Raw genomic sequence first — 141,028 nt, forward strand, 5'->3', positions numbered from 1 at the left:
GGAAGAGTCACAGCAATGGTGAGCAAAAATGATGTAAGAGGAGGATGGTGGTGGCACAGCAGTAGAGGTGGAACCTTCCCACCAATATTTGCTCTATCAAATAGTGTTTTTGTGCTCTTCGCATCAGTTTCAGCCAACAGCTCCTTCTTCCTCTATTGCTAGAAGAGTTCTTCTTTGCTTTTATCAACTAGAAAGCATCCAGAAGTGTTGTGTGAAGCCCTGTTACTCTGAATCACTTTGGTTTTATCTCTCATGTGATCTCTTCCTCATTAGTGTTGAAGTCTGTTAGCCACAAGTCAGACGCAGGCTCTCTAGGGTAACAGCATGCATAACAAGTTTCCCTACAGAAATAGATGGATTGAGCATTATTTCTCCTTTCAAAACCCAAACAAAATTGAGAAGTAAAAAGACACATGTTTTTTCCATGAACTCTAGTCTATGTAGTTCAGATACATGTGGCTGCCATGTATTCATGCTTCTTTGAAGACTCAATGAGCCATGGAACAAATCATGAGGGTTTATCGAGCTCGTTTGAAGCTGGGCTGTTGTTTTTTTTCTACGCTTAAGGCTCACTTTCTGTGTATGAACTACAATGCTTCACTCTGGCCAAAAATACCTTCGAATCTCCCTGCAGCAGCCCTCTAATTCAGCCCATTCTGCAGGCAGAATCTGTAAGTGGAGCATGTCTGGATCTCCAACAAGCTGGAACGCAATAAAGAATAGAAAGCAGACATTTACCAGCTCAGCTCATTCCCAATAAAGTATCCAGCCAAGTACAGCGTGTACCTCCCTCTGCACTGCAAGCTCGCTCCGTCCTTTCCCATGAAGGAAGCGCCCACCCACCAACGCAGAGCCGGTGCTGCTGTGTTGGGCACTGCGGTGGCAGAGGCTGCAGGAGCTGCGAGCAGGAGGTGGGCAGAGCTGTCCCCAAACACAGCCCTGTGCCCCCATCGCTCCCAGCAGTGCTGTGTGATGGGCACTGTGTGCACTGAGCCCAGGGCACGGGGCAGGGCTGAGCCCAGTGATGGCCAACGGCTCTGCGATGCATTGGCTGAACAGAGTGCTGTGAGCAGCAGAAAACACACAGCCATGATTTCTGTTCTGATAATGGAATCTGAGAACAGGTTGCACGATTTCTGAAAAAATGATCAATTTTTTGGTATATCTGCAGCTCCATTTTCTGTTGATATAAATACATCACCTGTGAATTTTCAAATGGAATGTGTAGAGTTGCAATCACATATTTAACTCAAAGAGCTTACGAGACTTCTATGAGCTCCCTCTTACCAGAGAGGCTTCTACAAAAGTAATGCCTCCTGTTTTATGATGTCAGCCCACCACATCAGAGCTGGATGCTGATGGTGCAGCAGTAGAGGTGGAACCTTCCCACCAAGATCCATTGCATGTTGTTGCCGTGTGACAGATGGCAGCAGAGGGGCAGTCTGACACAATGGTGTCTGACATGGAAGTGAGGATGAAGCAAAGGTGTGGAATTGAATTCCTCCATGCAGAAAAAATGGCACCCAGCGGCATCCACTGATGCTTGGTAAATGTTTCTGGAGACCAAAGAGTGGATGTGAGCACAGAGAGGGGCAGGTGGTGCATTTCAGCTGTGGTGACAGTGACAGTCGGTTACCTCCACTGGTGCCATTTATGACAATTGTGGCATGTACCTGTTGTGCATGGCTGTTGAAAATGCACAGCCAATGGCTGTAAAATAAAACTATGTTATAAATAATGTTTTGCCGCTGAAAATATTCACTATTCAATATACTGATACTGTGCTCTTTGCATCAGTTGTAGTTCCCATGGAAATAAAAAGGAGTCACTATTTTCAGTGCAACCTATATATGACCTGCCCAAGACAATTCCTATTCCAAGGGAAGATTTGGAGATCTGTGCTGTAATCCATCAGATGAGAAATGAGGAGACATGAAAGCAACGATCCCAAAGCTGCCCAGAACCAACCAGTGCCGGGTTCCTTTGCTCCATCAGCAGCGTCACGAGGCCACAAATGCTGAAAGAAGAGAGGAAGACTGAGACAAGAGCAGTGCCTGTGGGTTCAGCTGGGTGCTCATTCACAGCCGTCCCTGTAGTAACACAGCGAGGGAGCGGAACCAGCAGATGAGTCAGTGACAGGAAACCCAGCAGAGCCACGAGGCGTGGGAGAAGTTTGGCATGAGATGGGCTCTGCTGCACCCCGAGCAGCCACCCACTGCTCTGCCAGCGTGCTGCAGCTCGCTGCTCCTGGATGGGATGCACACAGATAGGGATCTGCTCCACTGTCTGTTCCTGTGACCATTGCAGCTCTCTGCCTGCACGCAGCTCAGTGAGACTCCAGCACGAGGGTTCCCTGCTTGCTGGCATGTTCCCTGTCCTGCTCATATCTGTGTGTCTGGCACTTTGTGCTGAGTGTGATTACCAGCTGGGGCTTTGATTAACACGTCTGCTGAAGTGAGGTGGGTGCTGGGAAGGCTGATGTCAGTGTCTCTGGGATAAAGACAGCACCAGGCAGAAACTCCTCTCTGCCCATGGCTTTTCCAGTGGGAATCACAGAAGGCTCAGGTTGGAGGGGAGCTCAAAGCCCACCCAGTGCCACCCCCGGCCGTGGGCAGGGCTGCCCCCCACCAGCTCAGGCTGCCCAGGGCCCCATTCCACCTGGCCTGGAGTGCCTGCAGGGATGGGGCACCCACAGCTCTCTGGGCAGCAGCGCCAGCGCCTCACCGCCCTGACCAAAGGATTGCTTCCTCACAGCTCACACACATCTCCTCTCTTTCACTTTAAAACCATTCCCCTTGTCCCCATCAGGCTCTGTACACAGTCACTCCCCTCCTGTTTGTAAGCTCCCTCCAAGTACTGGCAGGCTGCAATGAGGTCTCCCTGCAGCCTTCTCTTCTCCAAGCTGAACAAGCCCAGCTCCCTCAGCCTGCCTTCACAGCAGAGGTGCTCCAGCCCTCTGAGCATCCTCGTGCCCTCCTCTGGACCCGCTCCAGCAGCTCCGCATCCCTCCTGTCCTGGGGGCCCCAGGCCTGGGCACAGCACTGCAGGTGGGGCCTTGAAGGAGCAGAGCAGAAGGGCACAACCCTCTCCCTCTCCTCTCCTCTCTGCTGGTCTCCTGGTTCCCTCTTTCCTCATCCAGAGACTTGGATCTCATTCCTCCTTTCTCAGTTCCCAGTAGGTGGCATCTCCTGGTTACAGCCATCAGCCATTTCCCCTCCCCTGTCAGAATCCTCCTCGTGCCACCTCTTAAAGACCATTCAAACAGCCCGTAGACCTTTAGGCCAGATCAGTCTCGGAGGGTGAAGAGGCCACAAAAGCTCCTAATCCACTTAACTGCCAGTGGGAACCTCACCAATGAAAAGAGCAAGCCATTTCGGGCAGGACTTCCCTGCAGTTGGATATGGGGATTTCCAGCAGCTGCAGCATCCTCCCTGCCTGTGTTGTCTGGTAATGAATACTAACGATCCTTCACTTCTATTTTAATTGCCTGCCTATCAAGCTTTGTTAATCTTCCCCATTTTCCTTAATCTTTCATCAAGTGTCACTTTTTTCTGTGTTTCTCTGTGGTGACAAGACATTTAAACATTTCACTAAACAGGAAGAAAGAAAGTTAAAAAAGGAAGAAAGAAAACCTCCCCTTTGCATCTGGAACATTCATTTTCCAGATTACAAAACAAGTGGCTGTGGTATCTAATTAAAACTAATAGGTTAATTAAAGAATATTCAGTTTCCCATCCTTCCAAATGAGCTATTGCAGACTACTTTGAAGTCAGGCTGTGTTCGTAACCCAAACGAAGCTTGCAGGTCTATGGGGCACCATCACACATTTCATGTTTCTGGGGCGGAAATCATGGCTATGTGCTTACAGAGGTGATAAATACCATTTGTCTTCATGCTGGACTCTGGTTCTCAGCTGTTCTTCCTCTGCATCGTTAGGATCATGCCAGCTTCCTGCAGCTAAGAAATGGGATTCTTGTCTCCTACTGGGATCAGTCGGGCATGACTGCACTGAAAACGATGGGGCTTTGGGTGTGACAGGTTAATTGAGCCCTAAACATCAGCCTTCCACAGGGCCATGCAGGGTATTCGTGACTGATCTCGTGGGCCATGTCACCAGTGCGCTTTCTTTTTCCTACAAAAACATAACATTATTTGAGGAAATAGAAGATTTTTGTTTCTGGAGGGGGAATGTGGGGGAGTTTTAGACAAAAGAACCACTGAAGCAGTCCAGCTCACATCTTTTGCATGCTGCAGAGAAGTACAAGAATCCTAGTTTAGAAGGGTGTGAGATAGAGGATGCTGCACACCCAGTCTCTTCATAGCTGCTGGGTGAAGGCAGATGATGTTTTTAAATAGGACACTGAATGCCCCTCCTCAGATGTGGGGTTATTTCTGATAAGTGCATGCTCTGCTCCCTTGCCAAATATTGCCATGCACCGCTCCTACTGTGCGGAATTCCACAGTCTGGTGTGTTAAAACTTGCTTCTACACCTTAGTAGAAGGTACAACTTGTACCTTCATTGGCTGAGCTCTTCCGAAAAGAAAGAAACAGAGATTCAGGGGCTCTCGGGTCTGGTGTGTCACCGTCTGCCAAAACACCTTGATTCTGAGCCGCGATGAGGTTAAGTGTTACTTTGGAGAAATTCCACAGCAGTAACTGTGCAGATGCTGGCAGGAATGAGTTATGGCCACAGAAATGGTCCCAATGGAGAGGTTGGTGGCCCTGCCTGTGGCAGAGGGGGTGGAGATTCATGATCCTTGAGATCCCTTCCAACCTGGGCCATTCTGTGATTCTGTGATTTTGTAAATCCCTCCCTGCAAAGACAAGCTGAGAGTTGGGACTGTGCAGCATGGAGAAGAGAGGCGGTGGTGCCCTGTCCCTGCAGACAGCTAAGGTCAGGCTGGACGGGGCTGTGAGCACTGCTGAGCTGTGGGTGTCCCTGTGCGCTGCCCTTTGAGGTCCCATCCAACTCAAACTGTTCTGTCTCTATGATCCTGCCTGTGCTGCCCTCTCCTCAGTTTGGGAACATACAGAATGACCCTGCAGAGAAATGAGCATGCAAGGAGTATCAGAAGGATGGCCAGCACTACCCCCCAACAGGGAAAAAAAAAAAAAGGCTGCCCGTGCCTTCTCCCATCCCTTGTCTCTTACGAAGGAACCACTGCAGCTAATGAGTCGCGTTGGTTGGAGCAACAACCTGCCTCGCTGCGCGCCGAGCCGTCTGCTGCCTGGCTGTTTGCATTGCACATCGCTGTGTTGCACCAACAGCCAGCCCCAGCTCCTGCTGTGCTCGCACGGATGCGCTCCCTCCTATGCGCAAATGCTGCAGCTTGCTCGGTTTCCCAATTCTTGAGGCTTTGGGAACGTTTCCCTGTGAATTAACCCAAGCAGGGAGGAAGTGGGTCAGCAGCTCTGCGTTGGCAGCAGCCAAGAGAGGAGTGAACGAGCACAAAGAGGAGCTGTGGGCGACTGCTGTTAAGGGCTCTCCGTGGAGGAATGTGTTGAGGCTGCTGGGGAAGCTCATACAGTCTCTCCCAGGCTGGCAGCAGAGGCAGGGAAACAGCGTGAGAAGGAGGCACTTGGTGCACAAGTGAGAGGCTTGAAAACCCCTCAGCTGAATGTATAGGCTGCGATGTTTTCTTTTTTTCTTTTTTTCTCTTTTTTTCTTTTTTCTTTTTTTCCCTCCCCCAGAAAACTCTGAAGGAGTGTTTGTAGGCAAACCCTCAGCCCGTGGGAGCTGCGTGCAGCTGGGGCTGCTGTGCATCACTGCAGTCAAGGTTTGGTGTGTTGCTGCAGTGCTGTGCAGCTGATGGGATCTGGCTCCTGCTCCCAATGAGATCCAGGAGTTGAGAGCGAAGTGCACGGAAACAGCAGCCCTGTCTTGCTGCATGAAGGCAGCCTGCAGGGAGTGGAGTTTGTTTGTGTACACCCAGCTCGACCTGGAAGGCCCCAGGGCCCTGCAGGTACAAGGGATGCACTCCTACAAGCTCCCACTGCTTATTGCCAGTGCTGGGAGGGTTTCTGAAGACAGGCAGCTGCTGCTGTTTTAATTAAACCTGCTCTGACCAGCTCTGTAACGAGGAGTTTAAAGTAGCAGCAATTATAAGCCCTTAATCCATTGCGACGTGGGAGTGGAAGACAGTTTGCTAACAAAAATAGTCCTGCAAAGTGGGGCACAAAGCGGTAAAAGGAGAATGACAGGAAGACCAAAGAGGCAAACGGCTGAATATTGACGGTGCTGCTGTAGAATTCACTGTTCGTGCCTGTTTGCTCTCTGATTTTTCGTCAGCCCTGTTTGTCAGCTCTTCTCCCACCTTCCTCTGCTGTGAGCATCAATAGAAGAAGCAAACACTGAGTTCTTGCCTTGTGTGGACGATGATGTGTGGTGGTGACTGGGAGATTTCACGAATGTTAGAATCACAGAATCACCGAGCTTGGAAAAGACCTTTCAGACCATCCACTCCAACCATCCACCCACCACCAGTACTGCACACTGCCCATATCCCTCAGTGCCACATCTGCACAGCTCCCAAACACCCTCCACCCCAGGCAGCTGTGCCACGAGGTGCTGAAGGTGGAACTTTTTTGCTTTCCAGTTTGTACGACTTGTCCTTAGCACTGAGAAATGCACAGATGAGTTCATCCTTCAGGCGCTGAACACACAGCGCTCAGCAGGGACTGCCCTGCACTCCCTGGGAGCCGCACATCCCTGGGACTTGGGCCACTGAGCAGCGAGGCAACAAAGCACTTGTTTATTTGGAGGCGGAAGTTTTAAGTCCCATTGACTTTGCTGGAGTCTCACCGTCCCTCTGAGGATGGGATAAGGCATCTGACAGGTTCTCTGGTTTATTAAATCACTGCCTCTCTTCTATTCAGATTGCTTTACTCCAGCACGCACACCGTGGATTTCTCTGCTGCCTTGTCACCTGGCTGATAGCTCCGGCTCTATTTCTTTAAGATGGATATCACCTGCAGCAGCAAGAAGCATTTCCCTAACTGGAGCAGCTTGGTGACTATTAATCTATAGCTCAGCCTTCGTGTCAATTGTCTCCTTCACAAAACCGAGTCAATATGGCATTCACCAGGCAAAGTGTGCTGGTTCCTAGGGGAGGCGAGCGGTTCAGAGCAGTTCTGTTTGTGTTTCAGTTATCTGGAAGCCATCCAGAATGTGTTTGTACCAATATTTAAAGTTTGTACCCACCTCTCCAGAAAGGGAGGGGAGAGAAAAGAGGATTTGGCTCATGTTTACCTTATCTTGCTTTAAAACAGCAAACATTTGTAGAGCAGTAATTGGCGTTTCATTTTATCTCGTTGATACATTGCATTTTAATAGAGAAATGCACTCAAATAAAAAGAAGTCTGAAGCCAGTTCATATAAAAATGTAATGGATGGGTCTCTGTTGCACCCATGTCAAGAAATAAGATCAAGTCAATAGTCTTAAATCAGAGGGCCCTGCCAGATGCCTCCATCTAATCATCTAAAAGGAATGGCACATGATATACCGCCCATACATACTGCTTCCCTGCTCCTGCCTCAGCATATACACCAAAACCAAGCTTTATTCAAGGTGGGGATTGAGAAATGGCTACTAGCATAGTTTTAGCATTAGATACCATGTATCCTGGGCTTTGTTGCTTCCAAAGGCAATGCTGCTACTGTTGCTAAATAGGAAAACACGAAGCAGCTTATACAAACACACGATCATAGAATCATTCCGGTTGGAAAAGACCTCTAAGGTCATTTACTCCAACCACCCACCTACCACCAACACTGCCTGCTGTGCCCCTCAGTGCCACATCTCCACGTTTCCTGGACACCTCCTGAATGCCCCGCACCCCCTGGGCACTCTGTGCCACTGCCCAGCCACTCCTCTGGAGATGCTCACCCTCATATCCAACCTGAGCATCCCCTGGTGCAACGTGAGGCCGTTCCCTCTTGTCATAGGCATTTGCATTCTGCAAAGCTGAAACCAGAGACCAGAAACAATCCATCACAGGGGGATGGTATCAGGCATTTCTCTGCACCGGGCAGTGTTTTATAGGCTAGAGTTTATGGGAATTAGCATGACCATCATTCTAAATATTGCCGCCTGAGCGCTGCTGAAGGTGTCACATCCCCACAGCAAGGCTGCCAATGTTTGATCCCAGGGGATGGCGGAGGATACAGCAGTCTGGAGACCTTCTGAAGTGCTGCCATCATTTCTGAGGAGACATTCATTAACTCCCCGCAGATAAAGCTCAGCCCGTGTCACCAGTGCAATCCAAAAGCTTTGTGCTTTTAACGCCATGGGCCCACGAAGGTTGGAGCTCTCCCACAAAACGCAGAGCTCAGAACAGTGAAGGTTAGATCTGAAAGCCAAAAAGTCACCTTTGCATTTTACAGTTATTCCCCCAGCAGCTGAATGTCAGCAAAGGTCTTGTAGCAGTGTGATACTCCCACTGCTAACCTGCTCCACTTCAGCTCCTAACGTTCCACACCAGATAAATTACTTAGTGCCACAATTAAATCCTTACCAGCCCCTCTGGGGCTGTCACAGTCGCTTTAGGAAAAAGGAAGGTTACCTCGAGCTCTTCTTTAAAAACCAAATTATGCTGGGAAGTAATTGCAAAAGATTGTTGTTATTTATTACTTGTGTAACAACAGAGATGTGCAAGATCTGAATGCTTTCAGATCTCCCCTGCACTGACTGATGAGTGCACGGCATTGCGGCTCTGCAGAAGATGCAGCGTCCACCCTAAATTCGAAAAATATCAAAGAGCAAAACTGAGGGCTGGGAGCTGAGAAAAGGGCTGAGAAAGGGAAAAGGACTCCATGCTCACAGATGTCAGTGGGAAGGGCAGTGCTGGGTGGTTTCTACCTGGGAAGAACATGTGGAACAGCAGGAATGCAAGTGCAGAAGATGATATCAGAGCACGTGTTCCCCTACAGAGGGCGGATAGGAACGGCTCGTTCTCATATATCACAATATCACAATCCAAATATGAAATTAACATATGAAGATGAGGCTGTGGGTGCCCCCTCCCTGGAGGCACTCAAGGCCCTGTGGGATGGGGCCCTGGACAGACCTGGTGTGCGGCAGCCCTGCCCATGGCCGGGGGTGGGGACACGGTGGTCTTTGAGATCCCCTCCAACCTGAGCCATTCTGTTATGACGATGATCTGATGAAGAAAGCACATCCCTTCACAAATGGAAGAGATGCTCCACAAAGTGTATTTTTAACTTGGAATGAAAGCAACAGAAATAACTCTGACCCTCGTGTTTATTTCTGGGAAGAAATCTCCTACCCCCAGCCCCTTCTCAATGAAGTTTAAGCGGTTTCGATTACAAACATGTGCCAGGAGGAGCTTTCTGTAGCCGTGGAGTCTTACTGCACGGAACTGCGCCCTGTGATCCCCACCAGGAATTTATGAGCTCCTCAGCAAGGCACCACAGAACAGCCGAGGAAACAACACTAAACTATTGTTGCTGCGTCCCTTCTGACTCCACTTGCGTTATGGAGATAAATTAGAGCATGGTAAGGTACAGCGTTCTGCCTGCCTGATGGCATGCATGCAGCAAATATATTAAGAGAGATACAGGGCTTTGAATCACTTGTACAACCACATTCACTTCATAAATCCACGCCAGAGGATAGATTAAAGAGAATTTCTAATTGCAGAAGCCACCCGGAGGCACCGGCACTTCGCTCAGTAAGTGCCCCCTTCATTAATGCTGAAGTGCCATGTATTTATCATGATAGTGATTCCTGGATACAAACAGGGGAAGGATCTGCTGTGTTCATCAGGTCTTCTATCCACTCTATCACTTTTCTTGGCCAAAAGAGCTCTCACCTTTATTTCTAACTCGAAAGACACTTCCTGTTAATGACTGAAGCAAAGTAAGTTTAGTGACAGGATGACGTCCATGCAGGGTGACATGAGCCCTGCCCCGTCCTGTAAGGTGAAGATTGGACTTAGAGTCCTCCAGAGCTCTTATAACCACTACAAGAAGCTGTGGCTCCAGATTTGTTTTTTTGCTGAGGCAGAGAAGAAGCAGTAAGCCTCATAACATGGGCATTGCTGGTAGCTGGGTGTGCTGAGAACTGCCAAATGCTGCCCTGGGCTGGAAATGCTTGGAACCATCTCAACTTGCAAAAGGCAGCTGTACCATTTTCCCATGATAGCTGTTCTCCAGACAAAAGAAAACAAAGTGTTATCAAATCTCCATCTCTCTGAGCAGACATAAAAACCTCAAACCAAAAGGTGTGGGGAGTCACACATTCACACATCAACTGTTTGAAATGTTTGTGGTGTGGAGGGCCAACTGGGTCTCAGCTCAACGGCTGAGAGCTTCCAACCATTCTCTCCATGGATCTCTTCCTCCTTCCCACAGGTATTGCTTACAAGGCCTGGCATTGGTATGCATCTTCTAGGTCACTCATTTCCATTCCAGGGAATTTGTCCAATAAGTTTCTCTCTGGCAGGGCACAAATGGGATGCATATTCCTCTATGTCCTATATAACTCTGCCAGTTACTTCTGAGTTTATTTATTTCTAAACAGAGTTGCATTCCCTTAGAGCAGCAGTCATTTCTAACCTCCTAGCTTGCCAGCAGCATTGCTCTCACCACTATAAAGCTCCCAGAAACTTTTCTGTCTCCCCCATTGCTACTGCAGCTGTTGTAGATCTCGAAGCGGCATCTCAGCTCTGACTCAGGTTGGTTTCTGATGCGCCAGCAGATTTTGGCATGTGAGCTAATCCTTGCAGTCATCCACGCCTCATCGTCTGAGGCTGCAGCTGAACCCACAGCGACAGCAGTGCAGGGAGAGAACAGAGGGGGCTTCCCAGCACCCCCCATCCTGCTGTGCATGTGCCAACCAGTCTCCCCATTGGAGCCACATCTTTATGACAGTCAGCCTTCTACCTAAGCCCCAAGCCTACCCAAGCCCTGTCATTCTCCTTGATCCAAAGCAGCAAATACTTTCCATTTCCTCCACATCTTCTGTCACACCATAGAGCTAGAGAATGGCTCAGGTTAGAGGGGAGCTCAAAGCCCACCCAGTGCCACCCCTAGACATGGGCAGGGCTGCCCCCCACCAGCTCAGGCTGCCCAGGGCCCCATCCCACCTGGCCTGGAGTGCCTGCAGGGATGGGGCACCCACAGCAAGTGTTAAGACATGCTCAGCCCATTCTTGCTGTAGTAGATGCATCAATTCTTGCTGTCTCTGATCTCAGCAGAGGTGATGACCCTTTCCCAGTACAGGAACCTGCACCCAATGGCTGGTCAGAGCACTATTGATGCCTTTAAGCACTTTCTAAATTCCTCACGTAAGGACATCAGCATCCCTCACAGTCTGTGATGCTGCATTTCTGATCAGATTTATGGTAGAAAACAGGTTCCCCCAGCAGCATGGCAAAGTTCCTTGCCATGGGGATCCACTACGGCTCCAACAGGGGAAATAGCAGTGACTCTATGTGTCCTCTGGGAGCCAGGTGAGGGCCATCATCCCTCACACCGGATGGATGTACCAGAGACAGGCACAGGCACAGGAGGAGATGGGGTTTGATCCAGGTCATGCAGCGATCAGTGGCCAGGAACAGAGCCGGCTCCCACGGCCCTTCCCAGGCCCCTCTCCCCCCACACTGTGCTGATGCACACTTTCATCACCAGACCGTGTTTGTTTGCACAGTCCCATGATCCCCCCACAGTGCTCACCCCCATGATATCAGATGCCTGAGGCCATGCAGGTGGGTGCACAGTGAGGGCAGCACTCAGCTCCCACAGTCATTCCAAGCCAGAAGCATTCCCACTGCTTTTGCTGGGCTCCAAGCACGGCTTTCTGTGGGAAATAGAGCCTTGTGCAAACACATATCTTGTACCCCCTGCATGGCAGTGTGCTGCGTCCTGACACAGCAGCTTGCAGTGCCAGGAGATTCAGGGGAACAGCACCAGGAACAGCTGGCTTCAGCCCAAAGCAGGGAATTACATGGCAGGAGCAGGAGGCCTGAGAACAGCTGTGCTCTGCCACGGAAGAAATGGAGTAGGGCAGTAAACTCTGGGCAGTGACAGGCGCTCTGCTGCTGCCACTCAAAGGGATGATGCATGCAGAGCTGCCCAGCTGTGTGGCCAGCTGTGCCCTGCTGCAAGGAGCATCTGACCAACACCATTCCCTGAGGAGACAGACCTCAAGAAGAGGCAGGGAACGCCCGTGGTATCACTATCAGCAGCTTCCCACAGATGCTTGCAGGCTGCTCGCCCAAGCATTGCTAGCATTGCACACTTTGAAGCGACCACACAGCAGCAAAAGTATGACAGTGTTGTGGTGCAGCCAAATGGGACACTGCTGGGGTTTTCCTTGCAATGCTCAGCACCAGCCATGGAGTGTCCTTTGTCACCCAACGTTGGCACACGAGCTGTCTCTCCTGTGTGCAGTGCCAGGGGCTGAGCAGGAGCTGTTGTGGATCCTGGCTCCAGCTAGGCCCTTCAGGCTCCTTGTTTTCTTGAGATGCACCTTAAAAAAACCTCTAGTTACCATGACATCGAGCCCTGTGCATTTTGATCTGTCTCTGGGATGCTAATGCCAGCAACCCGTTGCTGCTAATTGCAAGTGTTACTTGTAAACTGTAAATGGTGAAATCTCTCTATTTTTAAAAGAGACTTCTGATGTCGGGTACCATGTAAATATTTATGTTACTCCTGTGAAGGAATGCCTTGCAATCAGACAACCCACACAAAGGCAAACGAACTCATCAAAAGAAACCACAGCTGAAATGCGAACAGCATTTAAAAAAAAAAAGATGTAAAAGAGCTCTGTGAGCACACCTCAGCCCAGGTGGCACAGGGTGCTTTCCCAGGAGCCACCATCTCAACTGCAGATGCCTCTGGATTACTGATGAGTCTTTATTTGGTCACAGCAGAGAGAAAAATCTGTGTTCTGTCCACGTGGGTTCCTTCTTTTGTTTTGTTTTATTTCGTGCGGATTTGTTTTTTATATCAACTATGCCCAGCACTGAGACAACATGAAAACTTTGTAGGAAGTGTGCTGCTAGCAAGAAATCCAGTTACATTTATGTATCCAGAGGGGAATGGAGACTTAACCAATGCTACAGGCCTGGGGTTGGCTTCTCACCAGCACAGAACAGCTCCGGTAGCTCAGCATAGGGTCCCTGAGCACCACCTCTTCCTCAAAACTGATCTGCTCTCATATGAACCACTCAGCAGCTTCCATCCAGATAGCTATTCCTAATTAAGTTACCCTTTAACGAGCCCTATTTCCATCTTTTTTTTCGAAGCCTTGTGAAGTCATTGATCCTTATTCCCATGCACCAGGATGCAGTCTGCTTGCAACAAACTCTGACCTTTTCCAGGCTGGCCTATGTCACTTTCCACAGAGGAAGACAGTGAAACCTTTCGATTTTAGCTCTGCTCCTCTTTACTTGTATTTTATTTCTTTCTCAGGAAGGTCAGATAACTTTGGGTTCATCCTAATGCGATTTGGAGCACTACAAGTACTGAAGCAAGTTTGCAAGAAGCTGAAGTAATGAAAATTGGAAGCCATTATCTGTATAAAACTTGAAAATATGTTGTCTGCATTAATGGTTGATTTCAGTGATATGTGCTTCCATGCAGTATGTCAGGAATTATATGCCAAATTGTCAGCCATATTCCTACTGAATAACTGGAATGGGAACATTTTCCAGGCAGGAGCACGATGCGGTCCTGCAAAGGATCACAGCAGCTGATAAGTGAGCACTGAGCTCAGCAGCATTGCCCTGCTTGGCCGCAGGATCACACTGCTTCCATACTCAGAAACTTGAGCTTCCCGAATGCCTTTTTTCAACCCATAACTATGTAAAATAAAAATGAAATCTCTCATATTATGTTGGTGATGAAGACCACGGCTTTTGCTACTGCTGCCAGTCATGCTGGCAACCAGTGGCATTTGATGCAGTGCAGTTGCACAGCAGAGTTGTGTTCCATGAGGACAACCAGCTGAGCAGGCAGTGGGAGCCACGTGCTGTGGGTTACAGATGCGCCGCCCTCAAGCAGGGCCACAGCGCACCAGGTTGTCCTTGTGGAATAATAGGATCATGAAGGTTGGAAAAGACCTCTAAGGACCCCCACGTCCGACCCAGACCCATCCCCATCATGCCCTCTGACCGTGTCCCCCAGTGCCACATCTCTACAATTCCTGAACACCTCCAGGCACAGTGATCCCATCCCATCCCTGGGCAGCTGTCCCAGTGCCCGACCACTCTTTCAGAGAACAAATTTTTCCTAGTGCCCGACCTGCTGCTGCTCCTCCTGGCAGGAGGCACAAGCCTCCAGACAAAGTGCAGACCCCACGCTCTTATCTTAATAACCAACTGAAATAAATTAATCCCATTAAAGATCCCATAATGTTGTACATGACAAGAGTAGCACTGCAACGGTTCTCCTGGCAGAGGTCCAAAGCAGGTAATTATCCTCTGCCTCCTTCGGTTCGCTCTGCATCACAGCGGTGTGAGCAGCACTGTGCGTGGTGCTTTTGGGAGCCGTAAGCTGTCGGCACCTCACGAGACACCCGGACCCCAAATGTGTTTGATTTCAAACGGCATCTTTGCCTAAACATCAGTATTCAAGGGAGAAGCGCGCTGAAGCGCTCATCTGTGATTGTTTACAGCCAGCACTGCCCACGTCTGACAAGTGCTCCTTGTTCTGCAGCTGCAGCACTGCACCGTTATGCCAAGCACTGCGCGAAGCCCCAACGCCACAGACAACCTACCATCAAGCGTGAGATGCTCTTCTCAGGCTGTCTAAAAAGATGAAACTCAGCCTGAGTGTACAAAGAATCATAAACTGTGCCAAAGAAAAAAAAAAGATGGCAAATCCTTGTGATGGCATTGCAGAAAGTTTTACTTTTAGTCATAGAATCACAGAACCATTTGAATTGGAAGGGACCCTTAAAGGTCACCTACTCCAAATCACCGGCTCTCTCGGCCTGTCCTCGCAGGGAGGGCTTCCATCCCTGCCGCCATTTCTGTGTCCCTCCTCTGGCCGCGCTCCAGCAGCTCCCCGTCTCTCCTGCCCTGAGGACTCCACCTGTGGACGCAGTGCTCCAGGTGAGCTGTCACAGCACAGCAGAGGGGCAGGAGCAGCTCCCTGCCCTGCTGCCCGCGCTGCTCTGCCTGCAGCCCAGGGTCCGCTGGGCTTTCTGTGCTGCCAGGGCACACTGCTGGCTCATGTCCAGCTGCCCCCCACCAGTACCCCCGGTCCTTTGTGGCAGGGCTGTGCTCTATCCTTACGTCCCCCAGTTGCACTGACAGTGGGTGCTGCCATGACCCAGGTGCAGACCTTGCACTTGGCTTTGCTGAACCTCCTGAGGTTCCCCTGGGCCCAGAGCTCAGCCTGTCTGGGTCTCCCTGGATGCCTTCCCATCTGTCAGGAGTGTCAACAGCAACACACAGCTTGGGGTTATCTGCAAACTGCAGAGGATGCGCCCAATCCCACTGTTGATGTCACTGATGAAGATGTTAATGAGCACCGGCCCCAGCACTGACCCTGAAGGACACCACTTGCCTCCCATCTCCATCCGGACGCTGAGCCATTCACCACCACTCCCTGGGTACGATCTCCCAACCAGTTCCTCCTCATCAAACAGCCCACCCGTCAAATTCATAGATTAACAATTTGGAGAGAAGGATGTTGTGGAGGAGCATGTTAAAGGCCTTACTGAGGTCCAGATAGGTGACATTGGTGGCTCCTCCCTTGATCACTGATGCAGTTACACCATCAAAGCCATGTGGTTGGTCAGGCAGGAGCTGCCCTTGGTGGAGCCATGCTGGTTGTCCCATATCACCTCCCTCTTCCACGTGCCTTAGCACAGCTTCCAGGAGGATCTGCTCTGTGATCTTCCCCCATGCAGTGGTGAGGCAGACAGGTCAGTACTTTCGAATGAAACTCATTTCAAACTCAAATTGCAAGAGGCACTCCAGAGACAAAGTGTTTTTTCCCATGAAGTCTGTAAAGAAAGAGAAGTCCATCACCGCTAATAATTTTGTCATCTGGCTAATCACAACAACAAACTTGGTTAGAGATACCATTATGGGAAGATATCCGAATGTCAGCTCACACACCTAACTGTGTGTATCACCCAAATATTTAATTACAAAATAATATGAAAATTCAAATCAACACAGTTGAAAGATATTCTAACCATCTTAGGTGACAGATGGGTGTTCTGTGCTAATTATTCAGTACTTGTGGTGATGTAGTGTCTGGAGGCTCCTATCAGTAAACCTCATTATTAAATGCTCCAAATGTTAGTCAAGATCTGGTTCCTGCCCCTAAGCTCAGTAATGTAAATGTTCTGTAAGACCAAATCGCATAAGAAGAGGAAGCACAAGATAATGGAGATAATCACATGTGGGGAAGAGTAACAGCCACTGAGTCCCAGAGGCTGACATCACCTCTGCATTGGCCACTGTATCACTCCATTAATTTTGTTTTACAGACTGTGCTGTAGTTTCATGCCCTGTCTGTAAGAGAGAGATCAGGGGACACAGCAGCACATCAATAACAGGGCTTAGCACTTGAGCAACATCCTTCCAAAAATAACTTTTGGGGGTGTGCCAGCTCAGAGGTACAAAATCCTTATCTTCCACGAATTACTATTTATTGAAATTTTAATAAATGTTCATCTCACTGGCTACAAGAGAATCTCACACAGCAAGAAAGTAAAGCTTATCTTGAAGGAAGAGTCTGCTTATCTTGTGCTGCTCATCCTCCGCAGATTTGTTGAAAACACAGGCTAAGAACTTCTGCACGATCAACTTTAATTTCATCTTGTGAGCTGAGTTTTTGAAGTTAATGTGAGGAGCGCTATGGCACACAAGGTCATCTCTGCATGCGACTCCAAATAACAGGAACACACAAACGGCAGGAGTGCGCCTGTGTGCAAGGGGACATTTTGTAGAAGCATTGGGTGGTTTGGGTGGAAGGGAGCTGAAGGCCGCCTGGTGCCGCTCCCTGCAGCGCACAGGGACACCCACAGCTCAGCAGTGCTCACAGCCCCGTCCAGCCTGACCTTGGCTGACTGCAGGGACGGGGCACCACCACCACACCTCTGTAGGCTCTAAGTGTGGCACTGGTCTCATTTTCAGACTGAAGAGCTCTGAACTGGAAACGGATCACTGAAATGCGAAAAAGAATCTTCTGCTATTGAATTTTTGTTTTATTTGCTCAATTTGTTCTGTGATTTATATGGAGAAGGCAATTTGGCAGATTGCATTGCTATATGAGCAATAGGACCACACGATGTTCTTTGACTCTCTTACACTGAGATGTATTACTTTGCAACGCTGACCATGCTGTTAAATCGTAAATGGGGGCAGTGGGTAGAAAATGGATCTGTGATGAAACCAGGTTTTCTGTTTTGTGTGGGTTTTCAGATTTTGGAATTTTTTTTATTACACACTAGAATGTACTGGGGGGGGGAAGCAGTAATTTACTACAACAACATAATTTCTGAAGAAAAATCTAGATTTTAGGAGGCACAAATTCTCATTTGAAGAACCTCTCTCTCCATTCAGAGAGACAGAGATAAGTGCTGGACTTCACTGCTTCAGTTAATTACTGAAACTTTGATGAGCTGAATCCAGGTTACAGACCATGAAAGATAGCATTCACCTTCTCCAAATGCCCCTTTCCTTGATAAAGAGCAGAAATTAATTGCACAAGAACGCTGAAAATATATTTCCACTGATGTGAATTCTCTGGACAATTTACTGGAGTAAAAAAAGAGCAAATTTTCCAAAATAACAGTTTCCAAAGCAGCAAACTTCTGGCAGCCACAAACCAATGCCCCCTGTGCCCCCATAAGGGATTTTCCTCCTCTGGGGAGCAGCTGCGAAGGGGAGGTAAGGGCCTTAGTCAGTCACGGAGATTTAAAATCCCTCCTGATTCCGAAGGCATCAGGATCACTGTCTGCAGCAAAGGCAAAAATGTGACACCCCTCATCCCAGCTGATGGGCTATTTCTTCTTAATGACACAACTCCAGGCAGATCAGTCCTTGCTCACTGTGACTCAGCCGTTCTCATGTAAGTTTCCTAAATAAACAGAAGACAGAAGTTTGCAGCTGGCACTGTGATTTCCCTGCCCAATGCAACGACTTCCAGAACTGTTTTACCATTTACAAAGCAAATGCTGACAATGAACGTAAGCCCATTACAGATGGTCATATTTAATGGCCTGATGATGTGGACGTATCTGACTCTTAGCAGTGTTGTGAAAGAAATGCATTGTGGATATTGATTGCTTGTGTAATTGAGTCATTTCCTCTGATATAGTGCGTGTGCCAATGGAGGTTAGGATGCCCAGGGGACTCTTCCAGGCTAAAAAATGGCAGTAGAAAGGGAGGGTGCCCTGTAGTGTGGCAATAGATTTCATTCAGAAAACATCCTAGGGGAGAGCTTGGCTGTGGGTAGGGAAAGGTTCACATCCCTTCTCCAGTAGAACAGAAAAAATGAGAAATCAAGAAAGGGATTTTCACACATAAATCACGGATGGCGTGGGCTCTGCTTGCTTGTGTGGGGTTCCCCATCCTGTCCCAGCTGCGGTGTCAGTGGGACAGGGTGCGTGCAGCGCTGCGGCAGCCACAGGAAAGTGACAGGCCTGCGCTCACTATGGGGACAGCAGAGCTGCACGAGTCTCCAATGTTCTGCTGTCAGCCTCTTAATTACCGACATTATTGCTACAGAGCCCTCTGCAAAGTGGGGGAGGGGAGGGAGGGATAATCTTTTGTTGTTCCTGAAAGCAGGAGGATGGAATTAAATGCAAGGCTGGCCTTTTGGTTAATGGTTTAAACTGAGGCCCAGGAGATCGCTTCTCAGTTTCCCATTGGCCACAGACCCACATGGGCACACAGGGCGCATCACTAAATCTAATTTCTCAATGTATTCAGCAAGTTGCTTTTCTTTGTCTCATCCGTCCAGGCCGTGTGCCGTCCTGAGCCAGGGACACCTTTTATTTTGCTTTTATACCTTACAGTTTTGTTCAGCTGATTGATGCCTTGAAACAAGAACTCTGGAAAACCCAGGTTTCATGTTGGCGTTGCTGAGTGAGAATAATAATAGACAGAAATACGAAGTAACAGAAGGGATCATGTTGAATCACAGTATTGTACCAATACAACTAGTGGCATGCAGTGTCACCCACCCCACATTAGCTGCGTTTAGGCACAACGAGATGCATTTCCTTTTCCTAAGACTTGAAAAACCACCTTATATCTGCCTCCCCTGGTAAGTGTGGCCCTTCTCCAAACAGATTCGGTGCTGCTGTGCAGATGGCAGACATCTGCAGAAGAAATGCCTCCTCTTACACGATCCGGTGTTGCTCACATCGCTGCTGTAGGCACAGAGCCACTTGTGTGTTACCTAACAACCACCTCATTAGAGATGAAGCTTCCTCCTGTGAAGGGAGCCAGTGCCACACGTCCGAGGAATTGCTGTAATCCTATTTTGAAGCCTTGATTAGCGTTTATGCTAGCCTAAGCCCTTTCACCTGTAGGTATAAAGACACCAACTGCCACAGCCACTAACGTGCAGTGCTTTATAAAACAGGCAGTGCCTGCAAAGGGAACAAAGTGCTTGTCTACATCCCACCGTTTGGGAGATTACTTAATATCATGTCAACTTGGGCTGCAAGTTTGTGTTATAAAAACAGCAAGGATGAAATCTGTCTTTCAAAATCAAGGAAAGATTCGTCAGACCTTTGAAAATCATCCTCTGGATCAAATGGCTCCAGGATGCCTTGATCCAGTCTTCATCAACAAAGTGAAGAACAAATTCAGTCCAAGAACTATGATTCTGCCTCAACAGCAAGAATTTTTTAGGGTATTTTCTTTCTCACTGCATTTCAGCACCATCTTAAGACCACTACGCAAAAACAGAAACATGACTTTCCCTCATTTTTATCTTCTCTAAAATATTTTTAGACAATGTAGGGCTAGGATAATGCAAAATAGGGACTGACATTCCATTACTAGCTTTGTTCTTCTGTGCCTTAAACTCCTTAACTAAAAGTGGTGAGGAAATGGAAGACATAACCCTGAAAGACTGAAGGAAAATGTGGCATGGTTTCAAGTTGCCTTAGACTATGCTCTGGCCTGATTTCTAGGTGGATTCTTCCTTCTTCTGTTTCAATAACTGTCTACCTGTGTGTTTTGACGCAGTCAGCACAACCCTACCCAGCTGGCTTGCAGCTAGAGGAGAATTGAAAGTATGGTGTTGCTCACATTGTGTCAGGTGTGGGTGCAACACTTTGCCTGGCGATGCAACGTGCACATTTTTTGTACAATGCAAATCCATTGTGTTATTCTCCCTCCTACTTTGTCACCTCCTGGCACAATTCATTCTGGAGAAGTAGGAAGACTTGTCTTGCACTGGAAAATGAAAGCATCTCTTCTCTTGCTGGGGTCTTACAGGAATTAGAGAGCGAACCTAATTGGTGGAAATCATGAAATGTGCTTGTCCAGCCCATAAATTCCAATGCTTTCTCCAAGGACTTTGTTTACTTATAAAACAGCTCAGTCTCCAGTCCTTTAACAGTAACTTGGGAAGCGTAATTTCTTTACCTTCTGTCAGCTCGTAGCTTTATTTGCTCTCCTAAAAGTCTGAGCCTTATGTTTGAGCAGTGCACGACCATTTAATGGCATCCTGACAGAAGGGTCCTAAAGCACACGGAAGCAAAACAGAAGCTCCTCCTGCATTTAGTATTTGCAATATATCGGTAACGTCGCCCAAGAACAAATAAATGGATTTCCTTTGCCACAGGGTCACTTGGAACCCTCTCCAAGCAACTCTAGCATTAGGAGGATTTAGAAAAGTCTTTTGATAATTATAAGCAGAGACTTCTTTGTATTTCTATTTGCATAAAAATGGCCAAAAGAAACAGCCAACTACTATGTCATTGCACAAAATTTGACCTTGTTTCATGTTGCTGCCACGGAGGAGAAAAATCCCTTTAATTTTCCCTATGTGACAAGAGAGCAGTTATATCAAGGGCCAAGCAACTGGTGCTGGTGCTACAGAAAGCAAAAGAAAAAAGCTCTTGAACAAATTCTTAGATTTCCTTCACATTGGAATTGTGGATAAGAGCAATGGGGTTTTTGTTTTCTTTTTTTTTTTTCCTCCTTTTTTTTCTTTTTTTTTCCTGCCTTGCAGATGTGTAATCTTTGACCCAAAAGATTTTTGGACTCCTGAGGCACTGCTAGGAGGTAACAGATGAGAGATTAGAGATGGTGAATGGGGTCTGGGACTCCTTGGGCTCTGGTTGTAGCTGAGAGTGGCATATATGAGAACACACAGCCATCTAAGTTAGCCAGCAAGAGAATCCTAAGGGTACAGATTTATCCAGAGGTGCCCCAAAGCTGCAATCTCTTCTAATTCTGTGTGCACTGGTTTTGCCCATACATTAGTCCATAAAATACAATAGTGAATCCTTCAATTAATGTCAGCAAGTAACGACTCAGCTAGGATGGCTGTTGTTCTCAAGCAGTTAGGTGATAGTGATGGCTGCACTGCCATTGAGAGGCACTGGGTGATGTCCTGGCTAATTAGAATGCTCCCAATTAAAGCAGCCAGTACTGATGGCATGGGAAGAGCGTGGAGGAACAGGCGATTCATCCTGATGAGGTCTTCACAGCCCAACTCCGACTGGGTTCTGAGCAGCAGCCTTTTCTCCTTTCCAAATTGAAACATCTGCACAGATTTTAAAAAATTAGGACTATTAAAATGAGACGTCCTGCACACGGTAAGTATGATGGTTTTCTATGCAGAAGCATGCACATTAAGTTTCAAATTTTAACTTCAGAGATGGAAGAGCTTTGAAAATTATTACAAAAAATAAAAGTGGAAAGTAACTGCCAGATAATTTCTAAGAACTGCACAGATGTGGCAAGCAAATCGCAGAGCAGGACAAACATGGAGATCAGTATTGGAGTATGTGGGCAAGACATGTATGCTTTTAATGCCAAGATTTAGAATTTCTGGACTGCCATTTTCTCTCTCAAGTTTAGATGACTTCATCTTCATTCTTGTGGTTGATGACATCACCAGAAGGGCCTTAACAGTTTTCTGTGTCGTATTGCTGAAAGGAACCAAAGCACACACTGATTTTACTCTTTGATAAGTCTTCTTACAACAAATTCAGCTACAAAAAGAAGCGACATCACTGCCTGCCCTGCCAACCTGAGAAGAGCAGCATAGACCTGAGGAGCATTTTGCACAGTGTTGTTAACACAGCACAAAGGCAGAGATGGAATAAGGCTGACCGGACAGACTATGATGGTGAGTTCTGTCAGCAGCCGCTGAGGTAGGCTAAAGAATGCAGTCAGTAAGTCCACTTTGTGGTTTATAACCCCGAGCTGAGGAGATCTCACAGGAACAATGGGATTTCAACAGTGCAATGGAGTGCAGCCTCAGCAGTTTGCTGATGGCACCGAGCTGAGTGGTGCAGCGGACACAACAGCAGGAAGGGACGCCATCCAGAGGGACCTGGACGGGCTCAGAAAGTGGGCACGAGAGAACATGATGAGGTTCAGCAAGGCCAGGTGCTGCTCCTGGGTTGGGGCAGCGCCAGACATGAGCCCAGAATGGAGAAGAACTCGTTGGGAGCAGCCCTGCAGAGAAGGACTTGGGGTCCTGATGGGCAGAAGCGGGACGTGAGGCAGCAGTGTGCGCCTGCAGCCTGGAAGGGCGACAGCCCCCTGGGCTGCAGCAACAGAGGGGGGGCAGCAGGGAGAGGAGCAGTGAGGAGAGGAGAGAGGGGGTTGTGCCCCTCTGCTCTGCCCCTGCAAGGCCCCACCTGCAGTGCTGTGCCCAGGCCTGGGGCCCCCAGGACAGGAGGGATGCGGAGCTGCTGGAGCGGGTCCAGAGGAGGGCACGAGGATGCTCAGAGGGCTGGAGCACCTCTGCTGTGAAGGCAGGCTGAGGGAGCTGGGCTTGTTCAGCTTGGAGAAGCTTGGGGACCAACTGTTTACATGGTCTGATAGTGACAGGAGAAGGAGGAATGGCTTTAAGCTAAAAGAGGGGAGATGTGGGTGAGCTGTGAGGAAGCAATCCTTTGGTCAGGGCGGTGAGGCGCTGGCGCTGCTGCCCAAAGAGCTGTGGGTGCCCCATCCCTGCAGGCACTCCAGGCAGGTGGGATGGGGCCCTGGGCAGCCTGAGCTGGTGGGTTGGCACCATGATGGTCTTTAAAGTCACCTCCAACCAAAGCCATTCTACGATTCTGTGATTATCGCTCTCTACAGTGCTCTGAAAGGAGGTTGTGGGGAGGTGGGGGTTTGGCTTCTTCTCCCAGGTTACAATGATAGGACAACAGAGAATAGCCTCAAGTTGCACCACGGGAGGTTCAGACTGAATATTAGGAAAAATTTCTTCTCCAGAAGAGTGGTCGGGCATTGGCACAGCTGCCTGGGGAAGCGGTGGGGTCAGCATCCCTGGAGGTGTTCAGGAAATGTGGAGATGTGGCTGTCTGCTCACACAGCATTAATGATGGAAACGGTCATTGAGCAACTGAACCGTGCTACTTTGCACTCTGTGACACGATCAGCTCCGCGCATTTCCCCCCCTACGAAGCACACCCCGCAGCCGCTCTGCTCCGTGCCGCGTTTTGCGGGCGGCCGCCAGCGCCCACCGGCGCGGTCTATTTGAGGCGGGCGCGGGCGGAAGGACACGGCGGTGCCCGCCCGCTCCAGAGAGCGGCGCGCAGGGATCCGCGCGGTGCTGCGGCGCTGTCAGTCACGGCGGCGGCGCCGGGAGGCGGCCGGGGCGCAGCGGGCGGAGCGGGGACACGCGCGGAGCGGAGCGGCGCGAAGGGGACGCGGGGCAAAAACGGGAAGATCCATCCGGAGGGCCGCGTGGTGCTCCGCCCGCACGGAACTGCTATTTCGGAGCGGCCCCTCTCCCCCCCCTCCGGCTGCGATGCTGCCCGCCGCCGCGCTGCCCTGGACGTTGTTTTTCCTCGGAGCCGCAGGTACCGGCGGGGCGATGCCGGCTGCGGGCGGGGGCTGCGGGGCGGGGGGAGACCCGGGCCGGGGGCTGCGGGAGCGCAGACAATGGGCGGCGGGGTGCGGCCGCGGCGGGCGCATTGTGAGCGGCGGGGGGAGCGGCTGCACGGGAATGGGTGCGACCGCACGGGAGGGGATGCGGTCGGAGGGGATGCGGTCGGAGGGGACGCATCGCGAGGGGATGCAGTGCGACCGCGAGGGAAGGGATGCGATTGTACGAGACGGGGTCGCAAGGCAAAGGATGCGATCGCGAGGGGTGTGATCGTAAGGGAAGGGATGCGATCTCGGGGAAGCGGGTGCAATTGCAGGAGATGCAGTTGCACGGGAAAGGATGCGACCGCAAGGGATGCGGTCGCAATTAAAGAGCGGCTACGGGGAACAAGAAGGAAAAAAGGCGAGCGGCGGAGCAGGGCGGCTGCGGCGGGGGAACGCAGCCGGGACGCGGCGGGGGGGCGCGGGGCGGCGGCGCGGGAGCGTGCGAGGGGCGCGCGCCGCGGCGGCGCGGGGAGCGGCGGCCGTGCACGAGCAGCGCTGCCCGCGCGGGAGGGGAGGGGTCGGCGGCGGCCAATCAGCGCCGGGCTGGAGCGGCCCCCGGGTCGCCGACGGCCCCCGCGACCCCCGGGGGGTGGGCGCGGCCCCGGAGCCGGGCAGGTGCAGCGGGAGGTGCTGCCGGAGCCCGCCCCGCGCGGCGCGCTTTCCGAGCACCTGAAGCCCCCCTTCTCCCCTCCCACCCCCGTCTTTAACGCCCAGCATCGTTTGCTGCCCCGCTCCTGCGCGTGTTTATCCAATAATAGTAATTATGAATGCAGAGAGAGCGCCTGGGGAGCTGCGCGGCTGGGACTGGGCTGCTAAAGCTGCATAAAATGATGAATCCCGAGCCCAAATAAAATATTTAAAAGCCAGAACAAAGCGGCAGTGCTGTTGCTGGTAAAGGCGGCCCCAGCCCGTCCGGCCGGCGCTGTGTTATGGGATGCTCCGGGCTGGCACCGACCTCCCCGTGGTGTGATGGGGGAACGCCGTGCTGTGTGTTCCCGTTGGCGCAGTGATGGTTTAATTTACTGCTAAATTAAAGCGATGTTCTCCCGTAACGTAGAACTTGATTTATGGGTCCAGCAGATGGCTCGTCTCCTTTCATTTACATCCCAAGGGCTACGGTTTCATAAATAATAGTCTTTTATGTGAACCTTATCCTCTTGACCTATGCAGAAGTCCTGGCTGGCGTGGTTTTGGGTTGTTGTTTCTTAAAAGACACTTAATATAGCAGTAACTGAATGAATACCCGGTGTTTTAGTCTTAGGGATTGTGGCTGCTCTCCAGGCTGGAAGTGCCTTCGCTCCTCGGCTCATCTCCAGGAGCACGTTTTACAGCCAGAGCTCCTTGCCGCTGGGAAGCAGCAATTCCTTCCTTGTCGTGGGATTTGGGGCTGGGTGTTGGCAGTGGCGGCGTTTCGTTGGGTCGGTCGGTGGTTTTTGTTTGGCATCGCCATGGGTTTGCCTCGACCGGCTGTCAGAAAGCAGAACCAATCGGTGGGGGAAGGAGGAAGGAGCGCCGCATCTGCTGCCATCAGTCTGCAAGGAGCAGAGAAAAGCGTCAGTAAGAGACAAAAGCACGCTTTATTTTCTCGTTTAAAAGGTCGTCCTGCGTTTTGCTCGTTATTTAACACATCTGCTGTGATCGTTTGTGGAGAGAATCTATGATTCTGTTGTTCCTCTAACCCGCAGCTTGCAAATAGCTGGAGATATTCTGGAGTTAATGAAAGTGCGTGCAGAACCAGATTGGGGAGAAGCTGTTCTTTGGTGGTTTGTCGTAGCTTTTATCCGGGGGACTGTTGGGAAAAGTAGGGCCATGTCAGCTTTTTCCAGGTGGAGTGAAGAGGTCGTGTCTTTGTTTTCCTGACTTTGTGCCCTCGCAGAGATATGGAAGGTGGGCAGAAATGGTGGAGCAGTTGTTGTCTGAGGGCTGGATTGGGATTTTGGAGTCGTTTTCAGTGTACAGTATGGGCACCTGAAAGGAGACATCTATTCCCAGATACAAAGAAAGGAAAAACTGTATGTTAAAATACTTCATTTCCCCACCTATGGTCCGAGTCTGATGGTTTCCACTGTATCTAAGAGCGCAGATAATGGCAGCAGTCAGACCTGCAGCACCCAAACCTTCCATGAGAGATGAGAGAAAAGCGTGTGCTGAGCTGTGCTGGGCTGTGAGCAGAGATGCTGATGTGTGTGAGAGCGATGGAAGCCAGCGGACAGCGTTGGTTGTGGCATTTTTGGGGAATGGGATATGAATGGGCTCGGGCGTCTGAGGTTGCTTTTGTTTTATCACTTGCAGTGTGTGCGTTGCAGATACTTTGGTGAAGCTGTTGTTTGGACAGATGCAGAACATCAATAATGGCCTTAATCCCGGTAACGTCAGATCTTTGGGCAGCTGCTGATGGAAAAGCTTCTTTTTGGGAACGGCTGGCAACTGAAGGTTCACACAGTTTAGCAAGTGCAAATTGCTTCAGAAAACCAGAGTTGTAATTTACTGAATTTGGACCAATGATGCTTCCAGCTACATCCAGTTGGACTCAGCGATCCTTATGTGTCCCTTCCCTTACGTGTTCCCTATCCTGTGATGCTTTGTCGGCACGGTGGGGACGGTTTGATTTGCCAGGTGGAGGTGATGACATGGGCGGAGATGGATGCAGCGATAGCTCTGCGTGGTGGCAGTTTGAGATTCGAGCTCAGTTGGTGATGTCCAACCCATGCCTTGAGGAGATGTCTTGGAAAGTGGAGAGAGCCAAAGTCTGGACTGTAGGAGTGCTTTTTGGAAGACGTTTTTTGGTTCCAAAGGGAATGGCAGCCTAAAGCTGTAGGAGGGGAGTGGATGGGTTGTGTGGAGGAGATGTTGGTTGGGTGGTGAGCAAGAACTGGTATCTCCATGGAAAGAATATTCTGAGTGGTGGTAATTGGAATTGTGTGATGTATCCATACAGATGTTAGTTAATTGTGGCTGTAATGAGTTTCTAATGAGGTAGTGAATATTATTTTAAATATTTCAAGTTTTGTAGAATTTGTTGCTGTATTTAAAAAAAAAACACCCTGCTAATTAAAAAAAAAAAAGCTATTATTTGCACTGTATTTTTAAAATGTAATCTTTTTAACAAGAAAACTGGGATTTATAAAACATTCAAATTTCAATTCTTTTTTTTTTTTTTCTTCCAACATCTTTGTAGCTGGGATGTCCAGGGCTGCATTTAAATATGACACAAAAGATGAACGGTCAATTTGGTGTTGTTTACATAATATTGGCAAATCGGTCTTAATGTGTGGTGTTACTGCGTAATCTGAACATAAACAGTGGAAATAATTGAAGGAACCTCAGAATTTGGAAATGCCCGTTGGTGGCTCTTCGCATCCCACAAAAAGCGGGCTGTCTTTGCATATTAATCACTCTTTCAAAGGAAGTTTGCCTTATTTGCATTGTGCATGCACTGAGGAGTCCCATAGTGTGCCTGAGAAAAAAAAAAGGGGGGGGAGAATCGGAATTGTTGTTCTGAAAAGGGTTTTTATTCCATTCAAGTGGAGGGACTGAATGCAGGAGAATTAGCGCAGTGTTGTGTAGAAGAACAGTCCCGTTTGGGCGCTGCGTCGCATGCGGAGCCGGCCTGGTTCTGAGTGCTGGGGGCAGGGTTGAGAGGGGAGCGACTGCTCTGCATGCGGTGTCATCTCTGCCGTGGGAGATGCCCTCAGCTCACCCTGTGTGCAGTCTGTGGTGCCTGCCTTCCGAATGCAGTGACCAAACCTCCAGGCCTTTGGAAGCCTTTGGAAGACGTAAAGGAGATGTAAAGGCTGGGAGCGTCTTCAGGTTGCCTAAATTCTGGAATAACAAGCTGTCTTAGGGGTGATCTGCTTCTTTGCTGCCGTGGTTTTAGGCTGCTGTGACTGGTGCTTTGGAGGAAAGTTGGGTCGAAGCATACGAATCTTGTTGTCTTTTCTCCTTTTGTCTTCTGTCAGCAAATTCAGCAAAGGTGAGCTTTTCTGTTACACTAGGCATCCTTGCACAAGGTAGGATCTAAAGCTCAAACTTTAGAAATTTCAATTTCAGGGAATGGTAGAATGGAAGAGTTGTAGAATATCCCAGGTTGGAAGGGGCTCCCAGGGGTCAAACATATAGAATGGCTCAGGTTGGAGGGCAGCTCAAAGCCCACCCAGTGCCACCCCCGGCCGTGGGCAGGGCTGCCCCCCACCAGCTCAGGCTGCCCAGGGCCCCATCCCACCTGGCCTGGAGTGCCTGCAGGGATGGGGCACCCACAGCTCTCTGGGCAGCAGTGCCAGCGCCTTTTGGCTTCTTCATCATCATCTGGCTCCACACAGCACCAGCTAAAAGTGAACCAGCATGTCTGAAGAGGTGTGCTGGAGAGGTTTCAGTGAGCGATGGCTCTCAAACTGTTTTGCTTGGTATCCTAAATGAGAAGATGTGCAGATAAAACGTGTGGCACGATGTGTGGGAGCACTGGCCTGCTGGTTGAGTCTGTAACTGTGGTTGTTAGGAGCAGTGTTGCCAACACCTTCTGCTTTCAGAACAGGTGAATCCAAATGTATTCCTTTGCTGATATTATTTCTATTGGTGGCAATGAGGAAATAAAGACATCTGTGGAAGGGAGAAAATGTAGCTGGGATAACTGACGTAATTGCTGTACTTTCCGAACCCAGAGACGTTACCATATGCTTGTGTTTAATCAATAATATTGAGCTCTGCTGTTTGCTAAAGACTCTGCTATCTCTTTTCCTTTGCTTATTCTTGAATTATCTACTAATTGGGCATATTTTTTTACATGGAAATAAGTTAATTTTGTGTAGCTAGGAAAACATGAGGTACTTTTCTACTAACATGGATTCCATAAGGTTCTAGCCCAAGTGTGAGCCAGTGGCAGTTTGGGATATTCAGGCTGGCGTGAATTTGCTGCGATTTATTTCTGGAAGGAGCTTTTCAGGGTACAAGAATGGAGCTGTTGCTGTTTTGCTTGTCTTCTGTAACAGCAAATAGCTTTTTTTGCTGTCTGGGCAGTAGATGGTTGGGGTTGGGGTTGGTTTTGTGACCGTGAGAAACGTAGGTGTGCACTGGTTAATGCTATTGCTCCGTTATGGTAAAACAATGCCCTCTGCACTTGGAAAGCCCTTTAATAAGCAGTTTAAAGTCGTCGTAGCTGAGAGTTTAAATAGCACTTATCAATGTGCTCACAGCATTCATTGGTGCAGTTTGCGATCTGGAATGCAAACTGTATGCTGACAGTATCGGCTAATTACAATTTTTCAAGAACTTGATTTTGTGTTTTTTTGAATGTGTTAATACTGAGAGAAACAGTCATCAGGCACTTGTGTACAGCACTGCAGAAAATATAATCAGCAGCTGCTTGTCCAAGTAACTTATTAAATTATTACAAGCCTGCGGAATTCAAAAGAACAGACAACTGTAAACATGCTTCAATTGTGGTGCTTTCAAGAGATAATCTCTTAGAAGTATAACATGCATCCAGGGCTGGGAGCAGGCGTGCAGTGCTGGTCTGGAGTCTCCCAGATGCTTTCGGAGTTCAGTCTGCTCGTGCTCTGTGGATGCAGCTTGAGGTGGGCAGTGCACGCAGGAAGGGAAGTCGTGTTACAACAGCACCAAGGAAATAAAATGTGGCCGTGTGCTTCTGTGTTATGGCACTGTGTTGTTCATCTGTTGTTTTACGAATGTAGTCGATTTATTGGGATGTGCAGAGGTACCTGTAAGCAGTATTTTTAGGGGGAAAAAAAGAGGGAAAAAATGGTATTTTCTTATCAGGTGAATGGCTTTATCTTATCTCCTCCTTCCTAAGGATGGCAGTGAGTTTAGGTGGTGAGTGAAAGCAGTGCTGCTTATTCCTGTGGAATTTAGCACTTTAAATGGATTAGAACTATAAATATCTCTGCCTGACTTCGTGTCAGATCCGGACACGTTTGAAAGTACCCACATTTACTTATTTGATGTACATTTAACAAGAATTCCACAATTCTGCTAAATGATGAAGTAAATGCAAGCTCCTTAGAAGTCACCAATCGTTTTGTTAAAGAGAAAGTAAAGCAAAAGGTCTCTGATGGGTTGTGGTTTCTTCTGCACTGCATTTATTCTTTGTGCCCATGACTGGGCGAGGGTCAGCCTTGCATTCCTTGTGCTTTGTGGGTGCAAGGTATCGATGTCACTTTACCCACGTATCAAACCCATTCTGATCTATTCCGTGCTGAGATCGCATGCAGCACTACAGCTAGACTTACTGTAGGGTGGAGAGGCACAGGTTGCCCAGAGAGGCGGTGGTGCCCCGTCCCTGCAGACAGCCAAGGTCAGGCTGGATGGGGCTGTGAGCACTGCTGAGCTGCGGGTGTCCCTGTGCGCTGCAGGCGGCTTTCCAGCTCCCTTCCAACTCGAACCATTCTATGATGCTATTTTCAATCAACTTACTGTCAGGAAGTTTTGATGTTAGTAAATGAGGTCATAAATGAAGGGTAGTGTAGTGGAAGGGATGGTTTGACAGCCCTGTGCCAGGTTAGCGCTCTGAGCTCCACTAGATGGCACTCATTTATTGTTCTCTGCGTGAAGTTGCTTTCTCTAGGGGGGAAAAAAACAAACACGCTTTGTGGATAGTGGTGGGGGATTTTTGATTTCATTTGGAATAATAATTATAAATAAATCCTTGGAGATAATTAACACATAACTATTCACCTTGTGTATGTGGTGTTCTTCATAACCCTGCGCTTTTGAAGCAGAATAATGAGCTGATATTTTGGGTGAGATCTCACAGTGAGATTGAAGCACACCATCAGAACTAAGGTAGGAGAAAAGAGAGGGGCTCTGTCACACTGGGGGGAAGAATGCAGGTAAATTCATCATTAGTCCTGAACCAGCAGCCAGTTCATTTGGCTGCACACACGTCTGACGTCTTTGTTTTCAGCAAATCAGAAGAATTCTGTCTGAAGACATCTCTGTACTCAGAAGCTTGGTTGGATGAAGGCAAGAGTATTTCCAGCACGTTGTAATCATCCAAGTTCTATCTTTAGTGAGCGTCAAAGTGATTCAAACGTGATGGTGCAGAAGGGCATTGGGTACGACATGAGCATATTTTATTCCCACACAAAGGCTAGAAGGGCCACGATGGCTATTTTTGTCTATTTGACACACAAAGGGTTCTCAGCAGAGATCCTGCGCATCACACTGAGCTGATCTATAGATCTGTATGTGCTCTGTGCAAAGATAACAGCTTTATCAGATGGCTCGGCTGTGTGTTGCTCGCTAGCCTTGAGTGCATGCTTCCAAGAAAGATGTCTGGAGCCAGTTGCCTTTGATTCAGTTAGCTGTTGATCTGTGGTTTGCTCGGGGGAAATTTGTCTTTGCTGTTGGTAGACTGGCTGAGGAAGAGAACCTTCTACCACAAATACCATCCCAGAACACCTCCAGCTTGTCACTTGCTCAGTAGAGCTCATACCTGGGGACGTGCAGGAAATTCTATTCTCATCTTTTTCCTGTGTTGCCAGTGCTATCAAACAGTGTCTTTGATGGCACTGTAAATACGTGAGCTTCATGTGGACCCCGGTTTCAAGCCAGCGAGGGAGATTTTTAGGATGCTCAATGAGAATAAATGCTGAATAAGGCTTTGTTCTACCAAACAGTAACTTATTTTCTTCATTTAATCTTGTTTTCCACCAAGCTGAGGGAAGCCTGAAGCAGTGTTGTAGTTCTGCTTAGGATCCAGAATAGTGGATAACTGAACCGAGCGCTGGAGAAGAGAAATGCAGCTTCAGATCAGTATGTGGACTACAGAGCTCTGGCTGTTGTGTTTGCAGTGTGTATGGGTCCTCTGGTCTCTGTCCCTCCATAAAGAAAACTGTGCTCTACGTTCCTGGGAAATGATTTGCCAAGTGAGTGGCTCACACAAAACAGACTTTTCTTTTTGCTGTTGAAAATATCTGCCTTCTGTCTGCTCAGTGTTGGAGGGGATGAAGACTTTTGGGAAAACATCCTGCAGCAGTTCTCAGGATCTCAAATCTCACTCCCGTGTTAAGCAGCTCTTCCAGCCATGTCGTTTGGGTGTTAATCTTTCAAAACCTGTCGAGATGTTTGCACTGACAGTGGTTTAATTGGGCAAGCCACTGAATTCATGCACACGAGGGGGTTAAGACATTCTTGCTGGTTGGCAATCTACCTTCTGGCACTTATCTTTTAGGTGCCATGAGACAACCCGATCCATGTTTTGATATTCTTTCTTGGTTTTAGTTGTGTGGTTGTTTTTTTCCCCTGTTGAACTCCAGATTCATTTGTTAGCCCGGCTTCAGTATTTAAATGCAGTTATCTTTCGCCAGGTATTGCACACCAGTCTGCATAGGCTCCTCCCATCAAAATGGCAGGCTTTTAAAATACAGTTTGCTGTTTATTTCCACTTGATGCCATTTACTTTCACAGGAATGTATGTACATCAGGCATTTAGAGCTATAGAGTCATAAAGGTTGAAGGAGACCTCTAAGATCATGCAGTCCATCCATCCGCCTACCACCAGTGGTGCCCACTGACCGTGTCCCTCAGTGCCACATCTCCACGTTTCCTGAACATCTCCAGGGATGGTGACCCAACCACCCCTTTGGGCAGCTGTGCCAGTGCCTGATCACTCTCTGATATCAGGAAAAGCTTCTCCAACAATGTGCAAGGACAGTATAACCTGAATAAATGTATAGCTGATGTTGATTATTTGGATCTTATTCAGGCATATGCCACTGAATTATGGAATTTTGTGAAAATGTATTACTGCTTGGTTATAATCATATTCTCCAATGACTTTTCCCACTGCTGTTTGTCTGTTCCTCACAGTATCTGCTGCTTGTTTGCAGCATATGTTTGACCACTTCGCAATTTTGATAGGACTTTATGAACGCACCGTTGCCAGCGCTGTTGTGCTGGGAGGAGCTGTGAGCTGTAGGAATGCTTCTGTGTGCTGTCCCAGGCTGGGGCACCGGGTGCCTGCTGTTCTTCGGACACACAAAGCCATCCAACTGTAAATTAACCTAAAAGGGGGAAGTTTGGCAAAGCGTGCCTGGGTCTGTGTGACTCGTTCTGTGTGGACGGCCATTGGGGGCGGTGGGTTGGGACACGGTGGGGGCGAGAGCGAGGTCTGCCTGCCAGAACAGAAGGTGGAATAGTAATTTATTATCTTCCATTCTTTGAAAACAGATGGAAAACACTGTGCTCATAAATTTGCAAGGGAAAGAATTTTGGAACCAGGCTTTGCATATGCCTTCTTTCCCCCTCCTCCCCCCACACACACCTTTTTGTTTTTTGTCTGCTTAGAAAAACAGAACAGTGAGAACCATCGGTGGGAGGAAACTGTGTGGTGTTCAGCTGAGTGCTGCTGGGATGGGCAGTGCTTCTAAAGGTCCCCAAAGCATCCAACAGGGCTGTGGAATAGAGGGAAAGTGCGTCAGTAATGTCAAAAGGTAACCTGAAGTGTGGGATGAGGCCATGGAGGAGATGGCACTGAGAGTCCTAGGGTTCCTGGACACGTGACATTACCTTACAAGTATGTCTGATTTGGACATCTCAATTTGAGGTGCCTCAAGTCAGTGGCTTTCTTTTGTTTGTCTGGGTTTTTTGTTTCAGTTTGTCTTTTCCTAATAAAACTGAAGAACAACATGAATGTCAACAGTAGACAGAGGCTTTTTTTTTCTTATGGAAGGCTTGGGTACCGACCACTTGTCCCCCATCATTCCTGTTTGCAATGTATTGACATCATCTGATGGAAGGATTAATTTTAAACTAAAAAGCTGTGACTTGCTTCTTCCTTTTCCTGGTATGAGAGGTTGCATTTCTTTTTTCTCCTTAATTCGCAAAAAAAGAATTACAACACCGTTATTTTCGGTTAAAAGCTAAGCAGGTCCCTTATGAGCCTCGTCTGATTCATTATGGATTACTGCTCTAGAATTAGAAAATTGCATTATAAATCATGATGTCATCCCTAGCAAAGCAGTTCATGCACGAGCTCCTGGAGCTGCCCATTGCCGGCAGCTGCACCGCGTGCTGCGCTGTGGGGAGGGACAGGTGGGTCTGCTGGCATCCAACTGCTTCCCAGCGCTGTTCCTTTGTTTGGCACTGAGCTCCCAGCGCTGGGCAGGATGCAATGTGCAGCTCTCCATGCGAGGCTTTGGCTGGAAATGGCCTAGGAATTTAAACTCCAGCCCTATGTCAGAATTTTAGCGGCGCTGCATTTTATAAGCAGCAGGCTTTTCGTGCTGGCTGATAGATGAGAAGGGAAAAATTGGCCTTCTTCAAGGGGAAAAATCTAACTTAATTGAGGGGGAAGTGTACTTCAAAGGGGAAAAAATCCTAGAGCTGAGAGAGAGGCTGTGGAAAAAACTTCTAATTGAAGTGACTTTACATTTTGGCAAAACACAAGCAGCTATTTCTGCTTAGAATTTGTGAATCTAGAATTAAGTTTGGGTGTAAAGTAGCTGGTGAAAAGTAGCTAAAATGTTTCTTTTACCTTGCCAGCTAAATGGTTTCCTTACTTACTGAATATCTCTAAAACCTATGGCAGATGTTTCAAGGTGAACTAAGCAATGGGAGATGGAGAACTCTTTGCTCTTTATGGGTGCCTACAAAGGAAAAGATGGAGTAAGACCTCGTGTTGGGGTGTTCAGATGGGCAGCCTGGTGGAGCATCACTGTAGCTCTCAGCGTCCAGAAGCAGTGATTTGAGGCATCCCTTCGATGTTGGCCAAGTGGAAGAGCTGCATCCACAGTGGGGATCGGTGACTGCGTGGTGTTGGGGTGCTCCTGTACTGAGGGGGTTCTTGTGGTCTTCAGATGCTGCAGATCTTCAGGTCTGCTTGAATTCCAGAGAAAGGAAACACCGGATGGGTGTGAACACGTATAGCGAGAAGAAACTTCAGAAATACCACTCAGTGTGTGGTTATCTTCTTGCTTGTTAACTTCTAACCCCATAAACGTATTTGGCTTCATATTCAGAGTTTTCTGCGTGGGATTGATACATGGGATTTTTCACACACAGGGCGGTGAGGCACTGGCACAGGTTGCCCAAGGAGGCTGTGGATGCCCCATCCCTGCAGGCATTCAAGGCCAGGCTGGATGTGGCTCTGGGCAGCCTGGGCTGCTGGTTGGCGACCTGCACACAGCAGGGGTTGGAGCTGGATGAGCGCTGTGCTCCTTTGCAACCCAGGCCATTCTGTGATTCTATGATTGAACAGTTGTATCTGACTGCTAGGTCTCCAGGAAGCTTACTAATAGTCTCATTTATATTTTCAACAGCGATAACTTTTATTTCAGAACAACAAGTCATGTTCTCACAGGGCTTTTGTTGTTTTACTAAATGACAGAAGTGACTAAATTCATGCTTTATGCATACATCAGACGCCACATTCTCATACCATCTGTTACCAAACTTTGAGATTTTGTTTTTTGCCAGTTTGCAGCAATTTTAGGAGGAGAAGGAGAAATAGAACAGGTGATTAAGAGTAAAAATCTAATGGGGTTTGGGCAACACAGAGCATTGTTGTTTCGTTGTTGTAATGGTGTAATGCTAGGAGAAGTGTCCATGTTGGGTTTTTAAGCTGTTCATTAGCCTCCCACAGAAGATTCCCTGTCATTAACCAGTCGCTGTTTCTTTTTTTTCTTTGAAAAGCACTTATAGTTGTGATTGCACTTCATTATCTCTGATGAACCAAAGGATGTCCCGGGAGGAAACGGCTGATAACAAAATCACCTGTGGGTTGGTTCCAATGCACACCACATCCTCCTGTGTACATGGTTTAATGAGCTTGTATAATAGAAAGGTACCTCATTCTATATATTAACAACTCCTAGTTTGTCCTGTTTTGGAGCTTCCCAGTTGGACACTGATGTTTGCTTGCTGTAGTAGCTGTTATTTGGGTTTGTTTCCTCCTTTCAGCAAGTGCAAGAGGAAAAATCATTGAAGTGCATATTTAATTATTTGTGCGTTGGTGGTGTAAAGCTTTCAGTTTACTGTTGGACACAGAGAGCCTTCAGAACTGTCTTTTGAGGAAATGGAATCAGCATGAGAACAAGCAAGGCGCAGTGCTCTCCATCAAGAGAAGAAGATGGGTCTCAACAAGAACCCAAACACCTCGTCATTTAAGAGTCAGTGCTGATCCTGTGTAGGCAGGGCTTCGTTTGGAGGTCAGAAAAATGGGCAGGGTTCCTTTTTTTTCCTGTTCCAATGGAAGTCCTATCCTGTCATCACAGTGAATTCCTGAAATCTCTAAGTCTCTGCAGGTTTAAATTTAATATTTCAAAACTGTTTTTATCTTACCAAAGCATCTCAAAGTGCTCAGTATTTTTTTGGTGGCCATCTTAAAAAGGGTGTTCAGGTGTCACTGGAACACCAGCTGATAATTAATTTACTCATTGACTTCATTGGCTTTCCTAAGACATGTGCATATGTGTAGGAGTTGGAGTCAGCTTCATCATGAGGCGATGTTTGTCTGTGCAGAGCATGTTTTAGTTATGGAATTGCACAAAATGTTTGTCTTGTCCATCGTCTTCTGCTGCAGCCATGTTATAACCAGTGCAAGGTTTGTAATGTTAATGAAGGTCACTGTATCTTACATGCACTCATTATATTTCTCAAGTGTCTTTGATGCTTTGGAGTGTTTGTGAGGATGCTGGACCGTGGGAGGTGTTTTCCACAAGTGGCACAGATGGGATGCAGTCTGCTTTGGGCTCACCCTTCCTTGTGTCGTGTGTAGGATCAGCGTGGTGTGCACTGCTGTTCTGTTGTGTGCCTTCCTGTAGGCTCTGGTGGGACTTTGGAATACTGTACCATCATCAGAAGCAGAAATAGGTATGTAAAGTGACCAGAGGGCTGGAGCAGCTCTTCCATGAGGACAGGCTGAGGGAGCTGGGCTTCTTCAGCTGGAGAGAAAAGGCTGAGGGAGACCTCACTGCGGCCTGCCTGTATCTACAGGGAGCTTATAAACAGGAGAGGGAGTGACTGTGTACAGAGCCTGATAGTGACAGGACGAGGGAATGGCTTTAAGCTACAAGAGGGGAGATGTGGGTGAGCTGAGGAAGCAATCCTTCGTCAGGGGGCCGTGAGGTGCTGGCGCTGCTGCCCAGAGAGCTGTGGGCTTTACGGTCTGTCTGTCCAACCTAAGCTGTTCTATGGTTGTGGTTACTGCGTGCTCATTTCACTGCAGGAACAAGATGGGGGTAAAATTCAGCTACCTGCAGAAACAAAGTAAAAGCTGTATCAAACAAGGCAAAGTTGAGTGCAGTTAAAGCTAAAAGAAGCAAGCTCCTGATGTGCATGAAGAATGATATAAAATAATGGCTGTAATTTAACACCAGCCTCCTAAAGTCAAAATCATGGAATCGTATGAGCTGGAAACCCATACCCATAAAGGTTGTCTGATCAGCGATGTGCTTGCAAAAGGAATAATGTGCTTATTTCTTACCAGCATCCTCTGTGGCACTGAGTGTTTTGCAGTCTTTTAACTGTTTCTACTGAAAAGTTGTCTTAATCTCATGTTGCTTTCTATTGGTTATATTTTAGCAGAAGGCTGTAGATAACTGGCATTCAGACAGTGGTTTGCAGGTCTTTGAACTCAACTGTTTCTCTCCATGTGAAATGAACATTAAAACACTGTTCAGTACAGATACCCTTTTACACAGCTGACACTGCTTGTACAAGCAAAACTGTCATATGCAGCCAAAGAACAGAAAAACGGAAATAATCAGATGCCAGCAGCACGAGCTGTATAGCGATCTATTCAGCTGGCTCCCCACTACGCACTTCCAGAAGAAGTTAGAGCCAAGACTTCACTTGGCAATGGTTGCTTGATTTTTAATTCATTTAAATGATCATCACCTCCTAGAAAATACTTGATTAAATTTTCATGTTTTAAGATGTTTTAAGACTTGTCAAAATTATATGGATGAGATCTATTTCATTTGATATGAAGGGCTTAAAAGCATGTGAATTCTCAATGGTGGCTGAAATTCTGCTGGTGCTGTAATTCACTAACAGTGTGATGATGCTGAATTTTTCCATGAAGGGGAAAGCTCTCACGTTTCTTTGTATGGTGAGGGGACTGCGAGAAGGATTTACCTGTCAGCATCTGAAGGGGCTGTGAGAAGGGAGGGGACGGACTCTGCAGTGGGTCTGTGTGATGGGAGAAGGGGAGATGGCTTCAGACCACAAGAGGGGAGATTGAGGTGGAGCTGAGGAAGAAGGTTTGGCAGTGAGGGCGGTGAGGCGCTGGCACAGGTTGCCCAGAGAGGCGGTGGTGCCCCGTCCCTGCAGACAGCCAAGGTCAGGCTGGACGGGGCTGTGAGCACTGCTGAGCTGTGGGTGTCCCTGTGCGCTGCAGGGAGCGGCACCAGGCGGCCTTCAGCTCCCTTCCACCCAAACCATTGTATGGAAATAACCCTGTTCATGTAAGTGCCAAACGCTGGTGGCTTTGCTGCACCAAATGCATCAGGAAGGCCTCAACTGCTGGAGCAGCAGCGCTCCCTCCTTCCAGCACTGGGGCTCTCGCTGCTTCCCAGGAAGCACACAGAGGTCACTGCTGGGATGATACATAGGCTTCGTTCTTTCTAACGGGAGAACAGCTGATTTCATCCAGTTTGCTTTGCTGAGAGGCACATTCCTGAGCGATTACAGTCACACAAAGCAGCGTTACTGGAAGTGCAGCTCTCTGGTGCCTGCTTCAGGGCGGCCCGGGTCTGGCTGCCCAGCGTGGGGATGAGGAAACGGGAGTTTGAAAGTGATGGGTGTAGAAACAAAATAGCCATTGACCTCTGAGGGAAGAAAGGACCCTTGTTCTGTTCCTTCAGCTGTCTCTTCTCAGTGGGGAACTCACGTTTGGTTTGCTGGTTTGACTGCCATAGACGGTGCCTTGTCTGTCTGTAGGTGTGATCTTAGATATTTTATTCTATTCAAACTAAATTCTTTAGAGTTCTTTAGAAACTTAGAAATTAAGTTCTGTAGAGTTTCCAGCTGATTTCTTTCTTTGCATTTGAATGACTGCATGACACCTCATTTCATTGATGAGGAGCACAGTATCATTAGAACAGCATTGAAGGGAGTTCTCATTGATGGTGCTGTCCTGAAGTCTGTCCTTCTGTGCCATGTAAGCCTTTAGGAAGTACAGACTGCTTTATTCATGTATGAAGCGTTCATCTCAAGGCACATATAGTCGTCTCTATATTTTTCCCTTTTTAAGGATTGCTGCTGTACAAAATGTTCTCATGAACTCTTTGCACATCTGCTCCTAAGGAAACTCATTTGAGGGTTTTCTTTTTTTTTGAGGGGTTCATAGACTTGTAATTAGCGGCAGTATTGTTGGTGTGACGCTGGAATGAAAAACTCTGCTTCCTTGTTGTCTGTCCCCAGTTGGTGAACTTGGCCAGACACTTCATGATGCCTCAGGATGAACAAGAGTGCTATTCATGATTACAGTTTTCTTATGAAAACAAATATGGAAAATTCACATGCTGGTCTCGCCTCTTGTCCCAAATCACATCTCGTAGGTTTGATTCTGTGTAGAGTTATTATCCAGGAAGAAGAAAAGGTTGGTGGCTCCAGGGATATCCTGATGGGTATTTAAGGAACGGAACGCCTTCGTGCAACGAGTGCCGTGGTGCTGCTGACTCCTGTTGCTGTGCTCTGCCACGCTGTGCTTTGCTGCAGTTGCAGATGAAGATCTGGGCCATATTTGGCCGTTCGGTGAAGGCAGCGAGGCAGTGCTGTTTGTCAGGAGCTGAGTGCTGCAGGCAGCATCGGCGGCCTCTGCAGCGTGAAGGCATTTCATGTAGTCAGTCTGTATTTTTTTCCTTTTGCTTTTTTCCAGGGCTTTTGGTGGTATTTTTAATCACTTGTTATCAGCAAAGTAAAATCCCTTGTGGTACCATGGCCCTCGTACTGCCTTGTTCCTTCTGATGTTCATTTTACTGCAGCTTTTCTTTTTTCTTAGTATTCCACCTCTGCTATTAATTCCTTACACAAAATAAATGAGAAATAAAGCACAACATGATTTCCTGCAATTATTTTGCCCATTAGAGGCAAGCAGAAATACATACTGTTTGCCTGGTTTCCTTTGGTGTTTGTTTGCTGAATCAATAAACAGCACCAATCTCTTGACACATTCATTCATCTTGAGCTTTTTCAAGAGAATGTGATGTGACACAATGAACAAAGCACCAATCAAACATACCACCACGTTCTTCTTCCTCTCTTTCATTCCTATAATTCTCTCAGTTGGAATAATGCATATTGAATGGTTTTTGTGGTGGTATTTCAATTTGTGAGGATCAAGGCAGATATGAGTGTATTTTCCTCCCTCTTTGTGAAGACATTTCAAAATAATACAAAAGTGCGTCTAAATATGAACTAGGCTGCTCGTTTCCTCTAGAAGAAGATTCTTGCTATTGGTAGCTGTATTCTTTTCTGGAGCACGCAGCCTTTTTCAGTAAGCAGCATCTGAAATATTGATGTCGCTGTCTGCTGCCAATGCAGTGACTGATCTGCATGGGGCAGTCAGGAGACTGAAGACAGCCTGAACTTAGATATGGTCTCATGTGTATTTTCTACTGTGTAGTTTTGCTTAAACACAACCCAAGGGAGGAAGATCCGTCCCCTTGCCTCTCGTAGGGGCTGAGCAATTCTATCACTCATTTTGTGTCCATACAGGTAAGGCTCTGTGTCTTTGTTTACCATCACCACTTAGACTCAGAAGCAAATATCAGCAACCTGAAAGTCATTTTCATACTGGAATGAGCAGAGCACCTGAGTTTATGCAAGAGTTTGTTAAACTGGTGTTTATCTTCATGTCTGTTTTAAGGACAGGTTTTACTGCTATCAGTGATGGAGTAATTGCAAGGAAGCTGTGCAGGGTTGCACTCCCTTCCTGCTTTGATGTTTGTGTCATTGAGTCGGATCTTACCCGCCAGCTGAACTAGTTCACATCCTATTTCTGCTGTACGATAGAAATTGTTAAAATGTGTCAGAACTCAGAGGAGGTGTCACAGAATTCTGATTTCCCATGAAATCTCTGCTGGCTCAATCCATCAGTCACCTTTTGTTTCTTCTGGAACTGTTTACCTGCTCCATGTCATTTCGTCTTGCAGTGAGAAATACAGGTCTCCAGAACTCGTCTAGCTCCCTCGGATTTGCAGACAATAATTAAGCAAGTATTAAAATCTCCTCTGTGTACAAATGGCTGCAGAAGCCCTTGTGTCCGAGCGCTCGTTGGAGCAGTGATGACCATCCCTACTCACGCCTGGTAGCTAAGCTCGTGTCAGAACTTCTGTTTCAAACACCCGTTGTGGCTTTGTGAAATTTGCCACTTATGAAGTGATTCCATTGAGAAGATTGGTCTGTGACTGACTGCATATTGCTCGCCATTACAATTTCACGGGGCTTCTGTTCAGAAGGCACACTGACCTTGTTTGTATGGGACTTGATGAAACTAACGGGGTCGCACTGTGCAAGCCTTGTGTAATCCATTCCCTGGCGACGTCTGAAAGGCTGCTCCCTTAATTTTTTTACGGACTGTCCACCCAGCAATCCGGTCATCCCTCTGATTGTTTAGGAGAAGAGCATCTTTGCATTTTGTGCAAAGCAAATTAGCATTGTTTTAATTCCTTCATACAAACTCCTTCTAGAAGAGTTCGCTGCCATTAACGTGTACATCTTTTTTCACTGTTTTTTATGTGACTGAGGGTAAGTGTACTGAAAGACATGTTTAATGGCTCATCTACTGCACGAAAGCTGTGCAGCAGTGCTGTGTTGTGCAGCTTTGTTCCTGCCTGCCCATCGGCCGCGTTGTTTGTTCTGCTTTTGATAGTCCAACCTTTTGTTCCCCATCCCCTTCTGTTTCTGCCAGCTTGCTGTGTTTGCCTCAGGTAGGAACTGCAGCCAGTTGCACAGCATCCTGTAAAGTGAGAGCTGTTCATAATAATACACTTAATGTATATTGTCGATATATCAAAATTAAGCTTTTCATGATGCTTAATTCTGGATTAATGTCTTCAAAGTCTAATTAGATCATGAAAGCCTAGTCATTATGCCGTTATGAGATGCAGTTGATAACACAAATGCCATGACTCACTGTTTATTATGTCTTACGCTCTACCATCGGTTAACTTTGATGTGCTGATTACAAACAGGGTGATGGATGTGGAAGGGCCTTTCCCTGGGAATGAAAGGACGTGGCAGTGTGTTTTTGCCATTAGCTGAGGAGGTATGCAATTCTTCGTTCCACATCTGGAGGTACGAGGCTGCCTAGCTGTCCTGTGTTACTGGCTGACTGTGGGGATGAAGCTCAGTAATGCCAGCAGGATGTCCTCCATACCCACAGCACTGCTCTGTGAGGTTGCAATCTGGGCGACTCACAGCTACCAGTGAGCTACACAAGTTCTGATCTTCTGCAGTTCTCTCTCCAAAAACTAAAATGCAAACGAAGTGAAAGCATTTTTAATGTAGAAAATTCATGTAGATTTTAATGTAATTGGAGGACTTTGCAAGCCTGGAAAGATTTCTGCCAAAGAGGATTTTATCTTCGCTTCCTGAGGCAGATGTAGGTGCTGGAAGTTACAGCCTTCTGGAATTGGTTAAATTTAGTAAATGTAATAGCAGCTTCCCAGTGCCAGGAGACTTGTGACACTTCCTGAGGAATGCACTCTGGGCTGGACGTCGGCTTCCAGGACTTGGAGCAAATGGAGCTGCTTGGTTCTAGAGAGATGACTGCTATGAGAACGCTGCTGTGCCCAGTGCTTCTGCATCAGATTTTGCTGCTGGCCTTCCTGCTGAAGAGAAAAGGAGGTGCCCAGGGGTGAGTGGGAGAAAAGCACAGCTGAGACGCTCACAAAAAGACAACCACCAAACCAACCCTGAGGTGCACATGGGCTCCTGCCCCATTTTGTTTCAGGTCTGTAAGCAAGCAGGGTCATGGTGGAAATCCAGGAGTCTGTCACCTTAAGATCCTACCCTCTTCATGGAGCATTCATTTAATTTGAAGGCACAACTCATTCCTGAACAGCAGTTGTGCTGGACAAAGGACTGGAGGCTTCCTGAAGGCAACCGGTTTGCAGTTGGAAAAGCACTGCAGCATCAGGCTGCAAGCAGGAACGCCTGGCAGCGTGTTCCTAAAGGCTGAAGGTGGCTGGCAGTGTCCATCTGGCTGCTAGCAAACAGCCCAGCTTACAGCAAAATGACGTCCAGCTGCCATCGGAGCATGCTCTTTTCCTTTGGGAAGGAGCACTGAGGCTGTGCCCATGCAGTACGAGTTCAGCTGCTTCATTGCCACGTGGTTTAATGAGCGGTCAGGGCGTGTGCTGATAACCGCTCCATTTATAGCACTGAACAATGCGGATCATCTCGTGGGCTGTAATTAATGAGGGATTCAGTTCTAGAAAACTGCTGCATCCATTTTGAAGATCTTTAATTATAGACACCGGCGTGCGGTGTCGGAGAATGGGGTAATTCATTTCTTATTAGAAATGTTCCCATTCCCACACAAACGCACCTTTTTAGGGAAAAAGAAAAGGAAAAAAAGCTGTCAGATGTTAAATGCAGCGTGGAAGGGTGTGGGGATGGTAAAGCATGGACTGCTTTGGTGTGCAGTGTGGGCACAGGGGGTGGCTCTTCTCTCTCAACTGCGCACGTTTCTCAGCTGTATAAATACCTTCCATGGCCCATCTGCTGATTGCTGCTGTGGCATTTTACTTTTCAGCTCCTTGGCTTTTTGACTGTTTCATTGTTTTTTTTCATGCCTATTTCAATGGCTTTGGTTCAGTGGAGGGCGGAGAGCTGATCCTGGGGAGGACCCAGCTGTGCTGGTTGTGTTCCCCACCGGCCCTGTGCGAGCTCTGGGATATCCTCAGTTCATGACCGAGTGCCAGCAGGTAAGTCACAGCACAGAGGGCTGTCTGAAGGTCTCTCTACCATTCCTCAATTCAGCACAGACGTTCCCATGGCCATTCAGACACATTCATCCTGGGAGCAGTAGTTCCTCATGCAAGACAAGGTCTGTAGTGCAAAAAAAAACACTGTGAGAGGTGTAGGGGAATGGCAGCGATCACAATGGGAGACAGCAAAGGTGCAGCATCTCCCTGTGGCTCTATTTAGATTTGCAGCTCTATCACTGGTGAGTATAATCTGCAATGCTAATGAAGATGGAGTGACTTCTGTTTTGTGCTTTTCTTCTGCTTCTGTGCTCCCCTGACTTTCAAGGTGCAGCAGAGCTCTTTGGAGGAGCTCTTTGCCATTGGAATAGCACACACTGTTATGTGTGCTCAGGCAAAGGTTAATTGTCAGTTCTATCTCTGCCGGATTTTTTGTTAGCTGCTTTACTCTCTGAATGGTGATAAAACAAGGCAAATAAAATAAAAATCCAGAGTCATTTTCCTTTCTAAACCTCCTTTCTCTGCACTTCTGAAACCTATTTATGCACAAGCCTCCATCCTAACAAAGGACTCTTTGAGGGTTCTGTGTTAGTCTAACATTCCCTTCTTTCACGTGAAATTAAGGGCTGTGATTTACTGCCATGACCTGAGTGCTCTCCTTTACAGCTTTTTTCTTTCTTTCCTTTTTCTTCTTTCCCTCTGGTACTTTAGTTATGCTAACATGCAGTGGTAGATGTGAGGGGTGGGCTTGTGTCAGCTCACAGTGAGGGTCCTGGGGTTACAGGGTGGAATCAGAGTTGTACGTATCTTCATTCTGTTACCCCTTAAAGCTGCTCAGCTCTTTTGCTTTCCATTAAGTGAGGAAGGGGGACGGATTTTTTTTTGTTAACTATTACATAGGTTTGTCTGGGATTTTCTTAAATGATGATGGAGGGCACAGCAGCAATTTGTCAGACTCTGAACGTCACTGTTTGTTGCTTGGAATTCTTAGGAAATAATCATTTTCTTACCAAAATTCAATGTTAATGTCCCAGCTTAGCTGCCCAAGGCCTTTGAGGCGCTGGCGCTGCTGCCCAGAGAGCTGTGGGTGCCCCATCCCTGCAGGCACTCCAGGCCAGGTGGGATGGGGCCCTGGGCAGCCTGAGCTGGTGGGGGGCAGCCCTGCCCATGGCCGGGGGTGGCACTGGGTGGGCTTTGAGCTGCCCTCCAACCTGAGCTCTGTGGTTCTAATTACCATGGGAAAGAAATAGCACAGAGCTACTGATCAGACGACTCAATACTAAGGCATGGAGCTGTGCAGCTCATCACTTGTCGTCATCCTGTCCCTTCTGACACATAGCTGCTGTCCTTGTCTCTTTGCTGTGATTTTGCTCATACACTTGTGGCATTTAGTGGTGGACTTAAATAAAATGTACTAAGAGTCTTACTTCATTGCTGGAGGTTTCTTTACTTCCTTTAAAGGTGCCATTTCATGGACTATACCATTTATATCAAAGGGCCCCTGCTATCTTTATTACACTGAATACAAAACCCACTAAGACTTTGTTTTTTTCATAAGGACGCTGTGGGATTAAGCAGAGAGGAAACCCCGCAATGCGGGTGATGCATAAAAGCTTGGAATACAGCAAAGATTTGGCTTATTCTGTAGGACTGCCAACTGAACCACCTGTGGGGTCCAATATGACTTCTTGCAGGAGAATCTTGAGGGAGGGATTTGGCAGGAAGCTCCTATCAGTGTGGAACTGCTTCCATTTTCATTGCTCCTTTCTCTTCCTCCTCTCACAATGTTTCTTCCAGCAGGTGGTTGCTTTGGAAATCTCAGGACTTTTTTCTTTTTTTTTTTTCACACAAAAGATGGTGTTGCTTCTTATTGCAAGGAACCGGAGCTGCACAGTTTTTCTTCACTGTCCCTCTGAGGTTCCTCCTGGAAATGTTTCAAGACCAGAACGTGGTCAGACTGCGCTGCAGTCTTGCTTTGGGAGGCATGTGATGGTTGTCAGACCTGCTATACTGCCATGAATGATAGCCACAGTTCATGGAGCACTGCTGGAAGCACATCATGCATGGCACTCAGGGTTTCCTGAGTGTTGGTGGTTATTTTACTGCAGGATGTTACAAATCAGTAGATTAATAAATTAAAGGAATTTCAGTATGATGCTTCAGTGCAGCGATGCGGTTGCATTGCTCTGTCATATTCTCTTTTTCATCCTCTTGTTTTTATCTGTCCTTGTCCTTTGTTTTACCAGAAACAAAACATCTCTTTCTGTTGCAAACTCGGTGTGCCAAATAGTTTGAATAACTGTAACCAAGAGTGAATGTAAAACATGGCAGTGACAGTAAATTCCTTTTAATGTCCTCCTATAACAAGAATTCCCACTTCAATAACTGGGGCAGCAGAATGGTTGACCTTGTTGTTTGATGCAACCATTAGCTTGCTTGGCTTGGTTCAAAGTCTGCTTGCATTCTGTGTTTAACTCTGCAGCCAGTAATTTAGTGTTAATGATGCAGCATTCATTAACATCCCAATGAGACCTTTCTCTTTCACGGTTTTCTTCATAGGGCAGCTCATTCAGTTACCTGCCTCCCTGGCTTAATAAATGCTTGCATGAAGCGTGGATTGTTTTACTGCCTTTGTTGGCTGCTGGAAGGAAAGGGTACCAAAAGCAAATCAGTTTGGCATTTTTGTGCTTGCACTTTGCATTAACGCTTCTAGCATGCTCATAGGTGGGTAGATAATTGGATGCTATCACATCAGTGGCAGTGTTACTTAGTAGTATCTTTAAGAAGATCCCCAGATTGAACCTGGGGTGCTAGAGCATTTCTAGATCATAAGATAGAGTTCTGCAGAGGAATATATGCAGCCCAGCTTCCTTAGGATGTGTATAATTCAGTCTGTTAACTTTCTGAACGTTTCTGCAGTGTCTGTTATGTATTTCTGAACCGTGCTGCTGGATGCCAGATTATTGCCAGGCATGCAGCAAGGTATTGTTTTCTCTGAATTTGTATTGGGATGAAGGGAAAACAGCCTGAGTAAGCTCTGGGGATTCAAGTTAATAATGTATGTGTATGGAAAGCACACTGCACACCAGGATAGGCAAGCACGGTTTGTTCTTGGGATCAAAATCAGCTCTCCTGTGAGGGAGATGTGGCCATGCTGGTGCCAGACGTCCCGCTGCGGGGACTCGTGCCCCCAGCTGGCACAGCCACCCAGACAGCAGCTGGGGCTGCCAGACAGAGCCTGCTGGCCCCAGCATGGACATCAGGTACCAGCCAGCCCCTGGAGATCCTGCCTGAGTGTGCTGCTGATGGAGCAGTGCAGAGAGGGGACACACTTTGTTTCCTCATTCCTACTTTTTTATTATTATTATTTCCAGGTCTTGGCTTCATTAAGTGTTCATTTTTCTTCTGAGCAAGTACTGGAAATCTGATTAAGTTTTCAAAGCAAGGTAACTGCTCAACTGAAGTCACTGAATGCAAGTCCCCGAACTCAGCTGACTAGCGGCTTGGAGGTGTTGGGTGTTCCACCATTTTGCAGAATCCTCATAGTGAGCAAGTAGTGACCAAGCTTCATTTGCCTTCTGATGCAGCCCAGGGGGCTGTTGCCCTTCCAGGCTGCAGGCGCACACTGCTGCCTCATGTCCTGCTTCTGCCCATCAGGACCCCAAGTCCTTTTCCGCAGGGCTGCTCCCAACGAGTTCTTCTCCACTCTGGGCTCATGTCTGGCGCTGCCCCGACCCAGGAGCAGCACCTGGCCTTGCTGAACCTCATCATGTTCTCTCGTGCCCACTTTCTGAGCCCGTCCAGGTCCCTCTGGATGGCGTCCCTTCCTGCTGTTGTGTCCGCTGCACTACTCAGCTCGGTGCCATCAGCAAACTGCTGAGGCTGCACTCCATCCTATCTCTATCACTATATATCACTCCATCCTATCGTCTGTCGCTGATGGAGATGCTGAAGAGCTCCGGTCCCAAGATGGACCCCTGGGGGACACCACTCATCACCGGCCTCCACCTGGACATGGAGCCATTGACAGCAGCCCTCTGGCTGCGACCATCCAACCAATTCCTTATCCTCCAAATAGCCCAGCCTTCCAATCCATCTCCCTCCACTTTGGAGATAAGGATGTGGTGCAGGACTGTGTCAAAGGCACAACTCCAGGCAGGTGACATCAGTTGCCCTTCCTTTGCCCACCGATGCCATCACTCCATCACAGAAGGCCACTGCATGGGTCAGGCACGCTCTGCCCTTGGTGAAGCTGTGCTGGCTGTCTTGGATCACCCCCTCACATCAATGTGCCTTAACATCTCTTCTGGGAAGATCTGCTCCATGTTCTTCCCAGGCACAGAGGTGAGGCAGTTGCCTAGATCTCCCTTTCTTAAACATGGCAGTGATAGTTCCCTTTTCCCATCCCTGGGGCCTTTGCCTGACAGCCACGATTTTTCAAATACGACAGAGTGCAGCTTGGCAACCACATCAGCCAGATCCTTTGGAACCCTGGAACGCATGTCATACAGCCCCACAAACCTGTACACATTCAGCCTCATGAAGCAGTCTCAGACTTGTGCAATGTTCAGACAATGTAAGACTCCGCTCTTACATGGGGAGGGATTTTGCTCCCTGACCTCCTTTTACAATTTCAGGAACACAAGAGATACAGGAAGCCCGAATGGCCATGAAGACAAGGCAAAGACTCATCAAGTACCTTAGCTTTCTGCATGTCTGAGGAGTCCACCTCTCCCTTTATGTTTCTCAGACAAAGTGCTTTCTGCTTTGTAGATGTTTGTTTCCAACTCTTGGCAAAGATCTGCTCATTGCTGGAAGGAACCCATTGCTGTTGGTGAAAATCATTGCAGCTTCTTCCCTGCTGTGGGAACACCAGTTTTGGGTATTGGCTCCTTTCTGGTTTGATCCAAGCAGAACAGAAGCAATTAGGGTTAGTGGGCAAGTGTCTCTTCTGTCAGATGGCCCTTGAGTGAGAAATGCTGGTTATTTACTTTGGTCTGTCTGTGGGCCCATTGGCTTTGTGCTTCTTGCAGACTGCACTGGTTGCTTTTGGGGGCGGGGAAGAGGATTTCTGGCATCTGTTCATAGAATTTCATTGTGGAATACAGAAATACACTGTGGCTCAAAATAAACCCATCAATGGCTCTTGACACTGGAAGAGAGCTTTCCAGACCCACTATGGTCTCCTTTGCAGCGAGGAAAGCAGTTGTTAGTAGCAGGAGAAATTTATTCAGGAGATTGCTATTTCGGCAATTTCAGAGCAGCGCAGCTGTGTGGGGAGGCTTGATAATATAATAGCCAGGGGCCCCATCTGTTCCTAATAAAACATGTAGGCAAAAACACGCAGCAGTGGCAGGCAGGAGCAGTTGGGTGGTGTGTGCTGGGAGGCAGCTGTCTGCTGCAGCATCTCCTCCCTCCTTCTCCGGAGCAGAAGCGAGCACCAAAGCAGGGATGGGAGTTGTAGCTGTGCTTCTTCTTCCTGCATTGTTTCTGCTAGGAATGCACACTGTTGCAATGAGGGTAGGGCTGGTGCTTAGGGATGAGGTTAGAGGGCAGGACCCGTGACAGGCAGGAGCTTGGATGGGATGTCTTAGTGTTCCATCGTTATCTATTCTGTGATTCTATGATTATGTGTTGTCTGTAAAAAGAGCTGGCCCCACAAAATGCCTGCTCGAAGCCTCCATGTAAGCAGATCAGGTGGGGATGGTAATGGAACTTTTTTCACCTCTACAAGAGTTAAAGCATTATAGTTGAAGGTATTTCTGTAGGATTTTTTTTTCGTTGTTAATAGTTATTGGCACTGATAGACCTGTAATGGTTTTCAGAGACCCGGCAGAAAACTAGCATTCATTAAAAATACTTCGCAAAAATGCACAAAATAGCGCTGTTACGGGGGGTGGGTGAGTTGGGTGGCAACGCTGCGTTCTTCTGCTCCCGTGGGGGGTGAGAGTTGCCTTGCTGTTGTTGTTGCTGTTGCTGTTGTTGCTCTACGCGGTGCAAAGCTGGCAGCAGCTGCGCAGTGCGCGCCGTGCCGGTGAGCGCTGCCGGCGAGGCGGAACACGCGCGCCCCCTGGCGGCGGAGGGCGGCTCTGCAGGAGGGCGGCGCTCCGGGAGCCGCTGTGGTTTTCAGAGGAGGTCGGTAATGGAAATTATTGATCCCCCCCGACAACTTTATTGCATCCATTTGGTTTTTATGTAACACCTCGTGCCCGCTGCTTTGTGAGAGATGGCCGATACCGCGCATCCCTGCAGGCTCTGGGAGGCTCCTTTGGCACCATGCTGCTCGGCTGCTTCTCAGGCTGAAATGGATGCAAAAATTGGATGGGTTGGGACTGACCTGTGTGAATCTGTGATTATTTGCGTAGCTGTGGTGCTGGTAAGGTTAGGAAATGAAGCGCTGGGACTTTGGCTGCAACAATAAACATAGGCTTTTGATGGTGGAGATAAAAGGCAGGATATTGTATCTGGGAGAGTCAGGCGCTCGTGCATCTCACTGCTCCCTGGGGGCCTGTAGAGCAAAGAGCAATTAATAGTGGTAACGGTTATTATAGAAGCTGCTTTTTAGTGGTGCATTGTCTTTTGCTATTTTTAATCGTGGCAGCACAGTGACACTGAAGCTTATTCTTTCAGCAGGACTAATTGCTTTACTCTATTTTTTTTCCTGTATGTTTTCCTTTACCTTCTCTGTTTGAGGACACTTTCATTCTTCTCGTGCTCCCAGAGGACACTGATCTGATTCCTTCTGTATTTTCTCTTCTGCTGTTCCATATCACATAACAGCGGTGTTTTCCATAGGCCTTTATTTCATGCCCTGCAAAGTGGAGGAGGGAGGAACGCTCTTCAGGAAGGGATGCTTGAGTGGCCCAAAGGTCTCAGAGCAGCTCAGGCAGAACACTGAAGCCTGGCATTCCCTGCAGCCCTCCCTCCCCTCCCTGCTTTCTTTCATCACAGTTCCTACACTCCAGCGTGTAATATTGAATATCATCTAAATAGAAATGAATTCTTGGCATTCATTTAGCTGACATTTTCTTCCCTGAGCTGGCTAAGCAGACAGGAAATAGGTTCTGTTGAAAACTCTTCTAGCTAAATGTCACTGGGTTCAATATATCATTGCTGTCTGCCCCTATGCGACATCTCCTATCAAGCCCCATTTTAATGCAGTGGCAATAAACTGTTTTATTAACGTCTGCACCGAAGATTTATAGTCTTATACTCTTAGTCTTATTGCATTGTGCAGCTCAGGGCTGCTTGCATTCGTGTTTTTGATGACAGAGGGTGGTAGGAAGGATGGCTGAAGTGGGAAACTTACATTCTGAGAAACAATTTGCTGATCTGGCACAGAGGAGTGTCACAAATGGATTGGTTTGGAAGTTCGTTCTGTTGTTTCAAGTTATCCTTGATTGTTTTTTCCAAGTCAAAAACACACCGGGCTGTTTGTTGTTGTTTTAAACAGGAAAAAGAAAAGATGTATCTGCATTCAGCAGTCATACCTTCACTTTGGAAGTCATAGACCTTTTAGTGAAAGTTCTGCCAGTGAGGGCTTGATGGAGTTAGTAAGGAAGTTACTGTGTAAAAGAGAGCTTTGGAAGACAGACAAACCTTCAGCGTATGCCCCGACCAGTAGCAGATGGGGCTGAGTAGAGTCTCGTGTTGGTTACCTGTTATCCTGGAGATACCATCCTTGTGTTTCAGGAGCTGGTGCTGTCACACTGCACCCAACTCAGCTGTTCTGTGCGAGAGCACCGGTGCTGTGGTTACCGATGGGTTTGTTGTGCTGAGGGCCCTTGAAACCAGGAAGAGTCACAGCCCTAAAGAACTCAGCTGCTGTTCTGCTCAGCGTAATCCCTTGTGACAGTCTCTGCTTTCCTCTTTAGGGAATGCATCTCAATGGAAGAGATGTGATGTTTGGAAGTGCAGAGCAGACACGGGGCATCTCTTGGCCCCAGGTGCTCTGTGCTTTAGCTCCTGGTATCTGGTGATTCTCTGACTCCTTATTTAAGCTTTGCTGTTCTCAAAATCTTGGTTACCACTCAATGTGGTATTGCCACAAATTTCAAGCCTTTGCAGTCAGGCTGGTCAGCAGCTGCTGAACATTCTCCAGTTATCAGAGGAACCCAGTGAGTGTTCTCTCCTTTCCTGCACCCATGACATGGCTTTTTAAAAGCAAATGCCGTGCCTTATAACAGCTCGAGGCTGGGTTCACACTGCCTTTATTCAGATGTACTCATTTAGTCTGGCTGCAAAATAAATCTATAAGCCCACTTTGTAAGAGCCCTGCGGGCCCCTCACGTTATTGCAGCAATCAGGACGCTTGCAGTCTCGCACCTTGTGCTGATTTATTTCTACTGAGGAGATGAAGTTTAGCCAAGGCACAGCCATTCCGTGGTCAAAATCAATGAAGAAGGGGGGTGGGCAACTGGCATTGCTATGGAAACGGCCGCTGCATCCAGCAAAGGACGTGGAGTGGTGCAGGGAATAACAGCAGCACTTCGGAGAGGAGGAGAGCAGAGCAGTGTGTGCTGCACGGAGCTGTGCAGCATTGCTTCTGGAAGGCAGTGAGCTGACAGCACGGGGTGCTCAGCTGTGAGTCCTGCAGGGAGGAGCTTTAGAGGGGGCAGAGTGAAGTGGAAGCAAAAATGTGAGCGCAGCCAAATGATAGCTGGAAAAAGTGCAAGTGCCAGCTGATGTGTATGGCTGCACCGGGCTGAGTTTACTTCCCTAGGATTATGGATCTGTGCTTAAATTTTGATGGGTATCTTTGGTACAGTTGCAGTTGTTTTAGCCATGGATTAGGTGTGTCCTGCTTTTGTCTTGCCTTTGTGGATTTAATACTAGGCTGCCTCGTTGTAATCTTGGCGATTAGCTGTGGCTTAGGCTGAGTGACCATGGTTTACAGCCTCCACCTGTTAGTTTCCTTTCCACGAAACCGCTGTAGCAGAGCGTTCATTTTTATGGGCTACTTTGTGTGCAGAATAAATTACACACACAGAATGCAGGGTGCTCAGCTGCCTCCATCTTCAAGAGGAGGTGCAGATCGTTGCACCGTGCCAGCGCATGCCATCAACCTTCTGCCTGCATGGGACAGGATAGCAGGGAGAGCACAGGATGGGAGGATCAGGCTGTGTCGCACTGCTCCCAGGGCTCCAGATGGGCACCTGCTTGGGCAAGCACAAGTACACGGTTTTCTGTGTCATGTCATTCAAAATCAACGATCCCATGTGACTCCTGAACACAGTTTCTGGCTGTGGAGGGAGCTGAGCCTTTGAGACCATGCTGTGTCTGAATATGGAGTGCCAGAGCACCACATAATGCCCCAGTTAATTGGCCGAGAGTTTGGGTGAGATGAGGTCACCTCTGTGTTGAGATGAATAGGAACCAAAAGCAAGAGCTGATCGCTGTGATTTGCACCAAGGAAGAAAACGAGATATTGAGATAAACAAGGAAGAAAAATGATGTTGTGTGGCACAGCCCCTGAATTGTGTGGAAAGCTGACTGTTACAGAATCACAGAGTGGTTTGGGTGGAAGGGAGCTGAAGGCCGCCTGGTGCCGCTCCCTGCAGCGCACAGGGACACCCACAGCTCAGCAGTGCTCACAGCCCCGTCCAGCCTGACCTTGGCTGTCTGCAGGGACGGGGCACCACCGCCTCTCTGGGCAACCTGTGCCAGCGCCTCACCGCCCTCACTGCCAAACCTGCTTCCTCAGCTCCACCTCAATCTCCCCTCTTGTGGTCTGAAGCCATCTCCCCTTCTCCCATCACACAGACCCACTGCAGAGTCCGTCCCCTTTTACCTTATTGCCACTCTTTTAAAGAACAGAGCTAAGTAATCGGAAGTGATGGGCTGTTTTCTAATTAATATTATTGTGAGGTGCATTTCAACAGCAGTTTCTCTGTAGAAGGTGATATTCAATGTTATTTCTCCAGGAGAGGAGAAATTGGGTCTTAATCTTTGCAAAAGCGTACTGCCTTTGGAATCTTGGCAAAAACCAGTAGATTTTATGGTAAAATCGTAGGCTAAATTGAATCCCAGAGTTGTGGGATGGCTTGGGTTGGAGGGACCTTACAAACCATGCTCTGCCCTGGGCAGGGACACTGCTCACCCAGTGAAAGTCCAATTTTCAGCTCTTTGTAAACAGAAACTTGATAAATCGTAATTCTTTCTCTGCCTTCAACAATGAAATTTTCTCTCAAAGAAAAGATTCACAGGTTATAAATACATGACCTGTGGGTTAGAAATGCTGTATGTACAGCTCCCCTTCCATGCTGTCATCAGTGAATGGATGTTGCTGCTGTAGTGCTGAGTGCTGCCCTGTGACAGTGAGTGTGCACACAGCTGCTGGGATGGAACCGCTGCTGCAAGATCACACCCCCATCATGAGCTTTTCAAATCCATTTTTTCCCTTTTCTCAATATACCTACACTGCACTGTCATCCACATACGTATCTATTTAGCAGAGGGTGGTAGCTTAGTTTTTAATTAAAGTTGTCCATACCCTGGTTTGATGGATCCGTAAAACATCGTGCCTTACTCTGCCTCCGGTAACCAAAAATGTTTGCTGTGGCAAATAGGGCTGTTAGTTTTATGATCCAGAGCAGTAAAACGTGTTTTATCAAGAATGCCATCAGAAGAGGCATAAAACAATTCCATGTAAAAACCATTGATATCTCTGAGAAGCCGTGTGAAGTAATTTTGACCTGAGTTCAGCTTAGAGGAAATCTTCAACTCCGTCTTTGTGTTGTTGTGGTTACGCATCCGCTCCCTCTGCCGATCTTCCTATTCCCCAACGGTACCGCAGCCCCCTCCTCCGGTTGGTGGCAGCTCGCGGTTGTCATGGCAACGGGGAGATGGGATGGGATGGGATGTGCAGAGCAGCTGGGCTCCATTCCTGCTCGCCTGCCCTCGTGGCACAATGGCCCTGCGCAGGAGGCAGCGCTTTGTCCTGGTGGGCCTTTGTTGTGCATTGCGTCTTGAGTCATCTGCAATGGTTCTCTGTAATCTGCTGGATTTCAGGCCTTTGTACAGTCTCTCCTTAGCACTGTGTGCTTTGCTTTCAGTAACTGCTGTTTTCCAGTCACTTCTGTTTATTTCTGGAATTTTACATGAGCTTCAGAAGTGTGCCAAATGAAAGGTACAGTTTGCAAGAAGTGAACCTCAAGTTCATAGAATCACAGAATGGCCAGGGTTGGAAGAGACCTCAAGGATCACAAATCTCCAACCCCCTGCCACATGCAGGACCACCAACCCCCCTTGTCCTGCAGTTATCAACCCTTTCAAAGAGTTGATTCCCCTCCCCTCTGTAGGCTCCCTTTAGGTACTGCAGGCTGCACTGAGGTCACCCTGCAGCCTTCTTTTGTCCAGGCTGAACAAGCCCAGCTCCCTCAGCCTGTCTTCACAGGGGAGGTGCTGCAGCCCCTGATCATCTTTGTGGCTCCTCTGGACCCTCTCCAACAGCTCTCTGTCTTTCTTGTCTGCATCTCCTCTCTGCCTGCTGCAGGCACTGTGCTTGCTGAGGTCACAGTAGTTCTTTCTTGCTAACCATAAAGTGCTCCATCAGTTTTCTCTCTCGAGCTATTACTGGAGCCACTGCAGAAAGGCAGATGAGAATCCTGAGCTTTTGGGGAATTGTTCCATCAAGCTTGAAGATGCTGAAAGCTGCTTAGATCTAGTCGATCCCAATAATTCCTCATCTGGACTGATAGAAGCAGGATTCTTGGCAAGGATATAGCAGAGGCAATGCTTCATTCTGTGCTTGCTGTCACAAAAGCAATCCGTCTGGCTCTCAGATTTATGGCTTGGGTCCATGTGATGAAAGGTTCAGTGTCATTGTGTGCTCTGATTCAGAAAGGCAGCAGTGTGGGCATCAGCCTTCCTGCAGGTAAAGTGGAGCATTGCCTGTGAAGCCAGAGGGATGCAGAACCAATTCCCAGCAGTGAGCACACGCACCTCTGCTGCTCACGGCAGTCACTTAGCAGGTGCAGCCTGCCGTGCTAGCCTTAGTCATAGCCAGCAGGGAGACTTCCCTGCCTTGCATTGAAATCGTGGCTTAATTTGGGCTCATTTCTTTGTTTAAATGCAAAACTAGTTGTATTTAACCACAGATGAATGTGAAGTTACATTAACAGTTTTTCAAATCAAAGGGGAGTTATTCAGAGTTATTTGGGAGCTGGGGGACTTTGTAACCAGATAAGAGATATGGGGGAGGGCAGACCTATAAAAAGTGCTATTGTGCGATTATGAAGAGCCTTTTTAATGCAGTTATTATGCAATGCTAAAAAGGCCCTTATTGCTGGAAGTTCGAAGTGGAATACAAATGGGCTTACGGTGTCTGTTAAATGAAGAGTGGGGAAAAACAGTCTCTGTTCCTCTGAACTGCAGAGCAAAAATAATAATTAGTGATTACGATCCATGTCGGTGCTGAGTTTATTAGCCTGATCATATACTAAGCAACAAAGTAGCAGGTAGGGAACAATTGTTGGTGTAATTTAAGGCATAGTTCGTTGTTAGGATGAACTCATTTATCCAGGTTATGAGGTCAACAAATTGCTTCAACCTGCCTTTATCAGTAGAACAATTAGAGTTGAATTCTCCCTGGTGCAAAATAAAGGCTGTAGATGAGCTGAATGTGAATAATTCAGAGGAACGTTCTGCTCAGGTAATGCCTGATTTCCAGAAGATTTTTCAGTCTCCCTGACTCGAGGGCTCCTGGATGCACTCCGCTGGGTTCCTGTGTGCTTAGTGGTGTTACTGGAGGTCTGCAGGGCAAGGGAGCTGCGTGGAGTGTCCCTGCAGGGCAGGAGGAATCAGGAAACAGCTCTCTGCTGAGTAATTCACCCTCTGTACAGGAGGGACTGAATCAGCAGAGCAAAAGGGTCAGCCCAGCAGTGCTGCTGTTTGCCCTGTTTTCCAGCCTGCTTAGTACTGGGGCACTGCCTGCCACTGGCTTTGTAGTCGCGTTGTCACTGTTTAATAGCAGCCATCGATGAGACACTGACATGTTTAGAAGAGAAATCAGTGCTTCTGACAGCAGCAGTTTGCTCAGTGACACCAGTGTTATGCAGCCTTCCTGGGGAAAGGTAGATCAAGTGCGAGGGGCAGGGATTCACGTGTCAGCACTTCCTCTCTTACCATGAGCATTTGGGGGTTGGCCTTTTCTGCTGGTTTTAAAGCCTGCCCTGTGAAAGGAGTAAATGTATGCTAGAGAGGAGATGAAAGCAGGGAGGGCATCCTAAAATAGACACAGTTCATCAAGTAGTGTGAGCCTGTCCCAGAAGGAGAGACACAGCTGGTGGAATGTCAGCTGCCTCACTGCTCCCCTGTTCAGATGCTTCACCAGAAAATCCTGCATCTTTTCTTGTTTGTTTATCGGGAGTCCTTTGCTCTGTGTGCAGCTCTGCACTTGCTGTCCCAATCCCCTGATTCATGCTTGTTTCCTGAGCACTGCAAGGAGCTTTGCCCCTGGTTCTGGAGCAGAGTGTGTTCTTTGAAAAGCCAGGTGTGTTTGGCAGCTAGAGGAATGCCTCTGTGGCCTGGTGGGGGAAACAGCCGGCACAACAGACAAAGCACTTGCAGTGAAGTTGCCAAGATGTGCTCTGGCTGCATGGGAGAGAGGAATAGCTCAATTAATGGCTGCAGTCTAGAAATAAAAACTACTCGTTCAGGCCTCCTGAAATTCACACTTGAGCTGGACTTGTTAGGCCACAGCAATGCTGCAGCGTCGGGACCTGGCGGAAGGAAATCCAGAAATTGATTACATTTTCTGTCGAATGTATGATTGTATATGAACAGGAAAATGGGGAGCTACCATAGAACCACAGAACGGCTCAGGTTGGAGGGCAGCTCAAAGCCCACCCAGTGCCACCCCCGGCCATGGGCAGGGCTGCCCCCCCACCAGCTCAGGCTGCCCAGGGCCCCATCCCACCTGGCCTGGAGTGCCTGCAGGGATGGGGCACCCACAGCTCTCTGCTTTCCTTTTTCATTTGCTTAGCACTAGTATAATTCAAACCAGAGAAGAAACAGTCACGCAGGATACTCAGCACAGGCCAGAAGTTTGGGTAGCTTTCATCTTGGCTTTTTAACTTACTTGGAAGTGATTGTCGATTTCCTATCCTCAATGTATTTGAGCAGGATTGTTTTAATACATGTAGCAACCTTGGTTTTTCTTGTGCTCATGTACAGAATGGTTGAAGTTGGAAGGGAACTTGTGGAGATCATCTGTTCCAACCCTGTGCTAAAGCTGTTCCACCTGAAGCATGTTGTAAGCTGAAAGGATTTAGGGAACAAGAAATGAACAAGAAGTATACCTACAAAAGGAGGCCATTTAGTCCTTGTTGCGGTGAACCTAATAAACCTTTAGCCTTTTATTATATTTGGTTCTTTGTATTTGCAGCTCTGTCTGGGAGTGAATTATACTGAAGTAGTATGGTTGAGAGGAATTAGATTAGCCAGCAATAAAACAGGCTGAATGCAAGAGCTGAAAGGGCAACGTGCGCTTCATTGAAAACAGCAGGGAGAGAGAGACTGCCCTCAGACAAAACATATGAGTTAAATAAAGATGTCCTAAGGGAGATCTCAAAGGCCTAAGAATTATTTTCATTTCTTTCTGGAATTATTATCTAACTTGGATTATTTTTAAGTGATTCTTTAGGGATGGGGCTGCAGTCAGTTGCAGGGAGCATAGAAGTGCAGCATCTTTTACTGAGTCCAGGTTACAAGCAAACAGGTAATAGATGATTCACCCAGAAGTGTTAATCATAGACTCAGCAAGGTTGGAAAACACCTCTGAGATCACCCAGTCCAACTGTCTGCCTATCACCACTATTTCCCCGACTAAACCATGTCCCTCAGTACCAGGTCTAAATGTTTCTTGGGCACTCTAGGGACGGTGACACCATGACCTCCATGGGCAGCCCATTCCAATGCCCAGCCACTCTTTCCTAACATTCAGCCTGAACCTCCCTCGGTGCAACTTGAGGCCATCTTTCCATGCGGGGGAATTATTTCTGCTGCCACAAACAAAAACACAGCCCTAGCCTATAAGTCAAGAGTTGATGATCTCCTGTGAGAAGACAGCAGAAGAGACCAAAATATTGCTACTGCTTTTCAGTAGGACAAAGTAAGGGGAAGTGTGCCTGGATTAAGTTGGAAGCAAGCCTCAGCCACTCCTGTAAAGGCAGAAAGGACCAGTTGTCAGTGGTTGTTGTCAGTGTTTTGGAGATTTCTTTCTTAATGCAGGCATGCTCTGGCTGCTGTAGATATCCATCTGGGGTTCATTGGCTGTTTGGACTTGGGATTCTGCCTGGAAAATGCTGCAGAGAACCCAGAGTATGCCAGTGACTCCCAGCCATGACTGATGGTTGGGCTTGTAAGAATGTGGTATCAGAGCAAGAAGTCAACTCCAGAGCAAAGAGGATGGCTGTACAGTGCTGCCAGAACAGGTTTGTGAGCCAGTTCCAGTCAGTGTTCAGGGGTGTGCTTAAAGGCTGTGTGCCATCACTGCTCCCAGTGTTGTACTGTGGGCAGGGATTTGAAGGGAAATCGGCGCTTTCTGTATCGTTTGATGTGGCTTTATGTTGAGCTGGAAGTGACTCTGAATGTTTGCAGGTTTCCCAGGGGTCTGTGGCACTATCTGCTCAGATACATACTGATAAAGTGCCAAATGTGCTCCACCCAATGCTCTTCTGTCAGATGGGTTGGAATCCTGGCCAAGCTTCTTTGCTGAAGACAGCTGCTGTTGTCTAAACCCCTTCTGTGTGCTCCTTTCTTTGCAGCCTCTCTACAAGTGGATATTGTTCCCAGTCAGGGAGAGATCAGCGTTGGAGAATCCAAGTTCTTCTTATGTCAAGGTGAGTGCTGGCTTTTGGCATGGGGTGTCTGCACGTCTGGGTTTGCTGGGAAGGCCGATCTGCATGTTAGGTCTGAGATAAAAGCTCTGCTGCTTAGTCAGGCTGTAAGGTTTCTTGCGTTCTTTCTCATATGCCCTCAGATTTGGTAAGACTGAAGTATAAAAGGCAACGTGTGGTGTTTGCTGGGAAGACTAAAAACACTCCCTTGAGAGCTGGCAGCAGAAAGCAGCTCCAGGAAGCAGCTTTTAAAATGCAAAAAGAAACAAAACAGCAAATGAAGTGTTGCCTCTGTGCTGGAGCAATAGCCACAACAATTTGCATCGTTCCACAGCTCTTTGGTCTTTTGAGTTTAGAATTAAGCTTGATTTTTGGTTGTTAATTTTTTTCCAAATTATATGTCTAGCCCATTGCTAAGAGCAGCGATGGGAGCACCAGGTCACTTGAGAGTCACCACCGCAGCACCTAAGGATTTTAATGAAAATCTCCTTTTTCTGTGACAAAAGTTAGTGTTTGTGCAGCTCCCTTACTGCACCGTGTGCTGCAGTGCTGGCACATTCCCTGTGCCCCAAAGTGCTTTTTTCAATTTGATGATGTTTTTCAAATCAGTACTTGTCCTGTTCAAAGCAGCTGGCCTGGTTTCTGATGGGAGGAGCTGCTGTGTTGGCACCCCAACGTGATAGCATCCTGGGGCATGACATATAGCTAACAGGTGATCAGTGAGCTCTGGGAGCAAAATGCCATCAGTTCCTCAAGAGCATACCAACAGGAGCAACAGTGAGGTTGTCTGATCCAGGGATGCTTCACTGCAAGGTAATTAGTTGATGCCAGAGCTTCAAAAGCAAAAGCATACTCTGAATAAGTGCTGTTGTGATGATGCATACCTTCAGAAAAGTCTGAGATCAGTTAAAGCCCCTGCAGTAATAGGAACCTGTCCCAAATAATGGAGCCATGTGGGGGAATGTAGAGGGATGAGCTTCAAGAGAGGGGCAGCCTGCAACCAATTAGTGACAATAATTGCTTACACTGAATGCAGTAGAAGGTTTAACCTGATGAGCACCAGAGCTGCTGCTACCGCAAATCACAATTTTGATACATAAAGCAGCAAAAACACCTATCTACCAAAAATATGGCAGAACTGGAGCAGGAAGACATGGTTTGATTTTGCTCTCAAGCTGCCCAACGTGGGGCTGACACAGTGGAGGAGCTGGGACATAAAATTCCAGGATGCATGGAAGGCCATTCTGAAATGAAATGAAACGAAATTGTTCCCCTTTAGATTTCAAGAAACAGCCAAATGTAACTTTTGCACAATAGCAGCTGACCATTCACAGCACTGTGAGAGAATTTTCTCTGTTTGCTTCTCAGGTACCAGAAGCTCTTCTTCCCTTGGGTCGGTTTTTCCACAAAGTGCTGGTTGTATTCCGTATACTGTATACTGTATTCTGTGTACTGGTTGTATTCAATTCCCTACTGGTTGTATTTAGTTTCCTTTGTGCTTGTTAGTTGGGAACTCACTTCATCTGCTTTGTTTTCTTTTATTCTCTGCAGTGGCAGGGGAAGCCAAATACAAAGACATTTCCTGGTTTTCCCCTAATGGTGAGAAGCTGACGCCCAACCAGCAGCACATCTCAGTGGTGCGAAACGACGACTTCTCCTCCACCCTCACCATCTACAATGCCAACATTGATGATGCTGGCATCTATAAATGTGTTGTCAGCAGCGTGGAGGAGGGAGACTCTGAAGCCACCGTCAATGTGAAAATTTTCCGTAAGAGAACAACTCGAGGGCTACTTTCTGGGTATCCCTGGACGTATATGAGGCAAGATTAGGCAGGGGGAGACACCTTACCTTCCTACCAAAGGCTGTTATTGCTGAAGGGGAGAAATGAGGTTCAAAAGGGAGCGTTAAGAAGATTCTCCTCCTTTCTTGGTTTTGAGGAGGATGTGAATGTTGAGACCTTTGCTTGTCAGGTGTTTACCAGCTTGTCTATTGCTTAAATTCTTCTGAAGGATAAGAGAGCAAAAGGCAGAAGGAGAAGATTCTAGTGCATCACAAATGTGTAGGAGGAGGAAGCGTAGATGGCAGCTTCCGTGGGTGACAAACACACTGTGAGAGCTGGGCTGTTGCTTCCAAGTTAAATGGGGTTCTGATGTTGCAGTGCAGTGTGTTGAGTCAAGTGCAGCTGTATCCTCCTCTCTGGGGCATGCAGGTTTCCACAGAACAAGCCCTCTGGGGTTTCATTGCTTTTTTTCAAGCTGGATTTGGGTTGAGTTGGGAACACAGCTTGATGTGTGCTGAAAAAGCTGCAGCAACTTATTCCTTCCATTGCTTTCAGAAAAGCTCATGTTCAAGAATGCCCCCACTCCTCAGGAATTCAAGGAAGGGGATGATGCTGTGATTGTGTGTGATGTGGTCAGCTCACTGCCTCCTACCATCATCTGGAAACACAAAGGCAGGGATGTCATCCTGAAAAAAGATGGTAAGATGCAAGATGTACTGGTGCTTGTCCATTTAGGGGTCAAATATCCATCTCCCAGTAGGCTCATGCTGTCTTGTTCTCCTGTACCCCTTGTACAGTCACAAGGAAGAAAGGGAAGCCATATGGATGTTACCCAAGGGCTTAGGATGTGAACATCGTTGTTCCAGGTGCTTTGATTTGGGAATGGTAGGAATATAATGTTCCCACGGAGATGACCATCAGGCTTTGATGCTGCAATAAAAATGCTAGAAGCATTTTTTGGATTTAAAAAACAAAAACAAAACCATCAGAACAGAAAAGCTGTATGTTGTGATGCTCTGCTTTACAGTATTTCTAAGGAAACTGCTGAGAGCTCCTAGCAAGTGTTTCCCTTTCATTCAGAATGCTACAGACCTTCTTTCCCAGAGTGGCATTTCACTGGCAGTGAGGAGTCCAGTACCTGCCTGCAGCTGAGCACTGGTACCTCAGCTCTCTTTCCAACATCAGCTTCTTACAGGCACAAGGGAACTGTAGTAAGACTCAAACTCTTCCCTCACTCAGCAAGAGGGGCAAGGTTTAACATGATTCTTGTTTGATATTAATTGAATGCAATGTTTGTGTATCTTTATTTATCACTGTACTTTGAGTATAAAACACAGAGCGGTTTGTCTGCTCCCTCTGTCTCATTTCTTTGTTGGTAATGTCAGATCTGATTGCAGCATCTCCATTTTAACATGATGCGAAAGGAAGTTTCATTGCATTCAGCCTTCCCTCCAACTCAGGAAGGTTGAGGGGAGGTGAAGAACCTGTTCCGTGCAGTGAGCTTTCCCAGGGATCTTTGGATGAACCTTCCTTTTCTCTCTTCCAGTTCGGTTTATAGTGCTGTCCAACAACTACCTGCAGATCCGGGGAATCAAGAAAACAGATGAGGGGACGTACCGCTGTGAGGGCCGCATCCTGGCTCGTGGGGAGATCAACTTCAAAGACATTCAGGTCATTGTAAATGGTGAGTGGCACAGAGTTGAGAGCAATAAGTGACAAAGGGCTGCACCGTCTGCGCTCCAGACTGCCGGTGGAAATGTTATCCACATTCACACACACAGGTTACTGTCTATCAGCTTACTAATCTTTCTCTGCTGTGTCAAATAAAAGCATCCATGGTTACCAAATGTGTACTGGAAATGATCAAATCCAGAGTAAGTTTAAGTGCCTAACAACTTCGTGAGGTGTTGAGGCTTACAAGTGGTTTTGTCGACAGCACAGATTTTCTGTGCATCTCTCCATCCTCACACCAGTTGCTTTGGAGAGCTCATACATCAAACCTGACAGTTGAAACCTGCATGTGGCAGCTGAAAGGGTTTGAATCGCTAGTGACATCTGTCTATATTGCTGAGATTTAGTTAGACTTCCAGGCCTCATTCTTGCTCACATCTTCTGTCTCCCCTTTCTAACTTCAGTGTGGTTTCCTTCTCTTCTAGTACCTCCTTCTGTGCGTGCCAGGCAGAGCACTATGAACGCCACTGCCAACCTCAGCCAGTCTGTCACCTTAGCATGTGATGCTGATGGCTTTCCTGAGCCAACCATGACGTGGACAAAGTAAGATGTTGTATGCAGTGTCCTGATTCTTTGTGAGCATGGATGTTTTCAATAAGACCCTGGAAAACCAGGCAGGAGGGGAAACCTTTTAACCGCAATGACATGAATCCATTTTTCTCCCAAGAGAAGGAATGACCTCCTAGCAGGGAATTGCAGTTAGTTTTGGTTGTGAGTTAATGTTGATAGGCAGCGAAGCACCACACAGCAGCTCTTCCTTCCCACTGTTGGGAAGAGGTGAAGATACCTCTGACACTGAGTTTCAGTGTAGTAATGCAGTTCTCATTAACATAAAACCTCACAAGCAGCATTTGACTGCTTCTCCTCCCCATCACAGCCAGTGTGCTTTGTGCCCTGCAGGGATGGAGAGCCGATAGAGCAGGAGGACAATGAAGACAAATACAGTTTTAACTACGATGGGTCTGAGCTGATCATCAAGAAGGTGGATAAGAGTGATGAAGCAGAGTACATCTGCATTGCTGAGAACAAGGCTGGCGAGCAGGATGCCACCATTCATCTCAAAGTCTTTGGTGAGCTTTTGCCTGTTCAGAAACCCTCTTTTCCCCTCATGTTGCTTGTTTCAGATGTTGCTGTTTACAGGCGGGTTTCATTCTGAGCAGCAACTGAATGAAGGTTGTTTTTATTTTTCTTTCCAGCAAAACCCAAAATCACGTACGTGGAGAATAAAACAGCGATGGAGCTGGAGGACCAGATCACATTGACCTGTGAGGCATCTGGGGACCCAATCCCTTCCATCACGTGGAAAACCTCCACCCGGAACATCAGCAACGAAGAGAAGGTACCACCACTCCCAAGACTCTTTTGGGCAGGGGTCAGTGCTGCATGATGGCAGCAGGCACATGGAGATCATGGTGCTTCCCCCCTCCGTAGTGAGAATGCTTGCAGTCCTGCACAGAGTAACAGCTGGAGGCCAGCTCTGTAGCTGAAGTAATCCCATGGTTGTCCTTTATACAAAGAGCAATCACAGTTTGTAACAACTGAGACTATGCTGTTTAATTCCTGCTTGTATTGGTCTGAGCTGAATTGATTTACAAAGCACGAAGCCCTGGACCCTTCTTGGAGGAGTTTTGTGGTGGACATAGAGATACAGGACTTCTGAAGGGGTTTCCAAGCTGAGACATGGGAATGAGCACCCTGATTCCAGTGCTGTCCATGCTGTCATCATGAAGATGATTTCACTGGGGAGGGTGGCAGGTGAAAAGGTGTGGGATATTCTTTCAAAAATGCAGTGGACCAAAATGAACCTGTTAATTCATTCTTGCTCTTCTTTATTGTGCTAACCCTACACGTACTTGAAGCACAAAAGCCTGGCTGCCTTTATGTTCACTTGTTTTGTGGATCACATCAAAACCATTTTGTTCTTAAAAGGCAAAAATAATTAGCAGTTTTTCTCTTTTAGAAGGGTGCCGTTTCATTTGTTTTGTTATTGCTGGCCATAATTCCCTTTTACCAGAGAAGATTAGAATGCACTTTGTTACTCTGGATATTACATAATAGTTATGTAAGAAGTTGACTAGGAGGCATAGTAGAGCTGAAGAAAGCTTAGACACGAGTTAGAGTAGGGAGTTGCTGCTTATTAACAGTCTTATAATGACAGGATGCTTCAAGGCTCAGCTCACATGGGAATATCAGGGGGTCTGACTTGGTATGAAGGTAGCAGCTGATAGCCTGGAAGTCTCAGAGGCAACGGCTGTCAGTCATTTAGAGGTAACCCCTCTTAGTCATCCACATTCTGCTCCACTGCCTCCTAAACGAGCTCTATGTATTGCCCCCGTGATGTCAGCTCTTCACTGTGTTAACGTGGAACTTTTTCAATCAGGGTGCCCTCTGCAGAGAAATGTTAGTATCTTCTGTATTCAGGAGTTTGTGTAGATTAGGGAGCATTTCAGGAGAGATTCCCGTTGCCTTTGAAAGCCCTCGGCTTGGTCTCTTAGCAAAGCATGACTGGGAGACCTGTTTCAATAAGACAAGGCTATTTGTGGTCTTTTCTCAGTCTAGAAGGGTGATGGGAGGAGTTAAATGCCTCCTTTGCTTCCAGCACTGGGGTTTGGATCACAGCCAGGGAGAAGAGCTTTGTCAGGGAGAAGAATATGAGACCTGAAATAAGGCTCAATGGAGTAGAAGTCTGTAGGAGCGCCTGTTTGCAGGGAGTCCTGTCTGCCAAGCCTCATTAAGCTAACAAGACCTCAGTGGCAAAACTGCTAACCATTTTTGAGACTCATATATTGTATATCCTTTTTAATGCAGTTAAATCAGTGATCAGTGTTAAAGAATGACGTTACGTGTTCTGGTAATATCTTAGTGGATGGGGAGAAAATCAAAGGTTTGAGGTACCACCGTGTTGTTCATGTATGGATTCAAACCTTTAGGGCAAAGATTTGCTGTCATACAACATTCATTTTCTAGGCAGGATTTTCTTCCCTCTCTCTCTTTTTTTTTTTTTTTGTTATTGCTGTTTTCTTCTTTAATTTAAACTTTTTCCCATTCTGTGGGTAAATGGTACAGACTTCCAGAAAATTCTCAGGACAAAATAGCTCTGTTGGACATTCCATGCTGTGTACAGCCTTTGTGATGCTCTTTGGTTGTGAATGTAGAAATGCATTATTTAGGAGAAGCTTTATCCCTGTCTGAAATTCTTGTTTATCCCTACTGCAAAAGATAGCAAGAGCTATAAGCCATAGGAGGTCATTAACATAAAGTCAAGCCATTTAAAGTCATTTTATCTTTCCTCAACTAATTTTGCTGTGCCGTTGTGGGGAGGAAGAATGTGGGTTTTTTTTTGTTACCAGATGTAATGCTGAGTAAGCCAGTATGCCAGATTCCTCATCACCTCCACTATATTTCCTCCCCTTGTAAAAGAGGTGTCCGTGAGCATAGTTTGGATAGTTTGGTACGTTGGTGTTCCTAAGTTCTAAGATTTCCGTGGCAGCAGCTGTACCTGTGGGGTGAGCCTCCCTGGCCTGCCGTGCCAGCTGTCAGTACCTGCATCACATTACTGTTTTCACAGTAGCAACTCGTCCTTCCCAAATGGAAGGGAAGATGTGTGAGTTTCTTGATTCTCCTCTAGGGAACCCACATTGTACAGATTGGAGCTTGTATGTCTCTTGGCCTTGGTGAGGAAGGGTTAAGATAAAAACTCTTCGGGATGGAGGCTCCGGTTCTGCCTTCTCCCCACACCCACCAGCCCCAGTACAAAGAAGCAGCAAACTGGGGGAATGTGGGAACTGGCTTCTTCCCTCCTTCATCTTCCTGGAGCCTGACACGTGCTGCACACCACAGGGAAACGGCACGTCTGTTCTTTTTACACCTCTGTGCTGGTGCTATAGAACTGCACTGGAGAGAATTGAGAGGAGACTTGCGTGGACATCAGTGAGGTCCTGACTGGTTCTGGTAGTGACTGGTACATGAAAAGGGAATGATGCTGAATCCTGATGATGATTGCCTGTTCGGTTTTCAAGGAACTTGTGCACAAGAGGATATAGATACATAGAAGTTATGAGATATGGAGTTTCTGGGCAGATCCCCAGCCCACATGTGTGTTGGTGAGCTTTGTTTTTTCCATTGGAGAGTCCACCTCAGGCCTCTAATCAGAAGTGAATAGCCTGCTTTTGCCAAAGACTTCATAGAACTGTCTGTACCATTTGTTAATACTGAAGTCTCATAGTTTTCACTGCAAGCACTGTGGAAACAATACTGTGCTTTTTCTCCTCATTTCCTTAACTTTCATCTCCATGTCTGTAACATCACTCTTGTGTATGCCGTTTTATCCACATGCCAGCAGTGCTTGTGCCTCACATTCAAAAGTGCTGTTGTGACTGTGATATTAGCAGGTGATTTTTGACTCCTGAATTGAAATGGATCAAGTTGTGATTGAAATAGACACTAGAAGAGAAAAAAAAACACGTTTGAAATTCATAGGGAAAAAGGGAACTCTGTGACTTTGGTCGTTGTGAACCAGAGTAAATATGGTCCACAGTGTTGCTGTCTGTCTCTGAATGGCAGTGTATGTTTCTTGGTAGGGTTTGTGCATGTTTGACTGATGCCTGTTTGCTTAATTGTCCCAAGCCCAGCAAGGACTGGGTGCACGTAGCCCTAAGCCTGGTGAGCTGGGTGTGATGAACTGGAGGTGGGGCTCAGACTGTTGCTCTGCAGCTCGAGGGCTCCCACTCCTCACACAGTGTGCATGTAAACCCATACAAATGCATGAGCACATGAACCCACAGGGGTTAATGGCAGTCGGTGTGTCCAGGTGGCAACCAGCTCAATAGCTTATCTTTCAATTAAGTGACCCTGGTTATCAGGATTATTTCCCTTGGATACGTAGCTGTGTTTCCAGAAGGGATGAGATGTGACAAGGGAAATAGTCACTCAGTATTTAAGAATAGAGGCAGACAAAGGGTTTAGGTATTGTTAGATCAATTTTGAGGATATTGAATTTTGAATGCAAGTCTAAATGCAGGTTCTGTTGGGAAATGGAAATTGCAGTCACCCCACACACAAGATACACAGCTCGGAGCCTGCATGCGCACAGACGTAGCGTGGTGCTGATACCTGAAAGCAACCTTTGATAAACTTGTATTGCTTTTTTTTCTCCTGTTGTTGTGTTCTATATCTGTTCTCTCCAGGCTTCGTGGACCCGGCCCGAGAAACAAGAGGTATAATCTTATACCAGACCTTTAGCAAACTTCCTAGTTGTTTTTATTTTTGTTTGTTTTTTAAGCATTACAGATTAACAAATCTCTAGTCCAGCAACCACGCCAACTAAACCAGCATTAATAATACAAATAAATTAAGTACCGGTACTGAAGAGAAACAGCTAATAGTGTTAGAAGTTGCTTGGCACGTAGTTCTGCATCTCTGGATGAGCAAACTGGCTGTGTTGGGAGTGAGTAATCCTGGTTGTCACTTCAAAAAAGGACAAAAAGTGCCGGGGGAGGGAGAAGAAAGGGAAGGCAAATCTGCAGCCTGACAAATACAGCTTCGCCATTTCCTTCAGTCTGCAAGTGTGGGTCATGCTTCTGTTCTGGAGTTTTAAGAGTTCGCAGCTGTGTGTACTGTGGGATGGTACCTTTTTTCTGAGATAGCCTCTTCTGCTCCAGCCAACTCATCTGTTTGCTCATGGCACCTCTTCAGTTTGGCCTTCTGTTAGAGGATAACTGCATCGTATTCTGTTTCAAAATCAATGCAATTAAATCTCTCCAAAGTTATATTTTTTCCAGAAAATGCTCCCACTTACTGAATCATTGCCACTTGCCTTTAATTTTCAAGGGTCAGTGAAGGGGAACAGGAAAATACAGTATGGTGTGTTGCTGTTTTGTTTCACATTCATTACTGTGTTGTAGAAATAATAATCATCTGCCATTAAGTGCACCTCATTGCTTTCACTCATAAAAACACTGGATGCTTAAAAACTCAGTTAAAAGCAAAATTGTACCTCAGTTACATCCCTGATCGGCGATGCCTTCCTGCTAACCGGGTATTAGCTCAGCTTTGCAAATATGAGGAGCTGCAGATGAGTTAGTGAAATGCAAGCGCAGAGCTGGGAGAGGACACCTCACTTTCTGTCCCTGGAGTTTGTGGCTGTGGTCAGGATTTCCAGGGGCTGTTCTGTAATGACCTCTCCTGTATGGAAAGTGGGCAAGCAAGGCTGTTAGATTGGCATGGATGCTTTGGCTTGTGAAAGGATTGAAAAATCCTACAGAGGGGAAGGAGGAAGGTGCATTCCTTGCCTTTCTCATCTGTTCCCCCTTGTCACTGAAGTATTAACGTCTACTCCAGTTGCTGATGCAGTGGCTGTGGAATTTGAAGGAAAACACCTTTGTGCACCTCAGCACAACCTGTAGCACTCAGCAATGAGGAACACTGTCACACACTTCTCTGGAGAGAAGAGTGGTACCTGCAGTCATAGAACTGTAGAATGGCTTAGGTTGGAGGGGACCTTAAGGACCAGCACCCAACTCCCTGCCTTGGGCAGGGCTCCCCCAGCAGCTCAGGGTGCCCAGGGCCCCAGTGTCTCGTAGGTTGTCCCACCACTATGGGAAACATTGCTATGCAAAATTGTCTAAGTCAGGGCAGTTGGGTGAAGGGATTACAGGTGCCCACAGCTCTGGCTCACAGGTTTCTACCTACCCCATGTCTCTAATAGCCAGGGATTGCCGGTATCTGATGGTCTGAAATAGAAATGAAGAGAAGCAGTAGCATGATTTCTTGCGTGGAGATTATTCTCCTTGAATATTTTTCCCTAATCTTCCTTTTCCTTTACACATGCCTTTTGTACTAAGATATACAGCCACATCTTCAGGATCGGCTATATTTCTGGTTAAGTTATTCATTTATCTGAACTGCCTGGCGCTGTTCTGTTTGTATTGAATCCTGGAGAGGCAGGTGGCACGGCATAAAGTCATCTTTGCTGCAGCGATCGTGGGCTGCTGTTTTGCTATAGGTGTAGTTACACTCTTGCCTGATTGAGTCAGAGGCCAACAGAATGGTCACCTGAGTCGGGAGCTAAAAGAAGGCGAGGAAATGGCAGGTCTGAAGTCTTTACGTTCATGGATCCTACTGCAGTAGTTTCGGAAGTGAGCTGGATTTTGGCTGTGTAAGATACACAGTTATGGGACCCTTCACCACTTCTAGGAAATGTGTTCTTGAAATAAATCACAGTTTCCAGCAACACAAGGCACCAAGGACAGAAGAGGGCATAGAATTTGTATCTTGTGGCATTGGCTGTAGTGGACCTGTGTGCGTGGTAGAAGAGATGCACATACTAACTGCTTTTGTGTCGAAAGGTAATAACTTTCTTCATTTGAAATTTGGCTAGCTCAAATGGACTAATGGACTAGTATTCAGAGCCAGCAGAGGTAGCACCTTGTTCTGTGTAGAAGCTTAGTCTCGCAGCTGTAGGCCCCCAGCTCCGAGCAGAGGGATGCTTCAGGCCTGCAGGATCACCTGAGGTATCAGAAACACATTTGGTGCTACAACTCAGTGCCTGTCCGTGTGATTTCCTCAAGCTGTATCCTCATAATCTCAGCACTTGTCTCACATCCTTCCAGAAGCAGCGTGCTCTTGGAGCTCTGATGGTCTGAAGAGTGGCAGCAGGGTGCTCAGTTTGTTGGAAACAGGATGAGAAAGCTTGTCTTTTAAAGCTTCCAAGCTGACCACATTAGCACAAGGATCAGCATGGAGGGTGTTTGGGTTGGATCCCTGAGTGGCTGCAATCCCTTTGAACAGATGACAGCCTGGATTTTACATTCCTTTCCTCTCATTGATGTCCCTGCACTCTCCTGCTTGTGGGAGCAATTTCTGAACTGGCTTCCAATCAACAGAGTTTGCTCTAGAACTTTCTTAGAGCATCACAAGAACTTGAAGCAGGCTGTCTTTAGAAGGGTCCCATAGTTTGCTTGTCCTGCTCTCTGTACCTTGCTCTGTTTGGTGCTGTGCTCAAGTGAAAGCTCTGAGCTTTCATTTTGCCTGATTCAGCTCTGAGGTTTGGATCTGTTCTTACTAATGCCACTTAACGGATGCTGAAATAAAACAGGTATCAGTGAGAGAAGTCTCAAATTCTCTGAGTGAAAATGGTACTAGTTACAGAGGTTTTCTGCAAAAGCATCCTGGCAAAACTGCTTTAACCAGAGCTGGATCTCCGCAGTTGTTAATCTAAGAAGCAGCTTGATGTTATCCAGCTGTCCTCAGTCGTGTAGCAGCATCTGATACTTCAGTCCTTCATTTCTTTTCTTTTTGTTCCCGTTACCTGAGTGCTTTGATATGCTCTGTTCAGTCCTGTGCAACAAGGCTGAGCTGCTTTAGGAAGTGCTGTGCCCGTGGTTTCACCTGCCAGGTGATGGCTTCCAAGTGCTGAGCACTGGAGGGCTGCTGTGAGGTAGATTTGTGTTTGTCCCTGAGCTGCAGCACTGCCCAAAGCCCAACCCCTGACTCTCAATTCCTTTCCTGCCAGACCCTGGATGGGCGCATCGTGGTGCGCAGCCACGCGCGGGTTTCGTCCCTGACTCTCAAAGAAATCCAATACACAGATGCTGGAGAGTACGTGTGCACAGCCAGCAACACCATCGGGCAGGACTCGCAGGCCATGTACCTCGAAGTGCAGTGTAAGTGGGTGAGGGGCAGGGCGTGGGACAGGGGCGGGTGGGCAGGGGGGGGAGGATGCTTTCTGATGAGGTGGAGGCACCTACGAGTAGGGAAATCTGTGTTATTGTTGTTGTTATTATAAGCAGAGGGCATGGGAAGCAGCTCAGTCTGAAATAATGCTGTTAGAGTTGCATTTTGCTGTGTGCACACGTGCAAATGGTTGCACGAGTTGACTCCAACTGAGGCACTGTTTGCATCCTGGGAAGATCATGGGCCGTGAATCTGCCGTGGGCTCATTCATGGAGCGTATCAACGTTGCACTTCCCCAGGCATGTTGCTTGCTGTCTGCTTGTCCTCCCACTCTGCGTGAGGGACAGCCTTTAGTTCTGGGCAGACTTCTTCCTATGTCCTTCAGCAAAAGACCACCACCACCAGCAGCCCCCTGGGAGAGAGGGCTGTCTCCTATCCCCACGTTAGGTTCCTTCTCCCACATCAGCCTGGATCTCAGCCAAGGAGTTCTTGCAGTGAAGTTGGCTGGGCTCCTTCAGGAGTTTTTCTTGGTTATGTTGCCTTCACAAGAATGTTTCTTTCAGATGCTCCCAAGCTTCAGGGCCCTGTGGCCGTCTATACCTGGGAAGGGAATCAAGTGAACATCACCTGTGAGGTATTTGCTTACCCCAGTGCTGTCATCTCCTGGTTCCGGGATGGACAGCTGCTCCCCAGCTCAAACTACAGCAACATCAAGATCTACAACACTCCATCAGCAAGCTACCTGGAGGTGAGGAAAAGCACTAAGGGGAGAAGGGGATGTGCACCAGGAAGGCTCAGTGCTACCAAATAATGTGTTTCTGTTGATGAAGCCCAGTCTTTCATCAGGGTGCCCTGTTAGTGGGCAGCAGGTTGTGGCATTTCTGGCACACAAATGCAAAGGACATCAAGTCATGGCAAACACCACCCCCTCTCCTTGCTTTTGACTTTCTGCTCACTGTAGTTCTCTCATTTGTGTGTCAGCACATGAATTTTATTATTGCTTCATTCCCCAGTAAAACGCAGATGGCATTAGCAGAATGAAAAGTGCCTTCTGATCCAAACATGCACTTCAATTTCTTCTGTAGGTGACACCAGACTCTGAAAATGACTTTGGGAACTACAACTGCACTGCTGTGAACCGCATTGGCCAGGAATCCTCAGAGTTCATTCTTGTGCAGGCGGGTGAGCATCCCAGGCAGGGAGATAAGGAAATGCTACTCTTCAGGTTGTCCTTTTTTCTTAAAGGAAATATTTCATTTTGGAGAAAGCACTTTGAGTCTCTGACCTCTTAGAGAAGACACAAGATTAAGGTTTCTACACTGTCTAATTAGTATTCTTAAAAGCTCTTTGAGGACTGTCACAGGCTGCCCTTGTCCTCTCCTTTATCAAGCCATGACTAGAGTGTTCTTGGTGTTCCTAGTTTTCTGCTTTCTCTGCCAGGTTGGGAGCTGGTAGCCCTTGCTTCCTGCTGTCTGATGTGTCACTGGTTGTTTCCCCTTCCTCCCCCAGATACTCCGTCCTCTCCTTCTATTGACAGAGTTGAGCCCTACTCTAGTACTGCCCGCGTGGAGTTTGATGAGCCTGAAGCTACTGGTGGGGTGCCCATCCTCAAGTACAAAGCAGAGTGGAGAGCACTGGGTGAAGGAGAATGGCACTCGAGATTGTATGATGCAAAAGAAGGTAAGATGGTAAAGCAATATTAAAAAAAAAAAAAGTTACCTTCTCGATCTGCATCTCAAAACATCCCTTCTTTCCTTCGGGGGAAAGCTAGCGTGGAGGATTCTATAGCTTTGCAATTTCAGCAATTTCATTGAGCCCCCACACCAGTTCTTTAACATTTGTTTTTCAGTAACAGCTCAGTAGAAGCAGAGTGATGATTCCCTTTGGTGTCTACTGTGAGCTCCACTACATCCCCTTTGGAAAGGCTGTGGCTCTGTCCCTCCCTAATCAATTCTTTCAAACAGAAATGGTAGCTCTGACCTTTCTCCTTGTCTTCACTGTTTATGCGGCTTTGTTCATGGTTTAAATGTGTCAGGAGTGCAGTAGGAACATGGCATTGATGACTTGACTCAGAGCTTGAGTGTTTCTTTGCTTTTTCTCTCTCGTTTCTGCAACAGCAAATGTGGAGGGCACAATCACTATCAGTGGCCTGAAACCTGAGACAACCTACTCGGTGAGACTGTCTGCAGTCAATGGCAAGGGTGTGGGTGAGATTAGTCTGCCATCCGACTTCAAGACACAGCCAGTTCGTAAGTAACACTGAGAATCTCTCTCTGCTTTTCTGGTTTCTCTCTCCTTGCATTTTCCAAGGACTCTGTCATGCATGGACAATGCCTTCTCCTGCAGACCTTGCTGCACCCTTTGTTTTTGTTGTGTTTTTTGAGTGTAGTGAATTTCCTCGCTAATTAAAAATCTTATTTAAAGGTGAGAGGCAGGGAAGTTATTCACACTGGTCTGTGCCCTGGGTTATAAGGATAAGCTGTATTCTGTCAAATAGAAGGGGCTATGTGATGGAGAGTTGTAATAAGAACAAGCAGCAATTTGAGAAAGGCATGGTAATAAAGAATATGAGGTTCCTTGCAAATCAGAAATCAGTAAGTTCAACAAAGGAGCCTCCATGAGCAATGAAGGAAAAGAAGGAGGGTGATTTCTCTTTTCTGCACATTACTTCTTAAGGATGTCCACGCAATGCATGAAATGATTTCCATAGACTCTTGTCTGCCTTACTTGGGCAATCTTCCCCTCTGATGGCAGGATGCTCTGCTGTGCCATAATACTTTTCTCCCTGTTTCAGCCCCCTGCGGTTCCTAGGGTTCTTCTTCCCCATTCCCTTTGTGTTTAGACCTAGAGCATGTTCTTCTTCCCTCCATCACACCTGTACTTGTGAACCCAGTTCATAGCTCTTCTGTAAACGCTGTGTAGGACTGTCTCCTGAGCTCAGAGCCAGCAGTATTCCTATCCCATACATATCTGCATGCTTGGAGGCCCTGAGATCTGTGCATGGTCTTGAATTCATCTCCCAACTTTTCCCTCAGCAGAACTGAGCAGTGTGTGGCAGTATGCTTTCCTTGTTGCTTAGAAATCCAGGCTCTGTGCAGGAAGCCACAGTACACACCAGCCCTCGTGCTTGAAATCCAGTTCTGTTGCAATAACTCCTACTGCCTCCCCCACTCCCTAGGGTTGGATTTGGGACATCTGGTGGTATTTTGAATTTCCAGCTCCATATTCATTGTCTACTCTTCTCATCTCTTCTACATTTTTTTTTGTGTGTGTGTTTGTGTTTATCTCTGTCTCTTATTTTTGTCTCTGTTCCATCCATGGAAATACTGCAGGTATCCCTCACTCACGTAAGTGCCTCTCTGCATTTGTTTTGTTCTTTTTCTGTTCCTAGAGTTTCTCTAACACACATAGCACTAGCTGTTAATCTAGTGCCTTTTTCCTCCAGGTTCATTAGAAATGAAATAACTGGTACTGCCTGTTTCCTAACAAAACTGACACTAGAATAGTCATCCTATAGGTAATACTAATCTTTTATAGAGCAGAACTGTGGGTTAACATCTATTTTTCTTGTACAGCATGTGATTCAAATAGTTAGAGTACTTGTCTAATTATTAATTAGTGGTTATGTGGGCTGTACTTCAAGCCACGCAGAGTGCTGGGCAGCATCTCCACTGCCCTTATGTGGCTTTGGTTCGATGGGAGAGCTGGTGAATGACAGTGTGCTCAGTGATCCCACATGATGAGGAAATGGCTTTAAAACAAGGATTCAGAGTCCAGCATGCAGGTTTAACAAAGTGCCAAGTCCTGAGTTAGGAGGCAGTGCTTCCATTGCTCGTGCTTTGTGTCCAGAGAGGTTTGATCTGACAGTCTGTTTTGCACTGTAGTTGCCCTCCTTTGGGCAGCATTTAACAGAGTCCCTTCCTCACCTTCCTTTCTTTCTTTAGCAAGTGCTGCTGCCCCCACGTGTTTAGCAGAGAGTGAGTATGGTGGGAGAGTTGTCCTGTTGGATTTGCTCTGCATGCATCTCCTCACTGAGTGTGGTGCAATCTGCCTAACATCCCTGGGTGCTTTCCTTCTTTTCTATGCAGATGTTTTCCCCTGATTAAGAACTGGGTCTCCTGGTAGAGGAACTGCAGATGAGCACAGGTTTGATTTCTAGGAGAGGGAAATACCACAGACGACTCCCAGGTGTGCTGCCCTGGTGCAGAGAGCAAGCCTGCCTGGGTGAAAGCTCTCATCATTGGCCTTTGATTTTAAGATTCCTAATCAACTTGTGTTCCACTTCATGGGATGTGTTTGGCTTTTGTGGTGTGAGGTTGAGTTTCTTTAAATCCTCGCAGCACAGAAAACCAAAGAGGCTGTTTCTTAGCTAAACAGGGGAGAAATGATCAGCAGCAGATGGTGCTTCTGTAGAGCAATAAAGAAATCATCACAATTCAGGTTTCTCATGCTGCATTCACCCCGGGGCGTTTAGAATTAGTGACATTCTTCTTTGTGCTTATTTCCTAGTGATCCTCATATTTGGTGCTTATACAGCCTGTCTTCTGCTCTTGGAAGGGAGCTGCTTAGCAGCACTTCTAAGGGGCTTTTCATTCTGTTACCTCCTCAAAAAATGCCATATTTCCTCTTGAGAATCCTAGTGCTTAGCAGTCTGGCAACATGAACCAGGTTGCTATTTGGGCCCAAATTAGTCAGAAACACTGTAGCTGTCTCTGAAGTTAGATTCAGAGCTTCAGAATTCCTTAGGACAAAAAAGCCTCAGTGGAGACCCTTGGAGCCTGGCACACTGCAGGACCCAACGCAGGCTGGCTCCTTTTCCCCTGGCAGGGCAGCACAGTTCTGCAGTCTCTCCAGGTGAATCATATCTGCCATAGGGATTCAGTGTCATTCTCATTCTCTCTTTGTTAGGCTTTCTCTTTCCTTCCCCTCACCCCTGCTCCCTGCCTCTGATAACTTATTTTCATGCTGTGCTTCACCTTTACATGTCTTATCTATCCTTCATGTTTCCATAGCAACTCAGCCTCTCCCTGCATCCGAAAGCACAGAGCCACCAAGTGAGTAGATGGGAAGTGCTCCCCTTTGGTCCAGAGTGCTCTTTGTTATGCTGTAGCCTTCTGTCAAGGGAATTAAGGCATGAGGCTTTGTTGGTTTGATGTCTGTTAACCAAGAACCAGGCACTAATCTGTTATGTGAGCATGTAGCTGTTAAATGCAGCATGGTTCCACTCTGACTTCTCTCCTTACCGTTTTCCTGCCAAGCATGTGGTAAAAAATTGATAAGTGGGATTTAGAAGAAACGAGGGGAAAGAAAGAAAGGTGATCATTTCCAAAAGGAATGTTTTCCATTTGTGATTTTGAGAGGTAAAGCTGCCTTCACAAAAGGGGCATGGAATAGATAATCTGCTTGATATCCTGCCTCGGTGTGTTCACTGCGAATTTAGAGACAGGCATTCATGTTGTGGCTCTCAGTGCTGGATGCCGAAAGAAGATGCACATGATGAGTATCTCACAGCAGAGAGGACTGCAGGGAGGGGGAGCACTGCTCCTGTCTGGCCTGCATGAGAGTGTTTGAGACTTCACAAGAAGTCAGCATCTCAGCTGGGAGTGGGATTTGGATTCCCTCCATCCTAGCTCTGTGCCTTGTTGGTGAGATTCATTCTGATACTGAATCAGGTTCAGTTACTTCAATGCTGGATCTGAGCAGTCTGTGAGAATAAAACTTGGATCATGTAGTGAATTTGGGAGGCAGAAGAGCCATTGTGAAAAATCAGATTTAGGTTAGCTGTACAGAGTTCAGTGGTAGACCTTCCTGACACAGTGGAGATATAGAAATGGTGTAATTTTAATCACCAACCCCAGAAGTAGGGATTTCTCCTCTAAGGGTAAAGTTGCATGCCGTAGAGAAATCAAGCAATTATCTGCTGTGTAGTCCTGGAAGACAAAAAAAAGCAGTTCAGAAAGACACAGGTTTACACGGTGCATGTGTGTGTTCTCAACTAATCATTTCTACAAACTCCAGTTTTCTCTTTTGATTTGCAATAATAAAGTTATGTCTGTGAAGATGGCCTTAAAGTGAACTAGCCATTTGTTGACGTGTCGTGGGTTAAAAATGGCCCGTGGCCTCTAAATGGGAAATAATAAAAGCTTGAAGTGTGTGATTGCTTTTGTGTTTGGGGAGGGAGGAGAGTTAGTTTAGAGCTGCTGAAGGAAGCTTTGAAATAGGTAAAAGTGATGTGTATGATTGGCACACTGCATGCTCTTACATATAACAGGACTTACACTTCTAGCTGCTGGTGACCACAGTGAACACTCTTCTATTTCCATGGCGTCAATAAGGCAAACTTTAACTCCTGACACGTCTGAGGTGACAGCAGTTCTGCACTGCTGAAGAGAGCTTTTAATTCTAATCGGACTTCGGGGCTGGGTGGAGAGGGAGAGGCGAGCACGTAGCAAGGCTGTAATAACCTGTGGGATGCTTTAGGAGGCAGATGCTCCTTTTTGGCTGTCCATCTGTGGGGCTGGGAGGTAGCATTAACTGTGAGGGAAAATATTGTGTTGCTGTTTTGTAGGATGTGCTTTAGGAGGAGTGGATCCTTTCACCCACCAGCCTCTTTCTTATGAGGCAAAGGAACACTCATGAAGAAGGCAAGCTAGAAAGCAGACAGCAAATTAGGAAGGGAGGCAGTGCATGGACTTAGCAGTCTCCTCCATTCCACCAACTGGTTTTTTTCTTGTTTTTCTGTTCTATTCCTGTCATGCAGTCTTTGGGGTTTTTCATCTCAGTGAGCAGTGGCTGCCATCCTCGTGCTGTCTTAGTCAGCTTCCAGTGCACCACCTTTTGTTCCTCACTGGCAGAGAAAACCCTCGCACACCTGAGCTCACCAGTGGAAATCACTGCACATAACTCATCAGTATTCCTGAATATGTTGGATGGAGCTTCTGTGCCTGGGGTGGCAATTGTCAGTCTGACCAAATCCTGCTCGCAGCTCTTTGGGCAAAAGCCCTGTCCTTGGGAAGGCAATGCGTTGTAGATTTTCCTTTTTCAGTTGCTGTCGTTAATAAATAGGAAGACCTTTCTTTCTGCAGAGGGGAGAACACGTCAATGTGAAATGCCAAGTTTTGTCTCCACTGAACTGCGTGGGCTGTGATTTTGACCATTTCACCTCTGATGCCTGGACTGCTTCTGAATAACAATGTGTTCCCTTTTTCTTTCCAACAGTCTTGTGGATTCCTTCAGCTGTCCAAGTTCTGGGCCACAGTCCTTCTCTTGAATAACTTTTGTTCCTTCCCTGACTTGGTATTAATGAGCAGTGACACAGCTGTGCCTAACGTTCCCAGGGTCGTAACCCAGCGCTTTAATATTCCTATGTTTCCAGGCAATTTGACTGTTTCCCCACTGTTTCTGATATATACTGGCTAATTCAGTTCCTATTTTATTTGGTCTGTAATTCTGTTGTTGATTTTTTTCCCTTGCCCATTGTTTACATCAGTTTTTTAATTTTTTTTGTATTTTTCATGTGACCTCCTCCACTTTCCTTTCAACCAATCATGTCCGTGCCTATCATGTGCCTTTGTCATGTGGCTTGCATGGTGCTGATGATGTCGTCCTCGCTGGTGAACAGAAGGTAAAACACTTTGTTCTGATTGGTCGCCTAGATTTGGGGGGAGGATGCCCTCTGGTCAGTGACCAGGGTCCTCCAAATTCCATGGCTCCAAAATCGTTCTGCAGCCTTTTGGAGAAGTTGCTCACCGCTGTCTGCATGTGAAGAACTAAACTTTAGTCGTCTGCACTGAGCTTGAAGAAATTTCATAGGACAGAATTACTGAGGTTGGAAAAGACCTCTGAGATCACCCAGTCCAACCACCCACCTACCACCAGTACTGCCCGCTGACCGCAGCCCTCAGTGCCACATCCCCGTGGCTCTGGAGCACCTCCAGGGACGGTGACCCCACCACCCCTCTGAGCAGCCTGTCCACTGCCCCACCACTGCTGCACAACTTTTTCCTCACACCCAACCCGAACCTCCCCAACTTGAGGCAATCTGAGAGAGGAAAAAAAAAAAAGGCAGAACCCACACGGCTCAGTCATTTGCTTCTTTCCCTGTCAGAATTACAGTCAGCATCCAAGTAATGCTCAAAAACTGTCTGCCGTTATTACCAATGGCTAAAACCCTTCTGCATCTTATGGGAGCAGAGTGCCAACGGCATGCTACTGGGGTAGCTGTGAGTTAAAGTGTTCAGATGATGCAAATCACCTTATTTCTTGTTGAGCAATACTTTAACTCCATGCTATATGTCTGTGTACATACATTCATGCTGTCCATGTTCAGTAGCTCATCCAGACGATTAGACCTTCCTTATCTCTGAGATGTGCTTATTGCTAAGCATGTCACGTTATGATGTAAGAAATAAATCTGTCAAGCACAAAACCACAGCTAGTGCAGGAGATACACTTTTTTATAAGCTGTATGTACACATATAGGCACACCCAGAGTAGTGACAGGAGCTACACTTAGCAGTAAATACATGAGGTACTATTGCACTGTTCTTGCCAGAGCAGCTCACCCCTCCCACGCCATGTCTTGGAGCCAGGCAAAGGAATTAATCCAGGTCTGAACTCCTATAAATGGGGATTTCCGTGACTTCAAGAAGCAAATGATTGACCCTTGCAGCTCATGGAGATGAAATTAGTCTCTAAGACATGGTAGGAAAAATATTTTCTGTAACACTGTGTTTTTGAAAACTTCACTTAATACCACTCTGTGCACAGTCTGAAGAGAGGAGGGGAAGCCCTGCTGCTGCCCCAATTAATAAATCACTTTGCAATCCAGGGAGCAAATGGATTCGGGGTTTTTTCCCCTCAATCGATGAGTTTTGAAGTGCCTGATTGTCGTGGACCACCACCAGGCCAGGGTTTGAGCAGGGATTTGCCAGGAAAACAAAACTAACACCAGTAACCTTCCTGCCTGACTGCATGCACCGAAGCAGCCCCTCTTCCAGGTTTTCTTCCCTCTCTAGGCAAAATCCTGGAGGGCTGAAGACGTGGTTGTCTCGTTTTTGCATGTTATGTTTTTTGTTCCTTATTTCTTACTGTTGATACTCATTTCTCTTGTGTACATTCTGCAGACTTCTACCTGCTCTTTCTCCCCCGGCTGTATTTATTGTGGAGACTTCAATAGCTGTGATGTGTTTGTTAGCGTCAACTTGTGACACTGTAGATCACAATCTAATCCCATTTACACAGCAGTCAGAAATGCACAAATCAGCTTTTTGTTTGCGTATTGCAGAAATAACTGCAGACAGTTTGCAGCTGTGTTCTCTGAGCACAGCAAGGATGCAGAATTGTCCTTTGCTGCCAGCTGGACAAGGATTTAAGCTCCTAGTCTCCAGTGCTGCAGTTGTCTGGTAACCAAATTGACCTGCTTTTCAGTAGCTGGGCAGAAAGACCACATTTGGTGAGAGAAGAGAGGTGGTGAGAGGCTCAGTGTAAATGGGAAAACCCCCCCCAGGCATGTAGCACACCTTTATAAGCACTTTTGTTTTCAGCCCCTTCTCCTGTAGCGAGGATGCATGTCCTGTGAGCATGAGTTCCTCTCTAACCTTCAGCTGACAGCCTTTTCTCTTCAGCTACTGACACTGACTCGCTGTAGAGATGCTGACTCTGCTGGACTAAACTCCTCCCACTAAACTTCTTCCTCCTTTGTTTGAAACTACACACTAACCCGTTTTTAATTTTTCAGCCCTGTATCTGGATTATATCTTCTTGATTGAGGTCAATTAAATCCTGTGTATGTAAGGAGAATGTTCGTTACCAGGTTTCGCACCGCTGCAGCTGTTTGTTTCAGCAGTCAGGAATGCTCCATGTTCTCCTTTTAGAAGGGATTTTCTTGAAGCAGAGGCACACTTAAGCCATGGGGAAAAGAAGGAATCAGGAGCTAGAAACCATGCAGCTCACAGCGAAGAAATTTCAGCAGTGAAAGCAATTCATGCTTGGAATGGCTGCATGTAAAGTGCAGCAGGACCTCAAAGTTTGAAAATCTTTGTATCAGGAATGAGCATCTTTATAAAGGATGTTCGTTCCCAGTTTAGTCTTGGTACTCAATCACTGGAAAAAAATTCTAGTCCTGTTAGATAAGAGGTCACATTATTTAAGTACAGTATTCCCTTATCACTTCAACATCTGTTTACCTATTAATAATTTTCTCTCTGAGATAAAAATGGGAAAGAGCACGAAGGAGATGTTGATCTTACACTGTCTTGTTATCAGCGAAGTCGTTTATCAAGTCTGTCAAAGTAAGGCAGAAGCCAAGCACTGCTGCTCATGAATGTTTCAGCACATGCAGCTCGGTGCCTGGCAGAATAATGGCCTGTGCTGCTGGGATTTGGTTCCTTGCATGAGGAAAACGTTGAGCAGGACATTTGTTCCTGCTTCCATTTAGCTGTTGGGTGTTATTCCAGTAACAGCTTCTCCAACACAGAATTCAAAATCAGTAACCTTGGCAGTGATCTCTTCTTTTAGGATTGGGGGAAGGAAGATGATCTTGGGGAATTTCTGTAATCTGGTATTTTCAGCATGCCTGAGTGAGGTGCCTCTGTTCATCCAGACCTCACCTGTTCACATTTGATTTCCAGTCTGTGATGCACTCCGTGCTTTCACCATTCATAATTCCAGGAGAAGCATGGTTTGGGAAGAGATTCTCAGATATGCAGCCTCAGTAAGCTCACAGAAGGACAGATCCCCAGCTTTGTACAGTAGGTGGCAGATGAGGTCATTGCTTACTGATGAAAAAGGAGCATTCCATCCTTATGGCTTTAAGAAAAGTAACTACTTTGTGAAACACCAGTGAGTGTCTCTAACATCCAAGAACTGTGCATCCATGGGTTGTAAATGCCTTCTTGGAACAGCTGGTGCTGGAGCATGTGTCAGCCTGTAAGGAGATGGAATTAATCTTAAACTACTGCTTCAGTCTCAGTTTTGCATTTTTCTTACAGATGTTTCACCAAACAAACAAACAAACAAACAAACCCAACTCTACTTGATTTCTTTCTTTAGAGGATTTCTTCAAGTTACTTCTGAGGATCAGCTTTGAAAGATATTGGAAGATTAACCTTTTTCTGGCCAGTTCAATGCTGCACGTGCTTTCCATCAGCAGCTGAATGCATATCCAGGCAGAATAGATTTAGAACTGGGGATGTTTGTTGTGCAGAAAGAAGCCATAGCCAGTGTTACTGGCCAGTGTTGATCTCAGTGCAAGTACTGCCTTACTGTGTCCTTTCCCTTTTAGTACAACAGCAGAACTGGGTTTGAGAAGCCTTGTCCCAAGCAATGGGCTGAGCTTTAACATCACAGTGTGATTTTGGTGGCCTGGTTGTGATCAGGCTCTGAAGCTGCAGGTGTCACAGTTTCAGAGTTTGGGTGTTGTTCTCTTGGGGATCTGTCTAGAGTCGATCCATCCCTTAATTGTGTGTTGCACTGCTCTCCAAGGGTCTGTCAGCATGTGCTTAAGAGAGACATTGTCCAAATCACAAGTGGCTCTGCAAGTAAAGACAGAGGTGCTCTGCCAGAGCCATAAGACAGTCGCCTTGAGTTAGGATGGTAAAGCGTGTGCTTGTCATTCACAGGCCTCTACAGAGGTTTGTGTTCTCAGTATTTGATTTTCCTGTGGCCAGCTGTAAAACACACTCAGATAAACAAATAGAAATGCTTTTAAAGTGCCTGAAGTCTGATTGGCAAAATAGAGGTGCGGGAGGTTTGTTGGGTTGGGATTTTTTTTTTGCTTTTTAACATTCAGCCACCTTAATTGATATATAAAATACTGTAAGCATTATGAGCCTGTAATGAGAACAACCAACAGAGTGCAATTAATCTTAGGAGTTGGTTGGAAGTGCCAACTGCAGGTGATTTGAAAGCTTTAATTTACAAACAATTGCAGTGTTGGTTTTGCTCAAATTACGTGTAAAGACGTGAAGCAGATCAGCCTTCAGAGAATAACAGCTGAAATGCTCAGAAGTTCCTGAAGAGCTTTTAAGCCCAGAGCTCATGGCTGAAGCAGTGGGACTGCAAAACAACCTGGCAAGCTTCAGCAAGATTTTTGATTGCATTTGAGTTCTTGCTATGTTTCAGTGCTTTTGAAATATCTCCAAGTCCAATCTCAAGTTGGATCCATGTAGGGAACCCGTGCCTTCATCTTGCATGGAATGGAGCAAAGCAGGCATCGAGGAGCTGAACTTAAGCAGGATCTGAGCTCCTGGAGTCTGTGCCATTTCTTAAAAGAGAGACCAGCCCTTCTTTCTCATCTCAGTTCTTTTGCTAATTTGATGCATATGTTGTAGTGGTTGTTTGTTGGGTTTCCTTTTCCACAGAAGCAAATAAATAGGTGGACATGTCTGTTTCACAGTGAGTTCCCAGGCTAAGAAGAAGAAGAAAATATGTCTGTTGAATAGTCAGCTGCATTATTTGTGAAAAGGCGATGTTGTGAACATACAATGAAAGTGTGGGTTTGATTTCTGTTAGGAGAGGTGACAGAGAGAAGTTGCAGTGTGAGGGGGGAACCATCCTGCAGGCTGTGTGTGAAGGTTATGGGGGAGCTGGTGAGGAAAGGGCAGTTGGAGGCATGGTTTGAAAAGGACGTGGATGAAAATCAGCGCGCCCTGAAGAGAATGAAACTTCAATTTCCTGCTGATGTCAGAGGTGCAAATTCAGAAAGGATGGCTTTTTCTTTTGAAGGTGGTTGTTACAGAATGATGAAATGGGTCACATTCTTTCCAGCCTGTATTTGTTGCCATTTTCTAAACCAGTGAAAACAAGTGTTGTTGCCCTTGTATCATTTTTTCATATCCATTCAAGTGACCACAGCAGTGAGGTCACTGTGGTCCAGGGGCTGTAAAACTTAAACAGCATGCAAAGTGCAAACAAGGTCAATGTGACAAGGATGTCGGTTCTCAGTAATGCTTCTTATATCCATGTTGTAGAGGAGAATCCTGCCTGTTTGCTATATGCTCTAACTCAGCATTTTCCAGATGACTCAGACAGGCATTTTGGAACAGAAACAGTGAAGAACTGGGTTTTGCTCCAGGGTGTTCTCATGGAATGATGGTGTCTTTTTCACTTAACTTCAGACTCCATTCAGCATATGCAAAAATGATAAATTACATCAGTGGAAGCAAACTACCAAATGCAAGCAGAATTGGGTCTTGCAGGTGTGTCTGAGTAAGGCCAGTACGATGTAGTGAAGTATTTTTCTGGCTTTGAGTACCTTTTTCCTAACAATTTCTTTTTTACAATTAAGTATAAATCCACCATTGTTTCAGGGGAACCCAGTGCACCCAAACTGGAAGGGCAGATGGGAGAAGACGGAAACTCCATCAAAGTGAATGTTATCAAGCAGGATGACGGTGGCTCCCCAATCAGGCATTACCTGATCAAATACAAAGCTGTAAGTATGACCGATGCCTAAACCTTATCTGCCTGTAGCCTCTTCAGAACTCATGCACCACTATGCAAGCAGCTACCTTAGCAGATTGAAGCTGAGATCTTGTGGGTGCCCCATCCCTGCAGGCACTCAAGGCCAGGTGGGCTGGGGCCCTGGGCAGCCTGAGCTGGTGGGGGGCAGCCCTGCCCATGGCAGAGGGGATGGAATTGGGTGGTCTTCAAGGTCCCCTCCAACCCGAGCAGTTCTGTGGTCTTGCAGGTAGATCTGTACAGAATATCAAGAGGGTAATATAATGTCAAAACCAAAACCAAATTCAAGCAGAGATTGAACAGCTTGTTAGCCTACCCCACTCTGCCTTTGTCTCAAGGTACCTTGGAAGTAGGTTTTTTAAATTAGCATAGGCAGAATGAACATCTGCATTTCCTGAAACTGGATCAGGAATCATGAAGCTGCTGGTTGCATGCCCTGTTGAAAGTCTTTCTTAAACACTGCCGAGTGGAACAGTCCTGATAAGCTAGGCCAGATGCAAGGTCAGAGGTGGGTCTGTCTTGCAGAAGATCCAACTTCACACTCTAAGGGCTATAAGAACGTTCTTTATGTAGAACCCTCCCTGCGTTTCCCTTTGTTAGTTAGCCGTTACCCTGCTCTCAGAGCTGACCACTAACGTTGTGCTGTTTGTTTTGCATCCCCACCTGCCACATCGTTGTCCTGCAGAAACATTCCTCAGAATGGAAGCCAGAGATCAGACTGCCTTCTGGCAGTGACCATGTAATGCTCAAGTCTCTGGATTGGAATGCAGAGTATGAGGTTTATGTGATAGCTGAAAACCAGCAAGGGAAGTCCAAACCTGCTCACTATGCTTTCCGGACATCTGCTCAGCCTACTGTCATCCCAGGTATGGCAATCATAAGCTTTACCATTGTTTTCTGCTTCCAATTAATGCAACAGTGCTGCATCCTTTAATGTGCCTGAGTAACCCTGACAACTTGCTTGCTTAAAAGCCATTATCATAATTGGTTACCCATCTAAAGCTTGATTTTTGCCACGTACATACCTGCAGTGTAGCACACATTAAGGTATGTACAGCATTAGCAGTACACTGGTAGGAATGCAACATGGCAGAGCTGTCTGACTGCACGCAGGGAATGGTGGCTTTAGCATCAGGGTAACAGCATTGCCAGATGTGAAAAGCAGTGGACAGAAAAGGCTTTCTGAAAGCAGAAAGATTCACAACTTAAACTAAAGCAAAGGGGACCACTTATGTCTCTGGTGCAATGCTTTTCACAATTCAGATTTCCCCTCCAAACCCGCTTTGTGCTTGCTTACTGCCCATTTGTCCATCCAGTTCAGCCTTTGGAGGAAAAAGACACAAGGAGTTTGCTAGCAGTCATAAAGGGAGAAAGGGAAAATCTTTCTCCAAAGAGTTTTCGTTAAATAAAACGGAGATTAAAAACAAACGTAATTTTAAAGTAGCATTGTTTTCGTGTCATGGCAGGGAGTTAGAGAATGGTAACCAAAGTGCATCAGAATGCTGCTGGAGACTTGTTTCGGACAGACTTCTCTCCTCAAAAAGTGAGGTAAAAGCATAAATGCTATGAGAAACAAGCAGGCCCTATGAGGTGCCAGCAATCCTACAGTTTGCTGGCAGGCATTAGAAAGACAGACAGTGTTTATTGCTATGCAGGTGTCGTCTTGAACCATTTAATACCAAACCCCAAACCTGAGGGTTGGAATTGCTGGACCAGCTGTAAATTCAAGCTCAGACTGGCTGGAGGCAGATGGGCACACTGCAGGTCAGGTCCTCACTGCACAGCCCGACTGAAGCAGCTCCATGCCCAGTGTGCTGACAGTCCGTGCTGCAGGGAGTGATTAGGTTGTGTTCTGTCCTCTAAGTTCTTAGGTCAGTCTTGTGCTTTTGTTCAGTTACCTGTTTTCATCAGTCCTCTCTTCGCATTGAGAATTTAATCCTTAATTTGCCATACCCCTGTCCTGTCTGAAGCAAACAACTGAGAGCTGGTGCAGTTTGTATGCTGAACCTCCACTCACTCAAGCCAGGTAGCATTGTTGAGCGTCCAAATGAGTGACCTGGATGGCTGGGGCTTGAAGATGTGTACAGCAGCAAGCATGAGGATGGGGAGGGGGAGAGAATGGGGCAAAAGAAAGACTGGGAAGTGTGTTTGAACAGGGCTGCAGTTTGCGTTGGAGCGACACTCCGTAACTCATTAAGCAACTTACCATCTTTCTCATTTTCAGCAGCACTACTACTACTTACTATTCTCATATATTTGAAGGACAACTGTGGCTAAATGAGGCAGGGGAAGGTGGGGGTAATTTGGCAAAGAATGCCTTAACTACAGGCTAGAACAGTAGAGCACAGAGAGTAAGCAGCAGACAGAGCGTTCCTTTACTGTTGTGCATCTCCTCAGGAAAAAGTTCCAAGGACTGATTTGCAGTTTTTTCTTTCCACACTGCAGAGCTCCTCTCTGTGCTGGTACTCTCTCAGCCTTTGTTGCACACTTGTAGAGTACCAAGGGGTACCTGGGACAGCTGGGATGTCTTGCCTAGGGTGTTAGCAATCTCTGGGAACTCTGTTTCCTTTGGAATACACAGTTCATGCTGTAGTCCATGGCAGAGGGAAGAGCAATAATCTCAGTTTCCACCGAGCCCTTTAAATGCCACAGAAACGTGGGAAAAGACTCCTTAAAAGAACAGAATTTTTTTAAATGTCCGCTTTGTTTTCATGGGTGCAGTTTCCTCTCAGGAGTTACTCCTCATTTATCTGATGTAAAGCATGGGAGAGGTCAGGATCTCAGCTTGCTCCTTCCAGTGTTGCACTTGGAAATGTTGGAAGCACTTTGAAAAATGGTTGTTTTCACTCTGCAAGCTTGCGCATGATTGACAGAGCAAATGAATGCAGATGTTTCTTGGGAAGAACTTGTCTTGGTTCAGGAACAAGTAGGGCATGGTGCAAGGAAGTGGCTGCTGCTGCTCGTGCTGCATTGATGACTTGTTTCTCTAGCTTGCTTCATTTTGTTCAGACCTTTGGCTTTTATTAGGCCTTTTGAGGTTCTTCCAGATGCTTTGGTTCCCTGAGCTCTCTCCAAACTAACAGTGTTCAACAGAGTACTTCCAGAGGGCAGCCTAGATTTCTCTGACATGCAGTCACAGGGCTCTGTTGACATGAAGGCTGCTACACCAGATTGCAGTGGCGAAGAGGCTCCGTGCATTACTTTGCTTTGTCACCTCTGTAGAGTTTTCACAGTGTCCTGGAAGGGTGAGAGAATTAACAAAAATTAATTGCATCAGGTCAGTTCACAGGCAGCTGGAAGGCTGAAAGGAAGGACCAGCCGTGCTCCCAGGCCTCCCATCTGCAGAGGTTTTACTCACCCAGATCTGTCATGTGAGCCCCGGTGCAGGATGGGGCAGGCAGGCGGATCGTCTGCTGCTGTTTTCTTTCTCTTTGGAAAAGGCAGTGTTGTCCTTTCAAATATCAGACAGGCTTCTTCTTGTGCTGATCGCTGAGCCCTCTGTTCCATCATTTTGAATCCCATTTGCTTGCTAACCTCGTAACCCCTGCCTTGAACTCTGCTCTGCAGCTTTGGACTTTGCTGAGCTTCTGGACCTGGCCCTTTTGTCGCTGTGAATGTGCTGTGCTTCTTTCTAACCTTTAGCCATTTTAGTTTACTTAATTAAATAAACCTTTGATTCTTATGTTTTCTATATTTATGACCTAATTTTTTTTTATCTATTTTTTCTCTGTCTCTCTTTTTTCTTTCTTTCTTCCTCGTCCTTTCTTCCCTCCCCTTTTCCCCTTATTCCTTTCCTATGTCTGTCGTCATACATGTCACCTTGGATCTCACGGGAAACATCCACGCTTGCCACATGCACCAAATTTGCTTTTTAAACAACCATATTTTCCCCTCCTGGGAACCATTGTCTGGCACCTGCAGCGACCTTGGGAAGTCCATCAACGTCGTCCTCCTTTGTTTCATTGCTTCTTTCTGCAGTGACTCTGCTTTTGCTCTGTTAGAAACTTAAAATAAAGCAATATTTGCTTGAAGAGGCCTGGGTCCTGCCGAGGTGTTGAAAGCTGATAACTTTGGTTCAGAGGATCCCATCAGTTCAGGAGGGGGGGAAGAAAAAAATTGTGTCATTTGAAAGAGTTCATATTTTGTAACAAGGAAGAAGGGTTTAAACCGAGTGTTTTATCTTTAACAACTTTTGTTACTTGTAATGAATTTGCCCTTTTTAATGAATGTAAAGGAAGAATTTTTTGCTTGCTCGCTTGTTTCATCGTAGGAGAGTACAGTATTGAAAGCCTTTTAAAAAAGTCCCCCATGCACACATGCACATAAAAGCCCCAACCGGATCTTTGTTGATTTGCTGATACATCTGGTGCTGATCACCAGTGTGTTGAGCACAGAGCTTCTGAAGCCCTGCCCGTAAATGTCAGCCAGGAGAGTAAAAGCAGGGAAGCAAAATTGCCAGAGAGAATCCTACTGAGCGCCCGTATTCCTCTGTGTGCTTTGCAAGTGGGCTCAAATGTACGGCGCTCAGGTTGTGCTGGTGTGGTGACGTGAATACAAACATCTGTGGGAATTGCACTGAAGGCGTTTCTTTCTCTTTCCTTTCACTGCTTGATCCCTTGGGACTTCATTGGCCCCTGTGTGCAGTCAGCCATCCCATGGCCCATAGTGGATCTGAGGCATCGTCCTGCCCAAGAACATTCAGATTTGCAATGGATGCTTGTCTAACGTTGCTTGGTTCTCTACTACTGTCCTGTCAACTTCATAGAGAGATCTCTTCTCTTGCCATTTAACAGAGAAAATTAGCTTGAATCAAATGACCTGACGATCTACATGGTTATTACTACTGATCTTTAATCATACTCGTGGTTAACTGTGCATGTGACACTGTCAGACAGGATTAATCCTTGGTGTAAATATAATGCAGCTTTGTTACTGAGCTCTGTGTATTGCGTTTCGTTGAACAAATTGCAGGTGATTTTCTTTTTTTTATTTCCTTTTTTTTTTCCTCCTCAAAAAGAAAAGAAAACAAAATCCTGTGCACCTCATGAATTGTCTTTTGTGATGGGAAATCCATTTGGTTCTGTTGCTCTTCTAAAAATGGGTGTCCATCTCCTCTCTTTCTCTGTAAGTGGGCCTGGGGTGGAAAAGAATGGAATTGTTGGTGCAGTTACTGAGCTCTCTGTACAGAATGTCTCAAAAACTATCTGTTGTGCAGAATGAGCTTCATCTTTCTACCCAGGTGCTAACAAGGACAAAGAACAAGCCCTGCCATCATCAGTCTTGTTTATCTGTGCATTTGATGCTCTGCACATAAGACTCTGCTGTGTTTATTCAGACCTTGTTCATGATCATTTGTGAACTTCTTTTCTGTCTAAATTATAAATGAAAACTTTGTACGAGCACTGCACTCCAACCATGCGGATATTTTTTAACCAAACAGAACAGACAGAGCCATGCTCTCACCTCCAGTGTTCTGGAACATAGCAAATTGGTTTGGCTTCCTGCATTGACACTTTAGTATAATGGAAGTAGTCGTAACCCTAAAAAGCTGTGTGAACTTCCCATAGCTTGGGAAGTTATTAAACTCATCCATAGATCTACTATCAGTTTGTATTTCCCTTATCTGTAGGCACAGGTTGAGGCATAGGTGAGGTTGAGCACCCAGCTTTGGAGTATTAAAACCAACGTGCTGAAGCTATTACTGGTCATAACTGGTGGATGAAGAGAGAGCAGCCCTTCTGGGAGCCATTCTTCCTCCATGGTACTGGGGATGCATTACCTTCCCACGGGCTGCTGCCTGCAGAGACTAAGCAAAGCCCATGTCAGTTACATGGTGAAAGCTGTATTAAATGGTCCAGTCAACATGGAATATATACAAAAAGAAGTCCTGTCCCTGTGTTTGAAAAAATATGGAGCATAAGTGATATTTTCACTGCCTGTTTACTTGGGTTTGTAACATGTTAGATTTCAGATACACGCATTAGATCCTTGATCTCTGACAGACAAGATCCCAGGCCTTATTCCTGATGTCAATAACATTTCAAAAAGCTTGCAGAAAAGCTAGCACTCTTTTTTTTGTACTCAGAGGTGAGACAGATTCAGAGCTGGAACCTGAAGGGGCTCAAATACTCAGATTTTCAGCACGCAGACAGCTTCACAAGTACATGTTCTGTGGGATGTCACAACTCCAGGAAGGCTGGGATCTGAGTCCTCTAGAAGAGATGATTCCATGTGCGATGAACTGCAGAGCTGTGCAGGATCTCCCCTGGCCCCCAGGATGCCAGCAGCTCTATTCTTAGTTTGTCAGTTAGTTTCTACATTCTTGGGGAGATATCTGATGATATCCTTTGGCTGCAGGTCAAATGGGAGAGACCTTGTTTGATCGGAGGGAATGGCCTCAGGTTGTGCCAAGGGAGGTTCAGGTTGGATGTTAGGAACAACTCTTCCAGAAGTCACTGGTCATTGGCACAGCTGCCCAGGGTCACCATCCCTGGAGAGCCATGGAGATGTGACAGTGATGGGCGATGCTGATCGTAGGTGGGCAGTCAGAGTGGATGACCTTAGGGGTCTTTTCCACTCTTAATGATTCTTTGATGATTTTCTCATAAAAAAAAATCAGTTGCAGTTGTTCACACCTAATTTCTTTTAGATAAAAACAAATTTTTGAAGCTTTCCTGACTGTTGCAGCTAGCAGAGTGCAGGGAGCAGCCAGGTGGCACGGGAGGGTGCACTGCAGTAGTGCAGAGGAAGGACATGCTGTGGCAGGGGTCAGACTGCAGATCAGACTGTTTTATTCCTGAAGGCAGGATCTTCATATGACTTCCTCTGTGCTTGCAGTTCTTCCTTTTGTATGCTCATTACCCTCGTGTTCATCCTTGCAAAGGGAGGCAGTCGTAGGGAAATACAGAACTTGGTGCTGGGAGCCCACTGCTGGAGGAGCCAACGTGTTGGTGACAGTCTGAAGAGTTCAGCTGTGTTTCTGGAAAGTATCTCTTGCCTTCTTGATGTGGAAGGAGTGCTTTCAACAGACCGCTGGGCATTTCTGCTTCATGGTAGTTAAGGTTAAAGCAAACATAAGCTGTTGGACCTAATTCCATGTGGAAACAGACACTGCTGTCACATGGAATAGATGGTTACTTGCGGTCTGCATTTCTCCCCTTACGTTGTGCATGGTGTTTGACAATGCTAATATAAGTTGTGCAGGTGCTTGCCAATGGCTGTCAGAGCGCTAAAACTGCTTCCAAACATCAGCCATAGGTACACACAGACACAGGAGAACCTGCTGCTGTTATCTGAAGTGGAATGGCACGTGTTGTTTGGAACACCACCCATCCGTTCCTTCCATTCCTTGCTTTCTGTTACTAATCCTAAGTAGAGAAAGGTGAATGTTCAGACAGGCTTTTTCTGCAGCAGCACTAAATAACCTCAATATCATTCCTCCTTAGAAAGTAAAGCAGATATGTTCAGTCAGATGGGTGGAGGAAGATACGACATTTCGCTTTCATGTGGGGATTTCTGTTACAATTTCATACCTTATTTCTGGCCTGAAATCATCCACCTCCTGTTTCCAGCTTTTGGAATTTATTGTATCTTTGCTCAAATAAAGTGCCTTTATTGTCTGTACTGTTCTGCTGCATGTAGGTATTTATAGGGCTGCATTGACCTAATCCATCCCTGCACATTTATTTGGTTGCGTTACATTGACTGCGTTTCCCAAGTCAGTTTTTTTTGTTGTTTCAATTCTTCAGACTGGGTTGTGGTGTTTCCCTGTTTAGCCTTCTTCCTCAGCACTGTTCTGAGCAGCAGCTCTGTGTGGTGCTTTCCCACGGGGCCCTCCAGCAGCTGCCAAGGAGCTCATTCCCAGGGAGATGCTGTAGATGAGAGAAGTTTAACACAGCCTTACATTTTCCTCCAGGAGCTGCTGTGATCAGAACTGTGTTAACTATTGCATCATCCATGCAAGAATCCTGAGTACATTAGGAGACAGAAAATACATATCCTCCTCCCTCCCTGCATACACAGGAGGCTGATGAATTCATTTAATTACACAGCTTGATGCGAGGTGCTGGCAGGGGCTGTGGCACAGTCTTTCTGCCAAGCACTCACTGGACTTGTGCTCCAAGTGTCAGAGCTGGGCACCTCAGAGTGACTTTCAGATAAAGTAAAATGCAGGAAAAAGCCCCAAACTCTTTCCTGTTGGAGTCCCAAGTTCCTCAGTATCTTGTCTCAAAATGAAACGTTTACCTCCCTCATGCTAAGGATGTTCTGTCTCCTGTTTTTAAGTAATAAAAGAATGGCAGAGACCATTCCCAGAGCTCTGGAATTAATCTTTTCACATGCTACAGTCAGCATGGATCAGCCTCAGGGACCAAAGGCTGCTTTACAGGGCTTCCCAGCAAAGAGATTCCAAGTGTTTGGGGGCTGTGACATCCGATGGTAAAAACATTGGAAGTAGAAATTGCATCTAAGTGAAAGAGCAATGCAGGGCTCCTAAGGACTACAAGAAATGTGCTCATCCTTCTCAGCTGTCTCAGTAAACTTGAGTGACAAGCTGTACCAAATGCACAGACCTTGCTGAGCACGCAGGCTGAGAAACAGAGCGTGGGATGGCTGAGATCTGCTGGTCTGAGCGGCGCAGGACCTCTGATGGATGCTGAACTCTGCATGAGCTCAGCAGAATGCTCTCTCTGCAGAGCAGCAGCTTGGGAAGAGCTATTCTGAATCAAACAAGGGGAACCAAAAGTGGGTTCTGTTTAGGGCATGGCAGCAGGAGGCTGAGAAGCCACAGCTGATAGCTTTGAAGAAGAGTTTCCTTTACCAGGGAATCAGTTCTTGCTCGAATTACACAGACTTAGTCCTGTCAGCCCAGTACACTCCAGCCCCTGTCAGCCTTCCTGCAAATAAAATGGAGAGTTTTAGGTGATAGCAGAGGAATTACTAAGCAGCTCAGCCCAAACAGTCCGTTCTTTAGTACGGGTCAGCGAGGATGTCAGTGTACAACAGGCAGTGTTAGTGCTGCTTGGTTTGCAGAGCACCTGCCCTGACCGTGCCTCGCGTCCGGCCCCGAGGGCTCACTCACGCTGCCCAGCTGCACTGCCTTGGCTGTCGTAAATTTGGAGGCCGATCTTACTTATGCAAGTACCTTTGTATTCACATTTTGAAATCAACAGAGATTGTAAGTTTCAGAGAGCAGCACGAATTTGGGTCAAATTCTGTACTGCGGTGCATGTGAACATACATTTCTTGCCTGTGGATTTTATCGCTCACTGCCTGGCTGCTGCCTTAAAATCACTGTGGGTTTCGTTAGTACAACTCCTGCTGCCATGTACACCGTGTTTGGGAAGACACCATGGAAGAAGTTAGCAGATCTTCCCAGCCTGTGCTGGTCGGAGGAAGGTTGGAGGATCTTGGCAAGTCTGGTTCCTCCAGCAATTGCATTCGCTTCCTGGAGCGAGTCCCGGCTTTGCTGCATGCCTCACTCGCATCCCCAGATCCTGGGAGACGCTGATCTGTCCCTGCCAGAGGCCACTCTTCATCTCTTTCATGCTGCTGAAAGTTGATGGCAAAGCTCGTGAGTCTCGCTGTTCTCAAAAGGGCTGGCTTGGGAGCGGCTTTGTGAGACCCCTGTAAGAGCAAAGCTTGTCAGCTTCTCCGAGTGGGCTCATTTGCGCCCTACAAGGGCTAATCAACATTCAGGCCCCTCTGGTGTTTCCCAGCATTCAGTGTCCCACCAGGGAACGTTGTGCTGCAGAGCTTCACTTCCAGCCGTGATGCTTGTCCTTGTTCTAGGCTGGCAGCATCAGAGTCACTGTGTGCCCGTTGGGGCGGTGGTGAAAGAGAACAGGAACCATTCAGAGTTCCAGCTGGGTATACATTACAGTGGAAGAGTTTTCCATGGTCTGCTTTCCCTGTCCTTAGGCCAATAGAGACTGGAAAGGCCCTGTCAGGTCCCAGCAAACCTGCGTGGGTTGTCCTGCACGTCTATAGGACAAAGTACTGATTATTACACATGGCTGCTGGAGAAAAAGTGCATGTTTTGTGAGTTTCCCATGCTTGCAACCTATAGCCAAGTCTGAGCCATAGGTATCCCTGGCTCACCTTCTAACTACAATGCTTTCTTTTCTTCTCCTTTGGTCTCTAAAGCCAGCACTAGCCCTACGTCAGGCCTGGGGACTGCTGCCATCGTAGGCATTCTCATTGTTATCTTTGTGCTGCTCCTGGTGGCTGTGGATGTCACCTGCTACTTCCTGAACAAATGTGGCCTGCTGATGTGCATTGCTGTCAACTTATGTGGCAAGTCTGGACCAGGAGCCAAGGGCAAAGACATGGAGGAGGGCAAAGCTGCCTTCTCGTGAGTACCATCATCACTCCTTTTACTCATTCTGTTGGGGGTGACAAAAAGGAATCTGCTGTCCAGGGCAGCTTATTTCCCACAGTCACCATCAGTATTTGAAGCGTGTCTTTGCAGGACAGTCTTTGCAGTTACTGTGTACTGTAACCAATCTCTATGTAATCTCCACGATTCTAATTAATTCCCTTGTTACAGGAAAGATGAGTCCAAGGAGCCTATTGTGGAGGTGCGGACTGAAGAGGAGCGGACCCCCAACCACGATGGGGGAAAACACACAGAGCCCAACGAGACCACACCACTGACAGAACCAGAGTATGTTGCTATTCATCAGTCCTAGTGCAGAGTCAGTACAGAACCCTCATTTGCTTTAATTGCTGATCACTCATGCACATGCCACAGGGCAGGAAGAGAGGAAGAAAGCAAAGATCTTCACATTCGGTTTCTGACATAGCCGTGAGAAAATGCTTCCTCTCTTCCCTGCCTGACTCCCACCTGCTTTGATGGAGTTTGCAGTGGAGCCCACTGGTAAAATGGCTCTGCTGGAAGTCGCTTTGAGGTGAGAAGAGGAAGGAAGGCTGTACCACAAGCACATTGAAATGCAGAAGCAAAGCACAGCAGAGTAGCTAAGATCTGTATGCTTGTGATTTTCTTGCCTTGTCTTACTGGAGTTTTATTTTGGTTACCTTCCTTTACAAAGATTTTCTCTTAGTTCATAAGGCTGAGGTGGTGTTCTCAGGCACGCTGGCTTCTATTGGAGTAAATCAATTGTTGTTTCCAACCTCTCATCCGTGTACTTAAGCAATCAGTGCTATATTGTGGCAGCAAAAGCATAATTACACTGTCAGGCATTGTCCTAAAGCAGCCCCTATTCCTGCTAGAACAATAGGCAGAGGTTAATCTAGTCAGAAGGGTGGAAACTGTCGCTTCTAAGCTGCATGAATGTAGATATATTATGTGTGTGTATGTGAGGACAGGAATTAAATTACGTGTGGTTTGATGGAGGCCTTAGACTTGTTGGCAAAAGCATAGGGCCAAGACAGGAGACTGAATTCAGGAGTCCTGCACCGGGATGTTGTTGCATGGTTACAGATGGCACAAGGCTGCAACCTCTGGGAATTGGTAGAAAGCTTCCTTGTAAAGCTAGATTTAAGAGGATGAGAAGGAAGTTAGCCTGAAAGAGAAGACTCTGCAAGTCAACAGGGTTACATTTGACCAAGACTTGAAGCATAATCTGTCTGAGCAAGCCACTCCTGAAGGTTGTGTCCTCTCTGCTCTTCCTTCTCTTCCTAATTGTCCTTCAGTCACCCTGCCAGCCCTTGCTGCCCTTTGTGTATTTCATCTCTGAAAGCTTTCTTCTTCTCTGCCTCCACGCTGTGTTTGTGTTGTAACACCACCATGCTGCTGCTGCTGTTTCACCCACTTGCCTTCTCATGCTTACGCTTTGCTTCCCTTTCCCCATGCTGTCGTTTATGGGCTTCATTGTCTCTATTTCTCTTCTACTCCTGCCCTCTTCACAGGCACACCACCGATACCGCAGCTACTGTTGAGGACATGCTGCCTTCTGTAACTACGGGCACCACTAACTCTGACACTATCACTGAAACTTTTGCCACTGCTCAGAACAGCCCCACCAGTGAGACCACCACCCTGACCTCCAGTATTGCCCCACCAGCCACGGCCATTCCTGACTCAAACGCCATGTCGCCTGGCCAGGCTACTCCAGCCAAAGCGGGAGCTGCCCCGGTCTCTCCGCCACCACCCTCTTCTACGCCCAAAGTGGCTCCCCTTGTTGATCTCAGCGATACCCCAAGCTCTGCTCCAGCTACTAACAATTTGTCTTCAAGTGTCCTGTCCAACCAAGGTGCGGTGCTGAGCCCCAGCACTGTTGCTAACGTGGCCGAGACCTCCAAAGCAGCAGCTGGTAACAAGTCAGCTGCCCCAACCCCTGCAAACCTCACTAGCCCTCCAGCTCCATCAGAGCCCAAGCAGGAGGTCTCAAGCACCAAGAGCCCCGAGAAAGAAGCTGCGCAGCCCAGTACAGTGAAGAGCCCAACAGAGACAGCCAAGAACCCGAGCAACCCGAAGAGCGAGGCTGCTTCAGGCGGCACCACAAACCCCTCCCAGAATGAGGACTTTAAAATGGACGAAGGGACCTTCAAGACACCAGACATTGATCTTGCAAAGGATGTTTTTGCAGCTCTTGGCACTACTACTCCTGCCACTGTGGCTAGCGGGCAAGCTCGTGAGCTTGCTTCTTCCACTGCAGACAGCTCTGTACCTGCTGCACCTGCAAAGACCGAGTATGGCTGCCTTTAATCTTCTGTTGGTTGTGTGCTGTGTCTCTTGTGCACTGGTGCTTGTGCTGTGTTCTTGTTGGGTGTTCTCTGAACTAATCTCATTCTTTCCGTAGCAAACTAACTCACCAGTGAACTAACTAAGCAGGGCTTGGCTTTAAAGGTTCAGGAGGAAAGCAGGAATAGGCTGTGGAAGGGCAACAAAGACAAACGTAGGAATTGCTCATAAACGTGTGATTCTTTAATTTTTTTGCAGCTTTGCCTATTGTAGATCATTCTTTCCTAAAAGAGATTAGAAACAGTTTGGTTTGGTGCAAAGGAAGTGCTGTCCTCAGAGGCAACGAGTTCCTCCAGTTCAGTGAGCACAGGCACCCAAATTCAGTTTCCCAGCAGATCAGTGGGCCCACTCAGAACTTCTGACTGCATAAGACAGGGCAGAAACTAGAGCCACGTGAAAGTGTAAAAGTGTGAGACCTCTGGATTTGCCCAGAGAGGTTGTGGATGCATCATCCCTGGAGGCATTCAAGGCCAGGTTGGATGGGACCCTGGACAGCCCGATCTGACATGGCAGGGGTTTGGAAGCGGATGATCTTTAAGGTCCCCTCCAAACTAAGGCACTATATGGATTTGTACCTAAAGTACAAATCAGTGCAAAGGTCAGTGCTAAAGGGTAAGGTGTTGTGCTCCTCTCTGTGCATTGGTGAGCACTCAGTGCGTTTGGGTCAGGATAACTTGCAGTGTCTTTGTTGTGCTGGTACATCTGGGATGAGTCTCCATCCACTGTACTTCATCTCCTTTATACCAGCTGAGAGAGCACCAGCATGCTCCTGGGCAGGACAACACTAGAAGTCCTTTGGGAGCCTTTCCTCAGGTGAGATGAATCCACAGCTTGTGTTTGGCAGAGACACCATAACTGAAGTGAAAACAGCATGAAGTTCTCACCTGCTAACTGGGAGAAGCATCCCCAGCTGTTACACAGATGATGGACAAGAACATCTTCTTGCTCTGTCTGTTTGGACAGTGGTTGGTGGCAGAGCCATTAGAGCAGAAGCCTGGAAAATGCTGATTGAAACAGATAAGCTTCTCTTTAGGAAACAAGTACTGCAGTTCCCAATTCCTTCTGGCTTCCTATATGGACACTATTGACAGTGGCAGCTTCAACTAGGAGCACCTCTTGTTGCATGAGCGAGGCCTGTCCTTTATTGCTAGAAAGACTCAAAAAGGCAGCTCAGATCTGTTGTGAAAGCAGCTCCCAGAAGCAGGAGGCAGAGACCACAGCAGGACTTTGCCTTTTGCTAAGGAAAGCATGTTGGTGACACAGAGCTCATTCATGATGAACATGAATCCTTGCAGCTAAAAGCTGCTGCCCCGTCGTGCTGGGTGCTATAGAGACAAAGAGAGCAGAGGGTTGTGAGCTGGTGCTGAGCTGAACAATTTAGGAGATGATTTGCCTGTCGTGAGGAAGCATTTCAGCTGAGTGAGTGCAGCTCGGTCTGCACCACGCAAAGGAATTCCTGGTGTGGTGGAACACAGGGCTGTGTTCTTTCTGCCAGTGCAGCCACCTTCTGCCTGTGCTGCCCATCTGCTTCCCCTTGAAACCAGTTGGCAACTGTAGGCTCGGGTCATCTCACCCACTGGTCAGAGTGCAGTGGGGTTCCAGCTGTCTCAGGCTGACTTTGCAGCTAGTGGGATGGAACAGGAAGGCTACGAGGAGTGCCTGGTGTGGCACTTCCCATAGCTGTGAAGAGTGTTGGACCAACAGGCTTCTCTGGTTCTGCAGCAAGTGCCAAGGACAGGTGAAGAATCAGCATTAGGTGATGACCTTCCATATGCTTGTGAAAATGCATTTGACTTACTGTGTTTTTATTCCTGCTGCATACTGTGAAATTATGGAGATGGCTTCCTATAGGAAAAGGGATCTACTGCTGAATTGCAGTGTGTTCTAACAGGACGTTAGGTGGCATAAATGAGTGATGGAAAAAATCAAATTCACTTGCGATTGTGTGAGTTACGCTATTTTCCTGTGGCATTCCACACTGCTGCACACCCTCTGTGCTTCTGCTGCAACCCTCCTGCTATAGTAGCCCAATGCAGGAGGAAATTCCAGAAGGATTTCAGTAGAGCTAAGTGAGCTGGGGGGGGAGGTGAGTCTGGTTGTCCTTATCTTTGCATCTGTCATTTTGCTCTGTCCAGGAGACACATTTGAGTGTTTCCAGCAACGTCTTCTTTCCTGATCGCTCATCTACCACAGTTGGTCTGTATTTCTCTGTGTCTAAACTGTGCCATTTTGGTGATTCTTCTTCAGGAAAACCCCAGTAGAAGACAAACCTGAAGTGCAAGCAACGGAAACTAAGACACCTCCAGCAGAAGTGAAGACGGTCCCCAACGAAGCCACACAAACAAATGAAAATGAGAGCAAAGCATGATCAGCAACAGATGAAAAAACATGGCAGAACGACTTCACCCAAGCATTTACAACACGAAACACAACACACATCTCATTCCTCTAGTGTCTGTTGCCTTTTTTTTAAAACAAAAAACAAACAAAACAGAAAATGCATAAATGGGGAGGGGGGGGTTCTCTCTTTTTTTCTTTTTTTCTTTTTTTTCTTAAGATTTTTAGGAAGGTTCTATTTGTCGTGCACTTGCTTTTAAAAAGTAATACATTTTGAAACAGGGTTTAACCCATCACCAGATCGGGGGCTCAGCTGTCCCCTGGTATGTTCAGAATTGCAAAATACCACTTACAGCATCGCTGAGGAGCTCAGAGTCAACCAGTCTTAGATGAAAGGAAAAAAGAGAAAAGAAAAAAGAAGACCCTGTTCTTTCCTTGGTTAGAATAGTAGATATAACCACTGTACTGCTTGCCTACTTGGTACAGGTGGTACTTAGTGAACAAAGTCCACAATTTATTTTTATACTTTTCAGTCGAGTTTGAAATATGTAAAGCCTCATAAATAAGTTATAATTTCTGTTCACCTTGTGTTCAGTATGCAAAGTGTCGTGAGCATTTTGTGGCTGAATTCTGTTCTCCACTTTAGACATTGATTTGGGGGGTTATTCTTTTTGTTAGGAAGAATGCCAAAATTGCAGCTTTGGGGGATGTATTTCAATTTGCAGTATTCAGACTCTACATTTCTTTAAATTTTATGTTAATTTTTGCCAACTTTTGTTCTCTCCAGTGTTTACAATTGACAAATTTTTTTTTAACTTTTGTTGTGTTTAAATGTATTTGTAAAATAGCTGCCTTTTTTTTTTTAAAGTAAATCCAGACTCTAGCTACTAGGTTAGCAGCATGCTTGCTTTGCAAAGGGAGACATTTTAAAATATCGATGTTTACAGTAGTTTCCCCTTTATCTTTTTTAATTATTATTATTATAATTATTATTATTATTATTTCTTACTGGAGTAAGAAAAAAAGAGTAATGCTGGTCTTTGGTTTGTTTTTGGGGGGTGGGGCGTGGGGAATATCCCAACCACTTGTCACCAATCGAGGTCTGTATCCAGCAATCCACATAAACACACTTAACTTCGAACAAGAGAGTTGCTGGCGAGAGTTTCCTTATATACTTAAATTTATTACGAGTGTAAGTCCCTTGCTGGACCTGGGCCTGACTGCATAAGAAAAATATCATCTCTGCTTTTTTAGGACATTCTTCTCTTTCCTTCATGGAACCCTCCCAGAGCTTTGAGAAGCAGAAGAGGGATTGTACAGTTAGGGCTGGGCTGGTCTTGTCTCCGCTGTTTGACTGCATCCATTTCTCCTTCGAATGTTGATGACTGCCATTTCCTTTGACCCCAGAAACTGATTTAAAAGCATCGACTTAAATAAAGTTTCCTTTTGAGGAGTGGAAACACTAAAAACAGAATGTTCTGCTCTCATGCGGGTGACGTTCATGAGCACAGCAGCATGCAGGTGTCCCTACTCATTGCAGGGGAGTTGGACTGGGTGACCTTTACGGGTCCCTTCCAACCCAAACAATTCTGTGACTCTCCGTAAGACCCCTTCTGCAAGGACAGCGCCAGCACACCGTGTCTGTTCAGCCATCCACGTATGCTCTGCATCATCCAAACCATGTAGCCATGGCTGAGCGCTTGGGCATCAGTGCCAACACTCCCGTTGATGTCCCTGCTCTTTGCACCATGCCTTTAGCAGCCAGAGAAAGGGGCTGACGTCGCACATGCATTGTTGTGGTCATCACTGGGAGTCGTGGAGTAACACTGGGACTTTGGAGTGGGAAGAAGAGAAGGTTGAGCAGAAGGAAGGCGGAGGAAGGCCAGCCCGTTGTATAGAGGTGCTCCTTCTCTGGGGGTTTTGCTTTGTTTGTTTTTCCTTTGATTTCCTTTTTTTTTTTTCTACTTTAGATCTGCAAGCTTGTGCACTGTGGGTGCGTGACTTTTAGTGTGAAACGTGTTTTTTGTCATAGTATTGAAATAATTGAAAAAAAAAAAGCTTCAACATAGTTTGGATGTGGAAGGTGTAGCGAATAGTTCAGATTTCAAATATATATATTCAGGAGAAAAAAAAAAGAGAACAACTCTTAGAAGGAACACAAGCCTTTAAATGACAAACCCGAGCTGAGGATGTTGCATCGTGCCATGGGGACGAGCAGAAGGGTGATGGGGTTGGGGAGACCACGCTTGGCTCGGGTGAACTGAGCCACTCTCGTTGGTGTGTCCTTCTGAGTGTGCAGTTTTTTACAGTGGCATCACATGATTTCAAACAGTGAAAAACAGTGGTTTTGTCATTTGCTAAGTGTGGGGTTTTTGCATTTTTTCCTCAGCTCCTGGGGATGGAAGTGGAGGATGGCTGGATGTGCAGGCGCAGACACTCAGGCAGTACCGTCCCAGGCAGGACAGCAGGGCAGGACAGGTCCTCACTTGAAAGCCTTGTGTCAGATTCGACCCATGCTTGCCCCGTGACAGCAGTGTTGGTGTAAGTAAGGCGAAGTTTGGTCCGTGGTCCCCAGACCTTACGTGTCATGCCTCCCTGAGCAGCAACAGGAGCAAACGCTGCTCAGCACAGTGACCCAGAGTGGCATGTCCAGTGCCACTGCTCAGCTCCCATCGGCTGGCACTGTGGTGGCTGCCACCCAGACTGGCATTTCTGCCACATAAGGCCACCAGCCCAGGGCCCCATCCGGCACCTGGTGTCACAGTGCCCAGTGCCTGCTGGGCTGTGTCTCGTGGATGGAGCCTCTGTCCTGCTCCCTTAATGCCCCTGTGACTTCCCCATCCCCAGTACCCTTAGATTAATTTTGGAGAGCGTTTTTATACTTGCCCTTAACGGAGAATAATTTGTTTTAATTTATAAATATCCCATTCCCAAGGTAGCTTAGGCTTCATTGCTTTTATTTAAACCTTTGAAGAGGGACCAACCTGATGCCGTTTGCGCTGTATATGTTTATATATGTATCCATGCCATACATATATATATCTATATGGCAACTCAGACTGATCAGCTTCTAGTTGTGGAGTGACTACATTTCATGCTGCACCATACGTAATGATGATGAGGTAATAGTGCATCCAGTTGTTCAGCTTTTAGAGTGGAGTTTTATTTTCACACTTTTCTATGGAGCCTTCAAACCCCAGGTTTTCACACTAGGCTGTTTTGATAGTTGTTCTCAGACCTCCACTGACATCCTTACCCAGCATTCCCTACTTTTGGGGGCCTTCTATCTTGTTAAAAAAACAAAAAAACAAAAAATCTTTTTACCGAGTGAAACATCAATTCCACCTTTATTCCCATTCTCACTGGTGTAAATACTGATACTAACTGAGGATTTTGACTTTGCATTCTGTCAGAATACTGTGTTCAAATAAAAATTACAAAAAAAAAAAAAAATACCAACAAAAAACCTCATGCCTGCAGTCTGCACTTCTTCAGATGTCAGCAGTTGTGTACGGAGCAATTCTGGAGTGCCGGGTGCCACAGAGAGGAGCATTGGTCAGGTCTGTCCTTCTGTCCCACCTACATTACTGCCTTGAGATGACAAACACACCGATGCTGTTGAATGTTGCTGTGAACCCGAGTCAGCTGGGTGTCCCATAGGGAGGCTGAGTGGCGTGTGCGTGTGTGTGTGTTGGCTTCAAAAGGTGTTAGTAACGTGTCCCAAGTCGTGTCCCTGCACATGGATGATGCTGGAGTAATCAAACTGCATTTAATTCTATCTTAAGCATTGATTTCTCCTACAGTATTCTGGACAAGTAGCAGCCCGTGGCCTGGACCGGTACACACTGCTGGGCAAAGAACTGGGTGCACTGCTGGGTGCCCCAGGGGTCAGCGTTGGGGCCGTCCTGTTCAGTGCCCTTATTGATGATGTGCATGAGGGCACTGAGTGCATCCCAGCAGGTTTGCAGACAGCTCCACGTGGGGGGAAGCGTGGATGTGCCCGAGGGCAGGCAGCCCTACAGAGGGAGCTGGACGGGCCGATGGCTGGGCTGAGGCCAACGGGACGGAGCTCAAGCAGCCGAGTGCCGGCTCCTGCGCTTCGGCCACAACAACCCCACGCGGCGCCGCAGGCTTGGGGCAGAGCGGCTGCAAGCTGTGCGGAGGGAAAGGAGCCGCGGCTGTCGGTCGGCGCTCGGCTGGGCGTGAGCCAGCAGTGTGCCCAGGTGGCCGAGAAGGCCGACGGCAGCCTGGCTGTGTCCGCAGCAGCGCAGCCAGCAGGAGCGGGAGGTGAGCGTCCCCTGCACTCAGCTCTGTGAGGCCGCAGCTCGGCGCTGTGCTCGGCGTTGGGCCCCTCGCTGCAATGCAGGCGTGGAGGCTGGGAGCGTGCAGAGAAGGGAACGGAGCTGTGAGGGGTCTGGAGCACAATGGGGTGCGATGGGGAGCAGCTGAGGGAGCTGGGATTGTTCAGTGTGGAGAAGAGGAGCTCAGGGGAAACCTCACTGCTCTCTGCAGCTCCCTGACTGGGGGCTGTGGTGGGCTGGGGGTCGGCCTCTTCTCCTGGGGAAACAGCCAGAGGACGAGAGTTGCTCCAGGGGAGATTAAGGTTGGATATTAGGAGAAACTTCTCCAAAAGAGTGGTCATTGGAACAGCTGTGCAGGGAGGTGGTAAAGTCCCTGGAGGTATTCAGGAAATGTGGAGACTGAGGGACACAGTCAGTGGGCAACATTGGTGGTAGGTGGACGGTTGGACCGGGTGATCTTCAAGGTCTTTTCCACCTTAATGATTCTATGATTTCCCAGGACATGGACTGAAAAGCTGAGAGCTCTGCTGTACATCAGTCCTTGGTTGCTGGAATTGCACACAGAAAATAACACAGGTACGTGTATTGAGCTGTAACACTTGTTATCCCACACAGAGCTCTGCCATTTCTGCACCCCCAGCAGCGCCGTGCTCTGCTCTGAGCGCAGCTCGGCGTGCTGTGCAGCAGGGCAATGCTGGAGCAGAGCTGCTGGGAGAGACCACATAAACCACATAAACCACATATGCCGCTGCTTTACACAAGCTTGTCCCCATCTCTTTGGAACACAACAGTGGGCTGAAGCAGTCACAGTCAATGTTAATTGGCAGCTTGGCTTCCATAGGAAAACCACTTCTTCAGGGTCTGGGAACGTCCCCTTTTGGGGCTGAGCACTAGCCCAAGGTAACACAGATACACTTCCCTCCATTGTTTCTTTTCCAACTGAATTCAGCTGAACAAAGTCTCCTGCACAAGCTGCACTTGATGTTGCATCACTCGGCATCCTTCTCCTCTCCAGCCCTTCCTCAGCTGCTCCACCAGAGGCGATGTCAGTGCGGCCATACCGTGACACACGGCGCCGAGCACGCGGTGACAGCGGCGGGCAGTGGGACGGCATCACCCGGGGTTCTGCAAGCTGTCATTCACCCGGCACGGGGAATTATTTGTGGTGTTGATTTAAATGGCAAAGCACAGAGCAAACAGCATCACTGCTCCGAAGCTGAAATCTGCAGAGCCCAGGAGGGAGGCACCTCCAAAACAGCCCTAGCTTAGCAACGAGCTCTTTGTGCTGTGTGCGGCTTAACCGCGATAGCTTTTACTCTCTTTGATCTTCGGGGTGGCTTCATTCCCTGGATTTCCCAAGACAACGAACACACACTGCTCCACAAGGCAGCGCTGCGGTCGCAGAACGCGAAATGGCGGCCTGCGACCCCACGCCTCCCTGCGCGTAGCCACGCCCGCTCTTAGCGTAGCCACGCCTCTACTCTCCCTCCGTGTTGTCGTTACGTCAGCAGCGTGGTATCCATGGCAACGCCGCAGACGCTGCGCAACCTGTGGCCCTCCGCCATGGCCGCGCTTGCCGACCCGCAGCAGGAGGAAGAATTCCAGCGCTTCCTCCGCCGCGTGGACGACATCAGTGAGTGCGGCAGAGGGGGGGTGAAACGGCCGGGAGATGGAAGGGGGAATGAATGGAACACTCCTCGTCCACATCTTGCCTGTCGGGTCTCCCCAGGCCGCCTGGTGCAGGGCTTGAGCTCTGCGGACGCCGCTGTCCGGGACGGAGCGATCGCCGAGGCGGACCGGCGGCTCCGGGAGCGGCGGGGCAGCGAGCAGAGCGCGGCCGGGGTGGACAGGACGGTGATCAACACGAGCCATCCCGTACAGGTTTGTGCCCCGCTCCTGTGGCCCTGCCTTCTGCACGTGGTGCTCTTTCAACTCCTGCCAAGCAGAAAATCTCCAACGATGCGTAAGGGGAGCTCAAAGCCCACCCAGTGCCACCCCCAGCCGTGGGCAGGGCTGCCCCCCACCAGCTCAGGCTGCCCAGGGCCCCATCCCACCTGGCCTGGAGTGCCTGCAGGGATGGGGCACCCACAGCTCTCTGGGCAGCAGCGCCAGCGCCTCACCGCCCTGACCAAAGGATTGCTTCCTCACAGCTCACACACATCTCCACTCCTTCACTTTAAAGCCATTCCTCCTTGTCCTGTCACTGTAACGCCATGTAGAAAGTCAATCCCCTGCTGCTTGTAAGCTCCCTTCTGGTGAAGGCGTACTTCACCACCTGTTCCACTGCTGCTATGGATTCTACTGAATTATCCATATGCAAACTTACATGTGCTTTACTTCTCTTTCTTTTTTTTTAGCATTCTGTGAACGCAGAGGCAGTGCACACAGGTAAGGCAGTGCACACAGGTAAAGCGGTGCTCCCTGCAGCCCTCAGCACCCCTTCTGTCTGCAGTAGCAGTGGTGCACTGAGGATTGCTCTTAGCTCACACAAGACCTTGTTCCACTGCCACTAAAGTGGAGGCAGACTCTTTGGACACATCTAGAAATGCATCTGTGGCTCATACCCGTGTGGCTGAGCATGTCCATTGGTATAGCTTGTCACTGCTGCATGTTAAAGGCTGTTCTTCTGGATTCAGAAAGAAAGAAATGCCTGTCTGGAGGTGAGCTGCTTTGTGGAAAGTACAATCCTAAGAGCTTAGATGTGTAATACATTCCCATTCCAGTTTAATTTCCAAAGTGTTTCCTTCAGATTTTCTTACAATGTGGTGGATGCTCCATTCATGGAGACTTTCTAGGCAAAGCTGGATCAGGCAACTGGATCAGGCCCTGGGCAACCTGATGGGGTTGTGCATGTCCCTGGGCATTGCAGGGGAGTTGGACTAGATGGCCTCTAAAGGTCCCTTCCAACTCTAAGGATTCTATGATTCTTTGTAGAGAAATGGCTCAGATGTACCTTGGAAATGACGTTTTTTCTTGTATGCAATTCAATTTTTAATAAAGTAAATTTTTCTTAATTAATTTTTCATAACAAAAATGCCACCAACTCTCCTCCTGCCTCCAAGAGGGCTTTCTGGCTGCTTTGGAGAAGGATGCAAAAGAACGAGCTGAACGAAGGAAGATAAATGAACGCTTAGCAAATGGTAATCAGCAGGGGCTCAAGCAGCTGATGCCTTGGGGAGGTACCCAGCTGGTGTGCTTTGAGATGTGTCACTGCATGGGGACAAAACAAATGCCAAAGTGTTACTTGGAGTGTGTGCGTATTGTTCTGCAGCTCTGAAGGAGAAGGGAAACGATGCCTTCAGGAAAGGGGACTACAGCACAGCTGCCCAGAGGTACACTGATGGCCTGCAGAAGCTGAAGGATGTGCCGGAGCTGTACACCAACAGAGCACAGGTCAGTGCAGGAGCTGCTGGCGTGCTGACCAGAATACAGCTCTCTGTGTTCTGTTAGTGGCACAAGGCCTGAAAAGGATGGTTCTGCTTCCTGTGGGAGTTTCACAAAAGGTGATGGGTGTTGCTTGACTCCGAGGCTTAGAAAAGGGACTTCTTTGGCTGTATTTCAGGCCTACCTGAAGATGCATGAATATGGAAAAGCCATTGGTGACTGTGAGTGGGCGTTAAAGGTACGTTCAGTTCTGTGGTCAGGTCGAGTGTTTGTGTGCAGCTGTCAGTATGGAGATGGCATGCTAATGGCAGTGGGAATATGTTGCAGGGAGATATTTGAAGTTTCTAAACACTTTGTGTGAAATTCTTTTTTTAACAGTGCAATGCAAAATGCATTAAAGCCTATTTTCTAATGGGGAAAGCTCACCTGGCGCTTAAGCACTATGATGAGGTGAGTTGACTAATTCTTGTCTGCTAGACCATGCCTGTGATTTTGATGTGATGTTGTGGGTGAAGGGACTAATCTGTTATCTTTTGCATCAGACAGGCGTGTACATGGAGCTTGAAAGAGATTCTGTCCTCCTGCAAAGACAAATAATTTTAAAATCTAGTCTTCTTTCTACTTCTTGTGTCCTTTCTGATGGTTTGCTCAGGTGTGGCAACTGCACTGGCAGCCTGCAGGCAGAGAGGCAGCGCTGTGCTCAGTGGCCGTGCTTTGTCTGGTGGGGATTTGTCGCCACTTGGCGACAAATGAGCAAAGTGTATTTCTACCTTTTTATCCTGAATTGCTCTGCTGCACAGAGCAATTAAAGCGCATAGCAAAAAGAGGTGATTGTATGTCACCTCTGAAGGAGGAAAGCTCCCTGCATTTCGGGTTAACTGAACTGTTAAGGTGAAAGCTGCTAATGGGAGTGATAGTGTTTCTTTTTCTTTCTGTGATGCTGAATGTCAAACAAAAGATTCAGTTCCACATTCATGTCTGAAGTCCTGATGGGAGCTGAAAACTGTTAAAATAATGGAACATCAAAGCTTTGGTTTGCTTCCTTCTGTAAATATTATTCCTCAGACTTTTACAGTTGTGTAGGCCAGGAACTGACAGCCAGAAGTGTTAGCACCTCCTCATTCCTCTTTGAACATAAGAGCCTGTTTCTTTTCTGAATTAAGTCCAGGCAGTGCTACCAGAAGCTCTTACAACTTGATCCCCAAAAGAAAATTTTATTTAAAGGTAAGGAGTGTCAGTTTTGCTACTCTTGTCTCTTGGTTTCTAATCAGAACGTTCTGTTAACTTACTTTGATTTCTTTTGCTTTCCAAGATTGCATGAATGAGGTTAACTTGGAGGAGAAAAGAATGCAAGAAGAAGACAGAGCGATGAAAGCATTTCAGTCCGGAAAACATGCAGCTCTGTCCATAAAAGATCTGCTGCAGAAACTCAACAGGCCAAACCAGAATATCCTCTACTATACGGGAGGGATCCAAGTTCTGATAGGAGCTGTGAAGGAGTGTGAGTGTTTGATGCAAAGCTTGTTTCCGTGAGGGGTTGTAACCCACCTGGGTGGATGAATACAACAGCAGCAGTTTTTGAAAGACCAAAAGCCTCTGTTGAAAAAAACATATAACAAATGGTGTTTGCTATTTCAACGTTTATGTACAGTGGATGTTTCCTTTTTTTTTTTTTTTTTTTTTTTTTTTAATAACCAATTCTGTAGCTGAGCTGTTGATACTTCCTAAGGACTTAGTCATGTCATAGAACCTTAGAATGGCTCAGGTTGGAGGGCAGCTCAAAGCCCACCCAGTGCCACCCCGGCTGTGGGCAGGGCTGCCCCCCACCAGCTCAGGCTGCCCAGGGCCCCATCCCACCTGGCCTTGAGTGCCTGCAGGGATGGGGCACCCACAGCTCTCTGGGCAGCAGCGCCAGCGCCTCACCGCCCTGACCGAAGGATTGCTTCCTCATGGCTCACCCACATCTGCCCTCTTGTAGCTTAAAACCATTCCTCCTTGTCTTGTCACTATAATTTAAGAGGTCTCAAATTACTTTTGAAAAGTTTGCAGTCCTCTGTTGGAGAATAATGATTTGCAGGACCAGTCTCCTGTTTAAGTCCTCATAAAAACCCTTGAACATGAAGTCAGTCTTTCTCCACTGCACCAGGCATTAATTAGAGTGGTCTTCCACTTCAAAGCTGTTTCTGCTTCAAGTGCTCTTGAAGTTTTTCCCCTTTTCACATTGCAAACCTCCTTTCCCCAAAGCTGTTGATCCGGTGACCTTTTCCTTCAACGCTGTGTTGCAGCAGAGCAGGTGTCTGCCTTCGCCATGGTGCGTCAGCCAGATGGCTCACAGAGCTGACTTGTTTCTCTCTGCCTCTTTCCAGGCACTGAGCAAACTTTATTTAGAACAAACAATGGGTTCAGTATCATCAATGACAACGAGGTCATAAGACGGTAAGAGCTCTCCAGAAGAGAACAGAAGCACGTTACAGCATGAGGAAGTGACAGTGTTGTTTTTGAGAAACTCAATCGCCTCACGAAACGCAGATGAAATGATCACAAGACAATGAAATAACTGGTTGTGATGTCTGAATAGACTGACTTGTATCTGACCCAAACAAGTAGGGCTCTTTTGGATGCAGTGGACTCATGAGTTTCTGCTTCTGTCTCTGATCTCCTATTTCTGCACAGTTCCCCTATCTCTAATGGTGAGAGCAAGGCTGTAAAAGCTTACTGGAAGAGAACAGCTGATATAAAAGCATAGTTGCCTGAAGTATGTCTGGCTGGACATCAATAAATGTCTCACCTCAGCTCTGCAAAAACTCTCCTCAACCTGTAAAATTGTTCAGTCCTGTAACTGAGGGGGGGGATTCCCTCTGGGACCTGTGTTCTCTGCTGCTGTGTGTTCTGGGCAGCCATTAGATGTTTTGGTAACCAAGAAACAAATCCAGTTCAATTGCTTTCTAAACTGTGTCCTGTAAGGGATCTCTTGCCTAGTAGATCATAGACGCAAGCAAGATCCGCAGGGAAGATGTGATCCGAAAATTTTGCACAACTAAGTTTGTTTGGAACAGTGCGACCTGGTTGGAAAAGGGAAGAGCTGTTCTGCGTGCTTCCAGATTCACACCACGCTCTCCCTCCCTGGCTCACCACAGTCAGTGCAGAACTGAACACATTACAGTGCTGCATACTGATTGTGGGTGGTCTGTGTGTGCTCTGGGCGGTTAGATTCAGCAAAACATCAGTCTGGCATTGGAGGAGGTCATCTGGAAGGCACATCTGGTTAAACGCTGTTATTAGAGCTTATGAGCTTAAGTGTTTGTATGGCAGATCCTCATCGCTGTGAGGCTTTCCTGATGTCCCCAGCCAAAGAGCTAACCCTGTTTCATCTGCCCCGCGTTCCTTTTGCAAGCTAATGTTTCTCATTTAGGGGCTTCTGTGCAGAAAGAAAGAGCACTGCTGAAGTGGATCTGTGTGTTTCTCTTCTCTCCCTTTGGCAAGCTGTGTGCGCTGGGAATGGTAAAAATGTGATCAACATTAATCATTGTTCATGTTCTGTTAATATTGCACACACTGGGTCTAAAATTGTTGTTTGGCACAAGCAATCACTTTCCCAGAGCACTTGGGTCTAGACCTTGCTGTCAGCAAAGCTTTATGAGGGTTGGAGCTATTCTGCTGAGCGCTGCTTCAGCACGGGGCTGTTTCCAGTCTGTTTCTGTGCCCATGTTATGTATGCTGAAGGGGCAGAAAGTCAATTCCCTGTGATTATTGCTGGCTCTTAAGATAACATCACGTTTGTTTTGTCTTTTTTAAGCAGTTCTACCTGTAAAAAGCAGGAGTGCTGTTAGAGAAGGGTGAATTCCTTTGGCATCGGCAGTAAGGGGTCGTTGGTTGGGTAGCTCGTGCCTCTGTTTCCCTGAGGTTTGCAGGGAGGTCGGGAGCAGATTGAAGTGGTGAAGTGGTGCAGGCTGCCGTGGGGAAAGGAAGAGTGCTTGTGCCTGCACTTGTGTTCACTTGTGTGTTGCTGGGTCCAGCTGATGCATGAGGAATTGTGTAGTTAGTGAGAGCAGGAGTGATGACGGGGATTGCATCGCCTGTGACGTTGTACTTAGATTCCTCTTTTTGCAGAAGAAAATCAGCGGCTGCTGTTGACTCACCCTGATGTGAATGCACAGCTGTTGGAATTGCTGTGTTCTGGTGTGTTGGAGATCCAAAAGGAGACGCTGGCACTAATTGCTCTCTATTCAGATAATGAGAATGGGAGGAGACTGTTGATCAGGCACCAGGACCTATCCAGGTAACAAATGCAACTATAATTTGGTAGAACTCCCTTTACCCTGGGCTTGCAGAGGTCAAAAGCTCGCTCCACTGGCACCAAGCAGAGCACCTGGTGGGTGACAGGCTTCTGAAAGGGGTGTCATGATGTTGAGACTTAGGCCAAGGTGAGCAGAAGTGGGAGTGAGGTGTAGGGAGACAGCAAACGTTTGCACTGGAGATGTCTGTGAAGCTAAGCAGCTAAGCTAAGGAAGTCCTCCTTTCTGAAGAGGTGTAACTTGGAAGCATAGTTATGCTTTTTAAACCAGTAAGGCTGTGTGCCTAGCACTCCAGTAAGAGCTGCCATTGTTGCCTCTTGGTATAGCTCATGCTTTCAAACAGCTGCTCTCTCCTCATCTGGCAGCTGGCATTTATGATGAGTCGGTGTTGCCAAGGCTCACTAAGTGGAGAAATAAAAAGCCTGTTACCTCGTTGCTCTTGTCCTGCCATTTCCTTCTTAGAATGGTTTGGGTTGGAAGAGGTCTTTAAGGTCATCTAATTCCAACTCCCTGCTATAGGCAGGGACACCTCCCCCTAGACCAGGTTGCTCACAGCCCCATCCAGCCTGCCTTGAACGCTTCCAGCGAGGGACTATTCACAGCCTCACTGGGTGACCTGTTCCAGTGTCTCACCAACATCACAGTAAAGAATTTCTTCCCAATATCTAGTCTAAATCTGCCCTCTTCCAAGTTTCCCCAGTTAACCTGTATTAACCAGAGCAGAAATTTTTAATGTGCTACTTTGCACTAAAAATTTAAACCAGTGGATGAACAGAACAGGTTCTCCACAGATGTGTACTTCACTGTGTTACATACAGTGTTCATCCCAAGACCTGTAAAGCTTCTTGGTTAAAACACCCACTCACGCCCAAAAACTGTTGGGTTTGCTCAGCACGTCCTTCTAAACCACACAGTCATCACCAGTGATCTTCCCTGCAAATGTCTTTAATAATTAGGCCAAAGCTGACATGGAGTTTTTTTCTCTTTTTTTTTTATTTATGACAGATGGCTGCAGATATTGGTGACGTTTGTCAACAGCACTGATGCCAGGGCTGGCAGAGCCATGAGTATTCTGTCGGATTTAAGTCAAGAGGAAAAGTAACTTGCACTTTTTCCTTTTTTTAATAAGTTACAATAGTATATACTAAGTGACCGTCTGATAGAGGCTGCCAGCCTTCTTTACTCATTTTACCTTCTCTATATGTTGCTGTTTTGTTGCTTATAGCTGTTTGTTTGTCTGTTATTCTAAAGCTCTAAGTGTCCAAACATGGCTTTCTTTATCCTCACAGGTTCAAAGCACAGTGTCGCCTCACGTTTTCCACATCTGTTTTACCAGTGTTCATCCAACTGCTGGTATGAAAGGTCTTAATTTCTGTGTTTCCAACATATTCTTCTATAACATGTCTCATGACAACTCCTTCCAGCATCTGAAGGGGCTGTGAGAAGGGAGGGGACGGACTCTGCAGTGGGTCTGTGTGATGGGAGAAGGGGAGATGGCTTCAGACCACAAGAGGGGAGATTGAGGTGGAGCTGAGGAAGCAGGTTTGGCAGTGAGGGCGGTGAGGCGCTGGCACAGGTTGCCCAGAGAGGCGGTGGTGCCCCGTCCCTGCAGACAGCCAAGGTCAGGCTGGACGGGGCTGTGAGCACTGCTGAGCTGTGGGTGTCCCTGTGCGCTGCAGGGAGCGGCACCAGGCGGCCTTCAGCTCCCTTCCACCCAAACCATTCTGTGATTCTATGAAAGATCCTGAAATCTCAGTCAGAGAGATAGGAGCACCCGTATGTTGTAATTTGCTCTTAATGTGTTCTTCTACTCTTCTGTTTTTAGGCCTCAGCCAAGCAGGTGGACCAGGCAGCCCTCTCACGTTGCATTGGCATTATGGGGAACCTGTGTGCAGATGCAGCCATCCGAGTGCAGATGGCAGAGTGCAGTGAGTGCTGGCAAGCCTGCTTACAGCTGGTGGTAAGGAGGGTTGGTGGCTCCCTATAGCAGCATTTTCTGCCCTGCTGCCTCTGAAAATGGCACCTGTGTGATGTGTTTGTGCCTCCCCAGCAGCGCTGAACCTCTGAGTTGATCACACTTTTCTCTCCTTTGTGCACAGGATGGATGTGCTGATGTTGGCACACCCAGATATCGGGAGTGTGTGTTTGCAGTGCTGGGCCTCATGATGAACTTACTGCTTGAATCAAACTCCGTCATCCAGGTAAATGAGACCAGAGATGTTCTTTGGTAGCTTTCTTCCTGTGATCGCTTTCTTGGTGATACAAAATTCTGTGAGCAGTTTGAGCACCTTCCTCCCTTGTAACTGTAAATGGGCCCCATGACCGTTCTGTAGCTAAATGGGAACATTCTGATAGAGTGAGAGAGGGAATGGCCACAGAACAGCACGAGCCTCACAGTCTGTACCAGGAGAGGAGCACAGCTATGCTGTGTGGATGTAGAGCCTTCTTTCACAACAAACGTGCTGAGATGCTCCTAAGGCTCCAATGTCAGATTTTGCTGGTGTTTGGTTAGTTGTTAATTTTTGTTGGTGTTTAAGGTTACCAGTTGGGGTCCTTGGCAGTTCAAGTAAGCTAAAAAGCAGAAGAATGTAAGAAATGTCCATTAACACCACCCTGTGTAAGCATCTAAATGTGCTACTGAGGGACGGGGGTTATGGTGGTAGGTGGATGGTTGGATGAGGTGATCCTGGAGGGCTTTTCCAACCATAACTATTCTATGATTCACCCACAGACATACAGTTTTGACAAAAATGCAGCGTAAGGCATAGATGGCTCCATGCCATCGTGTTGCAAATGGTTTGTTTTGCATCAGTCTCCAATTCTGGAATGTTCTTAGGTGCTGGACACATCCCAAAACTACTTTAAAGTAAAGAAATGTTAAAAAAGAACAACTGCTGAAGAGTTATTAATTGGGGCCATGTGTGCCCCCATCTCCATTTGTAACATAGAGCAATTTGTTACATTCAAGCATTTCTGCTTGAATGCTTTGTGGCAGTCAGCTGTTCCTGAGCTCTTGGCTTTGTTTTGCAGTGCCTTGCTTTGGACATAAGTGGCAGATGCATGTCCCTGCTCAGGGATCAGGATGGAAGAACTGTGACAGTAAGTAGACATGTCTGCAGTAAGAAAAGATCACATTGCTCAGTCAGACCTGAACACTGCAGTGCCAAATCCTGACCTGTGCAAGCTTTGCGGAAGCCTTTCTGTTAGGCTTTGAAGCCGAAAACAAATGTTGAATATTAGTAGTAGCAACAATAAAAAATAACACGGCCCTTGGATTATTTATATTCTGGTTGATGAAAGAGATGTTCAGTGTTTTCTTGAAACCTACAAAGTAGAAGCCTGCATAAATCGTTTCATCCTTTGGATGGTTTTCAGTGCAAAGCATTAAATCAATCTGGAAGCAAAGGAGCAAGAACAGTTTGGGTGTTTAACAGCTGTTCCTTTTTATAGTTCCTGTTGTGAATCATTCCTAGGACATTGTACCCCTACTAATGGTGTGTAACTCCCACATATAGTAATTATTCAAGGCAAATGGGTGGAAGCAGATGTGGTCTCAGCTGGGAGTCTCTTCACCTCTCTGAACTCACATGAGCTGTTCTGATCTGTTTTATGTGCAATTAGAGGCTCAAGTTGTCACTGGTGCTATTTGTTTCAAAAAATAAGTGTGCAGAGTGTCCTTGATCATACTTTGGTATCACCCCCCTGTATTGGAATCTTTAGAAGCTGTGCTGAGCTCACTTTCCAGTAAGCAACAAAAAAAGCTGTGTCCTAAAGATGTTCTTCATTATATTTCTGTAAACTTCTCCTTTTGTCATTTGAATGACTTCGAGTTTGTTCTGCCATCTGCAAAACCAAAATAATTTGAAAACTCTTTAAATAAATTTGTCTGTACAAATAAATGTTGGGCATTTTTTTCTTTTCTCCCACACTTTTCTTACTCAGAGAGCCATTGGAGTGCTGAGTCGCATCCTGGCAGCATCCCCACTGGCAGTAGAAGAAGCAGTGAAAGGAGGAGTGGTGAAGAAAATGATCAAATTCTTGAAGGTAAAGTAATTCCACTGATTTCACTTTGTTTTTCCTTTCAAAGTCCCTAAAGAAAACCTAAATTGCCCCGGCATTCAGCCTCCTTTCCCAAGGAGAAAGACCTGTGCAGTCACTCTGCATGTGTTTGCATCCATTCCATCAGAGTGCTGGGGCTCTCTAGCACAATTTCAACAAGTCTGGAGCATAACTGCTGCCTTGTAGTCTGTATCCCAAATTTCTGAGTTGTTTCTCCGTGTGCCAAATGCCCCTACAGCTCTACTTGTGGAGATCTGCAAATGCAGGAATCCACTACTGCAGGATCCATTGCAGGATTAAAGCTTAAGATGGGGTGATAAAATCTGGACCACTGAAAGGCAATGGAGCCCTTTGCCCTGATGACCAGTGAGTGCTGAATCAGGCCAGGAGGAATATATCCTCTGTCTGTAGGCACTGCTTGGCTGTGTATCTGTGCACTGATGGAGTTTGTATCCACGCAGCCTTGTGCAGATGCCAGACTTGCTGTCCTGCAGATTGAAGCAGCCTAAACAAAAGACTGTAACAGTCTAACTCCTGTAACTAGCAAGCACCAGAGCTGTTGGAAGGAAACTGGGCTCCAGAGATTGAGATAATTCTGTATGTGTGCTGCTGGCAGGGAAGAATGGTTTCTATTCTATTTTTCAATCTCTGTCCATTCTGAGGTCTTTATCTGGGATATGATCTTAGGCATAGTGAACAACTGTATCTGTGGTACCTAAACTGTTTTGTAACCTTAAGTTGGGGCATGGACTGCATGCTTATTAGTTCACACTTTATTCTAATCCAAATCTAGGCTGGAGGACAGACCACATCCAGTTACGCTGTAAGGACTCTTTCCATCTGCACAAGAAGCAGCAGACAAGCCCAGGAAGAGGTGGTGAAGTCAGATAAGAGTAAGTGACAGCTTCACTAATTAGAGAGAGAATGCAAGAATCTCAGCATTGCCCACCTACTTTCCTCCCTTCTAGGACAGAGATTTACACTTGTTTTACTCTTGCAAGACTTCTGTCATGTTTTCTAAGAAATCCTTAATGAGCCTTAGTTTGTGTGGATGCAAACGTGCATCAAATAGAAAACTTGGGTTAGAGAAACTGCCCTTTACATTCATAAAATGGTTTGAAATACTTTTTTGGGAGGGCAGAAATCTCTGAAAATTCTGGAAATGCAACCCAATTTCTGTTACAATTCAGAAGTTGGTGGCCAAAAGATGAAGCTGTGTTTAGACAGCTGACTTCCAGAGGTCGGGGTTGCTTACAGGTTCCTTCAAATTCTGTGTGGACATTTGGTCTTATATTAATATATGAGGTCTCATATTAATAAAACAAATAATAATAATAACTAATATTTGGTCTCCTATTAATATACTAATAGGAAATGGGTGAGGAGGTGGATTGCCAGTATCAGACAGATGGGTGTCTCGGGGTATTTTTGAGTTATTAATGTTTGCTCTGGTTGTGTGGTATAACACTACTTAGATTGCTTTAAAATCCAGATTCAATTAGTGCTTATGTAATTACCACAGAGAATACTTAAGTGTGATCTAAATAGTTGAACCTGTCAAGAAATTGTCAGCTCATGTAGCTCTGCTTGAACCCAAAGGATTTTCACTCATTAAAAGCCGCTCAGAGCATCATCTTTCTTTTGTACACCCAAATTAGTTTCACTGTCATCTGCAGATGAAGCTTCCGTTTCCTCAGATAGCAAGAGCAATTCTCATTGTTTTCACCAAAATTCTGGATATTCACCTTGTGAAAAGTCACTATTTCTGTCATCATTTTGCTAACACAGATCTAGCTCTGCTGCTAGGAGATTCATTCCTGTTGGAACTGAGCTGTAAAACCCATCACAGTGCGAGATCTCTTAGTCAGCAAGCAGCAACGGCAGCACGTTCAGATTCAGGGGAATGTGTAACAAATGGAGAAACACAAAGTCTGTACTGAAGAACCTCTTGGTGTGCAGATGCGTTTTGCTGGGACAGATGTGTTCACAGGTGAAGAGGAGAAAGCACATGGCACCCTGAGCCTGGAGAAGCAATGCTTTTCTCTTCCAGGTTTTCTAGGAAAATATTTCCCCATGGAACAGTGCTGGGGATTCTGCTCTATTGCTTAGATAAAAGCAGCAGAAGATATTGTTCATTGCAGGGCAGTTGGACTAGATGACTTCTAAGGGTCCCTTCCATGCCAAAGGATTCTATGATATCAGTGCTATTTGAACAAGTCTGGGCTCACTGTATACGTGAAATCTTTCTTGTTCACAGAGTTCAGCGTACTGCTGAAGCTCCTGGACTCAGAAAATGAAATGATTGTGGGAAATGCTGCTTTCTGCCTTGGTCAGTGCCTCGTTGTTCCTGGAGCAGCAACATCCTTACTGAATTCCAACGTTGTGATGGCTCTGTTGAAACACGCTGGTGGTGATGCTGCAAGAACTTCAGTGCAGGAGAATGCAGCAATTGCTCTGGGGAAGCTGTGTGTTGCAGAACCAAGGTATTGCAAAAAAAAACCCACAAAACCACACCAAAACCAGTGGAAACAAAACACTGCTGTTCTCCTGCACCATCCAGATTTTACTTGTTGGTAATTGTTGGAAAACTGACATGTGAACCTATATGGGAACTGGGACATGGTAGGGGGAGGAAAATGAGGAATCCAGTAACGCCAAACCAGTGTGGGTCAATTCCACGCAGAGAGGCAGCAGTACGGGGCAGATGAGCAGCTTGTTTAAGTGTTCTGTGACATGCCACTCTTCCTCTAGTTGGAGTTCCCATTTGCTGTACTGTCTGCCCCATCCTGCTTTAGGATTTTTTGTTTCTCATTCCGATTGCTTGCAGGAGCTCATTTTGCATTGTTTCATGTTACTTGTGCTGGAAGAATGGACAGAGGAAGAGTGATCAGTTAAGCTTGTAGAGGTCAGAAATGAAAGCACAACAAAAGTATAAATGTCAGCACAGAATGTCTGTGCTGCTGCCTGCCAAGAGCGGGCTGAGCCCCAGCTGGCTGCACGCTGCCAGGTGGACACAGAGCTGTGTTCTTATTAGGAGAACTGAGTTCCAGTACCAATGTTTCTGTACCTCCTGAGCCACTGCAGAAAACAACGGGTAATGCAAAGGGTAATGGTGAAGTTCCAGAAGTGCTTTGTGTTCCTTGGAGCTCCCAAATGAGCAAGAAAGGATCTGCTCTGAGTTCTGCAAAACACTGCAGAGATGTGAGAACCTTATTAGGAGTGTCGCCTATATGAACAGTTGTCAAGTATCATTTGGAACTCTGGCTTTCCTTTTCATGGGGAATAGCCATTTAGAAACCTTCTGTGGTGTTACTTTGGAGTTAAGGTGTTCAGTGACCTTGATGGTTTCGTTGGGGGCGTAGCAGAGCAGTGGGAGCTTAAGAATCCTGTAGTCAGTCACTGCCCATCCTCTCAGCAACCTCTCCCTTTGTCTTTTCAGGCATATTTGTCAACTGCGGGAGCTCAATGGCATGGCCATCCTCAACTCCTCTATGAAATATGTGCACAGCTCCTGACGTCCCCCAGAGGGCTTTGATAAATGCTGTTCATATCCCTTACTGTTCCATGTTTTCTTCTTTTCTTAATAAAGCTCATTCAAAGCAGATAACCTTTTCAATCGCTTTCAAGTGTTTGCTCATACATTGAAGCCAGAGAAATGATATCAACATAAAGATCAGGAGAAAGAAGGTAATTTATTATCTAGGCTAACAACTGAAAATAGAAACTTCTGCTCTGCTCATATTCACTTCAGTAAATGATGCTGCCCTTTCCTGGGGCCAAGTCTCTTGTTGCTTCATCATCAACCAAAGGGTCACCTGCCTTGTGGTGTGAGTCAGTGCCCAGAGCTTAGAAGAAAACAGAAACAATCCTTCATCTCCTGGGGGCTACTTTATGCTTTGATATTGCATGTGTGATCTCACCTGCTTAAATACATTGATTTTAGCATACTAATTTACTGAGCCGTGGGTCTTAGTGATAACTTATGGTAATGAGGTTAACGAATGAATTGGGGTCTCATTTAGCAGCATTACTTTTGTAAATTTGGTCGAATCCCTTTGGCCTTTATATTTGAGTGGAGTAAGAACAGCTGATGACCTGCTTGGTCCTAAGGACTTTCTCGTGGCCTCTTGTGTTCATCTCTAATTGTTAGGAGACCATAACACAAATGGTTCATCCTTTCCTGTCTGTGTTTTCTGGAGAGGTCAATAACGAATTAAGAGCAGTGCCAAGTTAAGTGTGACCTGCAAAGAAAGGCAGTAACGCATTGCTCTTCTTAAGTGTCCTTCCAAAAAGACATTTTAAATCATATAAAGAGGAGTTTAGTCTGAAGAACTGTCTTTCTGCACTGAAGTGTAGCAATTTTATTGCTGAAGTTCATTGCCTGCTATAAAACAGTGCTTTAGCATGAAGGCAAAGCACCACAAATGTGCTTTAATCATCCATAAATCAAAGCCCCTCAGCTTTAGTGGATGTCTTCAATGCTTCTGAAAGGTTATCCGTAGCAGATTCTTCATGGTGAGCAGCAGTAGCACTGCTGGTTAAAGGCTATCAAATTTAACAAATGTTCTCTTTGAAAATAAACAGGTGAACCTACACCCAAATCTTTAGTAAAAGCTTGCAGAACTTCACCCAAACAAGGACGTGACCATGAATGCAGTTCTTCTTTTTGGCCTTAGTTCTAAGCATGGAAACCAAGAGATGTATTATGTTTATGGCGAAGCATGGTCAGTTGTATTTGACTTTGAAATGGCTTTTCCAGCTGCTTCCATGACACTCGTGATGGTCTGTGTACCTAATCTCACCCCTTCAGAACAGTAGCCTATAATTTGTGTATCATCTCTTTTTTGATATCGTCTTCCTTTCAGAACAGCAGCTGGATCTTCTCACTTTAGAAGGAAGAAACCCTCTTGCCCCTGCTTTTCTTCCCTGGAAGTGAAAAGTATCTGATCAATAATCTCACTGTGTTTTATAAATCCCTACCAGTAAATTGCACCCAGCCAAGGCAAATAGGTAACAAATATTTGACACCTTTCTGTAGCAATCATGTCCAAATAAGCAGTACTGCACTTCAAGCTTGGCAAATGCCAACAATGTCTTACCAAAAAAAACCCAAAACATTAGTTCATTAGTGTTCCAGGACTGGCTGCCCCAGATGCCAGTCAAGATAAGTGCCTTTCCCAAACAGCTGTGGCAGTGGGAAGGAGGTGACCTTGGTGAGCGATGGGGCACAGATCAGGACTATCTGCTGGGCTGTGCTTCATCAGCCTGCTGCAGGACACATAATGCCTTATTGTTGGTTTCCCTCAAGAGCGATTGCCTCTTCCTTGGTGTCTTTTACAGTGCTCTTCTGAGCTGTTGTTGTTCTGCTTATCTGAATGTTGCTCATTTTTTAGATGCGATTTCCACTACGCTCACGACATTCACGGCTATGTAATAATGTTCTCTCTTATCTCCTCAGCCTGCATTGTTCCAAATTTCCTGTCTCCCAGAGTTGCTTTTGCTTTTGCTTCTGTATGTGTGTGGGTGCCTGGTGCTACCTGTGTGATGCTGCTCTCCAGCTCCAGGTGAATGTTTGCAAGGACAAAGGAGGGCTCACTGCTAAAGGAAATAAGGATGCACAGGATGGCCAAACAAGGCCCTGGCCTTCTCTTCTGTTATTATGCGAGTTTAAATTGTATCATAATCATAGAATGGCTCAGGTTGGAGAGGAGCTCAAAGCCCACCCAGTGCCACCCCCGGCCGTGGGCAGGGCTGCCCCCCACCAGCTCAGGCTGCCCAGGGCCCCATCCCACCTGGCCTGGAGTGCCTGCAGGGATGGGGCACCCACAGCTCTCTGGGCAGCAGCGCCAGCGCCTCACCGCCCTGACCAAAGGATTGCTTCCTCACAGCTCACACACATCTCCTCTCTTTTAACTTAAAGCCATTCCCCCTGGAATATCCCTCTGGATGGCGTCCCTTCCTGCTGTTGTGTCCGCTGCACCACTCAGCTCGGTGCCATCAGCAAACTGCTGAGGCTGCACTCCATCCTATCTCTATCACTATATATCACTCCATCCTATCGTCTGTCGCTGATGGAGATGCTGAAGAGCTCCGGTCCCAAGATGGACCCCTGGGGGACACCACTCATCACCGGCCTCCACCTGGACATGGAGCCATTGACAGCAGCCCTCTGGCTGCGACCATCCAACCAATTCCTTATCCTCCAAATAGCCCAGCCTTCCAATCCATCTCTCTCCACTTTGGAGATAAGGATGTGCTATGGGACCACGTCCAAGGCCTTGCACAACTCCAGGCAGATGACATCAGCTGCTGGCTCAGACTGCTCTGGTCTGGACAGAGTTAGCATAGTGCTGGGATCCACTTCCATTGAGCTGAGCCTCAGCTCTGTAACTGGGGCACAAACCCTGGTGTGGCTCTGCAGACCTGGAGCACTGACAGAAGCAGAACTGTGGCCTCCTTCCTGCCACTGAACACATCTAGGGGGTCTCTTGGGGAGAAAGGCTGTTATTTGGGCTCACAGGGCTGGGCAGCTTGCTTTATGAGGATCCTCCAGCTGAAACCCAGGCTCATCCATTTTCGTGTGGCTCACAGATATTGTCAAAAGCTTTGGATCTTGGCTCAGGTAGCACGTTGAACTTTTCTTCCGAATAGAAGTGCTGCCCTGCACACTGCCTCTCACACTCACAGTCAGTTTTTCTGTCTTTGTCATGCACGTGAGCAGCACAGTATCTTCTTTTGTTAAAAATCAGTTGATTCCCATTGGTCCAGGCTTCAGAATCTTTCTTTTGTTGTTTTTTTTTTTTTTTTTTTCTTTTGGGACCAAGATTATTGGTTGTGGCCTGACCTAAACTCTTATAAAGTAACCCAATACTCTGCCCCTCCAGAACAAACACAGCCAATGCTCTCTGCTGAGAGGCAGCGATGGCTGCTTAGCAAGTTGCCTCCTCCGAACACATTGCTATTGGGTTGACTCAGGAGCTGCTTTGCAAAATGCAGGACCTGCTTCCCATTTTTGTTCTGATTGCATCGGAGCTGCTGGATCTCTCTGGTGAGTGATGCATTCTGTCCCCATGGCATTTGCCCTCTTTCTGCCTTCTTTCCAGTTCTGGGTGTGGTTCTCAGGTGTGTGGTGAGGAGATGAGTGAGCACAGCCTTCTTTGGGAACAGCTGTCTGGCCAAATACTATGGACAGTGTGAAAGCAAATCGAGTTTGTAATGCTGCTGTGTCTCAAGCAAGGGCTTCCTAGGGCTTCACAGCAAAGTCTTGTCCCCATAAAGTTGTGCTTATGTGTATGTGTCACTTTCCTTGTCTGAGACTTTGATTAATGAAAGAATTTGAGTTCATGCCTGTCTATAGATACTTGTATTGCTTTGCTGAGTTGAGGTTAAGCTATGCAGGTTCCACCTATTTGTACAAAATCATAATTCATAATTTTTGTAGACTTAACAACCCGGTCTCCATCATCCATCAGAATCCATTTTTTTGCAATATCTGCTTTTTGGTTTCCCTTTACTCTGCTCATGATTCCCAAAGTAGTTCCCTAACTTTCCGCTTCCCTCTCAGCCTGTTACAAAATGCTGCTGCAAACTGTTGGAAGTTGATGGACAAGAAAATAGACAAAGCTCCATTTCTGTCTGTTAGGCGCCCCCAGAGCCGAGCACCATGTTGGTGGAGCCCCAGACCTGAGCTCTCCTGGAGAACCCCAACCAATATCTGGGACCAGTCCGCTGTCAGTCACAGAAGACGACTTGGGTGAGGCAACCAATTATGTTCAGACTCCAGCGGCCGATCCTACAAATGAAATGACAGCAGATTTCATTCCCAGCCACACAGAGGTGGCTGCAAGAGCAACAGCCATGCTGCCAGTGGAGCCAGTGAGGGATGTGGAGGGGTCTGAGCGAGGGCACACGGCAGCTGCTGTAAAGCCCCAGGACAGACAGCCATTTCCTAACGAGCTCTTGAGGAGCACAAGCAGCCCCAATTCCACACAGGAGCCACGAGCTGCCACCCATCCACGTCCCTCACGAAAGGCTGCCACCATTACCAGCCCGGCCGGCTCTGGTGCTGGCACCCCTCAGCCCATTCCCAGTGCAGGGATGCAGCACAGTGTTCCTGCCTTGTCCACCCCAGGCATCCAGCAGAGGGAGGCACCAAGTCTGGAAACATCTCCTCTGACTTCAACAGCACATTTCCATCCTCCCAGAAAAGAAACAGCATCTCCATTTTCCACCAGAGAGAAGATGGTGACCAATCCACCGTCAGCACTTCCCACCAGCAAAAGGCCGAGAGATGCAAGCCCCCAGGCACAGCCCCACAGCAGAGCTGCACAGCCTCGGGGTGGAGCTGCTAAGGTCACCACTTCTGCATTCCTACCAAAACCAGCTTCAGGGGGCCCTGCTGCAGTTCCTTCCAGAACAACACAGACAACTGCTGGTCACTTCTCCCCTATGAAGCGAGGGATGGCAGGCAGCGAGGGCAGGAACCCAACAGCAGCCATTGTAAGCGGGTCTGGACACACAGCCCAGCTGCCTGCTCTGCAGGATGTTCTGCAAGGCCGTGCACACTCCTCTTCCCCACTGATGCCTCTGGAAGCCCTGGATCGTGGTGATTTACCCCACTTTCCATCTCAAGAGCCCACTAATGCTGCTGACGGACCGCAGCCTCTCCCTTTGCCCCGGACTCTCAGCTGTACCAAACAGCACTCCTCCCAGGAAGCCCACAGGAGCCCTCAAGGAAGCACAGCCCCGGTTTTGCAAAAAGATGCTGATCATCAGATGACAAGTAAACCTGAAAAATCCGGATTCCCTGAGAAGCCACAGGTTTCTGCTGGTGCATCCTCAGTAAGCCAGTCACAGATGTCCACCTTAAACATTTTCCAGACTACTACAGGGACAAAAGGAGCTACATCTGCACTCTCCCTGGGCATACCCACTCCTGATGTTATTCCTGCAGCACTTCAGCCAACAGGTGTTTCTGCTCCTCCTGCTGGACCCCAGTTAGCAGGCATCCCCAGTTCTGCTGGGCAAGGACTTCACATACCAACTTCACCCACTTCAGCTCATTCCAGGTCTCTGCACCCACCTTTTGCTCAGGAAAGCCTGCCCAGAACAACTGCACATCCCAAAGTGGTGCAGACTGCTGTTTCTGATGGGATCCCAGCACACCTGGCACAGCTGCTGGTGCAGCAGTCTGGTACATCACACCACACACCTACCAAAAACCTCAGTGCTATCAGAACCGATCACCTTAGTGTGTTACCATCATTCCCATCTTTGTCCTTCCTGCTTAGAAATACCGATGGCATGCTATGTTTGCTTCCCACACAGGATTCCCCTTTGCCTATGCAATTCCCAAATATCAGCATTGGGACTCTGGTTTCTGCTCAGCAAATCCTCACAGTGTCAAATGCTTCATTATTAGATCTAGGGGACTTACCAAACATGAGTTTTTCCAGCTTAATCCTGGTTAAGCCCATATTTATCCTCTTTCCCACCGACAGACCAGGCTTACAGGGGGGGGCCTCTCCTGAGGGTGAAGGCAAACACAAAACCCTCTTGTTCAGCAACCAGCGAGGTGTGAATGCAATTACTGCTGAGCACAGCCATGACATCCCAGTGGTGTCCGCACGCATCCCCCGTACTGCCCCCAAAGCACCTCTCACAGCTGGGAAGTTGCTTTCTTTATCACTACCAGCCGTAGGACTGCCCGATCCCCCACTCCCAGCCCACCCTCCGTTTGCAATCGCAGAGGCAGTGGATCCGGCTCAGCCCAGCAAGGAAACAGCACTGCAAGGCACCGGCCTGGTCTCAGCCCCCGCACCGTCCTCTGCCCGTGCGCAGTGCGCTGAGTGTCTGCGCTCAGCCAGGACCACGAATTACCCATTGAGGCTGCCCACAAGCACTGTGCCTTTGCAGTCCACACCGCAAAGCATCCTCAGCTCCGAGCCGCTCCGGAGGCTGCCGTCACCAGCTGGGATTGCGCCCAGCACCGTACCAGCATCCCCAGCGCCTCCCATTGGCAGCGAAAGGAGAGGTTCAGCTGCGGGCAGCACCGCCTGTCCGGGACTGGCTCTGCATCCCAGGGCAACACCAACCTCACCCTCATCTCTAAGGCCCGACCTTGCCAAGCACCTGGAGTTCACACCCACCGTGCCCAAGCCCTCTGCAGCGATGGAGACCCCTACACCAGTGCTGTCACCATTTTCAGCAAAGGTTCACGTGAAAACAGCAACATCTGGGAAGCTGCTGGCTGCAGTTACCCGTCCGAGAATGTACACCGGGTCCCCTGCAGGCCCGCCTTCCTCTGTGGCCATGCATGTTCTCCTGCCATCAGCCACAAAACACGACCGGAGCACCCGAGCACAGGGAAACGTGGGAGAAGATGCAAAGCCAGCTGAAGTCAGCACGAGCGCAAGGAAAATAGGACTCGCAGGAAGCAGCACTCCTCTGCCAGCTGTGTTTAACTCGAGGCCGGAGCAGCGCCCCGCAGCAGTGCAGGACAGCAAGGCTGCTTTATCCCCAGAGCAACCTGCGTCTGCAGAAGCTGCGACTGAGACACACGGCTCCGCTGGGCAGCACCCTGGACCGCCTACAACAGGATCGGCTGTGGGGCTGCTCCTGAGCACTGAGGAAGAAGAGGAGGTCGGACCCCGCGAGGTGACAGAAGAAGCAGCCGAAGGCTCGGTGACCGAGCTCACACCGCTGGGCTCACAGCCGGGAGAGCCCCGCCGCCGCAGCGCCGTGCAGCCGGAGGGCGCCGTGCTGAGCGGGTAATTGCTGCAGGAGATGCCGCTCAGAGAGCGGAGGGATCAACATCTACAGTGCTCCATGGGCTGGTTTGAAAGCACTCAGTCCATTCTGCAGTGACCTCATAAATGTATTATATATTTAAAAAAAAAAGCAATCTTTCTACATCTCTGATGTTAGCGCTGTCCTTCCAGACCCAGCTTTCTTTTGCACAGCAGCCTTTGACTCTCTGCCTCTCCTCCTAAACAGCTCTACGTGCATCTCTGTGATGTGGTAGCATCTGCTGGCACAATGAGACATGCCAGCTAAATGTGGACCTTCCCCACACGGCTGTGCAGAGGCAGGAGGTGGTTCTGGTCACACCAGGGTCTACTTGCTCTTCATTTCATTCAACTTGCTTGCAAACGTCTTGCAGATCTGTTTGGTTTCACCAAGGAAACCGACTCTAGCACTGAGCAGCTGCACAGCAGAGTTGGGCTCAGCTGGTTTCTTCTTTCCCCTGCAGCGTTGCAGTTGTCAGCGATGAGCTCTGTGGCTCCGGGAACTACACGGTGCGGATGACCCTGCGCCCTGTGGCAGACACCAGCCTGGGGCTGCAGGGCTCACCCCCCACCCAGGACACCTTCCTGGCTCTTGTAGCTGTGCAGAGCAGCCTCCACCCCGTGTTGCGGCTCCGTTCCTGCTGTGTGACACCATCCAGCAGCCTGCAGGGCCCCAGCGCCGTGTGCTGCTCGCTGCCCAGGTATGGCACCAGGAGCTCCAGGTGGGGCTGGGCTGGGAAACATGTTCTGTGATCAGCACCATGAGACACATGGCTGTCCTTCCTTCACGCTTTGACCCGTACAAATAACCTGTCCCACTTTCTTGTGCAGTGTTATCATTGTACAGTATCCTCCTGCCCTTCCTCCTGGAGGAGCACGCAGCCTGGGAGCAGAGCAGCCCAAAGGTGGGAGACCCTGGCTACAGTGAGAGCTCACCCCTGTGCTGCTGCTGCATCTGAGTCAGGCAATGAGAACCACACTACTGCAGCTGTTTTAGAGGTTTTAGCACAATAAACATCCAAGAAACAACAGCAGGCAAACATCCGGGCTGGGACACTGAGATTTGGGGGATTTTTTTTTGCCTGGGGCATGGTGGCAGACAGCCTATGCAGAGCAGTGTCTGCTCTTCCCTGCCCTTACCTGGGAAGTGCTGGAAGCTGAAGCTTTTTTCTATTTGCCCTTGCCAGGCTGCCAGCTGAATGCAGACACATCCAGCTACTGCCAAGCAGTGAATCCGGAGCTGCCAGCTTCACCATCCAGCTGTTCCAGATGCTAAATCACTCCATGGCCTACCTGCACTGTGAGCTCCATGTCTGCCTGCAGGGCCACACAGGCTGTGAGCAGGTACACGGGCAGGGTCTTCCTTCGCTGATCTGAGCACCTTCCAAAGATCCAAGGCTTCCTTCCCCAAGCTTGGCAAGACTCAGGGATGGGGTGCCTGCCAAACCCGTGCCAGTGCCTCGTGCTCATTGTGGTTCTGCCATGTGTTGAAGAGGCACAGCACTACGAGGCAGGCAGTGCTGGGCTCTGCTCATTGCTCCCATCTCTTTTCAGGATTGCTTTGTTGGTGCAGAGCCACTCCTCCTGCCAGGGGACAGGAACAGGCATGGGAATCCACACAACCTGGTCTCGTTTGGCCCAGTTCTGAGAGCAGTGGACAGCTTAGAGTACAAACCTGCAGAAGGTGGGTCTCCTGCTTGCAGCTCTATCCTGCAGAAATCTCAGCTCAATTTATGGAGCATTTTGTTCTTCTTCTCATCCATAGTTGAAAGGCAGCAGCTGGTTTCTGTTAATTAGATGTTGCCCAGCTGTTAGTATGGAGAGGGATTCAGTTTGGCACATCAAGAGCATGACAGACCTCCAGAGCTCACTGCCACCATCTCTGAGAGTCAGTTAATTTCTTGTATGTCTGACTGCTTTTTTTTTTTTTTTTTTGCTAAGAATATTTATTGATGAGACCTTATGGCAAAGCAGGCAGTGTGTCTGAGGGGGGACTACCATTCATAGCACCACAGAACCATGGCATGGCTCAGGTTGGAAGAGACCTCAAAGATCACCTACTTCCAACCTCCTGCCATAGGCATGGCTGTCACTGAGACTGCTCTGTGGAAAGAAGCAGCCACTCCTGCTTGGCATGCTGGAAAGAAGAAGGGATTTTAACCCCCTTTCTCCTTTCCCTTAATGCTATTCACAGCTAGATGATTTTTCTCTTTCCAGGTCCTAATTCTGCCATGCTGGTGCCCATTCTGCTGGGATCCCTGACTGGCTTTGCTGTCTTGGGCAGTGTCTTCATCTGCCTTTTGGTGCATCACAGACAGAAAACCAAAAACCTAAGTTATCCACAACTTGGAGAAATCCGTGGCCTATGAACTACACATAACTGCCTGGTCCTGCCTATCCCACTCCACTGCTACAGTAATCAGAAAAGCAAAAGCTTTTGAGTTGCACACTGTATTGCTTTTGTAGACCTGTTGGCCCAGGGAGGAAGATCTCTCTCCTTCCTTTCTTTCCTTCTGCATGCGTGAGCCCACAGACTGCAGAGTAGAGGACTGTAGAAGCAGCCCACCCAAAGGGGAGAATAGATCTGCCAGGTAGCCAAAACCTCTAGGTCAGGGTTCAGGGTCTGTCTTGCAGAAGCACTCATTATTCCTTGCACTGCAGTAGTGCTGTGGAAATTAGCACCACACGCCTTTTGACATCGCCTTACCCACAGAGGTAGTCCCTGTGCTAAGCTGTTAATGCTGTTTATGCCCCAGACAAGTGCCATTAAAACTGCTGGAGAGTTAAGGCACAGAGCAAGTCCAAGAGTGTGTGCATTGAAGGTAACACAGCCACAAAGGAGCAGTGCCCCAGCACCAAAGGTTTGCCCTCTTCCCTGCAACACATCTGCAATCACAGCAGGTTCTGTGCAAAGTTGCAGCTTGAGGGCTGCTCAGTGGTTGTTGGTAACACATCCCAACCTTCCGGAGCTGTGACAGGGTGCTGGGCTGCTGAGATTCGTCAGCAGTGCAGCTGTGCTTTTGGGAAGAAATCACTCTGCAGCTGTGTGTGGCCCTGCAGTAGTGCTGTGTGGTGCTGGGGCAGTGCCTGCACTCACTGCTATCTGCAGAACTCAGTTGCATCCTGCAGGGCCGGCGCTGTGCAGTGTTGTGGTGCCTCTTGCAAAGGTGAGCTTCAGTACCTGCATGCATTGTAAAGTTGAAAACTGTTAATAAAGAGCTGGCACCTTTATGCTTTATGTGATGAAAGCTTGTTTTCTAAAGTGGTCCCTTTCACAACTAGGGTAAGCTGGTCATAAGAGATAAATAAGGATGAAGTTGACTGGAAAAAGGGAATATAAATCCCATTTATTAAAAAAAAAAAGGTAGAAAGGATGACCCGAGGAATTACTGACCTGTCTGCCTCACCACTGCGTGGGGGAAGATCACAGAGCAGATCCTCCTGGAAGCTGTGCTAAGGCACGTGGAAGAGGGAGGTGATATGGGACAACCAGCATGGCTCCACCAAGGGCAGCTCCTGCCTGACCAACCACATGGCTTTGATGGTGTAACTGCATCAGTGATCAAGGGAGGAGCCACCAATGTCACCTATCTGGACCTCAGTAAGGCCTTTAACACGCTCCTCCACAACATCCTTCTCTCCAAATTGTTAATCTATGAATTTGATGGGTGGGCTGTTTGATGAGGAGGAACTGGTTGGGAGATCGTACCCAGGGAGTGGTGGTGAATGGCTCAGCGTCCGGATGGAGATGGGAGGCAAGTGGTGTCCTTCAGGGTCAGTGCTGGGGCCGGTGCTCATTAACATCTTCATCAGTGACATCAACAGTGGGATTGGGCGCATCCTCTGCAGTTTGCAGATAACCCCAAGCTGTGTGTTGCTGTTGACACTCCTGACAGATGGGAAGGCATCCAGGGAGACCCAGACAGGCTGAGCTCTGGGCCCAGGAGAACCTCAGGGGGTTCAGCAAAGCCAAGTGCAAGGTCTGCACCTGGGTCATGGCAGCACCCCCTGTCAGTGCAACTGGGGGACGTAAGGATAGAGCACAGCCCTGCCAAAAAGGACCGGGGGTACTGGTGGGGGGCAGCTGGACATGAGCCAGCAGTGTGCCCTGGCAGCACAGAAAGCCCAGCGGACCCTGGGCTGCAGGCAGAGCAGCGCGGGCAGCAGGGCAGGGAGGTGCTCCTGCCCCTGTGCTGTGCTGTGACAGCTCACCTGGAGCACTGCGTCCACAGGTGGAGTCCTCAGGGCAGGAGAGACGGGGAGCTGCTGGAGCGCGGCCAGAGGAGGGACACAGAAATGGCGGCAGGGATGGAAGCCCTCCCTGCGAGGACAGGCCGAGAGCTGGGGCTGAGCAGCACGGAGAAGAGAAGGCAAGAGAAGGAGAGCTGAGAGCGGCCCGTCAGCATCTGAAGGGGCTGTGAGAAGGGAGGGGACGGACTCTGCAGTGGGTCTGTGTGATGGGAGAAGGGGAGATGGCTTCAGACCACAAGAGGGGAGATTGAGGTGGAGCTGAGGAAGAAGGTTTGGCAGTGAGGGCGGTGAGGCGCTGGCACAGGTTGCCCAGAGAGCTGTGGGTGCCCCATCCCTGCAGGCACTCCAGGCCAGGTGGGATGGGGCCCTGGGCAGCCTGAGCTGGTGGGGGGCAGCCCTGCCCCCGGCCGGGGGTGGCACTGGGTGGGCTTTGAGCTCCCCTCCAACCTGAGCCATTCTATAATCTACGATTCTGAATAAAGATCTGTTGGTAATAACTGCAGGAGAGCCCTCTGGAGCTGCAGGAAGGCCTGTTGCTCACTGAGCCATCCTATCAATGTCCCACAACAGTTGCTGCATGCACTATGGAGCATGGGAGCAGCCATTGTGAGTGGGTTCACCAACCACCACCAAAGCAGCCAGCAGCCAGAGCTGGCTGAACTGCCTCAACCAGCTCCTTGCTGTGCTTTCCTGACCTGAAATGCCCCTCCAGGCAGTCAGCAGCTCCTTCATCCCTGCTCCCTGCCTCTCCATGCTGCTTACATTTCTTTTCAAGCAGTTTCTCAGTTTTACGTGCTCATGTTCCTTACATACAAGGTCTGGAGACCCACCCCTTGGCTCACCATGCACCTCCCCATCCCCACTGGGTGTGGAGGAGCTCCACAGTTATTCCTACACACACTGAAGCAACTGGCAGTGCCGGGCTGCCTCTGATGCCATGGCTTCGGGGACAGAGCAGCAATGTGGCAGCCTCACTGTCTTCAGCAAGGAGGACTTCGAGGAGGACTGGGTGAAAGTGGCCAGCGGGGGCTTTGGGTGCGTGTACCAGGTCAAGCACAAGAAGTGGAGGACGGTCTATGCGGTGAAATGCTCCCCGTACCTGCTGCACGACCCCGGCGCAGAGAGGTAATGCCTGCTCTCCTCCAGCACTGCAATCTGGCATGTATATGTGTCTTAAACCTAATTAGCAGAGGAGTTTCTAGTAGTTGTTGCTGGGCTCGATGAGCTGATGAAGGTATTTATTCTAAATTTTTATTGCATTCAAGCTGAATGAATCCCGTCTGGTTTGTAGCCACATGCTGATATTTCTTTTCCTGTGATGTTACTGACTCCCGTGGAGATGGCTTAATTTGGCAGTGACCATGCCTTTGGTTTGCAGTGTTTGTGCTCTGCATATTGCATTTAGTCTTTCTATTCTGGGGAATAAGAGAATCAAGCTGATCAGTTTTACTGCTGTATGTATCAGTTCAAGAAAGTTTAATCTTATGGATACCCCCAAAGCAAGAGGGCAGGGGCTAAGCAGTGCTGTGCCAGCACCCACCATCCTGTGCTGGAAGGGAGCAGGTGGGGGCCATGCCTTGCAGCTCTACCCCAGAGGGAGCCAGAAACCACACGGGTCCCTCCTTGTGCAGCACTCCATGCTGCAGGCTGTGCCTTCCTGCAGTGAGCCTTTCTACTGGAGATAACACGCCTGGGGTAACCCAGTGTGGGGTCCGTTCCACTGGAGAAAGTCTGGCAGAGGGTTTTGATCAGCTGAACTGTGTTTAGATGTGAGGGTGGCCCAGCAGGATGTCATTGTGAGCTCAGATTCATTCCCAGGGTATGCTTTCTAACTTCTAGAAGTCTTTACACTTGTACTGCTTGATGTCTGTCAGCACACTCTGGGCACTCCGACTTGTTCAGCAGGTTGGGAACTGCAAAGATTTAGTAAAGCAAGTCTGGCAGAGCTGGCAGCAATGGGCAGACTTGTCTAGACTGCCTCGGGACCAATTCAAGGGAAATTTGAATCTTTTAGGGGTGTACAGGGCTGCTTGGATAGCCCTAAACTGCTGTACAGGAACTCCACCTATGGATCAGCACTGACACCATCTCTTGGTTCTTTTTTTTTTTTTTGACCCAGAACTAGTGTGAACTGTCTAATGGAAGAAGCAACCAAGATGGAGAAAATAAAATTCCAGCACATTGTAACTATCTACGGAGTCTGCAACAGCCCTCTGGGCATAGTGATGGAATACATGGCCAGAGGGTCCTTGGAGAAAATCCTGCCCACTCACAAAATGTCATGGCAGCTCAAATTCCGGGTTATCCATGAGATGGGCTTGGCTATGAATTTCCTGCACAGCATGACACCTCCTTTGCTTCACTTAGACCTAAAGCCAGGGAATATCCTCCTTGATGGGAATATGCATGTCAAGGTATGGCCTTATTGTTTGCAGGGACAAGTCATTTCTCTTGGTAGTACATAGGCTTTTTTGAGTCCAGAAGCCTAACAAGGATCTTCAGGAACACTCATCATTAAGATTGACATCTGCAGCTTGCAAGAAGCAGCTGGTAAACAAATTGCACGACATATTCCAGATTATGTAGGAGATTCATAGAATCACAGAACGCTCAGGTTGGAGGGCAGCTCAAAGCCCACTCAGTGCCACCCCGGCCGGGGGCAGGGCTGCCCCCCACCAGCTCAGGCTGCCCAGGGCCCCATCCCACCTGGCCCTGAGTGCCTGCAGGGATGGGGCACCCACAGCTCTCTGGGCAGCAGCGCCAGCGCCTCACTGCCCCAATTGTGCCAGAACTGGGAATACAGAGGAAAATGCTGATCCAGATGCTGCTGGACTCGGTGAAAAGCACTGATTTTGGTTTTAGCTGGGTTTTCTCAGGTTTATCAGACGCCTCCTCATATTCCTGATCATGAAGGTCAGAGATATCTCCCAGCTAAAATGAGGAGAAGTGAGATGGTGAATGTTAGAGAGAATGTCATGTTCTCTGCTTGCAGATCTCAGACTTTGGGCTCTCCAAATGGATGGAGCAGTCAAGCCGAATGCAATATATTGAAAGCTCTGCTTTGAGGGGCACTTTGAGCTACATCCCCCCAGAAATGTTTCTGCAGAACACCAAACCTCCAGGAATCAAATACGATGTGTACAGGTAAGGGCTGCCTTTCTGCTCATGGGTGAGACAGCATTCAAATATCCTTCTGGCCAAATTGCTTTGCAGCCCACTTATAAAAGCTGTGTTCTGGATGTCTGTCAGCTCCTTCACTACTGCACTGCACAGTGATCCGAGAGAAATAGCAAAGGGGGATTCATGTGGTCACATGCTCTTGCACCAGTCAGGCACTCGATAAGGCAATAGGAATAAAATGGGCTGTATAGGGATGTAGGCTGTAATGAGAAATGCTATAAGTCACTCATCCACTGCTCAAGCCTTGTTGGCAGACATCAGAGATGTATGTGATGATTCATAGAATATTGTCCTCTGGGGGTGTGGTGGGTGCAATCCCAGTTCTTCCATCATGAAGGACACCTTTCCTGCATTTCTTGGGAAGACAGAAGTAATTAGTGGATTTTATGTTTGTGTCCGATGAGAACTCTATGGAAATGATTGCTCACAATCTCTCACTGCAGCTTTGGAATTGTCATTTGGGAGGTGCTTATGCAGAAGAAGCCTTATGCAGGTAAGTATGAGAGTGAATCCACTTCTTACTTGCTCTGCACTCATTAAAAGTTTATTACAGCCACCTCCACAGAGAAAAAACCCAATGTATGCTGCTGTGACTCTTTCAGGAGCCAACATGATGGCCATCATCGTCAAGGTAGCAGCAGGCAAGAGGCCCTGCCTGGAACCCATCAGTGACGACTGGCCAGGGGAATGCCAGCAGATGGTGGACCTGATGAAGAGGTGCTGGGATCAAGACCCTAAGCAAAGACCGAGCTTTACAGGTGCAGTATTTGAACAGCGAATGGATTAGGCAAAGGTCAGCTGCAGGAATTAACAACTGGGGGATAAGCTTGCATGTAACTGGCTGCCAGATAAAGTGCCTGTCGCTTTGGCAATGCTTGGTACCCATCTGCTGTCAACACACCCTTTTTGTCCCTCTTGCCTTCCTCCCCATGCAGAGGATAACAGAGGACTCCCACAGCCCTGGGTGCTGACTGGGTAATCTGCACAGCTAACAGTCTCCCTGCTCCTGCAGATATCCCTGTAGAAACAGACATGCTGCTGTCACTGATACAAAGCCTTGTTGTGGATCCGGAGAACGAGCGCCTTGTCAGAAAGATGTCCCACAGACCTGCCATTGCTGGGAACCAGCAGGTGAGCAAGGCTGCTTAGTGCCTGGGGAAGTGCTCTGAGTCCCTCCCTCTTCTTACTAGCTCCTGAGGAAGTATTTCCTCTCCCATCACTATTTATCACCAGAGCACCTCAACACCCTGTGTGTGCTTGCATAGGGTGCACATCTGTCATTCATTTATGGGGATGGGAAAAGTCCAAATCAATCTAGGAAGCTGCCCACTGTGCTAAACGATAGATGGTCCAACAGAAAGGTCCTTCCTTACAGCTCTATTGCGGTGGCTTTGTCATATCTAAAAAGTTGGAGCTAAGGAGCAAAGTCTCATGATGTCCTGAGATATCTCCAGGCTCCTGCATGCCCGTTAGTGTCATGACTTGTCCTGCTCTCAGGATTGAATAAAAAACACACGAATGACAACACAAAACTCTGGAGCAAAGAAGAAATCTGTGCAAAAGATATATAATGCAAATAAGCAACTTTCTCTTACGTTTTTTTCTTTCCCCCTTCCCGAAAATGAGAGTGACAAAGAAGAGCTTATCTTCTCTCAAGACGCCAGAGCCAGTGGTAAGTAGGGAACTCTTCTTCATCATTTAAAGATAAGGAAGAGGGAAACCAGAAGAATAGGATATTTCATTGCTCTCCAGAGATAAGGATATGTCTCAAGGAGGTTTTCTCTGTGTGTGACTTTTCGTTTTAAATTAAACAAAATGAACTATATGGGAAATAAGTTCCCATGATGCAGAGACCAAACATCTCATGGCTTCAAAAGAAACTTTTCACATTCCCTATCTCTAGGATGCTTTTATTTCATCACACAACATGAGGAGCCGCATGCTGTCCCTCCTGTTTTGTGCACACCGAGCTGTTCCACTCTGCCTTTCTCCCCCTGGTGTTCTGTTTCCCCTGTCTTTAGGAACCGGTCACCAGGAGGTTCACGGCCCACCTTCTCACAGTGAGATGGAAAGCCCAGAGGACATCCTGTATCAGGAGATCTGGAGAGTTCATGAGAACGGCCTCACACTGCTTCACTTCGTGGTGATCCAAGGAAACGTGGAAAAGGTGAAGTTTCTCCTGAGCTGCAAAGCCAATGTGAACAGCCAGGCGGTCTGTGGCTACACCCCGCTCATCGTGGCTGTTCAGAAGAGATCACCAGAGATCTGCTCGGTGCTGATAGAGCACGGTGCGGACACCAACATGCCCGATGAGGATGGCTGGACACCTCTCCACTTCGCTGCTCAGAATGGGGATGACCGAATTGTTCGCCTCTTGCTGGACCACCAGGCTCATGTCAACGCTCAGGAGCACGACGGGTGGACCCCTCTGCACTTGGCATCCCAGAACAACTTTGAGAATGTGGCCCGAGTGCTGCTCTCTCGCCAGGCTGACTCCAACACCCAAGAGGTGGATGGGAAAACCGCCCTCCATGTGGCAGCCTGCTTTGGGCACGTCGGCCTGGTGAAGCTCCTCGCCAGTCAGGGAGCAGACCTGGAGAAGAAGCAGAAGAACCACAGGACTCCTCTCCACGTGGCTGTGGAGAGAGGGAAGTTCAGGGTAGTCCACTATTTGCTGAAGAACGGGGCCTGTGTCAACAGCCTGGACCAAAACCATTACAGCGCCCTGCACCTGGCCGTGGTGAGGGGGAAATACCTCATCTGCGAGAAACTCATCAAGTATGGAGCCAACGTCGAGCTGCGGACGGACAAAGGCTGGACCCCCCTGCACCTGGCTTCATTCAAAGGACACATCGAGATCATCCACCTGCTGAAAGACAGCTGTGCCAAGCTGAACGTCAGGGGAAGCATGGGCTGGACACCGCTGCATTTGGCCACGCGCTACAGTGAAGAGCCGGTGGTCAGCGAGCTGCTGAGGTGTGGGGCAGACCCCAACATCGCTGAGAAGTCCGAGTGGGCCCCCCTGCATTTTGCAGTGCAGAGGGGCTCTTTTCTGACTGTCATCAATCTCCTGGAGTGCAGGGCAGACGTCAATGTGAAGAACAAAGTGGGCTGGACACCGCTGCACCTCGCCGTCCTCAAGGGCAACATGGCCATTATAAAGACCTTGATTAAGGCTGGTGCTCTGCTCAGTGTGGAAGATATTACTGGCTGCACGGCCCTCCAGTTGGCAATTAGGCACCAGAAAGAAAACATCATTACGTTGCTCCAAGGCAAGGACTCGCAGATGAATACATTGCAGAATAGGACCCTGGTGAATGATGTTCAGATTTCAAGACCCAGAACTGTTCCAAGAAGGACAGATTTGTAGATTCGTAGCATCTGGCATTTATCACTCAAATTTTCCAGTATCAGAGCCTTAAGTCACTATATCCTGTCACCTGGTGATTACAGGGGATTTTTTTTCAACGGCAATTCTTGAGTATAAATACTAAAATAATAAAAGAGAGCTACAGAGGGAAGATGGCAAGTTATTTTTGAGAGTGACCAAATTTATAGCCCCTTTTGGCTTGGTGATGCTGGCGTTAGGCTGTGCTTCTCTGTTCTGATACTCACTGTGTGGGGATGGAAAAGGATATGTGTACTCCCTTTTACAGTGGACACTGCTGGAATCATGCGTAGTGGTGCACATACAGGTGTCTTCCATATGTTTTCTTGCTTTTATTCTTTGTTTTCTGACAGAGCAGATTGGTGTAAAACAGCTTGGCGCAGGTGGGAATTGAGTCTTCTCACCTGCTGCTGGAAATAGACACCAAGCAAATGGTGCAGTGATGTGTCAGATTTTCTGACATCTCATTTTTGTAACAAGAGCCTTTATTAAAAATAAACTGAGTAAGAAAAATCTCTGGTGAGAAGTGTTTAAATGGATGCAATGCACTGCAAAGTAATTCCACTCCATCCCTTAAACACTCAGGCTGTCATTCCGAAGACGGCTTGAAGGATAAACCAAGAAATGGGTGCAGTTGGTGGATGCAGTCAGGTTGGGTTCCTTCCTGCCTTAGCTGAGGGCTATTAGTTTGCAAGGCTGCTCTCAGGCTCCTCTTCTCTTTGACCAGACAGGCTTGTCTGGAAAGTGTTGCTCATGGTATTGAATGAAATTGTTTAGATTCAAATTTTTTTTGCTGATAGTATGTTTTTGTGGATGTTTCTGTGGATGCGTAGAAAAGGCGTGATGACAAATGCATCCTATTTATGCATCTGGTCCTACTTTAAGGGTTGTTTTTACAGGCAAGAAATCAGTGGGATTGTCCTGAAGCAAGTTAGGCAGCAGTGCAGGTGATGCAGTGTGGCAGCTGGGGAGACTTTGGGGCCAAAAGAAGTTATCACAGAGTCATAGAGTGGGTTAGATTGGAAGAGACCTTGCATTTCATCTAGTTCCAACCCCTACTGTGGGTGCCAGATCAGGCTGGTACAGAACAGAACCTGCTATTTTCAGCTGAAGGTTCAAGCGATGTCACCAGTGGGAAGTTGTCTTTTATGTCTATCGGGAAGATTTTCTAGAGCTTGATGACCTTTGTGGAAAACATGTAGCCTTTAAGGATTTTGTTGCAGTGAGCAGCATTTTTGTGCCACTTCTGATGCTCCCACTGTCATCTGCTAAGCCATTCCAGACTCATATGCAATGATGTCTCTCTCATTCATTTTAGCTAGAAAGATGTGGCAATACCAGTAAACAACCCACAGCTCTGTTTACTCTGTTCAGGGCGAATGCCACAGGGCAGGGAACTCCTTTTCCACCCCAGCCAACAACAGGAGCTGCCCTGTATAGGGAGGATCTGCTAGTAGCTCACTCCAGGCTTAAGAAGAGCTCATTGTCTCAGGAAAGCTGGCAGCTGCTTGATCAGAGCAGAGAAGAAAGACAGAACAGAAGCATCTTTAAGTGCTCCATGAGACTGAAGATATATTGCCATATGTGAGTCATAACTGTATTTCACTGCTTAATGCAGCGTACATTTCCCCTTGCCTGAGCTCCAACCCACTGAAGCTGTCTGGACTGTGCTAAATAAAAGAGCAGGTGGGGTGGCTGCAGTGGCTGTGACTGCTATAAAATGTCCCTTTGTCCCTTCTTGCACATTTATTTTCCTTTTGAAATTTGACAAGCTGAACTCATAGCGGAGTGTTGCCAAACCCAGGGCAGGAGGTGGGCTGCTTCCAGGCAGGGAGAAACTGGGAAACCTCCTCCAGCCACAGGAGCAGAGCTCTGTGTGCTGCTGGTATGTGGGCACTGTTTGCAAGTGAGCCGCATTCTGTGGGGAAATTAACAATGTTACTTTGGAAGAAATGGAATTGGCTTGGACAGGTGCACTCATTCCTGGGGAAGGAACTGGCTGGAGGGCCGGGCCCAGAGATGGTGGTGAATGGAGTTACATCCAGCTGTGGGGCTCCCCAGGGGTCGGTGTTGGGGCCTTTCTTACTTAATAACTTTATTGATGATGTGGATGAGGGCACTGAGTGCATCCCAGCAAGTTGGCAGACGACACCATGCTGGGGAAGCGTGGATCTGCCTGAGGGCAGGCAGCCCTACAGAGGGAGCTGGACAGGAGAGCGGCTGAGGGAGCTGGGATTGTTCAGTGTGGAGAAGAGGAGCTCAGGGAAACCTCACTGCTCTCTGCAGCTCCCTGACTGGGGATTGCGGAGGGCTGGGGGTCGGCCTCTTCTCCTGGGTAACAGCGATAGAAGGAGAGGAAAGGCCTCAAGTCACTCCAGCGGAGGTTCAGGCTGGGTATTAGGAGAAGCTTCTCCAAAAAAGTGGCCATTGGTAGAGGCTGCCTGTGGAGGTGGTGGGTCACCATTCCTGAAGGTACGCAAGAAACATTCAGATGTTGTACTGAGGGGCACGGCGTAGTGGCGGTAGGAGGACACTTGAACTGGATGATCTTGAACATCTTTTCCAAACTGCGTGAGGCTGTGATTCAATGACAGATGCAGCTCCTCTCTGCTCACGCCTGTCCCCTCCTGCAGCACACGTGGGTGACTTCAGCAAGGCCTTCAACAAGTGTGGCATGCATCTTGCTCATTGCTGGTGTGGTGCGCTGAGGCTGTCAGCCTCTTATCCTGAGTAACAGTGACAGAATGAGAGGGAATGGCTTCAGGTTGTGCCGTGGGAGGTTCAAAGTGAATATTAGGAAAACCTCCACGAGAGTGTTGGGCACTGGCACAGCTGCCCAGGGGAATGGTGAGGTCACCATCTCTGGAGGTGATCAGGAAATGTGGAGATGTGGCACTGAGGGA

At 47.6% G+C, this 141,028-nt stretch overlaps 3 protein-coding genes across 13 annotated transcripts; all 3 read left to right on the top strand.

Annotated features, from left to right (window-relative positions):
* The first annotated feature begins 23,747 nt into the window (after window positions 1-23,747).
* Window positions 23,748-100,634, top strand: NCAM1 (neural cell adhesion molecule 1). Of its 10 annotated transcripts, XM_052697350.1 has the most exons (21): window positions 23,748-23,994; window positions 59,721-59,795; window positions 61,344-61,562; window positions 62,131-62,274; window positions 63,122-63,259; window positions 63,732-63,849; window positions 64,207-64,376; window positions 64,503-64,645; window positions 68,493-68,522; window positions 71,819-71,969; window positions 72,543-72,727; window positions 73,065-73,161; window positions 73,489-73,659; window positions 74,097-74,228; window positions 75,312-75,326; window positions 85,290-85,414; window positions 86,126-86,306; window positions 95,584-95,791; window positions 95,987-96,103; window positions 97,309-98,091; window positions 100,391-100,634. In XM_052697350.1, the coding sequence occupies exons 1-21, from the start codon at window positions 23,943-23,945 to the stop codon at window positions 100,509-100,511; spliced, it is 3,375 nt and encodes a 1,124-aa protein (XP_052553310.1). In that variant the 5' UTR covers window positions 23,748-23,942; the 3' UTR covers window positions 100,512-100,634. The 10 variants fall into 10 exon arrangements, with proteins under 10 accessions (XP_052553310.1, XP_052553311.1, XP_052553312.1 ...); XM_052697351.1 differs by lacking the exon at window positions 75,312-75,326; XM_052697352.1 differs by lacking the exon at window positions 68,493-68,522.
* Window positions 100,635-106,296: 5,662 nt separating this feature from the next.
* Window positions 106,297-120,126, top strand: TTC12 (tetratricopeptide repeat domain 12). 2 transcript variants are annotated; one of them, XM_052697363.1, is made up of 21 exons: window positions 106,297-106,414; window positions 106,511-106,662; window positions 107,139-107,169; window positions 107,844-107,921; window positions 108,053-108,174; window positions 108,344-108,403; window positions 108,544-108,615; window positions 109,329-109,389; window positions 109,478-109,666; window positions 110,532-110,601; window positions 111,578-111,666; window positions 112,276-112,444; window positions 113,466-113,558; window positions 113,750-113,813; window positions 114,286-114,420; window positions 114,560-114,661; window positions 115,491-115,559; window positions 116,403-116,504; window positions 117,313-117,412; window positions 118,777-119,002; window positions 119,959-120,126. In XM_052697363.1, the coding sequence occupies exons 1-21, from the start codon at window positions 106,303-106,305 to the stop codon at window positions 120,032-120,034; spliced, it is 2,172 nt and encodes a 723-aa protein (XP_052553323.1). In that variant the 5' UTR covers window positions 106,297-106,302; the 3' UTR covers window positions 120,035-120,126. The 2 variants fall into 2 exon arrangements, with proteins under 2 accessions (XP_052553323.1, XP_052553324.1); XM_052697364.1 differs by lacking the exons at window positions 106,297-106,414; window positions 106,511-106,662; window positions 107,139-107,169 and adding an exon at window positions 107,176-107,441.
* Window positions 120,127-132,494: 12,368 nt separating this feature from the next.
* Window positions 132,495-138,107, top strand: ANKK1 (ankyrin repeat and kinase domain containing 1). The gene is made up of 8 exons (XM_052697362.1): window positions 132,495-132,682; window positions 133,677-133,971; window positions 134,550-134,701; window positions 135,181-135,230; window positions 135,340-135,495; window positions 135,750-135,868; window positions 136,364-136,409; window positions 136,759-138,107. The coding sequence occupies exons 1-8, from the start codon at window positions 132,495-132,497 to the stop codon at window positions 138,105-138,107; spliced, it is 2,355 nt and encodes a 784-aa protein (XP_052553322.1).
* Window positions 138,108-141,028: the final 2,921 nt, after the last annotated feature.

This window comes from Tympanuchus pallidicinctus, unplaced genomic scaffold (assembly GCF_026119805.1).
Source record: "Tympanuchus pallidicinctus isolate F22 unplaced genomic scaffold, pur_lepc_1.0 scaffold30, whole genome shotgun sequence".
NCBI classification, from domain to species: domain Eukaryota; kingdom Metazoa; phylum Chordata; class Aves; order Galliformes; family Phasianidae; genus Tympanuchus; species Tympanuchus pallidicinctus.

Excerpts from the sequence above, each read along its gene's own strand:
- ANKK1 (XM_052697362.1), top strand. The coding sequence starts at position 132,495 with ATGGCTTCGGGGACAGAGCAGCAATGTGGCAGCCTCACTGTCTTCAGC. Across the intron at positions 133,972-134,549 it reads ATGGGAATATGCATGTCAAG|ATCTCAGACTTTGGGCTCTC; the intron begins GTATGGCCTTAT and ends CTCTGCTTGCAG. Across the intron at positions 134,702-135,180 it reads ATCAAATACGATGTGTACAG|CTTTGGAATTGTCATTTGGG; the intron begins GTAAGGGCTGCC and ends CTCTCACTGCAG.
- NCAM1 (XM_052697350.1), top strand. The coding sequence starts at position 23,943 with ATGCTGCCCGCCGCCGCGCTGCCCTGGACGTTGTTTTTCCTCGGAGCC. Across the intron at positions 63,260-63,731 it reads CATTCAGGTCATTGTAAATG|TACCTCCTTCTGTGCGTGCC; the intron begins GTGAGTGGCACA and ends CTTCTCTTCTAG. Across the intron at positions 73,660-74,096 it reads ATTGTATGATGCAAAAGAAG|CAAATGTGGAGGGCACAATC; the intron begins GTAAGATGGTAA and ends TTTCTGCAACAG.
- TTC12 (XM_052697363.1), top strand. The coding sequence starts at position 106,303 with ATGGCAACGCCGCAGACGCTGCGCAACCTGTGGCCCTCCGCCATGGCC. Across the intron at positions 113,814-114,285 it reads CAGTGTTCATCCAACTGCTG|GCCTCAGCCAAGCAGGTGGA; the intron begins GTATGAAAGGTC and ends TTCTGTTTTTAG. Across the intron at positions 114,421-114,559 it reads AAGCCTGCTTACAGCTGGTG|GATGGATGTGCTGATGTTGG; the intron begins GTAAGGAGGGTT and ends CTTTGTGCACAG.